Genomic DNA, 139,519 nt, shown 5'->3' with positions numbered 1-139,519 from the left:
CTACCTAGAGGGTTCCTTGGATGAGGGAGTTGGCTACATACAGAACACCCTGGGAAGAAAAGTGGATTCAGGGCAGGAGCGAGTGCGTAGCTAGTGTCCCTGGGCACTTACTAGAAATGCCAAGGGAGTGGACTACGTGTTCACTGGAAGTGGGGCCCGGAGGGCAGGAGCCTTGAATTCCCATTTTGAAAGCTCCATTCGTGCTGCCTTGGAGCTACCTGAATAACACCGTTTCTGACGGGCCTCTAGGCGCGGGAGGCAGGGCTCGGGGAAGAGAAGGAATTTTTCTCTCAGTTCTCAGGGGGCTTCCGGAGCCGTGCTGGGAGCTCCTCCTGTCAGGCTGTAGGGCTACAGGGAACGCCCACGAGAGGGCATGCCTCGAGAAAGCCTTTGAGTCGCCCTAATGGAGAGGAGCATACAGCAAGCTCTTGGAGGTCTTAGTCACTGCAGTGCTTTATTTGAACGGTGCTGCCCTTCTCAGGACTCCTAGGCGCTTTGGGTGTGCACCCTTTTCCCTGCGAAAAGCCCCTGCCCCTGTGAGCATGCTGTGCCACACCCAGGCCCCCAGGCCCTTCAGAGAGGGGACTACTGTGTTTGCCGAGGGAAGGACTACAACCAGCGCTTTTAAAGGGGACGGCTACGATTCCTCGGCACTCCAACAGCATCAGGAACGCGTTTCTAGCCGGTCCGCCGTGCCCTGGAAGTTTTGCACATGGACCTTCTCTCAGCTGCCCTGAGGAAATAGTCTGCTTAGAACGCCTTCTGGCACCTCCGTTGGAAAGTCGCTCTACTCACGGAGAAAGTCAGCTTGCATTGCAGCGGCAGCTAAAGCAGAGTTCTTCAGGCAACACATCGGTCGTTTGGAAGAGGCAGACGCTTACATGCGTAAAGGGCGCCTGCCTTGGTTGAGGCCGTTTGCTCCACTCAGAACACCCTGCGTAAACACGCTGATCCAGGGAAGGGCCCGTTGTGTACCTTGTGTGGTTTGAGCCTTGTTGAAGCCCCAGGTGACGTTTACCGCCTGTCGGGCTTCAGGTGCGGGCGTGAAGGCACAGTTGGAAAGTTCCCTCCGTAGGGCCTTGAATTACACGGAGAGACACCCTCTCTGACGGGCCTCTCGTACACGGGAGGCATGGCTCTGGGAAGAAAATGAGTGCTCTCTCGTAAAACACGGTGCGTCCAGGGCCTGGTTGGGAGCTCATGCCGCTCTGCTCTACACCTACCTGGAGACCGAACGTCAGCCCCTGCCTCGAGCAAAGTCGCTCTATTGCCCTGCTGAAGCGGAGGCATGCAGCACTTTCCAAGGGGCCTTCGTCGCGGCTCTGCTTTCTCTTCTTGCTAGTGCGCCGTTCAAGACACCCAGGGCCCTCCTGTTTGCACCCGATTCCGTGCAAGACCACTGAATACCGGGAGGCTCCCCTGGCCTGCTCAGCGGCATCCAGGCCGGCAGCCCTTCCCAGTCACTCTGTGTATGCCGAGTGTAGGGCAACGCCCTGCACACCACCCTGGGGAGAGGTAGATTTCCTCGGCACGGCAGCAGCTCCAGGGAAACTGTTCTCTCACGTGCCACTTGTCAAGGAACTCTGCCTCATTGCCCTCGTCTGAGCTGCACTTAGGGAAACCATCTGCTTCGCAGCCCTTCCAGGAACCCTTAGCCGAGGGCACCATACCTGCAGGAGACAGTCGGCTTGCGTTCCCGCTGCCACTGAAGTACAGTGCTTCCTCTTACACTGCAAGCCTTTGGTTGAGGCTATGGCCCGATAGAGGCTACCTAGAGGGTTCCTTGGATGAGGGAGTTGGCTACATACAGAACACCCTGGGAAGAAAAGTGGATTCAGGGCAGGAGCGAGTGCGTAGCTAGTGTCCCTGGGCACTTACTAGAAATGCCAAGGGGGTGGACTACGTGTTCACTGGAAGTGGGGGCCGGAGGGCAGAAGCCTTGACTTCCCATTTTGAAAGCTCCATTCGTGCTGCCTTGGAGCTACCTGAATAACACCGTTTCTGACGGGCCTCTAGGCGCGGGAGGCAGGGCTCGGGGAAGAGAGGGAATTTTTCTCTCAGTTCTCAGGGGGCTTCCGGAGCCGTGCTGGGAGCTCCTCCTGTCAGGCTGTAGGGCTACAGGGAACGCCCACGAGAGGGCATGCCTCGAGAAAGCCTTTGAGTCGCCCTAATGGAGAGGAGCATACAGCAAGCTCTTGGAGGTCTTAGTCACTGCAGTGCTTTATTTGAACGGTGCTGCCCTTCTCAGGACTCCTAGGCGCTTTGGGTGTGCACCCTTTTCCCTGCGAAAAGCCCCTGCCCCTGTGAGCATGCTGTGCCACACCCAGGCCCCCAGGCCCTTCAGAGAGGGGACTACTGTGTTTGCCGAGGGAAGGACTACAACCAGCGCTTTTAAAGGGGACGGCTACGATTCCTCGGCACTCCAACAGCATCAGGAACGCGTTTCTAGCCGGTCCGCCGTGCCCTGGAAGTTTTGCACATGGACCTTCTCTCAGCTGCCCTGAGGAAATAGTCTGCTTAGAACGCCTTCTGGCACCTCCGTTGGAAAGTCGCTCTACTCACGGAGAAAGTCAGCTTGCATTGCAGCGGCAGCTTAAGCAGAGTTCTTCAGGCAACACATCGGTCGTTTGGAAGAGGCAGACGCTTACATGCGTAAAGGGCGCCTGCGTTGGTTGAGGCCGTTTGCTCCACTCAGAACACCCTGCGTAAACACGCTGATCCAGGGAAGGGCCCGTTGTGTACCTTGTGTGGTTTGAGCCTTGTTGAAGCCCCAGGTGACGTTTACCGCCTGTCGGGCTTCAGGTGCGGGCGTGAAGGCACAGTTGGAAAGTTCCCTCCGTAGGGCCTTGAATTACACGGAGAGGCACCCTCTCTGACGGGCCTCTCGTACACGGGAGGCATGGCTCTGGGAAGAAAATGAGTGCTCTCTCGTAAAACACGGTGCGTCCAGGGCCTGGTTGGGAGCTCATGCCGCTCTGCTCTACACCTACCTGGAGACCGAACGTCAGCCCCTGCCTCGAGCAAAGTCGCTCTATTGCCCTGCTGAAGCGGAGGCATGCAGCACTTTCCAAGGGGCCTTCGTCGCGGCTCTGCTTTCTCTTCTTGCTAGTGCGCCGTTCAAGACACCCAGGGCCCTCCTGTTTGCACCCGATTCCGTGCAAGACCACTGAATACCGGGAGGCTCCCCTGGCCTGCTCAGCGGCATCCAGGCCGGCAGCCCTTCCCAGTCACTCTGTGTATGCCGAGTGTAGGGCAACGCCCTGCACACCACCCTGGGGAGAGGTAGATTTCCTCGGCACGGCAGCAGCTCCAGGGAAACTGTTCTCTCACGTGCCACTTGTCAAGGAACTCTGCCTCATTGCCCTCGTCTGAGCTGCACTTAGGGAAACCATCTGCTTCGCAGCCCTTCCAGGAACCCTTAGCCGAGGGCACCATACCTGCAGGAGACAGTCGGCTTGCGTTCCCGCTGCCACTGAAGTACAGTGCTTCCTCTTACACTGCAAGCCTTTGGTTGAGGCTATGGCCCGATAGAGGCTACCTAGAGGGTTCCTTGGATGAGGGAGTTGGCTACATACAGAACACCCTGGGAAGAAAAGTGGATTCAGGGCAGGAGCGAGTGCGTAGCTAGTGTCCCTGGGCACTTACTAGAAATGCCAAGGGGGTGGACTACGTGTTCACTGGAAGTGGGGGCCGGAGGGCAGAAGCCTTGACTTCCCATTTTGAAAGCTCCATTCGTGCTGCCTTGGAGCTACCTGAATAACACCGTTTCTGACGGGCCTCTAGGCGCGGGAGGCAGGGCTCGGGGAAGAGAGGGAATTTTTCTCTCAGTTCTCAGGGGGCTTCCGGAGCCGTGCTGGGAGCTCCTCCTGTCAGGCTGTAGGGCTACAGGGAACGCCCACGAGAGGGCATGCGTCGAGAAAGCCTTTGAGTCGCCCTAATGGAGAGGAGCATACAGCAAGCTCTTGGAGGTCTTAGTCACTGCAGTGCTTTATTTGAACGGTGCTGCCCTTCTCAGGACTCCTAGGCGCTTTGGGTGTGCACCCTTTTCCCTGCGAAAAGCCCCTGCCCCTGTGAGCATGCTGTGCCACACCCAGGCCCCCAGGCCCTTCAGAGAGGGGACTACTGTGTTTGCCGAGGGAAGGACTACAACCAGCGCTTTTAAAGGGGACGGCTACGATTCCTCGGCACTCCAACAGCATCAGGAACGCGTTTCTAGCCGGTCCGCCGTGCCCTGGAAGTTTTGCACATGGACCTTCTCTCAGCTGCCCTGAGGAAATAGTCTGCTTAGAACGCCTTCTGGCACCTCCGTTGGAAAGTCGCTCTACTCACGGAGAAAGTCCGCTTGCATTGCAGCGGCAGCTAAAGCAGAGTTCTTCAGGCAACACATCGGTCGTTTGGAAGAGGCAGACGCTTACATGCGTAAACGGCGCCTGCCTTGGTTGAGGCCGTTTGCTCCACTCAGAACACCCTGCGTAAACACGCTGATCCAGGGAAGGGCCCGTTGTGTACCTTGTGTGGTTTGAGCCTTGTTGAAGCCCCAGGTGACGTTTACCGCCTGTCGGGCTTCAGGTGCGGGCCTGAAGGCACAGTTGGAAAGTTCCCTCCGTAGGGCCTTGAATTACACGGAGAGGCACCCTCTCTGACGGGCCTCTCGTACACGGGAGGCATGGCTCTGGGAAGAAAATGAGTGCTCTCTCGTAAAACACGGTGCGTCCAGGGCCTGGTTGGGAGCTCATGCCGCTCTGCTCTACACCTACCTGGAGACCGAACGTCAGCCCCTGCCTCGAGCAAAGTCGCTCTATTGCCCTGCTGAAGCGGAGGCATGCAGCACTTTCCAAGGGGCCTTCGTCGCGGCTCTGCTTTCTCTTCTTGCTAGTGCGCCGTTCAAGACACCCAGGGCCCTCCTGTTTGCACCCGATTCCGTGCAAGACCACTGAATACCGGGAGGCTCCCCTGGCCCGCTCAGCGGCATCCAGGCCGGCAGCCCTTCCCAGTCACTCTGTGTATGCCGAGTGTAGGGCAACGCCCTGCACACCACCCTGGGGAGAGGTAGATTTCCTCGGCACGGCAGCAGCTCCAGGGAAACTGTTCTCTCACGTGCCACTTGTCAAGGAACTCTGCCTCATTGCCCTCGTCTGAGCTGCACTTAGGGAAACCATCTGCTTCGCAGCCCTTCCAGGAACCCTTAGCCGAGGGCACCATACCTGCAGGAGACAGTCGGCTTGCGTTCCCGCTGCCACTGAAGTACAGTGCTTCCTCTTACACTGCAAGCCTTTGGTTGAGGCTATGGCCCGATAGAGGCTACCTAGAGGGTTCCTTGGATGAGGGAGTTGGCTACATACAGAACACCCTGGGAAGAAAAGTGGATTCAGGGCAGGAGCGAGTGCGTAGCTAGTGTCCCTGGGCACTTACTAGAAATGCCAAGGGGGTGGACTACGTGTTCACTGGAAGTGGGGGCCGGAGGGCAGAAGCCTTGAATTCCCATTTTGAAAGCTCCATTCGTGCTGCCTTGGAGCTACCTGAATAACACCGTTTCTGACGGGCCTCTAGGCGCGGGAGGCAGGGCTCGGGGAAGAGAAGGAATTTTTCTCTCAGTTCTCAGGGGGCTTCCGGAGCCGTGCTGGGAGCTCCTCCTGTCAGGCTGTAGGGCTACAGGGAACGCCCACGAGAGGGCATGCCTCGAGAAAGCCTTTGAGTCGCCCTAATGGAGAGGAGCATACAGCAAGCTCTTGGAGGTCTTAGTCACTGTAGTGCTTTATTTGAACGGTGCTGCCCTTCTCAGGACTCCTAGGCGCTTTGGGTGTGCACCCTTTTCCCTGCGAAAAGCCCCTGCCCCTGTGAGCATGCTGTGCCACACCCAGGCCCCCAGGCCCTTCAGAGAGGGGACTACTGTGTTTGCCGAGGGAAGGACTACAAGCAGCGCTTTTAAAGGGGACGGCTACGATTCCTCGGCACTCCAACAGCATCAGGAACGCGTTTCTAGCCGGTCCGCCGTGCCCTGGAAGTTTTGCACATGGACCTTCTCTCAGCTGCCCTGAGGAAATAGTCTGCTTAGAACGCCTTCTGGCACCTCCGTTGGAAAGTCGCTCTACTCACGGAGAAAGTCCGCTTGCATTGCAGCGGCAGCTAAAGCAGAGTTCTTCAGGCAACACATCGGTCGTTTGGAAGAGGCAGACGCTTACATGCGTAAAGGGCGCCTGCCTTGGTTGAGGCCGTTTGCTCCACTCAGAACACCCTGCGTAAACACGCTGATCCAGGGAAGGGCCCGTTGTGTACCTTGTGTGGTTTGAGCCTTGTTGAAGCCCCAGGTGACGTTTACCGCCTGTCGGGCTTCAGGTGCGGGCCTGAAGGCACAGTTGGAAAGTTCCCTCCGTAGGGCCTTGAATTACACGGAGAGGCACCCTCTCTGACGGGCCTCTCGTACACGGGAGGCATGGCTCTGGGAAGAAAATGAGTGCTCTCTCGTAAAACACGGTGCGTCCAGGGCCTGGTTGGGAGCTCATGCCGCTCTGCTCTACACCTACCTGGAGACCGAACGTCAGCCCCTGCCTCGAGCAAAGTCGCTCTATTGCCCTGCTGAAGCGGAGGCATGCAGCACTTTCCAAGGGGCCTTCGTCGCGGCTCTGCTTTCTCTTCTTGCTAGTGCGCCGTTCAAGACACCCAGGGCCCTCCTGTTTGCACCCGATTCCGTGCAAGACCACTGAATACCGGGAGGCTCCCCTGGCCCGCTCAGCGGCATCCAGGCCGGCAGCCCTTCCCAGTCACTCTGTGTATGCCGAGTGTAGGGCAACGCCCTGCACACCACCCTGGGGAGAGGTAGATTTCCTCGGCACGGCAGCAGCTCCAGGGAAACTGTTCTCTCACGTGCCACTTGTCAAGGAACTCTGCCTCATTGCCCTCGTCTGAGCTGCACTTAGGGAAACCATCTGCTTCGCAGCCCTTCCAGGAACCCTTAGCCGAGGGCACCATACCTGCAGGAGACAGTCGGCTTGCGTTCCCGCTGCCACTGAAGTACAGTGCTTCCTCTTACACTGCAAGCCTTTGGTTGAGGCTATGGCCCGATAGAGGCTACCTAGAGGGTTCCTTGGATGAGGGAGTTGGCTACATACAGAACACCCTGGGAAGAAAAGTGGATTCAGGGCAGGAGCGAGTGCGTAGCTAGTGTCCCTGGGCACTTACTAGAAATGCCAAGGGAGTGGACTACGTGTTCACTGGAAGTGGGGGCCGGAGGGCAGAAGCCTTGAATTCCCATTTTGAAAGCTCCATTCGTGCTGCCTTGGAGCTACCTGAATAACACCGTTTCTGACGGGCCTCTAGGCGCGGGAGGCAGGGCTCGGGGAAGAGAAGGAATTTTTCTCTCAGTTCTCAGGGGGCTTCCGGAGCCGTGCTGGGAGCTCCTCCTGTCAGGCTGTAGGGCTACAGGGAACGCCCACGAGAGGGCATGCCTCGAGAAAGCCTTTGAGTCGCCCTAATGGAGAGGAGCATACAGCAAGCTCTTGGAGGTCTTAGTCACTGCAGTGCTTTATTTGAACGGTGCTGCCCTTCTCAGGACTCCTAGGCGCTTTGGGTGTGCACCCTTTTCCCTGCGAAAAGCCCCTGCCCCTGTGAGCATGCTGTGCCCCACCCAGGCCCCCAGGCCCTTTAGAGAGGGGACTACTGTGTTTGCCGAGGGAAGGACTACAACCAGCGCTTTTAAAGGGGACGGCTACGATTCCTCGGCACTCCAACAGCATCAGGAACGCGTTTCTAGCCGGTCCGCCGTGCCCTGGAAGTTTTGCACATGGACCTTCTCTCAGCTGCCCTGAGGAAATAGTCTGCTTAGAACGCCTTCTGGCACCTCCGTTGGAAAGTCGCTCTACTCACGGAGAAAGTCCGCTTGCATTGCAGCGGCAGCTTAAGCAGAGTTCTTCAGGCAACACATCGGTCGTTTGGAAGAGGCAGACGCTTACATGCGTAAAGGGCGCCTGCCTTGGTTGAGGCCGTTTGCTCCACTCAGAACACCCTGCGTAAACACGCTGATCCAGGGAAGGGCCCGTTGTGTACCTTGTGTGGTTTGAGCCTTGTTGAAGCCCCAGGTGACGTTTACCGCCTGTCGGGCTTCAGGTGCGGGCCTGAAGGCACAGTTGGAAAGTTCCCTCCGTAGGGCCTTGAATTACACGGAGAGGCACCCTCTCTGACGGGCCTCTCGTACACGGGAGGCATGGCTCTGGGAAGAAAATGAGTGCTCTCTCGTAAAACATGGTGCGTCCAGGGCCTGGTTGGGAGCTCATGCCGCTCTGCTCTACACCTACCTGGAGACCGAACGTCAGCCCCTGCCTCGAGCAAAGTCGCTCTATTTGCCCTGCTGAAGCGGAGGCATGCAGCACTTTCCAAGGGGCCTTCGTCGCGGCTCTGCTTTCTCTTCTTGCTAGTGCGCCGTTCAAGACACCCAGGGCCCTCCTGTTTGCACCCGATTCCGTGCAAGACCACTGAATACCGGGAGGCTCCCCTGGCCTGCTCAGCGGCATCCAGGCCGGCAGCCCTTCCCAGTCACTCTGTGTATGCCGAGTGTAGGGCAACGCCCTGCACACCACCCTGGGGAGAGGTAGATTTCCTCGGCACGGCAGCAGCTCCAGGGAAACTGTTCTCTCACGGGCCACTTGTCAAGGAACTCTGCCTCATTGCCCTCGTCTGAGCTGCACTTAGGGAAACCATCTGCTTCGCAGCCCTTCCAGGAACCCTTAGCCGAGGGCACCATACCTGCAGGAGACAGTCGGCTTGCGTTCCCGCTGCCACTGAAGTACAGTGCTTCCTCTTACACTGCAAGCCTTTGGTTGAGGCTATGGCCCGATAGAGGCTACCTAGAGGGTTCCTTGGATGAGGGAGTTGGCTACATACAGAACACCCTGGGAAGAAAAGTGGATTCAGGGCAGGAGCGAGTGCGTAGCTAGTGTCCCTGGGCACTTACTAGAAATGCCAAGGGGGTGGACTACGTGTTCACTGGAAGTGGGGGCCGGAGGGCAGAAGCCTTGACTTCCCATTTTGAAAGCTCCATTCGTGCTGCCTTGGAGCTACCTGAATAACACCGTTTCTGACGGGCCTCTAGGCGCGGGAGGCAGGGCTCGGGGAAGAGAGGGAATTTTTCTCTCAGTTCTCAGGGGGCTTCCGGAGCCGTGCTGGGAGCTCCTCCTGTCAGGCTGTAGGGCTACAGGGAACGCCCACGAGAGGGCATGCCTCGAGAAAGCCTTTGAGTCGCCCTAATGGAGAGGAGCATACAGCAAGCTCTTGGAGGTCTTAGTCACTGCAGTGCTTTATTTGAACGGTGCTGCCCTTCTCAGGACTCCTAGGCGCTTTGGGTGTGCACCCTTTTCCCTGCGAAAAGCCCCTGCCCCTGTGAGCATGCTGTGCCACACCCAGGCCCCCAGGCCCTTCAGAGAGGGGACTACTGTGTTTGCCGAGGGAAGGACTACAAGCAGCGCTTTTAAAGGGGACGGCTACGATTCCTCGGCACTCCAACAGCATCAGGAACGCGTTTCTAGCCGGTCCGCCGTGCCCTGGAAGTTTTGCACATGGACCTTCTCTCAGCTGCCCTGAGGAAATAGTCTGCTTAGAACGCCTTCTGGCACCTCCGTTGGAAAGTCGCTCTACTCACGGAGAAAGTCCGCTTGCATTGCAGCGGCAGCTAAAGCAGAGTTCTTCAGGCAACACATCGGTCGTTTGGAAGAGGCAGACGCTTACATGCGTAAAGGGCGCCTGCCTTGGTTGAGGCCGTTTGCTCCACTCAGAACACCCTGCGTAAACACGCTGATCCAGGGAAGGGCCCGTTGTGTACCTTGTGTGGTTTGAGCCTTGTTGAAGCCCCAGGTGACGTTTACCGCCTGTCGGGCTTCAGGTGCGGGCCTGAAGGCACAGTTGGAAAGTTCCCTCCGTAGGGCCTTGAATTACACGGAGAGGCACCCTCTCTGACGGGCCTCTCGTACACGGGAGGCATGGCTCTGGGAAGAAAATGAGTGCTCTCTCGTAAAACACGGTGCGTCCAGGGCCTGGTTGGGAGCTCATGCCGCTCTGCTCTACACCTACCTGGAGACCGAACGTCAGCCCCTGCCTCGAGCAAAGTCGCTCTATTTGCCCTGCTGAAGCGGAGGCATGCAGCACTTTCCAAGGGGCCTTCGTCGCGGCTCTGCTTTCTCTTCTTGCTAGTGCGCCGTTCAAGACACCCAGGGCCCTCCTGTTTGCACCCGATTCCGTGCAAGACCACTGAATACCGGGAGGCTCCCCTGGCCTGCTCAGCGGCATCCAGGCCGGCAGCCCTTCCCAGTCACTCTGTGTATGCCGAGTGTAGGGCAACGCCCTGCACACCACCCTGGGGAGAGGTAGATTTCCTCGGCACGGCAGCAGCTCCAGGGAAACTGTTCTCTCACGTGCCACTTGTCAAGGAACTCTGCCTCATTGCCCTCGTCTGAGCTGCACCTAGGGAAACCATCTGCTTCGCAGCCCTTCCAGGAACCCTTAGCCGAGGGCACCATACCTGCAGGAGACAGTCGGCTTGCGTTCCCGCTGCCACTGAAGTACAGTGCTTCCTCTTACACTGCAAGCCTTTGGTTGAGGCTATGGCCCGATAGAGGCTACCTAGAGGGTTCCTTGGATGAGGGAGTTGGCTACATACAGAACACCCTGGGAAGAAAAGTGGATTCAGGGCAGGAGCGAGTGCGTAGCTAGTGTCCCTGGGCACTTACTAGAAATGCCAAGGGAGTGGACTACGTGTTCACTGGAAGTGGGGGCCGGAGGGCAGGAGCCTTGAATTCCCATTTTGAAAGCTCCATTCGTGCTGCCTTGGAGCTACCTGAATAACACCGTTTCTGACGGGCCTCTAGGCGCGGGAGGCAGGGCTCGGGGAAGAGAAGGAATTTTTCTCTCAGTTCTCAGGGGGCTTCCGGAGCCGTGCTGGGAGCTCCTCCTGTCAGGCTGTAGGGCTACAGGGAACGCCCACGAGAGGGCATGCCTCGAGAAAGCATTTGAGTCGCCCTAATGGAGAGGAGCATACAGCAAGCTCTTGGAGGTCTTAGTCACTGCAGTGCTTTATTTGAGCGGTGCTGCCCTTCTCAGGACTCCTAGGCGCTTTGGGTGTGCACCCTTTTCCCTGCGAAAAGCCCCTGCCCCTGTGAGCATGCTGTGCCACACCCAGGCCCCCAGGCCCTTCAGAGAGGGGACTACTGTGTTTGCCGAGGGAAGGACTACAAGCAGCGCTTTTAAAGGGGACGGCTACGATTCCTCGGCACTCCAACAGCATCAGGAACGCGTTTCTAGCCGGTCCGCCGTGCCCTGGAAGTTTTGCACATGGACCTTCTCTCAGCTGCCCTGAGGAAATAGTCTGCTTAGAACGCCTTCTGGCACCTCCGTTGGAAAGTCGCTCTACTCACGGAGAAAGTCCGCTTGCATTGCAGCGGCAGCTAAAGCAGAGTTCTTCAGGCAACACATCGGTCGTTTGGAAGAGGCAGACGCTTACATGCGTAAAGGGCGCCTGCCTTGGTTGAGGCCGTTTGCTCCACTCAGAACACCCTGCGTAAACACGCTGATCCAGGGAAGGGCCCGTTGTGTACCTTGTGTGGTTTGAGCCTTGTTGAAGCCCCAGGTGACGTTTACCGCCTGTCGGGCTTCAGGTGCGGGCCTGAAGGCACAGTTGGAAAGTTCCCTCCGTAGGGCCTTGAATTACACGGAGAGGCACCCTCTCTGACGGGCCTCTCGTACACGGGAGGCATGGCTCTGGGAAGAAAATGAGTGCTCTCTCGTAAAACACGGTGCGTCCAGGGCCTGGTTGGGAGCTCATGCCGCTCTGCTCTACACCTACCTGGAGACCGAACGTCAGCCCCTGCCTCGAGCAAAGTCGCTCTATTGCCCTGCTGAAGCGGAGGCATGCAGCACTTTCCAAGGGGCCTTCGTCGCGGCTCTGCTTTCTCTTCTTGCTAGTGCGCCGTTCAAGACACCCAGGGCCCTCCTGTTTGCACCCGATTCCGTGCAAGACCACTGAATACCGGGAGGCTCCCCTGGCCTGCTCAGCGGCATCCAGGCCGGCAGCCCTTCCCAGTCACTCTGTGTATGCCGAGTGTAGGGCAACGCCCTGCACACCACCCTGGGGAGAGGTAGATTTCCTCGGCACGGCAGCAGCTCCAGGGAAACTGTTCTCTCACGTGCCACTTGTCAAGGAACTCTGCCTCATTGCCCTCGTCTGAGCTGCACTTAGGGAAACCATCTGCTTCGCAGCCCTTCCAGGAACCCTTAGCCGAGGGCACCATACCTGCAGGAGACAGTCGGCTTGCGTTCCCGCTGCCACTGAAGTACAGTGCTTCCTCTTACACTGCAAGCCTTTGGTTGAGGCTATGGCCCGATAGAGGCTACCTAGAGGGTTCCTTGGATGAGGGAGTTGGCTACATACAGAACACCCTGGGAAGAAAAGTGGATTCAGGGCAGGAGCGAGTGCGTAGCTAGTGTCCCTGGGCACTTACTAGAAATGCCAAGGGGGTGGACTACGTGTTCACTGGAAGTGGGGGCCGCAGGGCAGAAGCCTTGACTTCCCATTTTGAAAGCTCCATTCGTGCTGCCTTGGAGCTACCTGAATAACACCGTTTCTGACGGGCCTCTAGGCGCGGGAGGCAGGGCTCGGGGAAGAGAGGGAATTTTTCTCTCAGTTCTCAGGGGGCTTCCGGAGCCGTGCTGGGAGCTCCTCCTGTCAGGCTGTAGGGCTACAGGGAACGCCCACGAGAGGGCATGCCTCGAGAAAGCCTTTGAGTCGCCCTAATGGAGAGGAGCATACAGCAAGCTCTTGGAGGTCTTAGTCACTGCAGTGCTTTATTTGAACGGTGCTGCCCTTCTCAGGACTCCTAGGCGCTTTGGGTGTGCACCCTTTTCCCTGCGAAAAGCCCCTGCCCCTGTGAGCATGCTGTGCCCCACCCAGGCCCCCAGGCCCTTTAGAGAGGGGACTACTGTGTTTGCCGAGGGAAGGACTACAACCAGCGCTTTTAAAGGGGACGGCTACGATTCCTCGGCACTCCAACAGCATCAGGAACGCGTTTCTAGCCGGTCCGCCGTGCCCTGGAAGTTTTGCACATGGACCTTCTCTCAGCTGCCCTGAGGAAATAGTCTGCTTAGAACGCCTTCTGGCACCTCCGTTGGAAAGTCGCTCTACTCACGGAGAAAGTCCGCTTGCATTGCAGCGGCAGCTAAAGCAGAGTTCTTCAGGCAACACATCGGTCGTTTGGAAGAGGCAGACGCTTACATGCGTAAAGGGCGCCTGCCTTGGTTGAGGCCGTTTGCTCCACTCAGAACACCCTGCGTAAACACGCTGATCCAGGGAAGGGCCCGTTGTGTACCTTGTGTGGTTTGAGCCTTGTTGAAGCCCCAGGTGACGTTTACCGCCTGTCGGGCTTCAGGTGCGGGCCTGAAGGCACAGTTGGAAAGTTCCCTCCGTAGGGCCTTGAATTACACGGAGAGGCACCCTCTCTGACGGGCCTCTCGTACACGGGAGGCATGGCTCTGGGAAGAAAATGAGTGCTCTCTCGTAAAACACGGTGCGTCCAGGGCCTGGTTGGGAGCTCATGCCGCTCTGCTCTACACCTACCTGGAGACCGAACGTCAGCCCCTGCCTCGAGCAAAGTCGCTCTATTGCCCTGCTGAAGCGGAGGCATGCAGCACTTTCCAAGGGGCCTTCGTCGCGGCTCTGCTTTCTCTTCTTGCTAGTGCGCCGTTCAAGACACCCAGGGCCCTCCTGTTTGCACCCGATTCCGTGCAAGACCACTGAATACCGGGAGGCTCCCCTGGCCTGCTCAGCGGCATCCAGGCCGGCAGCCCTTCCCAGTCACTCTGTGTATGCCGAGTGTAGGGCAACGCCCTGCACACCACCCTGGGGAGAGGTAGATTTCCTCGGCACGGCAGCAGCTCCAGGGAAACTGTTCTCTCCCGTGCCACTTGTCAAGGAACTCTGCCTCATTGCCCTCGTCTGAGCTGCACCTAGGGAAACCATCTGCTTCGCAGCCCTTCCAGGAACCCTTAGCCGAGGGCACCATACCTGCAGGAGACAGTCGGCTTGCGTTCCCGCTGCCACTGAAGTACAGTGCTTCCTCTTACACTGCAAGCCTTTGGTTGAGGCTATGGCCCGATAGAGGCTACCTAGAGGGTTCCTTGGATGAGGGAGTTGGCTACATACAGAACACCCTGGGAAGAAAAGTGGATTCAGGGCAGGAGCGAGTGCGTAGCTAGTGTCCCTGGGCACTTACTAGAAATGCCAAGGGAGTGGACTACGTGTTCACTGGAAGTGGGGGCCGGAGGGCAGGAGCCTTGAATTCCCATTTTGAAAGCTCCATTCGTGCTGCCTTGGAGCTACCTGAATAACACCGTTTCTGACGGGCCTCTAGGCGCGGGAGGCAGGGCTCGGGGAAGAGAAGGAATTTTTCTCTCAGTTCTCAGGGGGCTTCCGGAGCCGTGCTGGGAGCTCCTCCTGTCAGGCTGTAGGGCTACAGGGAACGCCCACGAGAGGGCATGCCTCGAGAAAGCATTTGAGTCGCCCTAATGGAGAGGAGCATACAGCAAGCTCTTGGAGGTCTTAGTCACTGCAGTGCTTTATTTGAGCGGTGCTGCCCTTCTCAGGACTCCTAGGCGCTTTGGGTGTGCACCCTATTCCCTGCGAAAAGCCCCTGCCCCTGTGAGCATGCTGTGCCACACCCAGGCCCCCAGGCCCTTCAGAGAGGGGACTACTGTGTTTGCCGAGGGAAGGACTACAAGCAGCGCTTTTAAAGGGGACGGCTACGATTCCTCGGCACTCCAACAGCATCAGGAACGCGTTTCTAGCCGGTCCGCCGTGCCCTGGAAGTTTTGCACATGGACCTTCTCTCAGCTGCCCTGAGGAAATAGTCTGCTTAGAACGCCTTCTGGCACCTCCGTTGGAAAGTCGCTCTACTCACGGAGAAAGTCCGCTTGCATTGCAGCGGCAGCTAAAGCAGAGTTCTTCAGGCAACACATCGGTCGTTTGGAAGAGGCAGACGCTTACATGCGTAAAGGGCGCCTGCCTTGGTTGAGGCCGTTTGCTCCACTCAGAACACCCTGCGTAAACACGCTGATCCAGGGAAGGGCCCGTTGTGTACCTTGTGTGGTTTGAGCCTTGTTGAAGCCCCAGGTGACGTTTACCGCCTGTCGGGCTTCAGGTGCGGGCCTGAAGGCACAGTTGGAAAGTTCCCTCCGTAGGGCCTTGAATTACACGGAGAGGCACCCTCTCTGACGGGCCTCTCGTACACGGGAGGCATGGCTCTGGGAAGAAAATGAGTGCTCTCTCGTAAAACACGGTGCGTCCAGGGCCTGGTTGGGAGCTCATGCCGCTCTGCTCTACACCTACCTGGAGACCGAACGTCAGCCCCTGCCTCGAGCAAAGTCGCTCTATTGCCCTGCTGAAGCGGAGGCATGCAGCACTTTCCAAGGGGCCTTCGTCGCGGCTCTGCTTTCTCTTCTTGCTAGTGCGCCGTTCAAGACACCCAGGGCCCTCCTGTTTGCACCCGATTCCGTGCAAGACCACTGAATACCGGGAGGCTCCCCTGGCCTGCTCAGCGGCATCCAGGCCGGCAGCCCTTCCCAGTCACTCTGTGTATGCCGAGTGTAGGGCAACGCCCTGCACACCACCCTGGGGAGAGGTAGATTTCCTCGGCACGGCAGCAGCTCCAGGGAAACTGTTCTCTCACGGGCCACTTGTCAAGGAACTCTGCCTCATTGCCCTCGTCTGAGCTGCACTTAGGGAAACCATCTGCTTCGCAGCCCTTCCAGGAACCCTTAGCCGAGGGCACCATACCTGCAGGAGACAGTCGGCTTGCGTTCCCGCTGCCACTGAAGTACAGTGCTTCCTCTTACACTGCAAGCCTTTGGTTGAGGCTATGGCCCGATAGAGGCTACCTAGAGGGTTCCTTGGATGAGGGAGTTGGCTACATACAGAACACCCTGGGAAGAAAAGTGGATTCAGGGCAGGAGCGAGTGCGTAGCTAGTGTCCCTGGGCACTTACTAGAAATGCCAAGGGGGTGGACTACGTGTTCACTGGAAGTGGGGGCCGCAGGGCAGAAGCCTTGACTTCCCATTTTGAAAGCTCCATTCGTGCTGCCTTGGAGCTACCTGAATAACACCGTTTCTGACGGGCCTTTAGGCGCGGGAGGCAGGGCTCGGGGAATAGAGGGAATTTTTCTGTCAGTTCTCAGGGGGCTTCCGGAGCCGTGCTGGGAGCTCCTCCTGTCAGGCTGTAGGGCTACAGGGAACGCCCACGAGAGGGCATGCCTCGAGAAAGCCTTTGAGTCGCCCTAATGGAGAGGAGCATACAGCAAGCTCTTGGAGGTCTTAGTCACTGCAGTGCTTTATTTGAACGGTGCTGCCCTTCTCAGGACTCCTAGGCGCTTTGGGTGTGCACCCTTTTCCCTGCGAAAAGCCCCTGCCCCTGTGAGCATGCTGTGCCCCACCCAGGCCCCCAGGCCCTTTAGAGAGGGGACTACTGTGTTTGCCGAGGGAAGGACTACAACCAGCGCTTTTAAAGGGGACGGCTACGATTCCTCGGCACTCCAACAGCATCAGGAACGCGTTTCTAGCCGGTCCGCCGTGCCCTGGAAGTTTTGCACATGGACCTTCTCTCAGCTGCCCTGAGGAAATAGTCTGCTTAGAACGCCTTCTGGCACCTCCGTTGGAAAGTCGCTCTACTCACGGAGAAAGTCCGCTTGCATTGCAGCGGCAGCTAAAGCAGAGTTCTTCAGGCAACACATCGGTCGTTTGGAAGAGGCAGACGCTTACATGCGTAAAGGGCGCCTGCCTTGGTTGAGGCCGTTTGCTCCACTCAGAACACCCTGCGTAAACACGCTGATCCAGGGAAGGGCCCGTTGTGTACCTTGTGTGGTTTGAGCCTTGTTGAAGCCCCAGGTGACGTTTACCGCCTGTCGGGCTTCAGGTGCGGGCCTGAAGGCACAGTTGGAAAGTTCCCTCCGTAGGGCCTTGAATTACACGGAGAGGCACCCTCTCTGACGGGCCTCTCGTACACGGGAGGCATGGCTCTGGGAAGAAAATGAGTGCTCTCTCGTAAAACACGGTGCGTCCAGGGCCTGGTTGGGAGCTCATGCCGCTCTGCTCTACACCTACCTGGAGACCGAACGTCAGCCCCTGCCTCGAGCAAAGTCTCTCTATTGCCCTGCTGAAGCGGAGGCATGCAGCACTTTCCAAGGGGCCTTCGTCGCGGTTCTGCTTTCTCTTCTTGCTAGTGCGCCGTTCAAGACACCCAGGGCCCTCCTGTTTGCACCCGATTCCGTGCAAGACCACTGAATACCGGGAGGCTCCCCTGGCCTGCTCAGCGGCATCCAGGCCGGCAGCCCTTCCCAGTCACTCTGTGTATGCCGAGTGTAGGGCAACGCCCTGCACACCACCCTGGGGAGAGGTAGATTTCCTCGGCACGGCAGCAGCTCCAGGGAAACTGTTCTCTCACGGGCCACTTGTCAAGGAACTCTGCCTCATTGCCCTCGTCTGAGCTGCACTTAGGGAAACCATCTGCTTCGCAGCCCTTCCAGGAACCCTTAGCCGAGGGCACCATACCTGCAGGAGACAGTCGGCTTGCGTTCCCGCTGCCACTGAAGTACAGTGCTTCCTCTTACACTGCAAGCCTTTGGTTGAGGCTATGGCCCGATAGAGGCTACCTAGAGGGTTCCTTGGATGAGGGAGTTGGCTACATACAGAACACCCTGGGAAGAAAAGTGGATTCAGGGCAGGAGCGAGTGCGTAGCTAGTGTCCCTGGGCACTTACTAGAAATGCCAAGGGGGTGGACTACGTGTTCACTGGAAGTGGGGGCCGGAGGGCAGAAGCCTTGAATTCCCATTTTGAAAGCTCCATTCGTGCTGCCTTGGAGCTACCTGAATAACACCGTTTCTGACGGGCCTCTAGGTGCGGGAGGCAGGGCTCGGGGAAGAGAAGGAATTTTTCTCTCAGTTCTCAGGGGGCTTCCGGAGCCGTGCTGGGAGCTCCTCCTGTCAGGCTGTAGGGCTACAGGGAACGCCCACGAGAGGGCATGCCTCGAGAAAGCCTTTGAGTCGCCCTAATGGAGAGGAGCATACAGCAAGCTCTTGGAGGTCTTAGTCACTGCAGTGCTTTATTTGAGCGGTGCTGCCCTTCTCAGGACTCCTAGGCGCTTTGGGTGTGCACCCTTTTCCCTGCGAAAAGCCCCTGCCCCTGTGAGCATGCTGTGCCACACCCAGGCCCCCAGGCCCTTCAGAGAGGGGACTACTGTGTTTGCCGAGGGAAGGACTACAACCAGCGCTTTTAAAGGGGACGGCTACGATTCCTCGGCACTCCAACAGCATCAGGAACGCGTTTCTAGCCGGTCCGCCGTGCCCTGGAAGTTTTGCACATGGACCTTCTCTCAGCTGCCCTGAGGAAATAGTCTGCTTAGAACGCCTTCTGGCACCTCCGTTGGAAAGTCGCTCTACTCACGGAGAAAGTCCGCTTGCATTGCAGCGGCAGCTAAAGCAGAGTTCTTCAGGCAACACATCGGTCGTTTGGAAGAGGCAGACGCTTACATGCGTAAAGGGCGCCTGCCTTGGTTGAGGCCGTTTGCTCCACTCAGAACACCCTGCGTAAACACGCTGATCCAGGGAAGGGCCCGTTGTGTACCTTGTGTGGTTTGAGCCTTGTTGAAGCCCCAGGTGACGTTTACCGCCTGTCGGGCTTCAGGTGCGGGCCTGAAGGCACAGTTGGAAAGTTCCCTCCGTAGGGCCTTGAATTACACGGAGAGGCACCCTCTCTGACGGGCCTCTCGTACACGGGAGGCATGGCTCTGGGAAGAAAATGAGTGCTCTCTCGTAAAACACGGTGCGTCCAGGGCCTGGTTGGGAGCTCATGCCGCTCTGCTCTACACCTACCTGGAGACCGAACGTCAGCCCCTGCCTCGAGCAAAGTCGCTCTATTGCCCTGCTGAAGCGGAGGCATGCAGCACTTTCCAAGGGGCCTTCGTCGCGGCTCTGCTTTCTCTTCTTGCTAGTGCGCCGTTCAAGACACCCAGGGCCCTCCTGTTTGCACCCGATTCCGTGCAAGACCACTGAATACCGGGAGGCTCCCCTGGCCCGCTCAGCGGCATCCAGGCCGGCAGCCCTTCCCAGTCACTCTGTGTATGCCGAGTGTAGGGCAACGCCCTGCACACCACCCTGGGGAGAGGTAGATTTCCTCGGCACGGCAGCAGCTCCAGGGAAACTGTTCTCTCACGGGCCACTTGTCAAGGAACTCTGCCTCATTGCCCTCGTCTGAGCTGCACTTAGGGAAACCATCTGCTTCGCAGCCCTTCCAGGAACCCTTAGCCGAGGGCACCATACCTGCAGGAGACAGTCGGCTTGCGTTCCCGCTGCCACTGAAGTACAGTGCTTCCTCTTACACTGCAAGCCTTTGGTTGAGGCTATGGCCCGATAGAGGCTACCTAGAGGGTTCCTTGGATGAGGGAGTTGGCTACATACAGAACACCCTGGGAAGAAAAGTGGATTCAGGGCAGGAGCGAGTGCGTAGCTAGTGTCCCTGGGCACTTACTAGAAATGCCAAGGGGGTGGACTACGTGTTCACTGGAAGTGGGGGCCGGAGGGCAGAAGCCTTGAATTCCCATTTTGAAAGCTCCATTCGTGCTGCCTTGGAGCTACCTGAATAACACCGTTTCTGACGGGCCTCTAGGCGCGGGAGGCAGGGCTCGGGGAAGAGAAGGAATTTTTCTCTCAGTTCTCAGGGGGCTTCCGGAGCCGTGCTGGGAGCTCCTCCTGTCAGGCTGTAGGGCTACAGGGAACGCCCACGAGAGGGCATGCCTCGAGAAAGCCTTTGAGTCGCCCTAATGGAGAGGAGCATACAGCAAGCTCTTGGAGGTCTTAGTCACTGCAGTGCTTTATTTGAGCGGTGCTGCCCTTCTCAGGACTCCTAGGCGCTTTGGGTGTGCACCCTTTTCCCTGCGAAAAGCCCCTGCCCCTGTGAGCATGCTGTGCCACACCCAGGCCCCCAGGCCCTTCAGAGAGGGGACTACTGTGTTTGCCGAGGGAAGGACTACAACCAGCGCTTTTAAAGGGGACGGCTACGATTCCTCGGCACTCCAACAGCATCAGGAACGCGTTTCTAGCCGGTCCGCCGTGCCCTGGAAGTTTTGCACATGGACCTTCTCTCAGCTGCCCTGAGGAAATAGTCTGCTTAGAACGCCTTCTGGCACCTCCGTTGGAAAGTCGCTCTACTCACGGAGAAAGTCCGCTTGCATTGCAGCGGCAGCTAAAGCAGAGTTCTTCAGGCAACACATCGGTCGTTTGGAAGAGGCAGACGCTTACATGCGTAAAGGGCGCCTGCCTTGGTTGAGGCCGTTTGCTCCACTCAGAACACCCTGCGTAAACACGCTGATCCAGGGAAGGGCCCGTTGTGTACCTTGTGTGGTTTGAGCCTTGTTGAAGCCCCAGGTGACGTTTACCGCCTGTCGGGCTTCAGGTGCGGGCCTGAAGGCACAGTTGGAAAGTTCCCTCCGTAGGGCCTTGAATTACACGGAGAGGCACCCTCTCTGACGGGCCTCTCGTACACGGGAGGCATGGCTCTGGGAAGAAAATGAGTGCTCTCTCGTAAAACACGGTGCGTCCAGGGCCTGGTTGGGAGCTCATGCCGCTCTGCTCTACACCTACCTGGAGACCGAACGTCAGCCCCTGCCTCGAGCAAAGTCGCTCTATTGCCCTGCTGAAGCGGAGGCATGCAGCACTTTCCAAGGGGCCTTCGTCGCGGCTCTGCTTTCTCTTCTTGCTAGTGCGCCGTTCAAGACACCCAGGGCCCTCCTGTTTGCACCCGATTCCGTGCAAGACCACTGAATACCGGGAGGCTCCCCTGGCCCGCTCAGCGGCATCCAGGCCGGCAGCCCTTCCCAGTCACTCTGTGTATGCCGAGTGTAGGGCAACGCCCTGCACACCACCCTGGGGAGAGGTAGATTTCCTCGGCACGGCAGCAGCTCCAGGGAAACTGTTCTCTCACGTGCCACTTGTCAAGGAACTCTGCCTCATTGCCCTCGTCTGAGCTGCACTTAGGGAAACCATCTGCTTCGCAGCCCTTCCAGGAACCCTTAGCCGAGGGCACCATACCTGCAGGAGACAGTCGGCTTGCGTTCCCGCTGCCACTGAAGTACAGTGCTTCCTCTTACACTGCAAGCCTTTGGTTGAGGCTATGGCCCGATAGAGGCTACCTAGAGGGTTCCTTGGATGAGGGAGTTGGCTACATACAGAACACCCTGGGAAGAAAAGTGGATTCAGGGCAGGAGCGAGTGCGTAGCTAGTGTCCCTGGGCACTTACTAGAAATGCCAAGGGAGTGGACTACGTGTTCACTGGAAGTGGGGGCCGGAGGGCAGAAGCCTTGAATTCCCATTTTGAAAGCTCCATTCGTGCTGCCTTGGAGCTACCTGAATAACACCGTTTCTGACGGGCCTCTAGGCGCGGGAGGCAGGGCTCGGGGAAGAGAAGGAATTTTTCTCTCAGTTCTCAGGGGGCTTCCGGAGCCGTGCTGGGAGCTCCTCCTGTCAGGCTGTAGGGCTACAGGGAACGCCCACGAGAGGGCATGCCTCGAGAAAGCCTTTGAGTCGCCCTAATGGAGAGGAGCATACAGCAAGCTCTTGGAGGTCTTAGTCACTGCAGTGCTTTATTTGAACGGTGCTGCCCTTCTCAGGACTCCTAGGCGCTTTGGGTGTGCACCCTTTTCCCTGCGAAAAGCCCCTGCCCCTGTGAGCATGCTGTGCCCCACCCAGGCCCCCAGGCCCTTTAGAGAGGGGACTACTGTGTTTGCCGAGGGAAGGACTACAACCAGCGCTTTTAAAGGGGACGGCTACGATTCCTCGGCACTCCAACAGCATCAGGAACGCGTTTCTAGCCGGTCCGCCGTGCCCTGGAAGTTTTGCACATGGACCTTCTCTCAGCTGCCCTGAGGAAATAGTCTGCTTAGAACGCCTTCTGGCACCTCCGTTGGAAAGTCGCTCTACTCACGGAGAAAGTCCGCTTGCATTGCAGCGGCAGCTTAAGCAGAGTTCTTCAGGCAACACATCGGTCGTTTGGAAGAGGCAGACGGTTACATGCGTAAAGGGCGCCTGCCTTGGTTGAGGCCGTTTGCTCCACTCAGAACACCCTGCGTAAACACGCTGATCCAGGGAAGGGCCCGTTGTGTACCTTGTGTGGTTTGAGCCTTGTTGAAGCCCCAGGTGACGTTTACCGCCTGTCGGGCTTCAGGTGCGGGCCTGAAGGCACAGTTGGAAAGTTCCCTCCGTAGGGCCTTGAATTACACGGAGAGGCACCCTCTCTGACGGGCCTCTCGTACACGGGAGGCATGGCTCTGGGAAGAAAATGAGTGCTCTCTCGTAAAACACGGTGCGTCCAGGGCCTGGTTGGGAGCTCATGCCGCTCTGCTCTACACCTACCTGGAGACCGAACGTCAGCCCCTGCCTCGAGCAAAGTCGCTCTATTTGCCCTGCTGAAGCGGAGGCATGCAGCACTTTCCAAGGGGCCTTCGTCGCGGCTCTGCTTTCTCTTCTTGCTAGTGCGCCGTTCAAGACACCCAGGGCCCTCCTGTTTGCACCCGATTCCGTGCAAGACCACTGAATACCGGGAGGCTCCCCTGGCCTGCTCAGCGGCATCCAGGCCGGCAGCCCTTCCCAGTCACTCTGTGTATGCCGAGTGTAGGGCAACGCCCTGCACACCACCCTGGGGAGAGGTAGATTTCCTCGGCACGGCAGCAGCTCCAGGGAAACTGTTCTCTCACGTGCCACTTGTCAAGGAACTCTGCCTCATTGCCCTCGTCTGAGCTGCACTTAGGGAAACCATCTGCTTCGCAGCCCTTCCAGGAACCCTTAGCCGAGGGCACCATACCTGCAGGAGACAGTCGGCTTGCGTTCCCGCTGCCACTGAAGTACAGTGCTTCCTCTTACACTGCAAGCCTTTGGTTGAGGCTATGGCCCGATAGAGGCTACCTAGAGGGTTCCTTGGATGAGGGAGTTGGCTACATACAGAACACCCTGGGAAGAAAAGTGGATTCAGGGCAGGAGCGAGTGCGTAGCTAGTGTCCCTGGGCACTTACTAGAAATGCCAAGGGAGTGGACTACGTGTTCACTGGAAGTGGGGGCCGGAGGGCAGAAGCCTTGAATTCCCATTTTGAAAGCTCCATTCGTGCTGCCTTGGAGCTACCTGAATAACACCGTTTCTGACGGGCCTCTAGGCGCGGGAGGCAGGGCTCGGGGAAGAGAAGGAATTTTTCTCTCAGTTCTCAGGGGGCTTCCGGAGCCGTGCTGGGAGCTCCTCCTGTCAGGCTGTAGGGCTACAGGGAACGCCCACGAGAGGGCATGCCTCGAGAAAGCCTTTGAGTCGCCCTAATGGAGAGGAGCATACAGCAAGCTCTTGGAGGTCTTAGTCACTGTAGTGCTTTATTTGAACGGTGCTGCCCTTCTCAGGACTCCTAGGCGCTTTGGGTGTGCACCCTTTTCCCTGCGAAAAGCCCCTGCCCCTGTGAGCATGCTGTGCCACACCCAGGCCCCCAGGCCCTTCAGAGAGGGGACTACTGTGTTTGCCGAGGGAAGGACTACAACCAGCGCTTTTAAAGGGGACGGCTACGATTCCTCGGCACTCCAACAGCATCAGGAACGCGTTTCTAGCCGGTCCGCCGTGTCCTGGAAGTTTTGCACATGGACCTTCTCTCAGCTGCCCTGAGGAAATAGTCTGCTTAGAACGCCTTCTGGCACCTCCGTTGGAAAGTCGCTCTACTCACGGAGAAAGTCAGCTTGCATTGCAGCGGCAGCTAAAGCAGAGTTCTTCAGGCAACACATCGGTCGTTTGGAAGAGGCAGACGCTTACATGCGTAAAGGGCGCCTGCCTTGGTTGAGGCCGTTTGCTCCACTCAGAACACCCTGCGTAAACACGCTGATCCAGGGAAGGGCCCGTTGTGTACCTTGTGTGGTTTGAGCCTTGTTGAAGCCCCAGGTGACGTTTACCGCCTGTCGGGCTTCAGGTGCGGGCGTGAAGGCACAGTTGGAAAGTTCCCTCCGTAGGGCCTTGAATTACACGGAGAGACACCCTCTCTGACGGGCCTCTCGTACACGGGAGGCATGGCTCTGGGAAGAAAATGAGTGCTCTCTCGTAAAACACGGTGCGTCCAGGGCCTGGTTGGGAGCTCATGCCGCTCTGCTCTACACCTACCTGGAGACCGAACGTCAGCCCCTGCCTCGAGCAAAGTCGCTCTATTGCCCTGCTGAAGCGGAGGCATGCAGCACTTTCCAAGGGGCCTTCGTCGCGGCTCTGCTTTCTCTTCTTGCTAGTGCGCCGTTCAAGACACCCAGGGCCCTCCTGTTTGCACCCGATTCCGTGCAAGACCACTGAATACCGGGAGGCTCCCCTGGCCTGCTCAGCGGCATCCAGGCCGGCAGCCCTTCCCAGTCACTCTGTGTATGCCGAGTGTAGGGCAACGCCCTGCACACCACCCTGGGGAGAGGTAGATTTCCTCGGCACGGCAGCAGCTCCAGGGAAACTGTTCTCTCACGTGCCACTTGTCAAGGAACTCTGCCTCATTGCCCTCGTCTGAGCTGCACTTAGGGAAACCATCTGCTTCGCAGCCCTTCCAGGAACCCTTAGCCGAGGGCACCATACCTGCAGGAGACAGTCGGCTTGCGTTCCCGCTGCCACTGAAGTACAGTGCTTCCTATTACACTGCAAGCCTTTGGTTGAGGCTATGGCCCGATAGAGGCTACCTAGAGGGTTCCTTGGATGAGGGAGTTGGCTACATACAGAACACCCTGGGAAGAAAAGTGGATTCAGGGCAGGAGCGAGTGCGTAGCTAGTGTCCCTGGGCACTTACTAGAAATGCCAAGGGAGTGGACTACGTGTTCACTGGAAGTGGGGGCCGGAGGGCAGGAGCCTTGAATTCCCATTTTGAAAGCTCCATTCGTGCTGCCTTGGAGCTACCTGAATAACACCGTTTCTGACGGGCCTCTAGGCGCGGGAGGCAGGGCTCGGGGAAGAGAAGGAATTTTTCTCTCAGTTCTCAGGGGGCTTCCGGAGCCGTGCTGGGAGCGCCTCCTGTCAGGCTGTAGGGCTACAGGGAACGCCCACGAGAGGGCATGCCTCGAGAAAGCCTTTGAGTCGCCCTAATGGAGAGGAGCATACAGCAAGCTCTTGGAGGTCTTAGTCACTGCAGTGCTTTATTTGAACGGTGCTGCCCTTCTCAGGACTCCTAGGCGCTTTGGGTGTGCACCCTTTTCCCTGCGAAAAGCCCCTGCCCCTGTGAGCATGCTGTGCCACACCCAGGCCCCCAGGCCCTTCAGAGAGGGGACTACTGTGTTTGCCGAGGGAAGGACTACAACCAGCGCTTTTAAAGGGGACGGCTACGATTCCTCGGCACTCCAACAGCATCAGGAACGCGTTTCTAGCCGGTCCGCCGTGCCCTGGAAGTTTTGCACATGGACCTTCTCTCAGCTGCCCTGAGGAAATAGTCTGCTTAGAACGCCTTCTGGCACCTCCGTTGGAAAGTCGCTCTACTCACGGAGAAAGTCCGCTTGCATTGCAGCGGCAGCTAAAGCAGAGTTCTTCAGGCAACACATCGGTCGTTTGGAAGAGGCAGACGCTTACATGCGTAAAGGGCGCCTGCCTTGGTTGAGGCCGTTTGCTCCACTCAGAACACCCTGCGTAAACACGCTGATCCAGGGAAGGGCCCGTTGTGTACCTTGTGTGGTTTGAGCCTTGTTGAAGCCCCAGGTGACGTTTACCGCCCGTCGGGCTTCAGGTGCGGGCCTGAAGGCACAGTTGGAAAGTTCCCTCCGTAGGGCCTTGAATTACACGGAGAGGCACCCTCTCTGACGGGCCTCTCGTACACGGGAGGCATGGCTCTGGGAAGAAAATGAGTGCTCTCTCGTAAAACACGGTGCGTCCAGGGCCTGGTTGGGAGCTCATGCCGCTCTGCTCTACACCTACCTGGAGACCGAACGTCAGCCCCTGCCTCGAGCAAAGTCGCTCTATTGCCCTGCTGAAGCGGAGGCATGCAGCACTTTCCAAGGGGCCTTCGTCGCGGCTCTGCTTTCTCTTCTTGCTAGTGCGCCGTTCAAGACACCCAGGGCCCTCCTGTTTGCACCCGATTCCGTGCAAGACCACTGAATACCGGGAGGCTCCCCTGGCCTGCTCAGCGGCATCCAGGCCGGCAGCCCTTCCCAGTCACTCTGTGTATGCCGAGTGTAGGGCAACGCCCTGCACACCACCCTGGGGAGAGGTAGATTTCCTCGGCACGGCAGCAGCTCCAGGGAAACTGTTCTCTCACGTGCCACTTGTCAAGGAACTCTGCCTCATTGCCCTCGTCTGAGCTGCACTTAGGGAAACCATCTGCTTCGCAGCCCTTCCAGGAACCCTTAGCCGAGGGCACCATACCTGCAGGAGACAGTCGGCTTGCGTTCCCGCTGCCACTGAAGTACAGTGCTTCCTCTTACACTGCAAGCCTTTGGTTGAGGCTATGGCCCGATAGAGGCTACCTAGAGGGTTCCTTGGATGAGGGAGTTGGCTACATACAGAACACCCTGGGAAGAAAAGTGGATTCAGGGCAGGAGCGAGTGCGTAGCTAGTGTCCCTGGGCACTTACTAGAAATGCCAAGGGGGTGGACTACGTGTTCACTGGAAGTGGGGGCCGCAGGGCAGAAGCCTTGACTTCCCATTTTGAAAGCTCCATTCGTGCTGCCTTGGAGCTACCTGAATAACACCGTTTCTGACGGGCCTCTAGGCGCGGGAGGCAGGGCTCGGGGAAGAGAGGGAATTTTTCTCTCAGTTCTCAGGGGGCTTCCGGAGCCGTGCTGGGAGCTCCTCCTGTCAGGCTGTAGGGCTACAGGGAACGCCCACGAGAGGGCATGCCTCGAGAAAGCCTTTGAGTCGCCCTAATGGAGAGGAGCATACAGCAAGCTCTTGGAGGTCTTAGTCACTGCAGTGCTTTATTTGAACGGTGCTGCCCTTCTCAGGACTCCTAGGCGCTTTGGGTGTGCACCCTTTTCCCTGCGAAAAGCCCCTGCCCCTGTGAGCATGCTGTGCCCCACCCAGGCCCCCAGGCCCTTTAGAGAGGGGACTACTGTGTTTGCCGAGGGAAGGACTACAAGCAGCGCTTTTAAAGGGGACGGCTACGATTCCTCGGCACTCCAACAGCATCAGGAACGCGTTTCTAGCCGGTCCGCCGTGCCCTGGAAGTTTTGCACATGGACCTTCTCTCAGCTGCCCTGAGGAAATAGTCTGCTTAGAACGCCTTCTGGCACCTCCGTTGGAAAGTCGCTCTACTCACGGAGAAAGTCCGCTTGCATTGCAGCGGCAGCTAAAGCAGAGTTCTTCAGGCAACACATCGGTCGTTTGGAAGAGGCAGACGCTTACATGCGTAAAGGGCGCCTGCCTTGGTTGAGGCCGTTTGCTCCACTCAGAACACCCTGCGTAAACACGCTGATCCAGGGAAGGGCCCGTTGTGTACCTTGTGTGGTTTGAGCCTTGTTGAAGCCCCAGGTGACGTTTACCGCCTGTCGGGCTTCAGGTGCGGGCCTGAAGGCACAGTTGGAAAGTTCCCTCCGTAGGGCCTTGAATTACACGGAGAGGCACCCTCTCTGACGGGCCTCTCGTACACGGGAGGCATGGCTCTGGGAAGAAAATGAGTGCTCTCTCGTAAAACACGGTGCGTCCAGGGCCTGGTTGGGAGCTCATGCCGCTCTGCTCTACACCTACCTGGAGACCGAACGTCAGCCCCTGCCTCGAGCAAAGTCGCTCTATTGCCCTGCTGAAGCGGAGGCATGCAGCACTTTCCAAGGGGCCTTCGTCGCGGCTCTGCTTTCTCTTCTTGCTAGTGCGCCGTTCAAGACACCCAGGGCCCTCCTGTTTGCACCCGATTCCGTGCAAGACCACTGAATACCGGGAGGCTCCCCTGGCCTGCTCAGCGGCATCCAGGCCGGCAGCCCTTCCCAGTCACTCTGTGTATGCCGAGTGTAGGGCAACGCCCTGCACACCACCCTGGGGAGAGGTAGATTTCCTCGGCACGGCAGCAGCTCCAGGGAAACTGTTCTCTCACGGGCCACTTGTCAAGGAACTCTGCCTCATTGCCCTCGTCTGAGCTGCACTTAGGGAAACCATCTGCTTCGCAGCCCTTCCAGGAACCCTTAGCCGAGGGCACCATACCTGCAGGAGACAGTCGGCTTGCGTTCCCGCTGCCACTGAAGTACAGTGCTTCCTCTTACACTGCAAGCCTTTGGTTGAGGCTATGGCCCGATAGAGGCTACCTAGAGGGTTCCTTGGATGAGGGAGTTGGCTACATACAGAACACCCTGGGAAGAAAAGTGGATTCAGGGCAGGAGCGAGTGCGTAGCTAGTGTCCCTGGGCACTTACTAGAAATGCCAAGGGGGTGGACTACGTGTTCACTGGAAGTGGGGGCCGCAGGGCAGAAGCCTTGACTTCCCATTTTGAAAGCTCCATTCGTGCTGCCTTGGAGCTACCTGAATAACACCGTTTCTGACGGGCCTCTAGGCGCGGGAGGCAGGGCTCGGGGAAGAGAGGGAATTTTTCTCTCAGTTCTCAGGGGGCTTCCGGAGCCGTGCTGGGAGCTCCTCCTGTCAGGCTGTAGGGCTACAGGGAACGCCCACGAGAGGGCATGCCTCGAGAAAGCCTTTGAGTCGCCCTAATGGAGAGGAGCATACAGCAAGCTCTTGGAGGTCTTAGTCACTGCAGTGCTTTATTTGAACGGTGCTGCCCTTCTCAGGACTCCTAGGCGCTTTGGGTGTGCACCCTTTTCCCTGCGAAAAGCCCCTGCCCCTGTGAGCATGCTGTGCCCCACCCAGGCCCCCAGGCCCTTTAGAGAGGGGACTACTGTGTTTGCCGAGGGAAGGACTACAACCAGCGCTTTTAAAGGGGACGGCTACGATTCCTCGGCACTCCAACAGCATCAGGAACGCGTTTCTAGCCGGTCCGCCGTGCCCTGGAAGTTTTGCACATGGACCTTCTCTCAGCTGCCCTGAGGAAATAGTCTGCTTAGAACGCCTTCTGGCACCTCCGTTGGAAAGTCGCTCTACTCACGGAGAAAGTCCGCTTGCATTGCAGCGGCAGCTAAAGCAGAGTTCTTCAGGCAACACATCGGTCGTTTGGAAGAGGCAGACGCTTACATGCGTAAAGGGCGCCTGCCTTGGTTGAGGCCGTTTGCTCCACTCAGAACACCCTGCGTAAACACGCTGATCCAGGGAAGGGCCCGTTGTGTACCTTGTGTGGTTTGAGCCTTGTTGAAGCCCCAGGTGACGTTTACCGCCCGTCGGGCTTCAGGTGCGGGCCTGAAGGCACAGTTGGAAAGTTCCCTCCGTAGGGCCTTGAATTACACGGAGAGGCACCCTCTCTGACGGGCCTCTCGTACACGGGAGGCATGGCTCTGGGAAGAAAATGAGTGCTCTCTCGTAAAACACGGTGCGTCCAGGGCCTGGTTGGGAGCTCATGCCGCTCTGCTCTACACCTACCTGGAGACCGAACGTCAGCCCCTGCCTCGAGCAAAGTCGCTCTATTGCCCTGCTGAAGCGGAGGCATGCAGCACTTTCCAAGGGGCCTTCGTCGCGGCTCTGCTTTCTCTTCTTGCTAGTGCGCCGTTCAAGACACCCAGGGCCCTCCTGTTTGCACCCGATTCCGTGCAAGACCACTGAATACCGGGAGGCTCCCCTGGCCTGCTCAGCGGCATCCAGGCCGGCAGCCCTTCCCAGTCACTCTGTGTATGCCGAGTGTAGGGCAACGCCCTGCACACCACCCTGGGGAGAGGTAGATTTCCTCGGCACGGCAGCAGCTCCAGGGAAACTGTTCTCTCACGTGCCACTTGTCAAGGAACTCTGCCTCATTGCCCTCGTCTGAGCTGCACTTAGGGAAACCATCTGCTTCGCAGCCCTTCCAGGAACCCTTAGCCGAGGGCACCATACCTGCAGGAGACAGTCGGCTTGCGTTCCCGCTGCCACTGAAGTACAGTGCTTCCTCTTACACTGCAAGCCTTTGGTTGAGGCTATGGCCCGATAGAGGCTACCTAGAGGGTTCCTTGGATGAGGGAGTTGGCTACATACAGAACACCCTGGGAAGAAAAGTGGATTCAGGGCAGGAGCGAGTGCGTAGCTAGTGTCCCTGGGCACTTACTAGAAATGCCAAGGGGGTGGACTACGTGTTCACTGGAAGTGGGGGCCGCAGGGCAGAAGCCTTGACTTCCCATTTTGAAAGCTCCATTCGTGCTGCCTTGGAGCTACCTGAATAACACCGTTTCTGACGGGCCTCTAGGCGCGGGAGGCAGGGCTCGGGGAAGAGAGGGAATTTTTCTCTCAGTTCTCAGGGGGCTTCCGGAGCCGTGCTGGGAGCTCCTCCTGTCAGGCTGTAGGGCTACAGGGAACGCCCACGAGAGGGCATGCCTCGAGAAAGCCTTTGAGTCGCCCTAATGGAGAGGAGCATACAGCAAGCTCTTGGAGGTCTTAGTCACTGCAGTGCTTTATTTGAACGGTGCTGCCCTTCTCAGGACTCCTAGGCGCTTTGGGTGTGCACCCTTTTCCCTGCGAAAAGCCCCTGCCCCTGTGAGCATGCTGTGCCCCACCCAGGCCCCCAGGCCCTTTAGAGAGGGGACTACTGTGTTTGCCGAGGGAAGGACTACAAGCAGCGCTTTTAAAGGGGACGGCTACGATTCCTCGGCACTCCAACAGCATCAGGAACGCGTTTCTAGCCGGTCCGCCGTGCCCTGGAAGTTTTGCACATGGACCTTCTCTCAGCTGCCCTGAGGAAATAGTCTGCTTAGAACGCCTTCTGGCACCTCCGTTGGAAAGTCGCTCTACTCACGGAGAAAGTCCGCTTGCATTGCAGCGGCAGCTAAAGCAGAGTTCTTCAGGCAACACATCGGTCGTTTGGAAGAGGCAGACGCTTACATGCGTAAAGGGCGCCTGCCTTGGTTGAGGCCGTTTGCTCCACTCAGAACACCCTGCGTAAACACGCTGATCCAGGGAAGGGCCCGTTGTGTACCTTGTGTGGTTTGAGCCTTGTTGAAGCCCCAGGTGACGTTTACCGCCTGTCGGGCTTCAGGTGAGGGCCTGAAGGCACAGTTGGAAAGTTCCCTCCGTAGGGCCTTGAATTACACGGAGAGGCACCCTCTCTGACGGGCCTCTCGTACACGGGAGGCATGGCTCTGGGAAGAAAATGAGTGCTCTCTCGTAAAACACGGTGCGTCCAGGGCCTGGTTGGGAGCTCATGCCGCTCTGCTCTACACCTACCTGGAGACCGAACGTCAGCCCCTGCCTCGAGCAAAGTCGCTCTATTGCCCTGCTGAAGCGGAGGCATGCAGCACTTTCCAAGGGGCCTTCGTCGCGGCTCTGCTTTCTCTTCTTGCTAGTGCGCCGTTCAAGACACCCAGGGCCCTCCTGTTTGCACCCGATTCCGTGCAAGACCACTGAATACCGGGAGGCTCCCCTGGCCTGCTCAGCGGCATCCAGGCCGGCAGCCCTTCCCAGTCACTCTGTGTATGCCGAGTGTAGGGCAACGCCCTGCACACCACCCTGGGGAGAGGTAGATTTCCTCGGCACGGCAGCAGCTCCAGGGAAACTGTTCTCTCACGGGCCACTTGTCAAGGAACTCTGCCTCATTGCCCTCGTCTGAGCTGCACTTAGGGAAACCATCTGCTTCGCAGCCCTTCCAGGAACCCTTAGCCGAGGGCACCATACCTGCAGGAGACAGTCGGCTTGCGTTCCCGCTGCCACTGAAGTACAGTGCTTCCTCTTACACTGCAAGCCTTTGGTTGAGGCTATGGCCCGATAGAGGCTACCTAGAGGGTTCCTTGGATGAGGGAGTTGGCTACATACAGAACACCCTGGGAAGAAAAGTGGATTCAGGGCAGGAGCGAGTGCGTAGCTAGTGTCCCTGGGCACTTACTAGAAATGCCAAGGGGGTGGACTACGTGTTCACTGGAAGTGGGGGCCGCAGGGCAGAAGCCTTGACTTCCCATTTTGAAAGCTCCATTCGTGCTGCCTTGGAGCTACCTGAATAACACCGTTTCTGACGGGCCTCTAGGCGCGGGAGGCAGGGCTCGGGGAAGAGAGGGAATTTTTCTCTCAGTTCTCAGGGGGCTTCCGGAGCCGTGCTGGGAGCTCCTCCTGTCAGGCTGTAGGGCTACAGGGAACGCCCACGAGAGGGCATGCCTCGAGAAAGCCTTTGAGTCGCCCTAATGGAGAGGAGCATACAGCAAGCTCTTGGAGGTCTTAGTCACTGCAGTGCTTTATTTGAACGGTGCTGCCCTTCTCAGGACTCCTAGGCGCTTTGGGTGTGCACCCTTTTCCCTGCGAAAAGCCCCTGCCCCTGTGAGCATGCTGTGCCCCACCCAGGCCCCCAGGCCCTTTAGAGAGGGGACTACTGTGTTTGCCGAGGGAAGGACTACAACCAGCGCTTTTAAAGGGGACGGCTACGATTCCTCGGCACTCCAACAGCATCAGGAACGCGTTTCTAGCCGGTCCGCCGTGCCCTGGAAGTTTTGCACATGGACCTTCTCTCAGCTGCCCTGAGGAAATAGTCTGCTTAGAACGCCTTCTGGCACCTCCGTTGGAAAGTCGCTCTACTCACGGAGAAAGTTCGCTTGCATTGCAGCGGCAGCTAAAGCAGAGTTCTTCAGGCAACACATCGGTCGTTTGGAAGAGGCAGACGCTTACATGCGTAAAGGGCGCCTGCCTTGGTTGAGGCCGTTTGCTCCACTCAGAACACCCTGCGTAAACACGCTGATCCAGGGAAGGGCCCGTTGTGTACCTTGTGTGGTTTGAGCCTTGTTGAAGCCCCAGGTGACGTTTACCGCCTGTCGGGCTTCAGGTGCGGGCCTGAAGGCACAGTTGGAAAGTTCCCTCCGTAGGGCCTTGAATTACACGGAGAGGCACCCTCTCTGACGGGCCTCTCGTACACGGGAGGCATGGCTCTGGGAAGAAAATGAGTGCTCTCTCGTAAAACACGGTGCGTCCAGGGCCTGGTTGGGAGCTCATGCCGCTCTGCTCTACACCTACCTGGAGACCGAACGTCAGCCCCTGCCTCGAGCAAAGTCGCTCTATTGCCCTGCTGAAGCGGAGGCATGCAGCACTTTCCAAGGGGCCTTCGTCGCGGCTCTGCTTTCTCTTCTTGCTAGTGCGCCGTTCAAGACACCCAGGGCCCTCCTGTTTGCACCCGATTCCGTGCAAGACCACTGAATACCGGGAGGCTCCCCTGGCCTGCTCAGCGGCATCCAGGCCGGCAGCCCTTCCCAGTCACTCTGTGTATGCCGAGTGTAGGGCAACGCCCTGCACACCACCCTGGGGAGAGGTAGATTTCCTCGGCACGGCAGCAGCTCCAGGGAAACTGTTCTCTCACGGGCCACTTGTCAAGGAACTCTGCCTCATTGCCCTCGTCTGAGCTGCACCTAGGGAAACCATCTGCTTCGCAGCCCTTCCAGGAACCCTTAGCCGAGGGCACCATACCTGCAGGAGACAGTCGGCTTGCGTTCCCGCTGCCACTGAAGTACAGTGCTTCCTCTTACACTGCAAGCCTTTGGTTGAGGCTATGGCCCGATAGAGGCTACCTAGAGGGTTCCTTGGATGAGGGAGTTGGCTACATACAGAACACCCTGGGAAGAAAAGTGGATTCAGGGCAGGAGCGAGTGCGTAGCTAGTGTCCCTGGGCACTTACTAGAAATGCCAAGGGGGTGGACTACGTGTTCACTGGAAGTGGGGGCCGGAGGGCAGAAGCCTTGACTTCCCATTTTGAAAGCTCCATTCGTGCTGCCTTGGAGCTACCTGAATAACACCGTTTCTGACGGGCCTCTAGGCGCGGGAGGCAGGGCTCGGGGAAGAGAGGGAATTTTTCTCTCAGTTCTCAGGGGGCTTCCGGAGCCGTGCTGGGAGCTCCTCCTGTCAGGCTGTAGGGCTACAGGGAACGCCCACGAGAGGGCATGCCTCGAGAAAGCCTTTGAGTCGCCCTAATGGAGAGGAGCATACAGCAAGCTCTTGGAGGTCTTAGTCACTGCAGTGCTTTATTTGAACGGTGCTGCCCTTCTCAGGACTCCTAGGCGCTTTGGGTGTGCACCCTTTTCCCTGCGAAAAGCCCCTGCCCCTGTGAGCATGCTGTGCCACACCCAGGCCCCCAGGCCCTTCAGAGAGGGGACTACTGTGTTTGCCGAGGGAAGGACTACAAGCAGCGCTTTTAAAGGGGACGGCTACGATTCCTCGGCACTCCAACAGCATCAGGAACGCGTTTCTAGCCGGTCCGCCGTGCCCTGGAAGTTTTGCACATGGACCTTCTCTCAGCTGCCCTGAGGAAATAGTCTGCTTAGAACGCCTTCTGGCACCTCCGTTGGAAAGTCGCTCTACTCACGGAGAAAGTCCGCTTGCATTGCAGCGGCAGCTAAAGCAGAGTTCTTCAGGCAACACATCGGTCGTTTGGAAGAGGCAGACGCTTACATGCGTAAAGGGCGCCTGCCTTGGTTGAGGCCGTTTGCTCCACTCAGAACACCCTGCGTAAACACGCTGATCCAGGGAAGGGCCCGTTGTGTACCTTGTGTGGTTTGAGCCTTGTTGAAGCCCCAGGTGACGTTTACCGCCTGTCGGGCTTCAGGTGCGGGCCTGAAGGCACAGTTGGAAAGTTCCCTCCGTAGGGCCTTGAATTACACGGAGAGGCACCCTCTCTGACGGGCCTCTCGTACACGGGAGGCATGGCTCTGGGAAGAAAATGAGTGCTCTCTCGTAAAACACGGTGCGTCCAGGGCCTGGTTGGGAGCTCATGCCGCTCTGCTCTACACCTACCTGGAGACCGAACGTCAGCCCCTGCCTCGAGCAAAGTCGCTCTATTTGCCCTGCTGAAGCGGAGGCATGCAGCACTTTCCAAGGGGCCTTCGTCGCGGCTCTGCTTTCTCTTCTTGCTAGTGCGCCGTTCAAGACACCCAGGGCCCTCCTGTTTGCACCCGATTCCGTGCAAGACCACTGAATACCGGGAGGCTCCCCTGGCCTGCTCAGCGGCATCCAGGCCGGCAGCCCTTCCCAGTCACTCTGTGTATGCCGAGTGTAGGGCAACGCCCTGCACACCACCCTGGGGAGAGGTAGATTTCCTCGGCACGGCAGCAGCTCCAGGGAAACTGTTCTCTCACGGGCCACTTGTCAAGGAACTCTGCCTCATTGCCCTCGTCTGAGCTGCACTTAGGGAAACCATCTGCTTCGCAGCCCTTCCAGGAACCCTTAGCCGAGGGCACCATACCTGCAGGAGACAGTCGGCTTGCGTTCCCGCTGCCACTGAAGTACAGTGCTTCCTCTTACACTGCAAGCCTTTGGTTGAGGCTATGGCCCGATAGAGGCTACCTAGAGGGTTCCTTGGATGAGGGAGTTGGCTACATACAGAACACCCTGGGAAGAAAAGTGGATTCAGGGCAGGAGCGAGTGCGTAGCTAGTGTCCCTGGGCACTTACTAGAAATGCCAAGGGGGTGGACTACGTGTTCACTGGAAGTGGGGGCCGGAGGGCAGAAGCCTTGACTTCCCATTTTGAAAGCTCCATTCGTGCTGCCTTGGAGCTACCTGAATAACACCGTTTCTGACGGGCCTCTAGGCGCGGGAGGCAGGGCTCGGGGAAGAGAGGGAATTTTTCTCTCAGTTCTCAGGGGGCTTCCGGAGCCGTGCTGGGAGCTCCTCCTGTCAGGCTGTAGGGCTACAGGGAACGCCCACGAGAGGGCATGCCTCGAGAAAGCCTTTGAGTCGCCCTAATGGATCGGAGCATACAGCAAGCTCTTGGAGGTCTTAGTCACTGCAGTGCTTTATTTGAACGGTGCTGCCCTTCTCAGGACTCCTAGGCGCTTTGGGTGTGCACCCTTTTCCCTGCGAAAAGCCCCTGCCCCTGTGAGCATGCTGTGCCACACCCAGGCCCCCAGGCCCTTCAGAGAGGGGACTACTGTGTTTGCCGAGGGAAGGACTACAAGCAGCGCTTTTAAAGGGGACGGCTACGATTCCTCGGCACTCCAACAGCATCAGGAACGCGTTTCTAGCCGGTCCGCCGTGCCCTGGAAGTTTTGCACATGGACCTTCTCTCAGCTGCCCTGAGGAAATAGTCTGCTTAGAACGCCTTCTGGCACCTCCGTTGGAAAGTCGCTCTACTCACGGAGAAAGTCCGCTTGCATTGCAGCGGCAGCTAAAGCAGAGTTCTTCAGGCAACACATCGGTCGTTTGGAAGAGGCAGACGCTTACATGCGTAAAGGGCGCCTGCCTTGGTTGAGGCCGTTTGCTCCACTCAGAACACCCTGCGTAAACACGCTGATCCAGGGAAGGGCCCGTTGTGTACCTTGTGTGGTTTGAGCCTTGTTGAAGCCCCAGGTGACGTTTACCGCCTGTCGGGCTTCAGGTGCGGGCCTGAAGGCACAGTTGGAAAGTTCCCTCCGTAGGGCCTTGAATTACACGGAGAGGCACCCTCTCTGACGGGCCTCTCGTACACGGGAGGCATGGCTCTGGGAAGAAAATGAGTGCTCTCTCGTAAAACACGGTGCGTCCAGGGCCTGGTTGGGAGCTCATGCCGCTCTGCTCTACACCTACCTGGAGACCGAACGTCAGCCCCTGCCTCGAGCAAAGTCGCTCTATTTGCCCTGCTGAAGCGGAGGCATGCAGCACTTTCCAAGGGGCCTTCGTCGCGGCTCTGCTTTCTCTTCTTGCTAGTGCGCCGTTCAAGACACCCAGGGCCCTCCTGTTTGCACCCGATTCCGTGCAAGACCACTGAATACCGGGAGGCTCCCCTGGCCTGCTCAGCGGCATCCAGGCCGGCAGCCCTTCCCAGTCACTCTGTGTATGCCGAGTGTAGGGCAACGCCCTGCACACCACCCTGGGGAGAGGTAGATTTCCTCGGCACGGCAGCAGCTCCAGGGAAACTGTTCTCTCACGTGCCACTTGTCAAGGAACTCTGCCTCATTGCCCTCGTCTGAGCTGCACCTAGGGAAACCATCTGCTTCGCAGCCCTTCCAGGAACCCTTAGCCGAGGGCACCATACCTGCAGGAGACAGTCGGCTTGCGTTCCCGCTGCCACTGAAGTACAGTGCTTCCTCTTACACTGCAAGCCTTTGGTTGAGGCTATGGCCCGATAGAGGCTACCTAGAGGGTTCCTTGGATGAGGGAGTTGGCTACATACAGAACACCCTGGGAAGAAAAGTGGATTCAGGGCAGGAGCGAGTGCGTAGCTAGTGTCCCTGGGCACTTACTAGAAATGCCAAGGGAGTGGACTACGTGTTCACTGGAAGTGGGGGCCGGAGGGCAGAAGCCTTGACTTCCCATTTTGAAAGCTCCATTCGTGCTGCCTTGGAGCTACCTGAATAACACCGTTTCTGACGGGCCTCTAGGCGCGGGAGGCAGGGCTCGGGGAAGAGAAGGAATTTTTCTCTCAGTTCTCAGGGGGCTTCCGGAGCCGTGCTGGGAGCTCCTCCTGTCAGGCTGTAGGGCTACAGGGAACGCCCACGAGAGGGCATGCCTCGAGAAAGCATTTGAGTCGCCCTAATGGAGAGGAGCATACAGCAAGCTCTTGGAGGTCTTAGTCGCTGTAGTGCTTTATTTGAGCGGTGCTGCCCTTCTCAGGACTCCTAGGCGCTTTGGGTGTGCACCCTTTTCCCTGCGAAAAGCCCCTGCCCCTGTGAGCATGCTGTGCCACACCCAGGCCCCCAGGCCCTTCAGAGAGGGGACTACTGTGTTTGCCGAGGGAAGGACTACAAGCAGCGCTTTTAAAGGGGACGGCTACGATTCCTCGGCACTCCAACAGCATCAGGAACGCGTTTCTAGCCGGTCCGCCGTGCCCTGGAAGTTTTGCACATGGACCTTCTCTCAGCTGCCCTGAGGAAATAGTCTGCTTAGAACGCCTTCTGGCACCTCCGTTGGAAAGTCGCTCTACTCACGGAGAAAGTCCGCTTGCATTGCAGCGGCAGCTAAAGCAGAGTTCTTCAGGCAACACATCGGTCGTTTGGAAGAGGCAGACGCTTACATGCGTAAAGGGCGCCTGCCTTGGTTGAGGCCGTTTGCTCCACTCAGAACACCCTGCGTAAACACGCTGATCCAGGGAAGGGCCCGTTGTGTACCTTGTGTGGTTTGAGCCTTGTTGAAGCCCCAGGTGACGTTTACCGCCTGTCGGGCTTCAGGTGCGGGCCTGAAGGCACAGTTGGAAAGTTCCCTCCGTAGGGCCTTGAATTACACGGAGAGGCACCCTCTCTGACGGGCCTCTCGTACACGGGAGGCATGGCTCTGGGAAGAAAATGAGTGCTCTCTCGTAAAACACGGTGCGTCCAGGGCCTGGTTGGGAGCTCATGCCGCTCTGCTCTACACCTACCTGGAGACCGAACGTCAGCCCCTGCCTCGAGCAAAGTCGCTCTATTGCCCTGCTGAAGCGGAGGCATGCAGCACTTTCCAAGGGGCCTTCGTCGCGGCTCTGCTTTCTCTTCTTGCTAGTGCGCCGTTCAAGACACCCAGGGCCCTCCTGTTTGCACCCGATTCCGTGCAAGACCACTGAATACCGGGAGGCTCCCCTGGCCTGCTCAGCGGCATCCAGGCCGGCAGCCCTTCCCAGTCACTCTGTGTATGCCGAGTGTAGGGCAACGCCCTGCACACCACCCTGGGGAGAGGTAGATTTCCTCGGCACGGCAGCAGCTCCAGGGAAACTGTTCTCTCACGTGCCACTTGTCAAGGAACTCTGCCTCATTGCCCTCGTCTGAGCTGCACTTAGGGAAACCATCTGCTTCGCAGCCCTTCCAGGAACCCTTAGCCGAGGGCACCATACCTGCAGGAGACAGTCGGCTTGCGTTCCCGCTGCCACTGAAGTACAGTGCTTCCTCTTACACTGCAAGCCTTTGGTTGAGGCTATGGCCCGATAGAGGCTACCTAGAGGGTTCCTTGGATGAGGGAGTTGGCTACATACAGAACACCCTGGGAAGAAAAGTGGATTCAGGGCAGGAGCGAGTGCGTAGCTAGTGTCCCTGGGCACTTACTAGAAATGCCAAGGGAGTGGACTACGTGTTCACTGGAAGTGGGGGCCGGAGGGCAGAAGCCTTGAATTCCCATTTTGAAAGCTCCATTCGTGCTGCCTTGGAGCTACCTGAATAACACCGTTTCTGACGGGCCTCTAGGCGCGGGAGGCAGGGCTCGGGGAAGAGAAGGAATTTTTCTCTCAGTTCTCAGGGGGCTTCCGGAGCCGTGCTGGGAGCTCCTCCTGTCAGGCTGTAGGGCTACAGGGAACGCCCACGAGAGGGCATGCCTCGAGAAAGCATTTGAGTCGCCCTAATGGAGAGGAGCATACAGCAAGCTCTTGGAGGTCTTAGTCGCTGTAGTGCTTTATTTGAGCGGTGCTGCCCTTCTCAGGACTCCTAGGCGCTTTGGGTGTGCACCCTTTTCCCTGCGAAAAGCCCCTGCCCCTGTGAGCATGCTGTGCCACACCCAGGCCCCCAGGCCCTTCAGAGAGGGGACTACTGTGTTTGCCGAGGGAAGGACTACAAGCAGCGCTTTTAAAGGGGACGGCTACGATTCCTCGGCACTCCAACAGCATCAGGAACGCGTTTCTAGCCGGTCCGCCGTGCCCTGGAAGTTTTGCACATGGACCTTCTCTCAGCTGCCCTGAGGAAATAGTCTGCTTAGAACGCCTTCTGGCACCTCCGTTGGAAAGTCGCTCTACTCACGGAGAAAGTCCGCTTGCATTGCAGCGGCAGCTAAAGCAGAGTTCTTCAGGCAACACATCGGTCGTTTGGAAGAGGCAGACGCTTACATGCGTAAAGGGCGCCTGCCTTGGTTGAGGCCGTTTGCTCCACTCAGAACACCCTGCGTAAACACGCTGATCCAGGGAAGGGCCCGTTGTGTACCTTGTGTGGTTTGAGCCTTGTTGAAGCCCCAGGTGACGTTTACCGCCTGTCGGGCTTCAGGTGCGGGCCTGAAGGCACAGTTGGAAAGTTCCCTCCGTAGGGCCTTGAATTACACGGAGAGGCACCCTCTCTGACGGGCCTCTCGTACACGGGAGGCATGGCTCTGGGAAGAAAATGAGTGCTCTCTCGTAAAACACGGTGCGTCCAGGGCCTGGTTGGGAGCTCATGCCGCTCTGCTCTACACCTACCTGGAGACCGAACGTCAGCCCCTGCCTCGAGCAAAGTCGCTCTATTGCCCTGCTGAAGCGGAGGCATGCAGCACTTTCCAAGGGGCCTTCGTCGCGGCTCTGCTTTCTCTTCTTGCTAGTGCGCCGTTCAAGACACCCAGGGCCCTCCTGTTTGCACCCGATTCCGTGCAAGACCACTGAATACCGGGAGGCTCCCCTGGCCTGCTCAGCGGCATCCAGGCCGGCAGCCCTTCCCAGTCACTCTGTGTATGCCGAGTGTAGGGCAACGCCCTGCACACCACCCTGGGGAGAGGTAGATTTCCTCGGCACGGCAGCAGCTCCAGGGAAACTGTTCTCTCACGTGCCACTTGTCAAGGAACTCTGCCTCATTGCCCTCGTCTGAGCTGCACTTAGGGAAACCATCTGCTTCGCAGCCCTTCCAGGAACCCTTAGCCGAGGGCACCATACCTGCAGGAGACAGTCGGCTTGCGTTCCCGCTGCCACTGAAGTACAGTGCTTCCTCTTACACTGCAAGCCTTTGGTTGAGGCTATGGCCCGATAGAGGCTACCTAGAGGGTTCCTTGGATGAGGGAGTTGGCTACATACAGAACACCCTGGGAAGAAAAGTGGATTCAGGGCAGGAGCGAGTGCGTAGCTAGTGTCCCTGGGCACTTACTAGAAATGCCAAGGGGGTGGACTACGTGTTCACTGGAAGTGGGGGCCGCAGGGCAGAAGCCTTGACTTCCCATTTTGAAAGCTCCATTCGTGCTGCCTTGGAGCTACCTGAATAACACCGTTTCTGACGGGCCTCTAGGCGCGGGAGGCAGGGCTCGGGGAAGAGAGGGAATTTTTCTCTCAGTTCTCAGGGGGCTTCCGGAGCCGTGCTGGGAGCTCCTCCTGTCAGGCTGTAGGGCTACAGGGAACGCCCACGAGAGGGCATGCCTCGAGAAAGCCTTTGAGTCGCCCTAATGGAGAGGAGCATACAGCAAGCTCTTGGAGGTCTTAGTCACTGCAGTGCTTTATTTGAACGGTGCTGCCCTTCTCAGGACTCCTAGGCGCTTTGGGTGTGCACCCTTTTCCCTGCGAAAAGCCCCTGCCCCTGTGAGCATGCTGTGCCCCACCCAGGCCCCCAGGCCCTTTAGAGAGGGGACTACTGTGTTTGCCGAGGGAAGGACTACAACCAGCGCTTTTAAAGGGGACGGCTACGATTCCTCGGCACTCCAACAGCATCAGGAACGCGTTTCTAGCCGGTCCGCCGTGCCCTGGAAGTTTTGCACATGGACCTTCTCTCAGCTGCCCTGAGGAAATAGTCTGCTTAGAACGCCTTCTGGCACCTCCGTTGGAAAGTCGCTCTACTCACGGAGAAAGTCCGCTTGCATTGCAGCGGCAGCTAAAGCAGAGTTCTTCAGGCAACACATCGGTCGTTTGGAAGAGGCAGACGCTTACATGCGTAAAGGGCGCCTGCCTTGGTTGAGGCCGTTTGCTCCACTCAGAACACCCTGCGTAAACACGCTGATCCAGGGAAGGGCCCGTTGTGTACCTTGTGTGGTTTGAGCCTTGTTGAAGCCCCAGGTGACGTTTACCGCCTGTCGGGCTTCAGGTGCGGGCCTGAAGGCACAGTTGGAAAGTTCCCTCCGTAGGGCCTTGAATTACACGGAGAGGCACCCTCTCTGACGGGCCTCTCGTACACGGGAGGCATGGCTCTGGGAAGAAAATGAGTGCTCTCTCGTAAAACACGGTGCGTCCAGGGCCTGGTTGGGAGCTCATGCCGCTCTGCTCTACACCTACCTGGAGACCGAACGTCAGCCCCTGCCTCGAGCAAAGTCGCTCTATTGCCCTGCTGAAGCGGAGGCATGCAGCACTTTCCAAGGGGCCTTCGTCGCGGTTCTGCTTTCTCTTCTTGCTAGTGCGCCGTTCAAGACACCCAGGGCCCTCCTGTTTGCACCCGATTCCGTGCAAGACCACTGAATACCGGGAGGCTCCCCTGGCCTGCTCAGCGGCATCCAGGCCGGCAGCCCTTCCCAGTCACTCTGTGTATGCCGAGTGTAGGGCAACGCCCTGCACACCACCCTGGGGAGAGGTAGATTTCCTCGGCACGGCAGCAGCTCCAGGGAAACTGTTCTCTCACGTGCCACTTGTCAAGGAACTCTGCCTCATTGCCCTCGTCTGAGCTGCACTTAGGGAAACCATCTGCTTCGCAGCCCTTCCAGGAACCCTTAGCCGAGGGCACCATACCTGCAGGAGACAGTCGGCTTGCGTTCCCGCTGCCACTGAAGTACAGTGCTTCCTCTTACACTGCAAGCCTTTGGTTGAGGCTATGGCCCGATAGAGGCTACCTAGAGGGTTCCTTGGATGAGGGAGTTGGCTACATACAGAACACCCTGGGAAGAAAAGTGGATTCAGGGCAGGAGCGAGTGCGTAGCTAGTGTCCCTGGGCACTTACTAGAAATGCCAAGGGGGTGGACTACGTGTTCACTGGAAGTGGGGGCCGGAGGGCAGAAGCCTTGACTTCCCATTTTGAAAGCTCCATTCGTGCTGCCTTGGAGCTACCTGAATAACACCGTTTCTGACGGGCCTCTAGGCGCGGGAGGCAGGGCTCGGGGAAGACAGGGAATTTTTCTCTCAGTTCTCAGGGGGCTTCCGGAGCCGTGCTGGGAGCTCCTCCTGTCAGGCTGTAGGGCTACAGGGAACGCCCACGAGAGGGCATGCCTCGAGAAAGCCTTTGAGTCGCCCTAATGGATCGGAGCATACAGCAAGCTCTTGGAGGTCTTAGTCACTGCAGTGCTTTATTTGAACGGTGCTGCCCTTCTCAGGACTCCTAGGCGCTTTGGGTGTGCACCCTTTTCCCTGCGAAAAGCCCCTGCCCCTGTGAGCATGCTGTGCCACACCCAGGCCCCCAGGCCCTTCAGAGAGGGGACTACTGTGTTTGCCGAGGGAAGGACTACAAGCAGCGCTTTTAAAGGGGACGGCTACGATTCCTCGGCACTCCAACAGCATCAGGAACGCGTTTCTAGCCGGTCCGCCGTGCCCTGGAAGTTTTGCACATGGACCTTCTCTCAGCTGCCCTGAGGAAATAGTCTGCTTAGAACGCCTTCTGGCACCTCCGTTGGAAAGTCGCTCTACTCACGGAGAAAGTCCGCTTGCATTGCAGCGGCAGCTAAAGCAGAGTTCTTCAGGCAACACATCGGTCGTTTGGAAGAGGCAGACGCTTACATGCGTAAAGGGCGCCTGCCTTGGTTGAGGCCGTTTGCTCCACTCAGAACACCCTGCGTAAACACGCTGATCCAGGGAAGGGCCCGTTGTGTACCTTGTGTGGTTTGAGCCTTGTTGAAGCCCCAGGTGACGTTTACCGCCTGTCGGGCTTCAGGTGCGGGCCTGAAGGCACAGTTGGAAAGTTCCCTCCGTAGGGCCTTGAATTACACGGAGAGGCACCCTCTCTGACGGGCCTCTCGTACACGGGAGGCATGGCTCTGGGAAGAAAATGAGTGCTCTCTCGTAAAACACGGTGCGTCCAGGGCCTGGTTGGGAGCTCATGCCGCTCTGCTCTACACCTACCTGGAGACCGAACGTCAGCCCCTGCCTCGAGCAAAGTCGCTCTATTGCCCTGCTGAAGCGGAGGCATGCAGCACTTTCCAAGGGGCCTTCGTCGCGGCTCTGCTTTCTCTTCTTGCTAGTGCGCCGTTCAAGACACCCAGGGCCCTCCTGTTTGCACCCGATTCCGTGCAAGACCACTGAATACCGGGAGGCTCCCCTGGCCTGCTCAGCGGCATCCAGGCCGGCAGCCCTTCCCAGTCACTCTGTGTATGCCGAGTGTAGGGCAACGCCCTGCACACCACCCTGGGGAGAGGTAGATTTCCTCGGCACGGCAGCAGCTCCAGGGAAACTGTTCTCTCCCGTGCCACTTGTCAAGGAACTCTGCCTCATTGCCCTCGTCTGAGCTGCACTTAGGGAAACCATCTGCTTCGCAGCCCTTCCAGGAACCCTTAGCCGAGGGCACCATACCTGCAGGAGACAGTCGGCTTGCGTTCCCGCTGCCACTGAAGTACAGTGCTTCCTCTTACACTGCAAGCCTTTGGTTGAGGCTATGGCCCGATAGAGGCTACCTAGAGGGTTCCTTGGATGAGGGAGTTGGCTACATACAGAACACCCTGGGAAGAAAAGTGGATTCAGGGCAGGAGCGAGTGCGTAGCTAGTGTCCCTGGGCACTTACTAGAAATGCCAAGGGAGTGGACTACGTGTTCACTGGAAGTGGGGGCCGGAGGGCAGGAGCCTTGAATTCCCATTTTGAAAGCTCCATTCGTGCTGCCTTGGAGCTACCTGAATAACACCGTTTCTGACGGGCCTCTAGGCGCGGGAGGCAGGGCTCGGGGAAGAGAAGGAATTTTTCTCTCAGTTCTCAGGGGGCTTCCGGAGCCGTGCTGGGAGCTCCTCCTGTCAGGCTGTAGGGCTACAGGGAACGCCCACGAGAGGGCATGCCTCGAGAAAGCATTTGAGTCGCCCTAATGGAGAGGAGCATACAGCAAGCTCTTGGAGGTCTTAGTCACTGCAGTGCTTTATTTGAGCGGTGCTGCCCTTCTCAGGACTCCTAGGCGCTTTGGGTGTGCACCCTATTCCCTGCGAAAAGCCCCTGCCCCTGTGAGCATGCTGTGCCACACCCAGGCCCCCAGGCCCTTCAGAGAGGGGACTACTGTGTTTGCCGAGGGAAGGACTACAACCAGCGCTTTTAAAGGGGACGGCTACGATTCCTCGGCACTCCAACAGCATCAGGAACGCGTTTCTAGCCGGTCCGCCGTGCCCTGGAAGTTTTGCACATGGACCTTCTCTCAGCTGCCCTGAGGAAATAGTCTGCTTAGAACGCCTTCTGGCACCTCCGTTGGAAAGTCGCTCTACTCACGGAGAAAGTCCGCTTGCATTGCAGCGGCAGCTAAAGCAGAGTTCTTCAGGCAACACATCGGTCGTTTGGAAGAGGCAGACGCTTACATGCGTAAAGGGCGCCTGCCTTGGTTGAGGCCGTTTGCTCCACTCAGAACACCCTGCGTAAACACGCTGATCCAGGGAAGGGCCCGTTGTGTACCTTGTGTGGTTTGAGCCTTGTTGAAGCCCCAGGTGACGTTTACCGCCTGTCGGGCTTCAGGTGCGGGCCTGAAGGCACAGTTGGAAAGTTCCCTCCGTAGGGCCTTGAATTACACGGAGAGGCACCCTCTCTGACGGGCCTCTCGTACACGGGAGGCATGGCTCTGGGAAGAAAATGAGTGCTCTCTCGTAAAACACGGTGCGTCCAGGGCCTGGTTGGGAGCTCATGCCGCTCTGCTCTACACCTACCTGGAGACCGAACGTCAGCCCCTGCCTCGAGCAAAGTCGCTCTATTGCCCTGCTGAAGCGGAGGCATGCAGCACTTTCCAAGGGGCCTTCGTCGCGGCTCTGCTTTCTCTTCTTGCTAGTGCGCCGTTCAAGACACCCAGGGCCCTCCTGTTTGCACCCGATTCCGTGCAAGACCACTGAATACCGGGAGGCTCCCCTGGCCTGCTCAGCGGCATCCAGGCCGGCAGCCCTTCCCAGTCACTCTGTGTATGCCGAGTGTAGGGCAACGCCCTGCACACCACCCTGGGGAGAGGTAGATTTCCTCGGCACGGCAGCAGCTCCAGGGAAACTGTTCTCTCACGTGCCACTTGTCAAGGAACTCTGCCTCATTGCCCTCGTCTGAGCTGCACTTAGGGAAACCATCTGCTTCGCAGCCCTTCCAGGAACCCTTAGCCGAGGGCACCATACCTGCAGGAGACAGTCGGCTTGCGTTCCCGCTGCCACTGAAGTACAGTGCTTCCTCTTACACTGCAAGCCTTTGGTTGAGGCTATGGCCCGATAGAGGCTACCTAGAGGGTTCCTTGGATGAGGGAGTTGGCTACATACAGAACACCCTGGGAAGAAAAGTGGATTCAGGGCAGGAGCGAGTGCGTAGCTAGTGTCCCTGGGCACTTACTAGAAATGCCAAGGGGGTGGACTACGTGTTCACTGGAAGTGGGGGCCGCAGGGCAGAAGCCTTGACTTCCCATTTTGAAAGCTCCATTCGTGCTGCCTTGGAGCTACCTGAATAACACCGTTTCTGACGGGCCTTTAGGCGCGGGAGGCAGGGCTCGGGGAATAGAGGGAATTTTTCTGTCAGTTCTCAGGGGGCTTCCGGAGCCGTGCTGGGAGCTCCTCCTGTCAGGCTGTAGGGCTACAGGGAACGCCCACGAGAGGGCATGCCTCGAGAAAGCCTTTGAGTCGCCCTAATGGAGAGGAGCATACAGCAAGCTCTTGGAGGTCTTAGTCACTGCAGTGCTTTATTTGAACGGTGCTGCCCTTCTCAGGACTCCTAGGCGCTTTGGGTGTGCACCCTTTTCCCTGCGAAAAGCCCCTGCCCCTGTGAGCATGCTGTGCCCCACCCAGGCCCCCAGGCCCTTTAGAGAGGGGACTACTGTGTTTGCCGAGGGAAGGACTACAACCAGCGCTTTTAAAGGGGACGGCTACGATTCCTCGGCACTCCAACAGCATCAGGAACGCGTTTCTAGCCGGTCCGCCGTGCCCTGGAAGTTTTGCACATGGACCTTCTCTCAGCTGCCCTGAGGAAATAGTCTGCTTAGAACGCCTTCTGGCACCTCCGTTGGAAAGTCGCTCTACTCACGGAGAAAGTCCGCTTGCATTGCAGCGGCAGCTTAAGCAGAGTTCTTCAGGCAACACATCGGTCGTTTGGAAGAGGCAGACGCTTACATGCGTAAAGGGCGCCTGCCTTGGTTGAGGCCGTTTGCTCCACTCAGAACACCCTGCGTAAACACGCTGATCCAGGGAAGGGCCCGTTGTGTACCTTGTGTGGTTTGAGCCTTGTTGAAGCCCCAGGTGACGTTTACCGCCTGTCGGGCTTCAGGTGCGGGCCTGAAGGCACAGTTGGAAAGTTCCCTCCGTAGGGCCTTGAATTACACGGAGAGGCACCCTCTCTGACGGGCCTCTCGTACACGGGAGGCATGGCTCTGGGAAGAAAATGAGTGCTCTCTCGTAAAACACGGTGCGTCCAGGGCCTGGTTGGGAGCTCATGCCGCTCTGCTCTACACCTACCTGGAGACCGAACGTCAGCCCCTGCCTCGAGCAAAGTCGCTCTATTGCCCTGCTGAAGCGGAGGCATGCAGCACTTTCCAAGGGGCCTTCGTCGCGGTTCTGCTTTCTCTTCTTGCTAGTGCGCCGTTCAAGACACCCAGGGCCCTCCTGTTTGCACCCGATTCCGTGCAAGACCACTGAATACCGGGAGGCTCCCCTGGCCTGCTCAGCGGCATCCAGGCCGGCAGCCCTTCCCAGTCACTCTGTGTATGCCGAGTGTAGGGCAACGCCCTGCACACCACCCTGGGGAGAGGTAGATTTCCTCGGCACGGCAGCAGCTCCAGGGAAACTGTTCTCTCACGGGCCACTTGTCAAGGAACTCTGCCTCATTGCCCTCGTCTGAGCTGCACTTAGGGAAACCATCTGCTTCGCAGCCCTTCCAGGAACCCTTAGCCGAGGGCACCATACCTGCAGGAGACAGTCGGCTTGCGTTCCCGCTGCCACTGAAGTACAGTGCTTCCTCTTACACTGCAAGCCTTTGGTTGAGGCTATGGCCCGATAGAGGCTACCTAGAGGGTTCCTTGGATGAGGGAGTTGGCTACATACAGAACACCCTGGGAAGAAAAGTGGATTCAGGGCAGGAGCGAGTGCGTAGCTAGTGTCCCTGGGCACTTACTAGAAATGCCAAGGGGGTGGACTACGTGTTCACTGGAAGTGGGGGCCGGAGGGCAGAAGCCTTGAATTCCCATTTTGAAAGCTCCATTCGTGCTGCCTTGGAGCTACCTGAATAACACCGTTTCTGACGGGCCTCTAGGCGCGGGAGGCAGGGCTCGGGGAAGAGAAGGAATTTTTCTCTCAGTTCTCAGGGGGCTTCCGGAGCCGTGCTGGGAGCTCCTCCTGTCAGGCTGTAGGGCTACAGGGAACGCCCACGAGAGGGCATGCCTCGAGAAAGCCTTTGAGTCGCCCTAATGGAGAGGAGCATACAGCAAGCTCTTGGAGGTCTTAGTCACTGCAGTGCTTTATTTGAACGGTGCTGCCCTTCTCAGGACTCCTAGGCGCTTTGGGTGTGCACCCTTTTCCCTGCGAAAAGCCCCTGCCCCTGTGAGCATGCTGTGCCACACCCAGGCCCCCAGGCCCTTCAGAGAGGGGACTACTGTGTTTGCCGAGGGAAGGACTACAACCAGCGCTTTTAAAGGGGACGGCTACGATTCCTCGGCACTCCAACAGCATCAGGAACGCGTTTCTAGCCGGTCCGCCGTGCCCTGGAAGTTTTGCACATGGACCTTCTCTCAGCTGCCCTGAGGAAATAGTCTGCTTAGAACGCCTTCTGGCACCTCCGTTGGAAAGTCGCTCTACTCACGGAGAAAGTCCGCTTGCATTGCAGCGGCAGCTAAAGCAGAGTTCTTCAGGCAACACATCGGTCGTTTGGAAGAGGCAGACGCTTACATGCGTAAAGGGCGCCTGCCTTGGTTGAGGCCGTTTGCTCCACTCAGAACACCCTGCGTAAACACGCTGATCCAGGGAAGGGCCCGTTGTGTACCTTGTGTGGTTTGAGCCTTGTTGAAGCCCCAGGTGACGTTTACCGCCTGTCGGGCTTCAGGTGCGGGCCTGAAGGCACAGTTGGAAAGTTCCCTCCGTAGGGCCTTGAATTACACGGAGAGGCACCCTCTCTGACGGGCCTCTCGTACACGGGAGGCATGGCTCTGGGAAGAAAATGAGTGCTCTCTCGTAAAACACGGTGCGTCCAGGGCCTGGTTGGGAGCTCATGCCGCTCTGCTCTACACCTACCTGGAGACCGAACGTCAGCCCCTGCCTCGAGCAAAGTCGCTCTATTGCCCTGCTGAAGCGGAGGCATGCAGCACTTTCCAAGGGGCCTTCGTCGCGGCTCTGCTTTCTCTTCTTGCTAGTGCGCCGTTCAAGACACCCAGGGCCCTCCTGTTTGCACCCGATTCCGTGCAAGACCACTGAATACCGGGAGGCTCCCCTGGCCCGCTCAGCGGCATCCAGGCCGGCAGCCCTTCCCAGTCACTCTGTGTATGCCGAGTGTAGGGCAACGCCCTGCACACCACCCTGGGGAGAGGTAGATTTCCTCGGCACGGCAGCAGCTCCAGGGAAACTGTTCTCTCACGTGCCACTTGTCAAGGAACTCTGCCTCATTGCCCTCGTCTGAGCTGCACTTAGGGAAACCATCTGCTTCGCAGCCCTTCCAGGAACCCTTAGCCGAGGGCACCATACCTGCAGGAGACAGTCGGCTTGCGTTCCCGCTGCCACTGAAGTACAGTGCTTCCTCTTACACTGCAAGCCTTTGGTTGAGGCTATGGCCCGATAGAGGCTACCTAGAGGGTTCCTTGGATGAGGGAGTTGGCTACATACAGAACACCCTGGGAAGAAAAGTGGATTCAGGGCAGGAGCGAGTGCGTAGCTAGTGTCCCTGGGCACTTACTAGAAATGCCAAGGGGGTGGACTACGTGTTCACTGGAAGTGGGGGCCGGAGGGCAGAAGCCTTGAATTCCCATTTTGAAAGCTCCATTCGTGCTGCCTTGGAGCTACCTGAATAACACCGTTTCTGACGGGCCTCTAGGCGCGGGAGGCAGGGCTCGGGGAAGAGAAGGAATTTTTCTCTCAGTTCTCAGGGGGCTTCCGGAGCCGTGCTGGGAGCTCCTCCTGTCAGGCTGTAGGGCTACAGGGAACGCCCACGAGAGGGCATGCCTCGAGAAAGCCTTTGAGTCGCCCTAATGGAGAGGAGCATACAGCAAGCTCTTGGAGGTCTTAGTCACTGCAGTGCTTTATTTGAACGGTGCTGCCCTTCTCAGGACTCCTAGGCGCTTTGGGCGTGCACCCTTTTCCCTGCGAAAAGCCCCTGCCCCTGTGAGCATGCTGTGCCACACCCAGGCCCCCAGGCCCTTCAGAGAGGGGACTACTGTGTTTGCCGAGGGAAGGACTACAACCAGCGCTTTTAAAGGGGACGGCTACGATTCCTCGGCACTCCAACAGCATCAGGAACGCGTTTCTAGCCGGTCCGCCGTGCCCTGGAAGTTTTGCACATGGACCTTCTCTCAGCTGCCCTGAGGAAATAGTCTGCTTAGAACGCCTTCTGGCACCTCCGTTGGAAAGTCGCTCTACTCACGGAGAAAGTCCGCTTGCATTGCAGCGGCAGCTAAAGCAGAGTTCTTCAGGCAACACATCGGTCGTTTGGAAGAGGCAGACGCTTACATGCGTAAAGGGCGCCTGCCTTGGTTGAGGCCGTTTGCTCCACTCAGAACACCCTGCGTAAACACGCTGATCCAGGGAAGGGCCCGTTGTGTACCTTGTGTGGTTTGAGCCTTGTTGAAGCCCCAGGTGACGTTTACCGCCTGTCGGGCTTCAGGTGCGGGCCTGAAGGCACAGTTGGAAAGTTCCCTCCGTAGGGCCTTGAATTACACGGAGAGGCACCCTCTCTGACGGGCCTCTCGTACACGGGAGGCATGGCTCTGGGAAGAAAATGAGTGCTCTCTCGTAAAACACGGTGCGTCCAGGGCCTGGTTGGGAGCTCATGCCGCTCTGCTCTACACCTACCTGGAGACCGAACGTCAGCCCCTGCCTCGAGCAAAGTCGCTCTATTGCCCTGCTGAAGCGGAGGCATGCAGCACTTTCCAAGGGGCCTTCGTCGCGGCTCTGCTTTCTCTTCTTGCTAGTGCGCCGTTCAAGACACCCAGGGCCCTCCTGTTTGCACCCGATTCCGTGCAAGACCACTGAATACCGGGAGGCTCCCCTGGCCCGCTCAGCGGCATCCAGGCCGGCAGCCCTTCCCAGTCACTCTGTGTATGCCGAGTGTAGGGCAACGCCCTGCACACCACCCTGGGGAGAGGTAGATTTCCTCGGCACGGCAGCAGCTCCAGGGAAACTGTTCTCTCACGTGCCACTTGTCAAGGAACTCTGCCTCATTGCCCTCGTCTGAGCTGCACTTAGGGAAACCATCTGCTTCGCAGCCCTTCCAGGAACCCTTAGCCGAGGGCACCATACCTGCAGGAGACAGTCGGCTTGCGTTCCCGCTGCCACTGAAGTACAGTGCTTCCTCTTACACTGCAAGCCTTTGGTTGAGGCTATGGCCCGATAGAGGCTACCTAGAGGGTTCCTTGGATGAGGGAGTTGGCTACATACAGAACACCCTGGGAAGAAAAGTGGATTCAGGGCAGGAGCGAGTGCGTAGCTAGTGTCCCTGGGCACTTACTAGAAATGCCAAGGGAGTGGACTACGTGTTCACTGGAAGTGGGGGCCGGAGGGCAGAAGCCTTGAATTCCCATTTTGAAAGCTCCATTCGTGCTGCCTTGGAGCTACCTGAATAACACCGTTTCTGACGGGCCTCTAGGCGCGGGAGGCAGGGCTCGGGGAAGAGAAGGAATTTTTCTCTCAGTTCTCAGGGGGCTTCCGGAGCCGTGCTGGGAGCTCCTCCTGTCAGGCTGTAGGGCTACAGGGAACGCCCACGAGAGGGCATGCCTCGAGAAAGCCTTTGAGTCGCCCTAATGGAGAGGAGCATACAGCAAGCTCTTGGAGGTCTTAGTCACTGCAGTGCTTTATTTGAACGGTGCTGCCCTTCTCAGGACTCCTAGGCGCTTTGGGTGTGCACCCTTTTCCCTGCGAAAAGCCCCTGCCCCTGTGAGCATGCTGTGCCCCACCCAGGCCCCCAGGCCCTTTAGAGAGGGGACTACTGTGTTTGCCGAGGGAAGGACTACAACCAGCGCTTTTAAAGGGGACGGCTACGATTCCTCGGCACTCCAACAGCATCAGGAACGCGTTTCTAGCCGGTCCGCCGTGCCCTGGAAGTTTTGCACATGGACCTTCTCTCAGCTGCCCTGAGGAAATAGTCTGCTTAGAACGCCTTCTGGCACCTCCGTTGGAAAGTCGCTCTACTCACGGAGAAAGTCCGCTTGCATTGCAGCGGCAGCTTAAGCAGAGTTCTTCAGGCAACACATCGGTCGTTTGGAAGAGGCAGACGCTTACATGCGTAAAGGGCGCCTGCCTTGGTTGAGGCCGTTTGCTCCACTCAGAACACCCTGCGTAAACACGCTGATCCAGGGAAGGGCCCGTTGTGTACCTTGTGTGGTTTGAGCCTTGTTGAAGCCCCAGGTGACGTTTACCGCCTGTCGGGCTTCAGGTGCGGGCCTGAAGGCACAGTTGGAAAGTTCCCTCCGTAGGGCCTTGAATTACACGGAGAGGCACCCTCTCTGACGGGCCTCTCGTACACGGGAGGCATGGCTCTGGGAAGAAAATGAGTGCTCTCTCGTAAAACACGGTGCGTCCAGGGCCTGGTTGGGAGCTCATGCCGCTCTGCTCTACACCTACCTGGAGACCGAACGTCAGCCCCTGCCTCGAGCAAAGTCGCTCTATTTGCCCTGCTGAAGCGGAGGCATGCAGCACTTTCCAAGGGGCCTTCGTCGCGGCTCTGCTTTCTCTTCTTGCTAGTGCGCCGTTCAAGACACCCAGGGCCCTCCTGTTTGCACCCGATTCCGTGCAAGACCACTGAATACCGGGAGGCTCCCCTGGCCTGCTCAGCGGCATCCAGGCCGGCAGCCCTTCCCAGTCACTCTGTGTATGCCGAGTGTAGGGCAACGCCCTGCACACCACCCTGGGGAGAGGTAGATTTCCTCGGCACGGCAGCAGCTCCAGGGAAACTGTTCTCTCACGTGCCACTTGTCAAGGAACTCTGCCTCATTGCCCTCGTCTGAGCTGCACTTAGGGAAACCATCTGCTTCGCAGCCCTTCCAGGAACCCTTAGCCGAGGGCACCATACCTGCAGGAGACAGTCGGCTTGCGTTCCCGCTGCCACTGAAGTACAGTGCTTCCTCTTACACTGCAAGCCTTTGGTTGAGGCTATGGCCCGATAGAGGCTACCTAGAGGGTTCCTTGGATGAGGGAGTTGGCTACATACAGAACACCCTGGGAAGAAAAGTGGATTCAGGGCAGGAGCGAGTGCGTAGCTAGTGTCCCTGGGCACTTACTAGAAATGCCAAGGGAGTGGACTACGTGTTCACTGGAAGTGGGGGCCGGAGGGCAGAAGCCTTGAATTCCCATTTTGAAAGCTCCATTCGTGCTGCCTTGGAGCTACCTGAATAACACCGTTTCTGACGGGCCTCTAGGCGCGGGAGGCAGGGCTCGGGGAAGAGAAGGAATTTTTCTCTCAGTTCTCAGGGGGCTTCCGGAGCCGTGCTGGGAGCTCCTCCTGTCAGGCTGTAGGGCTACAGGGAACGCCCACGAGAGGGCATGCCTCGAGAAAGCCTTTGAGTCGCCCTAATGGAGAGGAGCATACAGCAAGCTCTTGGAGGTCTTAGTCACTGCAGTGCTTTATTTGAACGGTGCTGCCCTTCTCAGGACTCCTAGGCGCTTTGGGTGTGCACCCTTTTCCCTGCGAAAAGCCCCTGCCCCTGTGAGCATGCTGTGCCACACCCAGGCCCCCAGGCCCTTCAGAGAGGGGACTACTGTGTTTGCCGAGGGAAGGACTACAAGCAGCGCTTTTAAAGGGGACGGCTACGATTCCTCGGCACTCCAACAGCATCAGGAACGCGTTTCTAGCCGGTCCGCCGTGCCCTGGAAGTTTTGCACATGGACCTTCTCTCAGCTGCCCTGAGGAAATAGTCTGCTTAGAACGCCTTCTGGCACCTCCGTTGGAAAGTCGCTCTACTCACGGAGAAAGTCAGCTTGCATTGCAGCGGCAGCTTAAGCAGAGTTCTTCAGGCAACACATCGGTCGTTTGGAAGAGGCAGACGCTTACATGCGTAAAGGGCGCCTGCCTTGGTTGAGGCCGTTTGCTCCACTCAGAACACCCTGCGTAAACACGCTGATCCAGGGAAGGGCCCGTTGTGTACCTTGTGTGGTTTGAGCCTTGTTGAAGCCCCAGGTGACGTTTACCGCCTGTCGGGCTTCAGGTGCGGGCGTGAAGGCACAGTTGGAAAGTTCCCTCCGTAGGGCCTTGAATTACACGGAGAGGCACCCTCTCTGACGGGCCTCTCGTACACGGGAGGCATGGCTCTGGGAAGAAAATGAGTGCTCTCTCGTAAAACACGGTGCGTCCAGGGCCTGGTTGGGAGCTCATGCCGCTCTGCTCTACACCTACCTGGAGACCGAACGTCAGCCCCTGCCTCGAGCAAAGTCGCTCTATTGCCCTGCTGAAGCGGAGGCATGCAGCACTTTCCAAGGGGCCTTCGTCGCGGCTCTGCTTTCTCTTCTTGCTAGTGCGCCGTTCAAGACACCCAGGGCCCTCCTGTTTGCACCCGATTCCGTGCAAGACCACTGAATACCGGGAGGCTCCCCTGGCCTGCTCAGCGGCATCCAGGCCGGCAGCCCTTCCCAGTCACTCTGTGTATGCCGAGTGTAGGGCAACGCCCTGCACACCACCCTGGGGAGAGGTAGATTTCCTCGGCACGGCAGCAGCTCCAGGGAAACTGTTCTCTCACGTGCCACTTGTCAAGGAACTCTGCCTCATTGCCCTCGTCTGAGCTGCACTTAGGGAAACCATCTGCTTCGCAGCCCTTCCAGGAACCCTTAGCCGAGGGCACCATACCTGCAGGAGACAGTCGGCTTGCGTTCCCGCTGCCACTGAAGTACAGTGCTTCCTCTTACACTGCAAGCCTTTGGTTGAGGCTATGGCCCGATAGAGGCTACCTAGAGGGTTCCTTGGATGAGGGAGTTGGCTACATACAGAACACCCTGGGAAGAAAAGTGGATTCAGGGCAGGAGCGAGTGCGTAGCTAGTGTCCCTGGGCACTTACTAGAAATGCCAAGGGAGTGGACTACGTGTTCACTGGAAGTGGGGGCCGGAGGGCAGAAGCCTTGAATTCCCATTTTGAAAGCTCCATTCGTGCTGCCTTGGAGCTACCTGAATAACACCGTTTCTGACGGGCCTCTAGGCGCGGGAGGCAGGGCTCGGGGAAGAGAAGGAATTTTTCTCTCAGTTCTCAGGGGGCTTCCGGAGCCGTGCTGGGAGCTCCTCCTGTCAGGCTGTAGGGCTACAGGGAACGCCCACGAGAGGGCATGCCTCGAGAAAGCCTTTGAGTCGCCCTAATGGAGAGGAGCATACAGCAAGCTCTTGGAGGTCTTAGTCACTGCAGTGCTTTATTTGAACGGTGCTGCCCTTCTCAGGACTCCTAGGCGCTTTGGGTGTGCACCCTTTTCCCTGCGAAAAGCCCCTGCCCCTGTGAGCATGCTGTGCCCCACCCAGGCCCCCAGGCCCTTTAGAGAGGGGACTACTGTGTTTGCCGAGGGAAGGACTACAACCAGCGCTTTTAAAGGGGACGGCTACGATTCCTCGGCACTCCAACAGCATCAGGAACGCGTTTCTAGCCGGTCCGCCGTGCCCTGGAAGTTTTGCACATGGACCTTCTCTCAGCTGCCCTGAGGAAATAGTCTGCTTAGAACGCCTTCTGGCACCTCCGTTGGAAAGTCGCTCTACTCACGGAGAAAGTCCGCTTGCATTGCAGCGGCAGCTTAAGCAGAGTTCTTCAGGCAACACATCGGTCGTTTGGAAGAGGCAGACGCTTACATGCGTAAAGGGCGCCTGCCTTGGTTGAGGCCGTTTGCTCCACTCAGAACACCCTGCGTAAACACGCTGATCCAGGGAAGGGCCCGTTGTGTACCTTGTGTGGTTTGAGCCTTGTTGAAGCCCCAGGTGACGTTTACCGCCTGTCGGGCTTCAGGTGCGGGCCTGAAGGCACAGTTGGAAAGTTCCCTCCGTAGGGCCTTGAATTACACGGAGAGGCACCCTCTCTGACGGGCCTCTCGTACACGGGAGGCATGGCTCTGGGAAGAAAATGAGTGCTCTCTCGTAAAACACGGTGCGTCCAGGGCCTGGTTGGGAGCTCATGCCGCTCTGCTCTACACCTACCTGGAGACCGAACGTCAGCCCCTGCCTCGAGCAAAGTCGCTCTATTTGCCCTGCTGAAGCGGAGGCATGCAGCACTTTCCAAGGGGCCTTCGTCGCGGCTCTGCTTTCTCTTCTTGCTAGTGCGCCGTTCAAGACACCCAGGGCCCTCCTGTTTGCACCCGATTCCGTGCAAGACCACTGAATACCGGGAGGCTCCCCTGGCCTGCTCAGCGGCATCCAGGCCGGCAGCCCTTCCCAGTCACTCTGTGTATGCCGAGTGTAGGGCAACGCCCTGCACACCACCCTGGGGAGAGGTAGATTTCCTCGGCACGGCAGCAGCTCCAGGGAAACTGTTCTCTCACGTGCCACTTGTCAAGGAACTCTGCCTCATTGCCCTCGTCTGAGCTGCACTTAGGGAAACCATCTGCTTCGCAGCCCTTCCAGGAACCCTTAGCCGAGGGCACCATACCTGCAGGAGACAGTCGGCTTGCGTTCCCGCTGCCACTGAAGTACAGTGCTTCCTCTTACACTGCAAGCCTTTGGTTGAGGCTATGGCCCGATAGAGGCTACCTAGAGGGTTCCTTGGATGAGGGAGTTGGCTACATACAGAACACCCTGGGAAGAAAAGTGGATTCAGGGCAGGAGCGAGTGCGTAGCTAGTGTCCCTGGGCACTTACTAGAAATGCCAAGGGAGTGGACTACGTGTTCACTGGAAGTGGGGGCCGGAGGGCAGAAGCCTTGAATTCCCATTTTGAAAGCTCCATTCGTGCTGCCTTGGAGCTACCTGAATAACACCGTTTCTGACGGGCCTCTAGGCGCGGGAGGCAGGGCTCGGGGAAGAGAAGGAATTTTTCTCTCAGTTCTCAGGGGGCTTCCGGAGCCGTGCTGGGAGCTCCTCCTGTCAGGCTGTAGGGCTACAGGGAACGCCCACGAGAGGGCATGCCTCGAGAAAGCCTTTGAGTCGCCCTAATGGAGAGGAGCATACAGCAAGCTCTTGGAGGTCTTAGTCACTGCAGTGCTTTATTTGAACGGTGCTGCCCTTCTCAGGACTCCTAGGCGCTTTGGGTGTGCACCCTTTTCCCTGCGAAAAGCCCCTGCCCCTGTGAGCATGCTGTGCCACACCCAGGCCCCCAGGCCCTTCAGAGAGGGGACTACTGTGTTTGCCGAGGGAAGGACTACAACCAGCGCTTTTAAAGGGGACGGCTACGATTCCTCGGCACTCCAACAGCATCAGGAACGCGTTTCTAGCCGGTCCGCCGTGCCCTGGAAGTTTTGCACATGGACCTTCTCTCAGCTGCCCTGAGGAAATAGTCTGCTTAGAACGCCTTCTGGCACCTCCGTTGGAAAGTCGCTCTACTCACGGAGAAAGTCAGCTTGCATTGCAGCGGCAGCTAAAGCAGAGTTCTTCAGGCAACACATCGGTCGTTTGGAAGAGGCAGACGCTTACATGCGTAAAGGGCGCCTGCCTTGGTTGAGGCCGTTTGCTCCACTCAGAACACCCTGCGTAAACACGCTGATCCAGGGAAGGGCCCGTTGTGTACCTTGTGTGGTTTGAGCCTTGTTGAAGCCCCAGGTGACGTTTACCGCCTGTCGGGCTTCAGGTGCGGGCGTGAAGGCACAGTTGGAAAGTTCCCTCCGTAGGGCCTTGAATTACACGGAGAGGCACCCTCTCTGACGGGCCTCTCGTACACGGGAGGCATGGCTCTGGGAAGAAAATGAGTGCTCTCTCGTAAAACACGGTGCGTCCAGGGCCTGGTTGGGAGCTCATGCCGCTCTGCTCTACACCTACCTGGAGACCGAACGTCAGCCCCTGCCTCGAGCAAAGTCGCTCTATTGCCCTGCTGAAGCGGAGGCATGCAGCACTTTCCAAGGGGCCTTCGTCGCGGCTCTGCTTTCTCTTCTTGCTAGTGCGCCGTTCAAGACACCCAGGGCCCTCCTGTTTGCACCCGATTCCGTGCAAGACCACTGAATACCGGGAGGCTCCCCTGGCCTGCTCAGCGGCATCCAGGCCGGCAGCCCTTCCCAGTCACTCTGTGTATGCCGAGTGTAGGGCAACGCCCTGCACACCACCCTGGGGAGAGGTAGATTTCCTCGGCACGGCAGCAGCTCCAGGGAAACTGTTCTCTCACGTGCCACTTGTCAAGGAACTCTGCCTCATTGCCCTCGTCTGAGCTGCACTTAGGGAAACCATCTGCTTCGCAGCCCTTCCAGGAACCCTTAGCCGAGGGCACCATACCTGCAGGAGACAGTCGGCTTGCGTTCCCGCTGCCACTGAAGTACAGTGCTTCCTCTTACACTGCAAGCCTTTGGTTGAGGCTATGGCCCGATAGAGGCTACCTAGAGGGTTCCTTGGATGAGGGAGTTGGCTACATACAGAACACCCTGGGAAGAAAAGTGGATTCAGGGCAGGAGCGAGTGCGTAGCTAGTGTCCCTGGGCACTTACTAGAAATGCCAAGGGGGTGGACTACGTGTTCACTGGAAGTGGGGGCCGGAGGGCAGAAGCCTTGACTTCCCATTTTGAAAGCTCCATTCGTGCTGCCTTGGAGCTACCTGAATAACACCGTTTCTGACGGGCCTCTAGGCGCGGGAGGCAGGGCTCGGGGAAGAGAGGGAATTTTTCTCTCAGTTCTCAGGGGGCTTCCGGAGCCGTGCTGGGAGCTCCTCCTGTCAGGCTGTAGGGCTACAGGGAACGCCCACGAGAGGGCATGCCTCGAGAAAGCCTTTGAGTCGCCCTAATGGATCGGAGCATACAGCAAGCTCTTGGAGGTCTTAGTCACTGCAGTGCTTTATTTGAACGGTGCTGCCCTTCTCAGGACTCCTAGGCGCTTTGGGTGTGCACCCTTTTCCCTGCGAAAAGCCCCTGCCCCTGTGAGCATGCTGTGCCACACCCAGGCCCCCAGGCCCTTCAGAGAGGGGACTACTGTGTTTGCCGAGGGAAGGACTACAAGCAGCGCTTTTAAAGGGGACGGCTACGATTCCTCGGCACTCCAACAGCATCAGGAACGCGTTTCTAGCCGGTCCGCCGTGCCCTGGAAGTTTTGCACATGGACCTTCTCTCAGCTGCCCTGAGGAAATAGTCTGCTTAGAACGCCTTCTGGCACCTCCGTTGGAAAGTCGCTCTACTCACGGAGAAAGTCAGCTTGCATTGCAGCGGCAGCTTAAGCAGAGTTCTTCAGGCAACACATCGGTCGTTTGGAAGAGGCAGACGCTTACATGCGTAAAGGGCGCCTGCCTTGGTTGAGGCCGTTTGCTCCACTCAGAACACCCTGCGTAAACACGCTGATCCAGGGAAGGGCCCGTTGTGTACCTTGTGTGGTTTGAGCCTTGTTGAAGCCCCAGGTGACGTTTACCGCCTGTCGGGCTTCAGGTGCGGGCGTGAAGGCACAGTTGGAAAGTTCCCTCCGTAGGGCCTTGAATTACACGGAGAGGCACCCTCTCTGACGGGCCTCTCGTACACGGGAGGCATGGCTCTGGGAAGAAAATGAGTGCTCTCTCGTAAAACACGGTGCGTCCAGGGCCTGGTTGGGAGCTCATGCCGCTCTGCTCTACACCTACCTGGAGACCGAACGTCAGCCCCTGCCTCGAGCAAAGTCGCTCTATTGCCCTGCTGAAGCGGAGGCATGCAGCACTTTCCAAGGGGCCTTCGTCGCGGCTCTGCTTTCTCTTCTTGCTAGTGCGCCGTTCAAGACACCCAGGGCCCTCCTGTTTGCACCCGATTCCGTGCAAGACCACTGAATACCGGGAGGCTCCCCTGGCCTGCTCAGCGGCATCCAGGCCGGCAGCCCTTCCCAGTCACTCTGTGTATGCCGAGTGTAGGGCAACGCCCTGCACACCACCCTGGGGAGAGGTAGATTTCCTCGGCACGGCAGCAGCTCCAGGGAAACTGTTCTCTCACGTGCCACTTGTCAAGGAACTCTGCCTCATTGCCCTCGTCTGAGCTGCACTTAGGGAAACCATCTGCTTCGCAGCCCTTCCAGGAACCCTTAGCCGAGGGCACCATACCTGCAGGAGACAGTCGGCTTGCGTTCCCGCTGCCACTGAAGTACAGTGCTTCCTCTTACACTGCAAGCCTTTGGTTGAGGCTATGGCCCGATAGAGGCTACCTAGAGGGTTCCTTGGATGAGGGAGTTGGCTACATACAGAACACCCTGGGAAGAAAAGTGGATTCAGGGCAGGAGCGAGTGCGTAGCTAGTGTCCCTGGGCACTTACTAGAAATGCCAAGGGGGTGGACTACGTGTTCACTGGAAGTGGGGGCCGGAGGGCAGAAGCCTTGACTTCCCATTTTGAAAGCTCCATTCGTGCTGCCTTGGAGCTACCTGAATAACACCGTTTCTGACGGGCCTCTAGGCGCGGGAGGCAGGGCTCGGGGAAGAGAGGGAATTTTTCTCTCAGTTCTCAGGGGGCTTCCGGAGCCGTGCTGGGAGCTCCTCCTGTCAGGCTGTAGGGCTACAGGGAACGCCCACGAGAGGGCATGCCTCGAGAAAGCCTTTGAGTCGCCCTAATGGATCGGAGCATACAGCAAGCTCTTGGAGGTCTTAGTCACTGCAGTGCTTTATTTGAACGGTGCTGCCCTTCTCAGGACTCCTAGGCGCTTTGGGTGTGCACCCTTTTCCCTGCGAAAAGCCCCTGCCCCTGTGAGCATGCTGTGCCACACCCAGGCCCCCAGGCCCTTCAGAGAGGGGACTACTGTGTTTGCCGAGGGAAGGACTACAACCAGCGCTTTTAAAGGGGACGGCTACGATTCCTCGGCACTCCAACAGCATCAGGAACGCGTTTCTAGCCGGTCCGCCGTGCCCTGGAAGTTTTGCACATGGACCTTCTCTCAGCTGCCCTGAGGAAATAGTCTGCTTAGAACGCCTTCTGGCACCTCCGTTGGAAAGTCGCTCTACTCACGGAGAAAGTCAGCTTGCATTGCAGCGGCAGCTTAAGCAGAGTTCTTCAGGCAACACATCGGTCGTTTGGAAGAGGCAGACGCTTACATGCGTAAAGGGCGCCTGCCTTGGTTGAGGCCGTTTGCTCCACTCAGAACACCCTGCGTAAACACGCTGATCCAGGGAAGGGCCCGTTGTGTACCTTGTGTGGTTTGAGCCTTGTTGAAGCCCCAGGTGACGTTTACCGCCTGTCGGGCTTCAGGTGCGGGCGTGAAGGCACAGTTGGAAAGTTCCCTCCGTAGGGCCTTGAATTACACGGAGAGGCACCCTCTCTGACGGGCCTCTCGTACACGGGAGGCATGGCTCTGGGAAGAAAATGAGTGCTCTCTCGTAAAACACGGTGCGTCCAGGGCCTGGTTGGGAGCTCATGCCGCTCTGCTCTACACCTACCTGGAGACCGAACGTCAGCCCCTGCCTCGAGCAAAGTCGCTCTATTGCCCTGCTGAAGCGGAGGCATGCAGCACTTTCCAAGGGGCCTTCGTCGCGGTTCTGCTTTCTCTTCTTGCTAGTGCGCCGTTCAAGACACCCAGGGCCCTCCTGTTTGCACCCGATTCCGTGCAAGACCACTGAATACCGGGAGGCTCCCCTGGCCTGCTCAGCGGCATCCAGGCCGGCAGCCCTTCCCAGTCACTCTGTGTATGCCGAGTGTAGGGCAACGCCCTGCACACCACCCTGGGGAGAGGTAGATTTCCTCGGCACGGCAGCAGCTCCAGGGAAACTGTTCTCTCACGGGCCACTTGTCAAGGAACTCTGCCTCATTGCCCTCGTCTGAGCTGCACTTAGGGAAACCATCTGCTTCGCAGCCCTTCCAGGAACCCTTAGCCGAGGGCACCATACCTGCAGGAGACAGTCGGCTTGCGTTCCCGCTGCCACTGAAGTACAGTGCTTCCTCTTACACTGCAAGCCTTTGGTTGAGGCTATGGCCCGATAGAGGCTACCTAGAGGGTTCCTTGGATGAGGGAGTTGGCTACATACAGAACACCCTGGGAAGAAAAGTGGATTCAGGGCAGGAGCGAGTGCGTAGCTAGTGTCCCTGGGCACTTACTAGAAATGCCAAGGGGGTGGACTACGTGTTCACTGGAAGTGGGGGCCGGAGGGCAGAAGCCTTGAATTCCCATTTTGAAAGCTCCATTCGTGCTGCCTTGGAGCTACCTGAATAACACCGTTTCTGACGGGCCTCTAGGCGCGGGAGGCAGGGCTCGGGGAAGAGAAGGAATTTTTCTCTCAGTTCTCAGGGGGCTTCCGGAGCCGTGCTGGGAGCTCCTCCTGTCAGGCTGTAGGGCTACAGGGAACGCCCACGAGAGGGCATGCCTCGAGAAAGCCTTTGAGTCGCCCTAATGGAGAGGAGCATACAGCAAGCTCTTGGAGGTCTTAGTCACTGCAGTGCTTTATTTGAACGGTGCTGCCCTTCTCAGGACTCCTAGGCGCTTTGGGTGTGCACCCTTTTCCCTGCGAAAAGCCCCTGCCCCTGTGAGCATGCTGTGCCACACCCAGGCCCCCAGGCCCTTCAGAGAGGGGACTACTGTGTTTGCCGAGGGAAGGACTACAACCAGCGCTTTTAAAGGGGACGGCTACGATTCCTCGGCACTCCAACAGCATCAGGAACGCGTTTCTAGCCGGTCCGCCGTGCCCTGGAAGTTTTGCACATGGACCTTCTCTCAGCTGCCCTGAGGAAATAGTCTGCTTAGAACGCCTTCTGGCACCTCCGTTGGAAAGTCGCTCTACTCACGGAGAAAGTCCGCTTGCATTGCAGCGGCAGCTAAAGCAGAGTTCTTCAGGCAACACATCGGTCGTTTGGAAGAGGCAGACGCTTACATGCGTAAAGGGCGCCTGCCTTGGTTGAGGCCGTTTGCTCCACTCAGAACACCCTGCGTAAACACGCTGATCCAGGGAAGGGCCCGTTGTGTACCTTGTGTGGTTTGAGCCTTGTTGAAGCCCCAGGTGACGTTTACCGCCTGTCGGGCTTCAGGTGCGGGCGTGAAGGCACAGTTGGAAAGTTCCCTCCGTAGGGCCTTGAATTACACGGAGAGGCACCCTCTCTGACGGGCCTCTCGTACACGGGAGGCATGGCTCTGGGAAGAAAATGAGTGCTCTCTCGTAAAACACGGTGCGTCCAGGGCCTGGTTGGGAGCTCATGCCGCTCTGCTCTACACCTACCTGGAGACCGAACGTCAGCCCCTGCCTCGAGCAAAGTCGCTCTATTGCCCTGCTGAAGCGGAGGCATGCAGCACTTTCCAAGGGGCCTTCGTCGCGGCTCTGCTTTCTCTTCTTGCTAGTGCGCCGTTCAAGACACCCAGGGCCCTCCTGTTTGCACCCGATTCCGTGCAAGACCACTGAATACCGGGAGGCTCCCCTGGCCCGCTCAGCGGCATCCAGGCCGGCAGCCCTTCCCAGTCACTCTGTGTATGCCGAGTGTAGGGCAACGCCCTGCACACCACCCTGGGGAGAGGTAGATTTCCTCGGCACGGCAGCAGCTCCAGGGAAACTGTTCTCTCACGTGCCACTTGTCAAGGAACTCTGCCTCATTGCCCTCGTCTGAGCTGCACTTAGGGAAACCATCTGCTTCGCAGCCCTTCCAGGAACCCTTAGCCGAGGGCACCATACCTGCAGGAGACAGTCGGCTTGCGTTCCCGCTGCCACTGAAGTACAGTGCTTCCTCTTACACTGCAAGCCTTTGGTTGAGGCTATGGCCCGATAGAGGCTACCTAGAGGGTTCCTTGGATGAGGGAGTTGGCTACATACAGAACACCCTGGGAAGAAAAGTGGATTCAGGGCAGGAGCGAGTGCGTAGCTAGTGTCCCTGGGCACTTACTAGAAATGCCAAGGGGGTGGACTACGTGTTCACTGGAAGTGGGGGCCGGAGGGCAGAAGCCTTGAATTCCCATTTTGAAAGCTCCATTCGTGCTGCCTTGGAGCTACCTGAATAACACCGTTTCTGACGGGCCTCTAGGCGCGGGAGGCAGGGCTCGGGGAAGAGAAGGAATTTTTCTCTCAGTTCTCAGGGGGCTTCCGGAGCCGTGCTGGGAGCTCCTCCTGTCAGGCTGTAGGGCTACAGGGAACGCCCACGAGAGGGCATGCCTCGAGAAAGCCTTTGAGTCGCCCTAATGGAGAGGAGCATACAGCAAGCTCTTGGAGGTCTTAGTCACTGCAGTGCTTTATTTGAACGGTGCTGCCCTTCTCAGGACTCCTAGGCGCTTTGGGTGTGCACCCTTTTCCCTGCGAAAAGCCCCTGCCCCTGTTAGCATGCTGTGCCACACCCAGGCCCCCAGGCCCTTCAGAGAGGGGACTACTGTGTTTGCCGAGGGAAGGACTACAAGCAGCGCTTTTAAAGGGGACGGCTACGATTCCTCGGCACTCCAACAGCATCAGGAACGCGTTTCTAGCCGGTCCGCCGTGCCCTGGAAGTTTTGCACATGGACCTTCTCTCAGCTGCCCTGAGGAAATAGTCTGCTTAGAACGCCTTCTGGCACCTCCGTTGGAAAGTCGCTCTACTCACGGAGAAAGTCCGCTTGCATTGCAGCGGCAGCTAAAGCAGAGTTCTTCAGGCAACACATCGGTCGTTTGGAAGAGGCAGACGCTTACATGCGTAAAGGGCGCCTGCCTTGGTTGAGGCCGTTTGCTCCACTCAGAACACCCTGCGTAAACACGCTGATCCAGGGAAGGGCCCGTTGTGTACCTTGTGTGGTTTGAGCCTTGTTGAAGCCCCAGGTGACGTTTACCGCCTGTCGGGCTTCAGGTGCGGGCGTGAAGGCACAGTTGGAAAGTTCCCTCCGTAGGGCCTTGAATTACACGGAGAGGCACCCTCTCTGACGGGCCTCTCGTACACGGGAGGCATGGCTCTGGGAAGAAAATGAGTGCTCTCTCGTAAAACACGGTGCGTCCAGGGCCTGGTTGGGAGCTCATGCCGCTCTGCTCTACACCTACCTGGAGACCGAACGTCAGCCCCTGCCTCGAGCAAAGTCGCTCTATTGCCCTGCTGAAGCGGAGGCATGCAGCACTTTCCAAGGGGCCTTCGTCGCGGCTCTGCTTTCTCTTCTTGCTAGTGCGCCGTTCAAGACACCCAGGGCCCTCCTGTTTGCACCCGATTCCGTGCAAGACCACTGAATACCGGGAGGCTCCCCTGGCCCGCTCAGCGGCATCCAGGCCGGCAGCCCTTCCCAGTCACTCTGTGTATGCCGAGAGTAGGGCAACGCCCTGCACACCACCCTGGGGAGAGGTAGATTTCCTCGGCACGGCAGCAGCTCCAGGGAAACTGTTCTCTCACGTGCCACTTGTCAAGGAACTCTGCCTCATTGCCCTCGTCTGAGCTGCACTTAGGGAAACCATCTGCTTCGCAGCCCTTCCAGGAACCCTTAGCCGAGGGCACCATACCTGCAGGAGACAGTCGGCTTGCGTTCCCGCTGCCACTGAAGTACAGTGCTTCCTCTTACACTGCAAGCCTTTGGTTGAGGCTATGGCCCGATAGAGGCTACCTAGAGGGTTCCTTGGATGAGGGAGTTGGCTACATACAGAACACCCTGGGAAGAAAAGTGGATTCAGGGCAGGAGCGAGTGCGTAGCTAGTGTCCCTGGGCACTTACTAGAAATGCCAAGGGAGTGGACTACGTGTTCACTGGAAGTGGGGGCCGGAGGGCAGAAGCCTTGAATTCCCATTTTGAAAGCTCCATTCGTGCTGCCTTGGAGCTACCTGAATAACACCGTTTCTGACGGGCCTCTAGGCGCGGGAGGCAGGGCTCGGGGAAGAGAAGGAATTTTTCTCTCAGTTCTCAGGGGGCTTCCGGAGCCGTGCTGGGAGCTCCTCCTGTCAGGCTGTAGGGCTACAGGGAACGCCCACGAGAGGGCATGCCTCGAGAAAGCCTTTGAGTCGCCCTAATGGAGAGGAGCATACAGCAAGCTCTTGGAGGTCTTAGTCACTGCAGTGCTTTATTTGAACGGTGCTGCCCTTCTCAGGACTCCTAGGCGCTTTGGGTGTGCACCCTTTTCCCTGCGAAAAGCCCCTGCCCCTGTGAGCATGCTGTGCCCCACCCAGGCCCCCAGGCCCTTTAGAGAGGGGACTACTGTGTTTGCCGAGGGAAGGACTACAACCAGCGCTTTTAAAGGGGACGGCTACGATTCCTCGGCACTCCAACAGCATCAGGAACGCGTTTCTAGCCGGTCCGCCGTGCCCTGGAAGTTTTGGACATGGACCTTCTCTCAGCTGCCCTGAGGAAATAGTCTGCTTAGAACGCCTTCTGGCACCTCCGTTGGAAAGTCGCTCTACTCACGGAGAAAGTCCGCTTGCATTGCAGCGGCAGCTTAAGCAGAGTTCTTCAGGCAACACATCGGTCGTTTGGAAGAGGCAGACGCTTACATGCGTAAAGGGCGCCTGCCTTGGTTGAGGCCGTTTGCTCCACTCAGAACACCCTGCGTAAACACGCTGATCCAGGGAAGGGCCCGTTGTGTACCTTGTGTGGTTTGAGCCTTGTTGAAGCCCCAGGTGACGTTTACCGCCTGTCGGGCTTCAGGTGCGGGCCTGAAGGCACAGTTGGAAAGTTCCCTCCGTAGGGCCTTGAATTACACGGAGAGGCACCCTCTCTGACGGGCCTCTCGTACACGGGAGGCATGGCTCTGGGAAGAAAATGAGTGCTCTCTCGTAAAACACGGTGCGTCCAGGGCCTGGTTGGGAGCTCATGCCGCTCTGCTCTACACCTACCTGGAGACCGAACGTCAGCCCCTGCCTCGAGCAAAGTCGCTCTATTTGCCCTGCTGAAGCGGAGGCATGCAGCACTTTCCAAGGGGCCTTCGTCGCGGCTCTGCTTTCTCTTCTTGCTAGTGCGCCGTTCAAGACACCCAGGGCCCTCCTGTTTGCACCCGATTCCGTGCAAGACCACTGAATACCGGGAGGCTCCCCTGGCCTGCTCAGCGGCATCCAGGCCGGCAGCCCTTCCCAGTCACTCTGTGTATGCCGAGTGTAGGGCAACGCCCTGCACACCACCCTGGGGAGAGGTAGATTTCCTCGGCACGGCAGCAGCTCCAGGGAAACTGTTCTCTCACGTGCCACTTGTCAAGGAACTCTGCCTCATTGCCCTCGTCTGAGCTGCACTTAGGGAAACCATCTGCTTCGCAGCCCTTCCAGGAACCCTTAGCCGAGGGCACCATACCTGCAGGAGACAGTCGGCTTGCGTTCCCGCTGCCACTGAAGTACAGTGCTTCCTCTTACACTGCAAGCCTTTGGTTGAGGCTATGGCCCGATAGAGGCTACCTAGAGGGTTCCTTGGATGAGGGAGTTGGCTACATACAGAACACCCTGGGAAGAAAAGTGGATTCAGGGCAGGAGCGAGTGCGTAGCTAGTGTCCCTGGGCACTTACTAGAAATGCCAAGGGAGTGGACTACGTGTTCACTGGAAGTGGGGGCCGGAGGGCAGAAGCCTTGAATTCCCATTTTGAAAGCTCCATTCGTGCTGCCTTGGAGCTACCTGAATAACACCGTTTCTGACGGGCCTCTAGGCGCGGGAGGCAGGGCTCGGGGAAGAGAAGGAATTTTTCTCTCAGTTCTCAGGGGGCTTCCGGAGCCGTGCTGGGAGCTCCTCCTGTCAGGCTGTAGGGCTACAGGGAACGCCCACGAGAGGGCATGCCTCGAGAAAGCCTTTGAGTCGCCCTAATGGATCGGAGCATACAGCAAGCTCTTGGAGGTCTTAGTCACTGCAGTGCTTTATTTGAACGGTGCTGCCCTTCTCAGGACTCCTAGGCGCTTTGGGTGTGCACCCTTTTCCCTGCGAAAAGCCCCTGCCCCTGTGAGCATGCTGTGCCACACCCAGGCCCCCAGGCCCTTCAGAGAGGGGACTACTGTGTTTGCCGAGGGAAGGACTACAACCAGCGCTTTTAAAGGGGACGGCTACGATTCCTCGGCACTCCAACAGCATCAGGAACGCGTTTCTAGCCGGTCCGCCGTGCCCTGGAAGTTTTGCACATGGACCTTCTCTCAGCTGCCCTGAGGAAATAGTCTGCTTAGAACGCCTTCTGGCACCTCCGTTGGAAAGTCGCTCTACTCACGGAGAAAGTCAGCTTGCATTGCAGCGGCAGCTAAAGCAGAGTTCTTCAGGCAACACATCGGTCGTTTGGAAGAGGCAGACGCTTACATGCGTAAAGGGCGCCTGCCTTGGTTGAGGCCGTTTGCTCCACTCAGAACACCCTGCGTAAACACGCTGATCCAGGGAAGGGCCCGTTGTGTACCTTGTGTGGTTTGAGCCTTGTTGAAGCCCCAGGTGACGTTTACCGCCTGTCGGGCTTCAGGTGCGGGCGTGAAGGCACAGTTGGAAAGTTCCCTCCGTAGGGCCTTGAATTACACGGAGAGACACCCTCTCTGACGGGCCTCTCGTACACGGGAGGCATGGCTCTGGGAAGAAAATGAGTGCTCTCTCGTAAAACACGGTGCGTCCAGGGCCTGGTTGGGAGCTCATGCCGCTCTGCTCTACACCTACCTGGAGACCGAACGTCAGCCCCTGCCTCGAGCAAAGTCGCTCTATTGCCCTGCTGAAGCGGAGGCATGCAGCACTTTCCAAGGGGCCTTCGTCGCGGCTCTGCTTTCTCTTCTTGCTAGTGCGCCGTTCAAGACACCCAGGGCCCTCCTGTTTGCACCCGATTCCGTGCAAGACCACTGAATACCGGGAGGCTCCCCTGGCCTGCTCAGCGGCATCCAGGCCGGCAGCCCTTCCCAGTCACTCTGTGTATGCCGAGTGTAGGGCAACGCCCTGCACACCACCCTGGGGAGAGGTAGATTTCCTCGGCACGGCAGCAGCTCCAGGGAAACTGTTCTCTCACGTGCCACTTGTCAAGGAACTCTGCCTCATTGCCCTCGTCTGAGCTGCACTTAGGGAAACCATCTGCTTCGCAGCCCTTCCAGGAACCCTTAGCCGAGGGCACCATACCTGCAGGAGACAGTCGGCTTGCGTTCCCGCTGCCACTGAAGTACAGTGCTTCCTCTTACACTGCAAGCCTTTGGTTGAGGCTATGGCCCGATAGAGGCTACCTAGAGGGTTCCTTGGATGAGGGAGTTGGCTACATACAGAACACCCTGGGAAGAAAAGTGGATTCAGGGCAGGAGCGAGTGCGTAGCTAGTGTCCCTGGGCACTTACTAGAAATGCCAAGGGGGTGGACTACGTGTTCACTGGAAGTGGGGGCCGGAGGGCAGAAGCCTTGAATTCCCATTTTGAAAGCTCCATTCGTGCTGCCTTGGAGCTACCTGAATAACACCGTTTCTGACGGGCCTCTAGGCGCGGGAGGCAGGGCTCGGGGAAGAGAGGGAATTTTTCTCTCAGTTCTCAGGGGGCTTCCGGAGCCGTGCTGGGAGCTCCTCCTGTCGGGCTGTAGGGCTACTTGGAACGCACACGAGAGGGCATGCCTCGAGAAAGCCTTTGAGTCGCCCTAATGGATCGGAGCATACAGCAAGCTCTTGGAGGTCTTAGTCACTGCAGTGCTTTATTTGAGCGGTGCTGCCCTTCTCAGGACTCCTAGGCGCTTTGGGTGTGCACCCTTTTCCCTGCGAAAAGCCCCTGCCCCTGTGAGCATGCTGTGCCACACCCAGGCCCCCAGGCCCTTTAGAGAGGGGACTACTGTGTTTGCCGAGGGAAGGACTACAACCAGCGCTTTTAAAGGGGACGGCTACGATTCCTCGGCACTCCAACAGCATCAGGAACGCGTTTCTAGCCGGTCCGCCGTGCCCTGGAAGTTTTGCACATGGACCTTCTCTCAGCTGCCCTGAGGAAATAGTCTGCTTAGAACGCCTTCTGGCACCTCCGTTGGAAAGTCGCTCTACTCACGGAGAAAGTCCGCTTGCATTGCAGCGGCAGCTTAAGCAGAGTTCTTCAGGCAACACATCGGTCGTTTGGAAGAGGCAGACGCTTACATGCGTAAAGGGCGCCTGCCTTGGTTGAGGCCGTTTGCTCCACTCAGAACACCCTGCGTAAACACGCTGATCCAGGGAAGGGCCCGTTGTGTACCTTGTGTGGTTTGAGCCTTGTTGAAGCCCCAGGTGACGTTTACCGCCTGTCGGGCTTCAGGTGCGGGCCTGAAGGCACAGTTGGAAAGTTCCCTCCGTAGGGCCTTGAATTACACGGAGAGGCACCCTCTCTGACGGGCCTCTCGTACACGGGAGGCATGGCTCTGGGAAGAAAATGAGTGCTCTCTCGTAAAACACGGTGCGTCCAGGGCCTGGTTGGGAGCTCATGCCGCTCTGCTCTACACCTACCTGGAGACCGAACGTCAGCCCCTGCCTCGAGCAAAGTCGCTCTATTTGCCCTGCTGAAGCGGAGGCATGCAGCACTTTCCAAGGGGCCTTCGTCGCGGCTCTGCTTTCTCTTCTTGCTAGTGCGCCGTTCAAGACACCCAGGGCCCTCCTGTTTGCACCCGATTCCGTGCAAGACCACTGAATACCGGGAGGCTCCCCTGGCCTGCTCAGCGGCATCCAGGCCGGCAGCCCTTCCCAGTCACTCTGTGTATGCCGAGTGTAGGGCAACGCCCTGCACACCACCCTGGGGAGAGGTAGATTTCCTCGGCACGGCAGCAGCTCCAGGGAAACTGTTCTCTCACGTGCCACTTGTCAAGGAACTCTGCCTCATTGCCCTCGTCTGAGCTGCACTTAGGGAAACCATCTGCTTCGCAGCCCTTCCAGGAACCCTTAGCCGAGGGCACCATACCTGCAGGAGACAGTCGGCTTGCGTTCCCGCTGCCACTGAAGTACAGTGCTTCCTCTTACACTGCAAGCCTTTGGTTGAGGCTATGGCCCGATAGAGGCTACCTAGAGGGTTCCTTGGATGAGGGAGTTGGCTACATACAGAACACCCTGGGAAGAAAAGTGGATTCAGGGCAGGAGCGAGTGCGTAGCTAGTGTCCCTGGGCACTTACTAGAAATGCCAAGGGAGTGGACTACGTGTTCACTGGAAGTGGGGGCCGGAGGGCAGAAGCCTTGAATTCCCATTTTGAAAGCTCCATTCGTGCTGCCTTGGAGCTACCTGAATAACACCGTTTCTGACGGGTCTCTAGGCGCGGGAGGCAGGGCTCGGGGAAGAGAAGGAATTTTTCTCTCAGTTCTCAGGGGGCTTCCGGAGCCGTGCTGGGAGCTCCTCCTGTCAGGCTGTAGGGCTACAGGGAACGCCCACGAGAGGGCATGCCTCGAGAAAGCCTTTGAGTCGCCCTAATGGATCGGAGCATACAGCAAGCTCTTGGAGGTCTTAGTCACTGCAGTGCTTTATTTGAACGGTGCTGCCCTTCTCAGGACTCCTAGGCGCTTTGGGTGTGCACCCTTTTCCCTGCGAAAAGCCCCTGCCCCTGTGAGCATGCTGTGCCACACCCAGGCCCCCAGGCCCTTCAGAGAGGGGACTACTGTGTTTGCCGAGGGAAGGACTACAACCAGCGCTTTTAAAGGGGACGGCTACGATTCCTCGGCACTCCAACAGCATCAGGAACGCGTTTCTAGCCGGTCCGCCGTGCCCTGGAAGTTTTGCACATGGACCTTCTCTCAGCTGCCCTGAGGAAATAGTCTGCTTAGAACGCCTTCTGGCACCTCCGTTGGAAAGTCGCTCTACTCACGGAGAAAGTCAGCTTGCATTGCAGCGGCAGCTAAAGCAGAGTTCTTCAGGCAACACATCGGTCGTTTGGAAGAGGCAGACGCTTACATGCGTAAAGGGCGCCTGCCTTGGTTGAGGCCGTTTGCTCCACTCAGAACACCCTGCGTAAACACGCTGATCCAGGGAAGGGCCCGTTGTGTACCTTGTGTGGTTTGAGCCTTGTTGAAGCCCCAGGTGACGTTTACCGCCTGTCGGGCTTCAGGTGCGGGCGTGAAGGCACAGTTGGAAAGTTCCCTCCGTAGGGCCTTGAATTACACGGAGAGACACCCTCTCTGACGGGCCTCTCGTACACGGGAGGCATGGCTCTGGGAAGAAAATGAGTGCTCTCTCGTAAAACACGGTGCGTCCAGGGCCTGGTTGGGAGCTCATGCCGCTCTGCTCTACACCTACCTGGAGACCGAACGTCAGCCCCTGCCTCGAGCAAAGTCGCTCTATTGCCCTGCTGAAGCGGAGGCATGCAGCACTTTCCAAGGGGCCTTCGTCGCGGCTCTGCTTTCTCTTCTTGCTAGTGCGCCGTTCAAGACACCCAGGGCCCTCCTGTTTGCACCCGATTCCGTGCAAGACCACTGAATACCGGGAGGCTCCCCTGGCCTGCTCAGCGGCATCCAGGCCGGCAGCCCTTCCCAGTCACTCTGTGTATGCCGAGTGTAGGGCAACGCCCTGCACACCACCCTGGGGAGAGGTAGATTTCCTCGGCACGGCAGCAGCTCCAGGGAAACTGTTCTCTCACGTGCCACTTGTCAAGGAACTCTGCCTCATTGCCCTCGTCTGAGCTGCACTTAGGGAAACCATCTGCTTCGCAGCCCTTCCAGGAACCCTTAGCCGAGGGCACCATACCTGCAGGAGACAGTCGGCTTGCGTTCCCGCTGCCACTGAAGTACAGTGCTTCCTCTTACACTGCAAGCCTTTGGTTGAGGCTATGGCCCGATAGAGGCTACCTAGAGGGTTCCTTGGATGAGGGAGTTGGCTACATACAGAACACCCTGGGAAGAAAAGTGGATTCAGGGCAGGAGCGAGTGCGTAGCTAGTGTCCCTGGGCACTTACTAGAAATGCCAAGGGGGTGGACTACGTGTTCACTGGAAGTGGGGGCCGGAGGGCAGAAGCCTTGACTTCCCATTTTGAAAGCTCCATTCGTGCTGCCTTGGAGCTACCTGAATAACACCGTTTCTGACGGGCCTCTAGGCGCGGGAGGCAGGGCTCGGGGAAGAGAGGGAATTTTTCTCTCAGTTCTCAGGGGGCTTCCGGAGCCGTGCTGGGAGCTCCTCCTGTCAGGCTGTAGGGCTACAGGGAACGCCCACGAGAGGGCATGCCTCGAGAAAGCCTTTGAGTCGCCCTAATGGATCGGAGCATACAGCAAGCTCTTGGAGGTCTTAGTCACTGCAGTGCTTTATTTGAACGGTGCTGCCCTTCTCAGGACTCCTAGGCGCTTTGGGTGTGCACCCTTTTCCCTGCGAAAAGCCCCTGCCCCTGTGAGCATGCTGTGCCACACCCAGGCCCCCAGGCCCTTCAGAGAGGGGACTACTGTGTTTGCCGAGGGAAGGACTACAACCAGCGCTTTTAAAGGGGACGGCTACGATTCCTCGGCACTCCAACAGCATCAGGAACGCGTTTCTAGCCGGTCCGCCGTGCCCTGGAAGTTTTGCACATGGACCTTCTCTCAGCTGCCCTGAGGAAATAGTCTGCTTAGAACGCCTTCTGGCACCTCCGTTGGAAAGTCGCTCTACTCACGGAGAAAGTCAGCTTGCATTGCAGCGGCAGCTTAAGCAGAGTTCTTCAGGCAACACATCGGTCGTTTGGAAGAGGCAGACGCTTACATGCGTAAAGGGCGCCTGCCTTGGTTGAGGCCGTTTGCTCCACTCAGAACACCCTGCGTAAACACGCTGATCCAGGGAAGGGCCCGTTGTGTACCTTGTGTGGTTTGAGCCTTGTTGAAGCCCCAGGTGACGTTTACCGCCTGTCGGGCTTCAGGTGCGGGCGTGAAGGCACAGTTGGAAAGTTCCCTCCGTAGGGCCTTGAATTACACGGAGAGACACCCTCTCTGACGGGCCTCTCGTACACGGGAGGCATGGCTCTGGGAAGAAAATGAGTGCTCTCTCGTAAAACACGGTGCGTCCAGGGCCTGGTTGGGAGCTCATGCCGCTCTGCTCTACACCTACCTGGAGACCGAACGTCAGCCCCTGCCTCGAGCAAAGTCGCTCTATTGCCCTGCTGAAGCGGAGGCATGCAGCACTTTCCAAGGGGCCTTCGTCGCGGCTCTGCTTTCTCTTCTTGCTAGTGCGCCGTTCAAGACACCCAGGGCCCTCCTGTTTGCACCCGATTCCGTGCAAGACCACTGAATACCGGGAGGCTCCCCTGGCCTGCTCAGCGGCATCCAGGCCGGCAGCCCTTCCCAGTCACTCTGTGTATGCCGAGTGTAGGGCAACGCCCTGCACACCACCCTGGGGAGAGGTAGATTTCCTCGGCACGGCAGCAGCTCCAGGGAAACTGTTCTCTCACGTGCCACTTGTCAAGGAACTCTGCCTCATTGCCCTCGTCTGAGCTGCACTTAGGGAAACCATCTGCTTCGCAGCCCTTCCAGGAACCCTTAGCCGAGGGCACCATACCTGCAGGAGACAGTCGGCTTGCGTTCCCGCTGCCACTGAAGTACAGTGCTTCCTCTTACACTGCAAGCCTTTGGTTGAGGCTATGGCCCGATAGAGGCTACCTAGAGGGTTCCTTGGATGAGGGAGTTGGCTACATACAGAACACCCTGGGAAGAAAAGTGGATTCAGGGCAGGAGCGAGTGCGTAGCTAGTGTCCCTGGGCACTTACTAGAAATGCCAAGGGGGTGGACTACGTGTTCACTGGAAGTGGGGGCCGGAGGGCAGAAGCCTTGAATTCCCATTTTGAAAGCTCCATTCGTGCTGCCTTGGAGCTACCTGAATAACACCGTTTCTGACGGGCCTCTAGGCGCGGGAGGCAGGGCTCGGGGAAGAGAGGGAATTTTTCTCTCAGTTCTCAGGGGGCTTCCGGAGCCGTGCTGGGAGCTCCTCCTGTCGGGCTGTAGGGCTACTTGGAACGCACACGAGAGGGCATGCCTCGAGAAAGCCTTTGAGTCGCCCTAATGGATCGGAGCATACAGCAAGCTCTTGGAGGTCTTAGTCACTGCAGTGCTTTATTTGAGCGGTGCTGCCCTTCTCAGGACTCCTAGGCGCTTTGGGTGTGCACCCTTTTCCCTGCGAAAAGCCCCTGCCCCTGTGAGCATGCTGTGCCACACCCAGGCCCCCAGGCCCTTCAGAGAGGGGACTACTGTGTTTGCCGAGGGAAGGACTACAACCAGCGCTTTTAAAGGGGACGGCTACGATTCCTCGGCACTCCAACAGCATCAGGAACGCGTTTCTAGCCGGTCCGCCGTGCCCTGGAAGTTTTGCACATGGACCTTCTCTCAGCTGCCCTGAGGAAATAGTCTGCTTAGAACGCCTTCTGGCACCTCCGTTGGAAAGTCGCTCTACTCACGGAGAAAGTCAGCTTGCATTGCAGCGGCAGCTTAAGCAGAGTTCTTCAGGCAACACATCGGTCGTTTGGAAGAGGCAGACGCTTACATGCGTAAAGGGCGCCTGCCTTGGTTGAGGCCGTTTGCTCCACTCAGAACACCCTGCGTAAACACGCTGATCCAGGGAAGGGCCCGTTGTGTACCTTGTGTGGTTTGAGCCTTGTTGAAGCCCCAGGTGACGTTTACCGCCTGTCGGGCTTCAGGTGCGGGCCTGAAGGCACAGTTGGAAAGTTCCCTCCGTAGGGCCTTGAATTACACGGAGAGACACCCTCTCTGACGGGCCTCTCGTACACGGGAGGCATGGCTCTGGGAAGAAAATGAGTGCTCTCTCGTAAAACACGGTGCGTCCAGGGCCTGGTTGGGAGCTCATGCCGCTCTGCTCTACACCTACCTGGAGACCGAACGTCAGCCCCTGCCTCGAGCAAAGTCGCTCTATTGCCCTGCTGAAGCGGAGGCATGCAGCACTTTCCAAGGGGCCTTCGTCGCGGCTCTGCTTTCTCTTCTTGCTAGTGCGCCGTTCAAGACACCCAGGGCCCTCCTGTTTGCACCCGATTCCGTGCAAGACCACTGAATACCGGGAGGCTCCCCTGGCCTGCTCAGCGGCATCCAGGCCGGCAGCCCTTCCCAGTCACTCTGTGTATGCCGAGTGTAGGGCAACGCCCTGCACACCACCCTGGGGAGAGGTAGATTTCCTCGGCACGGCAGCAGCTCCAGGGAAACTGTTCTCTCACGGGCCACTTGTCAAGGAACTCTGCCTCATTGCCCTCGTCTGAGCTGCACTTAGGGAAACCATCTGCTTCGCAGCCCTTCCAGGAACCCTTAGCCGAGGGCACCATACCTGCAGGAGACAGTCGGCTTGCGTTCCCGCTGCCACTGAAGTACAGTGCTTCCTCTTACACTGCAAGCCTTTGGTTGAGGCTATGGCCCGATAGAGGCTACCTAGAGGGTTCCTTGGATGAGGGAGTTGGCTACATACAGAACACCCTGGGAAGAAAAGTGGATTCAGGGCAGGAGCGAGTGCGTAGCTAGTGTCCCTGGGCACTTACTAGAAATGCCAAGGGAGTGGACTACGTGTTCACTGGAAGTGGGGGCCGGAGGGCAGAAGCCTTGAATTCCCATTTTGAAAGCTCCATTCGTGCTGCCTTGGAGCTACCTGAATAACACCGTTTCTGACGGGCCTCTAGGCGCGGGAGGCAGGGCTCGGGGAAGAGAAGGAATTTTTCTCTCAGTTCTCAGGGGGCTTCCGGAGCCGTGCTGGGAGCTCCTCCTGTCAGGCTGTAGGGCTACAGGGAACGCCCACGAGAGGGCATGCCTCGAGAAAGCCTTTGAGTCGCCCTAATGGAGAGGAGCATACAGCAAGCTCTTGGAGGTCTTAGTCACTGTAGTGCTTTATTTGAACGGTGCTGCCCTTCTCAGGACTCCTAGGCGCTTTGGGTGTGCACCCTTTTCCCTGCGAAAAGCCCCTGCCCCTGTGAGCATGCTGTGCCACACCCAGGCCCCCAGGCCCTTCAGAGAGGGGACTACTGTGTTTGCCGAGGGAAGGACTACAACCAGCGCTTTTAAAGGGGACGGCTACGATTCCTCGGCACTCCAACAGCATCAGGAACGCGTTTCTAGCCGGTCCGCCGTGCCCTGGAAGTTTTGCACATGGACCTTCTCTCAGCTGCCCTGAGGAAATAGTCTGCTTAGAACGCCTTCTGGCACCTCCGTTGGAAAGTCGCTCTACTCACGGAGAAAGTCAGCTTGCATTGCAGCGGCAGCTAAAGCAGAGTTCTTCAGGCAACACATCGGTCGTTTGGAAGAGGCAGACGCTTACATGCGTAAAGGGCGCCTGCCTTGGTTGAGGCCGTTTGCTCCACTCAGAACACCCTGCGTAAACACGCTGATCCAGGGAAGGGCCCGTTGTGTACCTTGTGTGGTTTGAGCCTTGTTGAAGCCCCAGGTGACGTTTACCGCCTGTCGGGCTTCAGGTGCGGGCCTGAAGGCACAGTTGGAAAGTTCCCTCCGTAGGGCCTTGAATTACACGGAGAGACACCCTCTCTGACGGGCCTCTCGTACACGGGAGGCATGGCTCTGGGAAGAAAATGAGTGCTCTCTCGTAAAACACGGTGCGTCCAGGGCCTGGTTGGGAGCTCATGCCGCTCTGCTCTACACCTACCTGGAGACCGAACGTCAGCCCCTGCCTCGAGCAAAGTCGCTCTATTGCCCTGCTGAAGCGGAGGCATGCAGCACTTTCCAAGGGGCCTTCGTCGCGGCTCTGCTTTCTCTTCTTGCTAGTGCGCCGTTCAAGACACCCAGGGCCCTCCTGTTTGCACCCGATTCCGTGCAAGACCACTGAATACCGGGAGGCTCCCCTGGCCTGCTCAGCGGCATCCAGGCCGGCAGCCCTTCCCAGTCACTCTGTGTATGCCGAGTGTAGGGCAACGCCCTGCACACCACCCTGGGGAGAGGTAGATTTCCTCGGCACGGCAGCAGCTCCAGGGAAACTGTTCTCTCACGTGCCACTTGTCAAGGAACTCTGCCTCATTGCCCTCGTCTGAGCTGCACTTAGGGAAACCATCTGCTTCGCAGCCCTTCCAGGAACCCTTAGCCGAGGGCACCATACCTGCAGGAGACAGTCGGCTTGCGTTCCCGCTGCCACTGAAGTACAGTGCTTCCTCTTACACTGCAAGCCTTTGGTTGAGGCTATGGCCCGATAGAGGCTACCTAGAGGGTTCCTTGGATGAGGGAGTTGGCTACATACAGAACACCCTGGGAAGAAAAGTGGATTCAGGGCAGGAGCGAGTGCGTAGCTAGTGTCCCTGGGCACTTACTAGAAATGCCAAGGGGGTGGACTACGTGTTCACTGGAAGTGGGGGCCGGAGGGCAGAAGCCTTGACTTCCCATTTTGAAAGCTCCATTCGTGCTGCCTTGGAGCTACCTGAATAACACCGTTTCTGACGGGCCTCTAGGCGCGGGAGGCAGGGCTCGGGGAAGAGAGGGAATTTTTCTCTCAGTTCTCAGGGGGCTTCCGGAGCCGTGCTGGGAGCTCCTCCTGTCAGGCTGTAGGGCTACAGGGAACGCCCACGAGAGGGCATGCCTCGAGAAAGCCTTTGAGTCGCCCTAATGGAGAGGAGCATACAGCAAGCTCTTGGAGGTCTTAGTCACTGCAGTGCTTTATTTGAACGGTGCTGCCCTTCTCAGGACTCCTAGGCGCTTTGGGTGTGCACCCTTTTCCCTGCGAAAAGCCCCTGCCCCTGTGAGCATGCTGTGCCACACCCAGGCCCCCAGGCCCTTCAGAGAGGGGACTACTGTGTTTGCCGAGGGAAGGACTACAACCAGCGCTTTTAAAGGGGACGGCTACGATTCCTCGGCACTCCAACAGCATCAGGAACGCGTTTCTAGCCGGTCCGCCGTGCCCTGGAAGTTTTGCACATGGACCTTCTCTCAGCTGCCCTGAGGAAATAGTCTGCTTAGAACGCCTTCTGGCACCTCCGTTGGAAAGTCGCTCTACTCACGGAGAAAGTCAGCTTGCATTGCAGCGGCAGCTAAAGCAGAGTTCTTCAGGCAACACATCGGTCGTTTGGAAGAGGCAGACGCTTACATGCGTAAAGGGCGCCTGCCTTGGTTGAGGCCGTTTGCTCCACTCAGAACACCCTGCGTAAACACGCTGATCCAGGGAAGGGCCCGTTGTGTACCTTGTGTGGTTTGAGCCTTGTTGAAGCCCCAGGTGACGTTTACCGCCTGTCGGGCTTCAGGTGCGGGCCTGAAGGCACAGTTGGAAAGTTCCCTCCGTAGGGCCTTGAATTACACGGAGAGGCACCCTCTCTGACGGGCCTCTCGTACACGGGAGGCATGGCTCTGGGAAGAAAATGAGTGCTCTCTCGTAAAACACGGTGCGTCCAGGGCCTGGTTGGGAGCTCATGCCGCTCTGCTCTACACCTACCTGGAGACCGAACGTCAGCCCCTGCCTCGAGCAAAGTCGCTCTATTTGCCCTGCTGAAGCGGAGGCATGCAGCACTTTCCAAGGGGCCTTCGTCGCGGCTCTGCTTTCTCTTCTTGCTAGTGCGCCGTTCAAGACACCCAGGGCCCTCCTGTTTGCACCCGATTCCGTGCAAGACCACTGAATACCGGGAGGCTCCCCTGGCCTGCTCAGCGGCATCCAGGCCGGCAGCCCTTCCCAGTCACTCTGTGTATGCCGAGTGTAGGGCAACGCCCTGCACACCACCCTGGGGAGAGGTAGATTTCCTCGGCACGGCAGCAGCTCCAGGGAAACTGTTCTCTCACGTGCCACTTGTCAAGGAACTCTGCCTCATTGCCCTCGTCTGAGCTGCACTTAGGGAAACCATCTGCTTCGCAGCCCTTCCAGGAACCCTTAGCCGAGGGCACCATACCTGCAGGAGACAGTCGGCTTGCGTTCCCGCTGCCACTGAAGTACAGTGCTTCCTCTTACACTGCAAGCCTTTGGTTGAGGCTATGGCCCGATAGAGGCTACCTAGAGGGTTCCTTGGATGAGGGAGTTGGCTACATACAGAACACCCTGGGAAGAAAAGTGGATTCAGGGCAGGAGCGAGTGCGTAGCTAGTGTCCCTGGGCACTTACTAGAAATGCCAAGGGGGTGGACTACGTGTTCACTGGAAGTGGGGGCCGGAGGGCAGAAGCCTTGAATTCCCATTTTGAAAGCTCCATTCGTGCTGCCTTGGAGCTACCTGAATAACACCGTTTCTGACGGGCCTCTAGGCGCGGGAGGCAGGGCTCGGGGAAGAGAGGGAATTTTTCTCTCAGTTCTCAGGGGGCTTCCGGAGCCGTGCTGGGAGCTCCTCCTGTCGGGCTGTAGGGCTACTTGGAACGCACACGAGAGGGCATGCCTCGAGAAAGCCTTTGAGTCGCCCTAATGGATCGGAGCATACAGCAAGCTCTTGGAGGTCTTAGTCACTGCAGTGCTTTATTTGAGCGGTGCTGCCCTTCTCAGGACTCCTAGGCGCTTTGGGTGTGCACCCTTTTCCCTGCGAAAAGCCCCTGCCCCTGTGAGCATGCTGTGCCACACCCAGGCCCCCAGGCCCTTCAGAGAGGGGACTACTGTGTTTGCCGAGGGAAGGACTACAACCAGCGCTTTTAAAGGGGACGGCTACGATTCCTCGGCACTCCAACAGCATCAGGAACGCGTTTCTAGCCGGTCCGCCGTGCCCTGGAAGTTTTGCACATGGACCTTCTCTCAGCTGCCCTGAGGAAATAGTCTGCTTAGAACGCCTTCTGGCACCTCCGTTGGAAAGTCGCTCTACTCACGGAGAAAGTCAGCTTGCATTGCAGCGGCAGCTTAAGCAGAGTTCTTCAGGCAACACATCGGTCGTTTGGAAGAGGCAGACGCTTACATGCGTAAAGGGCGCCTGCCTTGGTTGAGGCCGTTTGCTCCACTCAGAACACCCTGCGTAAACACGCTGATCCAGGGAAGGGCCCGTTGTGTACCTTGTGTGGTTTGAGCCTTGTTGAAGCCCCAGGTGACGTTTACCGCCTGTCGGGCTTCAGGTGCGGGCCTGAAGGCACAGTTGGAAAGTTCCCTCCGTAGGGCCTTGAATTACACGGAGAGACACCCTCTCTGACGGGCCTCTCGTACACGGGAGGCATGGCTCTGGGAAGAAAATGAGTGCTCTCTCGTAAAACACGGTGCGTCCAGGGCCTGGTTGGGAGCTCATGCCGCTCTGCTCTACACCTACCTGGAGACCGAACGTCAGCCCCTGCCTCGAGCAAAGTCGCTCTATTGCCCTGCTGAAGCGGAGGCATGCAGCACTTTCCAAGGGGCCTTCGTCGCGGCTCTGCTTTCTCTTCTTGCTAGTGCGCCGTTCAAGACACCCAGGGCCCTCCTGTTTGCACCCGATTCCGTGCAAGACCACTGAATACCGGGAGGCTCCCCTGGCCTGCTCAGCGGCATCCAGGCCGGCAGCCCTTCCCAGTCACTCTGTGTATGCCGAGTGTAGGGCAACGCCCTGCACACCACCCTGGGGAGAGGTAGATTTCCTCGGCACGGCAGCAGCTCCAGGGAAACTGTTCTCTCACGTGCCACTTGTCAAGGAACTCTGCCTCATTGCCCTCGTCTGAGCTGCACTTAGGGAAACCATCTGCTTCGCAGCCCTTCCAGGAACCCTTAGCCGAGGGCACCATACCTGCAGGAGACAGTCGGCTTGCGTTCCCGCTGCCACTGAAGTACAGTGCTTCCTCTTACACTGCAAGCCTTTGGTTGAGGCTATGGCCCGATAGAGGCTACCTAGAGGGTTCCTTGGATGAGGGAGTTGGCTACATACAGAACACCCTGGGAAGAAAAGTGGATTCAGGGCAGGAGCGAGTGCGTAGCTAGTGTCCCTGGGCACTTACTAGAAATGCCAAGGGAGTGGACTACGTGTTCACTGGAAGTGGGGGCCGGAGGGCAGAAGCCTTGAATTCCCATTTTGAAAGCTCCATTCGTGCTGCCTTGGAGCTACCTGAATAACACCGTTTCTGACGGGCCTCTAGGCGCGGGAGGCAGGGCTCGGGGAAGAGAAGGAATTTTTCTCTCAGTTCTCAGGGGGCTTCCGGAGCCGTGCTGGGAGCTCCTCCTGTCAGGCTGTAGGGCTACAGGGAACGCCCACGAGAGGGCATGCCTCGAGAAAGCCTTTGAGTCGCCCTAATGGAGAGGAGCATACAGCAAGCTCTTGGAGGTCTTAGTCACTGTAGTGCTTTATTTGAACGGTGCTGCCCTTCTCAGGACTCCTAGGCGCTTTGGGTGTGCACCCTTTTCCCTGCGAAAAGCCCCTGCCCCTGTGAGCATGCTGTGCCACACCCAGGCCCCCAGGCCCTTCAGAGAGGGGACTACTGTGTTTGCCGAGGGAAGGACTACAACCAGCGCTTTTAAAGGGGACGGCTACGATTCCTCGGCACTCCAACAGCATCAGGAACGCGTTTCTAGCCGGTCCGCCGTGTCCTGGAAGTTTTGCACATGGACCTTCTCTCAGCTGCCCTGAGGAAATAGTCTGCTTAGAACGCCTTCTGGCACCTCCGTTGGAAAGTCGCTCTACTCACGGAGAAAGTCAGCTTGCATTGCAGCGGCAGCTAAAGCAGAGTTCTTCAGGCAACACATCGGTCGTTTGGAAGAGGCAGACGCTTACATGCGTAAAGGGCGCCTGCCTTGGTTGAGGCCGTTTGCTCCACTCAGAACACCCTGCGTAAACACGCTGATCCAGGGAAGGGCCCGTTGTGTACCTTGTGTGGTTTGAGCCTTGTTGAAGCCCCAGGTGACGTTTACCGCCTGTCGGGCTTCAGGTGCGGGCGTGAAGGCACAGTTGGAAAGTTCCCTCCGTAGGGCCTTGAATTACACGGAGAGACACCCTCTCTGACGGGCCTCTCGTACACGGGAGGCATGGCTCTGGGAAGAAAATGAGTGCTCTCTCGTAAAACACGGTGCGTCCAGGGCCTGGTTGGGAGCTCATGCCGCTCTGCTCTACACCTACCTGGAGACCGAACGTCAGCCCCTGCCTCGAGCAAAGTCGCTCTATTGCCCTGCTGAAGCGGAGGCATGCAGCACTTTCCAAGGGGCCTTCGTCGCGGCTCTGCTTTCTCTTCTTGCTAGTGCGCCGTTCAAGACACCCAGGGCCCTCCTGTTTGCACCCGATTCCGTGCAAGACCACTGAATACCGGGAGGCTCCCCTGGCCTGCTCAGCGGCATCCAGGCCGGCAGCCCTTCCCAGTCACTCTGTGTATGCCGAGTGTAGGGCAACGCCCTGCACACCACCCTGGGGAGAGGTAGATTTCCTCGGCACGGCAGCAGCTCCAGGGAAACTGTTCTCTCACGTGCCACTTGTCAAGGAACTCTGCCTCATTGCCCTCGTCTGAGCTGCACTTAGGGAAACCATCTGCTTCGCAGCCCTTCCAGGAACCCTTAGCCGAGGGCACCATACCTGCAGGAGACAGTCGGCTTGCGTTCCCGCTGCCACTGAAGTACAGTGCTTCCTCTTACACTGCAAGCCTTTGGTTGAGGCTATGGCCCGATAGAGGCTACCTAGAGGGTTCCTTGGATGAGGGAGTTGGCTACATACAGAACACCCTGGGAAGAAAAGTGGATTCAGGGCAGGAGCGAGTGCGTAGCTAGTGTCCCTGGGCACTTACTAGAAATGCCAAGGGGGTGGACTACGTGTTCACTGGAAGTGGGGGCCGGAGGGCAGAAGCCTTGAATTCCCATTTTGAAAGCTCCATTCGTGCTGCCTTGGAGCTACCTGAATAACACCGTTTCTGACGGGCCTCTAGGCGCGGGAGGCAGGGCTCGGGGAAGAGAGGGAATTTTTCTCTCAGTTCTCAGGGGGCTTCCGGAGCCGTGCTGGGAGCTCCTCCTGTCAGGCTGTAGGGCTACAGGGAACGCCCACGAGAGGGCATGCCTCGAGAAAGCCTTTGAGTCGCCCTAATGGATCGGAGCATACAGCAAGCTCTTGGAGGTCTTAGTCACTGCAGTGCTTTATTTGAACGGTGCTGCCCTTCTCAGGACTCCTAGGCGCTTTGGGTGTGCACCCTTTTCCCTGCGAAAAGCCCCTGCCCCTGTGAGCATGCTGTGCCACACCCAGGCCCCCAGGCCCTTCAGAGAGGGGACTACTGTGTTTGCCGAGGGAAGGACTACAACCAGCGCTTTTAAAGGGGACGGCTACGATTCCTCGGCACTCCAACAGCATCAGGAACGCGTTTCTAGCCGGTCCGCCGTGCCCTGGAAGTTTTGCACATGGACCTTCTCTCAGCTGCCCTGAGGAAATAGTCTGCTTAGAACGCCTTCTGGCACCTCCGTTGGAAAGTCGCTCTACTCACGGAGAAAGTCCGCTTGCATTGCAGCGGCAGCTTAAGCAGAGTTCTTCAGGCAACACATCGGTCGTTTGGAAGAGGCAGACGCTTACATGCGTAAAGGGCGCCTGCCTTGGTTGAGGCCGTTTGCTCCACTCAGAACACCCTGCGTAAACACGCTGATCCAGGGAAGGGCCCGTTGTGTACCTTGTGTGGTTTGAGCCTTGTTGAAGCCCCAGGTGACGTTTACCGCCTGTCGGGCTTCAGGTGCGGGCGTGAAGGCACAGTTGGAAAGTTCCCTCCGTAGGGCCTTGAATTACACGGAGAGACACCCTCTCTGACGGGCCTCTCGTACACGGGAGGCATGGCTCTGGGAAGAAAATGAGTGCTCTCTCGTAAAACACGGTGCGTCCAGGGCCTGGTTGGGAGCTCATGCCGCTCTGCTCTACACCTACCTGGAGACCGAACGTCAGCCCCTGCCTCGAGCAAAGTCGCTCTATTGCCCTGCTGAAGCGGAGGCATGCAGCACTTTCCAAGGGGCCTTCGTCGCGGCTCTGCTTTCTCTTCTTGCTAGTGCGCCGTTCAAGACACCCAGGGCCCTCCTGTTTGCACCCGATTCCGTGCAAGACCACTGAATACCGGGAGGCTCCCCTGGCCTGCTCAGCGGCATCCAGGCCGGCAGCCCTTCCCAGTCACTCTGTGTATGCCGAGTGTAGGGCAACGCCCTGCACACCACCCTGGGGAGAGGTAGATTTCCTCGGCACGGCAGCAGCTCCAGGGAAACTGTTCTCTCACGTGCCACTTGTCAAGGAACTCTGCCTCATTGCCCTCGTCTGAGCTGCACTTAGGGAAACCATCTGCTTCGCAGCCCTTCCAGGAACCCTTAGCCGAGGGCACCATACCTGCAGGAGACAGTCGGCTTGCGTTCCCGCTGCCACTGAAGTACAGTGCTTCCTCTTACACTGCAAGCCTTTGGTTGAGGCTATGGCCCGATAGAGGCTACCTAGAGGGTTCCTTGGATGAGGGAGTTGGCTACATACAGAACACCCTGGGAAGAAAAGTGGATTCAGGGCAGGAGCGAGTGCGTAGCTAGTGTCCCTGGGCACTTACTAGAAATGCCAAGGGAGTGGACTACGTGTTCACTGGAAGTGGGGGCCGGAGGGCAGAAGCCTTGAATTCCCATTTTGAAAGCTCCATTCGTGCTGCCTTGGAGCTACCTGAATAACACCGTTTCTGACGGGCCTCTAGGCGCGGGAGGCAGGGCTCGGGGAAGAGAAGGAATTTTTCTCTCAGTTCTCAGGGGGCTTCCGGAGCCGTGCTGGGAGCTCCTCCTGTCAGGCTGTAGGGCTACAGGGAACGCCCACGAGAGGGCATGCCTCGAGAAAGCCTTTGAGTCGCCGTAATGGAGAGGAGCATACAGCAAGCTCTTGGAGGTCTTAGTCACTGTAGTGCTTTATTTGAACGGTGCTGCCCTTCTCAGGACTCCTAGGCGCTTTGGGTGTGCACCCTTTTCCCTGCGAAAAGCCCCTGCCCCTGTGAGCATGCTGTGCCACACCCAGGCCCCCAGGCCCTTCAGAGAGGGGACTACTGTGTTTGCCGAGGGAAGGACTACAACCAGCGCTTTTAAAGGGGACGGCTACGATTCCTCGGCACTCCAACAGCATCAGGAACGCGTTTCTAGCCGGTCCGCCGTGTCCTGGAAGTTTTGCACATGGACCTTCTCTCAGCTGCCCTGAGGAAATAGTCTGCTTAGAACGCCTTCTGGCACCTCCGTTGGAAAGTCGCTCTACTCACGGAGAAAGTCAGCTTGCATTGCAGCGGCAGCTAAAGCAGAGTTCTTCAGGCAACACATCGGTCGTTTGGAAGAGGCAGACGCTTACATGCGTAAAGGGCGCCTGCCTTGGTTGAGGCCGTTTGCTCCACTCAGAACACCCTGCGTAAACACGCTGATCCAGGGAAGGGCCCGTTGTGTACCTTGTGTGGTTTGAGCCTTGTTGAAGCCCCAGGTGACGTTTACCGCCTGTCGGGCTTCAGGTGCGGGCGTGAAGGCACAGTTGGAAAGTTCCCTCCGTAGGGCCTTGAATTACACGGAGAGACACCCTCTCTGACGGGCCTCTCGTACACGGGAGGCATGGCTCTGGGAAGAAAATGAGTGCTCTCTCGTAAAACACGGTGCGTCCAGGGCCTGGTTGGGAGCTCATGCCGCTCTGCTCTACACCTACCTGGAGACCGAACGTCAGCCCCTGCCTCGAGCAAAGTCGCTCTATTGCCCTGCTGAAGCGGAGGCATGCAGCACTTTCCAAGGGGCCTTCGTCGCGGCTCTGCTTTCTCTTCTTGCTAGTGCGCCGTTCAAGACACCCAGGGCCCTCCTGTTTGCACCCGATTCCGTGCAAGACCACTGAATACCGGGAGGCTCCCCTGGCCTGCTCAGCGGCATCCAGGCCGGCAGCCCTTCCCAGTCACTCTGTGTATGCCGAGTGTAGGGCAACGCCCTGCACACCACCCTGGGGAGAGGTAGATTTCCTCGGCACGGCAGCAGCTCCAGGGAAACTGTTCTCTCACGTGCCACTTGTCAAGGAACTCTGCCTCATTGCCCTCGTCTGAGCTGCACTTAGGGAAACCATCTGCTTCGCAGCCCTTCCAGGAACCCTTAGCCGAGGGCACCATACCTGCAGGAGACAGTCGGCTTGCGTTCCCGCTGCCACTGAAGTACAGTGCTTCCTCTTACACTGCAAGCCTTTGGTTGAGGCTATGGCCCGATAGAGGCTACCTAGAGGGTTCCTTGGATGAGGGAGTTGGCTACATACAGAACACCCTGGGAAGAAAAGTGGATTCAGGGCAGGAGCGAGTGCGTAGCTAGTGTCCCTGGGCACTTACTAGAAATGCCAAGGGAGTGGACTACGTGTTCACTGGAAGTGGGGGCCGGAGGGCAGAAGCCTTGAATTCCCATTTTGAAAGCTCCATTCGTGCTGCCTTGGAGCTACCTGAATAACACCGTTTCTGACGGGCCTCTAGGCGCGGGAGGCAGGGCTCGGGGAAGAGAAGGAATTTTTCTCTCAGTTCTCAGGGGGCTTCCGGAGCCGTGCTGGGAGCTCCTCCTGTCGGGCTGTAGGGCTACAGGGAACGCCCACGAGAGGGCATGCCTCGAGAAAGCCTTTGAGTCGCCCTAATGGATCGGAGCATACAGCAAGCTCTTGGAGGTCTTAGTCACTGTAGTGCTTTATTTGAACGGTGCTGCCCTTCTCAGGACTCCTAGGCGCTTTGGGTGTGCACCCTTTTCCCTGCGAAAAGCCCCTGCCCCTGTGAGCATGCTGTGCCACACCCAGGCCCCCAGGCCCTTCAGAGAGGGGACTACTGTGTTTGCCGAGGGAAGGACTACAACCAGCGCTTTTAAAGGGGACGGCTACGATTCCTCGGCACTCCAACAGCATCAGGAACGCGTTTCTAGCCGGTCCGCCGTGCCCTGGAAGTTTTGCACATGGACCTTCTCTCAGCTGCCCTGAGGAAATAGTCTGCTTAGAACGCCTTCTGGCACCTCCGTTGGAAAGTCGCTCTACTCACGGAGAAAGTCAGCTTGCATTGCAGCGGCAGCTTAAGCAGAGTTCTTCAGGCAACACATCGGTCGTTTGGAAGAGGCAGACGCTTACATGCGTAAAGGGCGCCTGCCTTGGTTGAGGCCGTTTGCTCCACTCAGAACACCCTGCGTAAACACGCTGATCCAGGGAAGGGCCCGTTGTGTACCTTGTGTGGTTTGAGCCTTGTTGAAGCCCCAGGTGACGTTTACCGCCTGTCGGGCTTCAGGTGCGGGCCTGAAGGCACAGTTGGAAAGTTCCCTCCGTAGGGCCTTGAATTACACGGAGAGACACCCTCTCTGACGGGCCTCTCGTACACGGGAGGCATGGCTCTGGGAAGAAAATGAGTGCTCTCTCGTAAAACACGGTGCGTCCAGGGCCTGGTTGGGAGCTCATGCCGCTCTGCTCTACACCTACCTGGAGACCGAACGTCAGCCCCTGCCTCGAGCAAAGTCGCTCTATTGCCCTGCTGAAGCGGAGGCATGCAGCACTTTCCAAGGGGCCTTCGTCGCGGCTCTGCTTTCTCTTCTTGCTAGTGCGCCGTTCAAGACACCCAGGGCCCTCCTGTTTGCACCCGATTCCGTGCAAGACCACTGAATACCGGGAGGCTCCCCTGGCCTGCTCAGCGGCATCCAGGCCGGCAGCCCTTCCCAGTCACTCTGTGTATGCCAAGTGTAGGGCAACGCCCTGCACACCACCCTGGGGAGAGGTAGATTTCCTCGGCACGGCAGCAGCTCCAGGGAAACTGTTCTCTCACGTGCCACTTGTCAAGGAACTCTGCCTCATTGCCCTCGTCTGAGCTGCACTTAGGGAAACCATCTGCTTCGCAGCCCTTCCAGGAACCCTTAGCCGAGGGCACCATACCTGCAGGAGACAGTCGGCTTGCGTTCCCGCTGCCACTGAAGTACAGTGCTTCCTCTTACACTGCAAGCCTTTGGTTGAGGCTATGGCCCGATAGAGGCTACCTAGAGGGTTCCTTGGATGAGGGAGTTGGCTACATACAGAACACCCTGGGAAGAAAAGTGGATTCAGGGCAGGAGCGAGTGCGTAGCTAGTGTCCCTGGGCACTTACTAGAAATGCCAAGGGAGTGGACTACGTGTTCACTGGAAGTGGGGGCCGGAGGGCAGAAGCCTTGAATTCCCATTTTGAAAGCTCCATTCGTGCTGCCTTGGAGCTACCTGAATAACACCGTTTCTGACGGGCCTCTAGGCGCGGGAGGCAGGGCTCGGGGAAGAGAAGGAATTTTTCTCTCAGTTCTCAGGGGGCTTCCGGAGCCGTGCTGGGAGCTCCTCCTGTCGGGCTGTAGGGCTACAGGGAACGCCCACGAGAGGGCATGCCTCGAGAAAGCCTTTGAGTCGCCCTAATGGATCGGAGCATACAGCAAGCTCTTGGAGGTCTTAGTCACTGTAGTGCTTTATTTGAACGGTGCTGCCCTTCTCAGGACTCCTAGGCGCTTTGGGTGTGCACCCTTTTCCCTGCGAAAAGCCCCTGCCCCTGTGAGCATGCTGTGCCACACCCAGGCCCCCAGGCCCTTCAGAGAGGGGACTACTGTGTTTGCCGAGGGAAGGACTACAACCAGCGCTTTTAAAGGGGACGGCTACGATTCCTCGGCACTCCAACAGCATCAGGAACGCGTTTCTAGCCGGTCCGCCGTGTCCTGGAAGTTTTGCACATGGACCTTCTCTCAGCTGCCCTGAGGAAATAGTCTGCTTAGAACGCCTTCTGGCACCTCCGTTGGAAAGTCGCTCTACTCACGGAGAAAGTCAGCTTGCATTGCAGCGGCAGCTTAAGCAGAGTTCTTCAGGCAACACATCGGTCGTTTGGAAGAGGCAGACGCTTACATGCGTAAAGGGCGCCTGCCTTGGTTGAGGCCGTTTGCTCCACTCAGAACACCCTGCGTAAACACGCTGATCCAGGGAAGGGCCCGTTGTGTACCTTGTGTGGTTTGAGCCTTGTTGAAGCCCCAGGTGACGTTTACCGCCTGTCGGGCTTCAGGTGCGGGCGTGAAGGCACAGTTGGAAAGTTCCCTCCGTAGGGCCTTGAATTACACGGAGAGACACCCTCTCTGACGGGCCTCTCGTACACGGGAGGCATGGCTCTGGGAAGAAAATGAGTGCTCTCTCGTAAAACACGGTGCGTCCAGGGCCTGGTTGGGAGCTCATGCCGCTCTGCTCTACACCTACCTGGAGACCGAACGTCAGCCCCTGCCTCGAGCAAAGTCGCTCTATTGCCCTGCTGAAGCGGAGGCATGCAGCACTTTCCAAGGGGCCTTCGTCGCGGCTCTGCTTTCTCTTCTTGCTAGTGCGCCGTTCAAGACACCCAGGGCCCTCCTGTTTGCACCCGATTCCGTGCAAGACCACTGAATACCGGGAGGCTCCCCTGGCCTGCTCAGCGGCATCCAGGCCGGCAGCCCTTCCCAGTCACTCTGTGTATGCCGAGTGTAGGGCAACGCCCTGCACACCACCCTGGGGAGAGGTAGATTTCCTCGGCACGGCAGCAGCTCCAGGGAAACTGTTCTCTCACGTGCCACTTGTCAAGGAACTCTGCCTCATTGCCCTCGTCTGAGCTGCACTTAGGGAAACCATCTGCTTCGCAGCCCTTCCAGGAACCCTTAGCCGAGGGCACCATACCTGCAGGAGACAGTCGGCTTGCGTTCCCGCTGCCACTGAAGTACAGTGCTTCCTCTTACACTGCAAGCCTTTGGTTGAGGCTATGGCCCGATAGAGGCTACCTAGAGGGTTCCTTGGATGAGGGAGTTGGCTACATACAGAACACCCTGGGAAGAAAAGTGGATTCAGGGCAGGAGCGAGTGCGTAGCTAGTGTCCCTGGGCACTTACTAGAAATGCCAAGGGAGTGGACTACGTGTTCACTGGAAGTGGGGGCCGGAGGGCAGAAGCCTTGAATTCCCATTTTGAAAGCTCCATTCGTGCTGCCTTGGAGCTACCTGAATAACACCGTTTCTGACGGGCCTCTAGGCGCGGGAGGCAGGGCTCGGGGAAGAGAAGGAATTTTTCTCTCAGTTCTCAGGGGGCTTCCGGAGCCGTGCTGGGAGCTCCTCCTGTCGGGCTGTAGGGCTACAGGGAACGCCCACGAGAGGGCATGCCTCGAGAAAGCCTTTGAGTCGCCCTAATGGATCGGAGCATACAGCAAGCTCTTGGAGGTCTTAGTCACTGTAGTGCTTTATTTGAACGGTGCTGCCCTTCTCAGGACTCCTAGGCGCTTTGGGTGTGCACCCTTTTCCCTGCGAAAAGCCCCTGCCCCTGTGAGCATGCTGTGCCACACCCAGGCCCCCAGGCCCTTCAGAGAGGGGACTACTGTGTTTGCCGAGGGAAGGACTACAACCAGCGCTTTTAAAGGGGACGGCTACGATTCCTCGGCACTCCAACAGCATCAGGAACGCGTTTCTAGCCGGTCCGCCGTGCCCTGGAAGTTTTGCACATGGACCTTCTCTCAGCTGCCCTGAGGAAATAGTCTGCTTAGAACGCCTTCTGGCACCTCCGTTGGAAAGTCGCTCTACTCACGGAGAAAGTCAGCTTGCATTGCAGCGGCAGCTTAAGCAGAGTTCTTCAGGCAACACATCGGTCGTTTGGAAGAGGCAGACGCTTACATGCGTAAAGGGCGCCTGCCTTGGTTGAGGCCGTTTGCTCCACTCAGAACACCCTGCGTAAACACGCTGATCCAGGGAAGGGCCCGTTGTGTACCTTGTGTGGTTTGAGCCTTGTTGAAGCCCCAGGTGACGTTTACCGCCTGTCGGGCTTCAGGTGCGGGCCTGAAGGCACAGTTGGAAAGTTCCCTCCGTAGGGCCTTGAATTACACGGAGAGACACCCTCTCTGACGGGCCTCTCGTACACGGGAGGCATGGCTCTGGGAAGAAAATGAGTGCTCTCTCGTAAAACACGGTGCGTCCAGGGCCTGGTTGGGAGCTCATGCCGCTCTGCTCTACACCTACCTGGAGACCGAACGTCAGCCCCTGCCTCGAGCAAAGTCGCTCTATTGCCCTGCTGAAGCGGAGGCATGCAGCACTTTCCAAGGGGCCTTCGTCGCGGCTCTGCTTTCTCTTCTTGCTAGTGCGCCGTTCAAGACACCCAGGGCCCTCCTGTTTGCACCCGATTCCGTGCAAGACCACTGAATACCGGGAGGCTCCCCTGGCCTGCTCAGCGGCATCCAGGCCGGCAGCCCTTCCCAGTCACTCTGTGTATGCCAAGTGTAGGGCAACGCCCTGCACACCACCCTGGGGAGAGGTAGATTTCCTCGGCACGGCAGCAGCTCCAGGGAAACTGTTCTCTCACGTGCCACTTGTCAAGGAACTCTGCCTCATTGCCCTCGTCTGAGCTGCACTTAGGGAAACCATCTGCTTCGCAGCCCTTCCAGGAACCCTTAGCCGAGGGCACCATACCTGCAGGAGACAGTCGGCTTGCGTTCCCGCTGCCACTGAAGTACAGTGCTTCCTCTTACACTGCAAGCCTTTGGTTGAGGCTATGGCCCGATAGAGGCTACCTAGAGGGTTCCTTGGATGAGGGAGTTGGCTACATACAGAACACCCTGGGAAGAAAAGTGGATTCAGGGCAGGAGCGAGTGCGTAGCTAGTGTCCCTGGGCACTTACTAGAAATGCCAAGGGAGTGGACTACGTGTTCACTGGAAGTGGGGGCCGGAGGGCAGAAGCCTTGAATTCCCATTTTGAAAGCTCCATTCGTGCTGCCTTGGAGCTACCTGAATAACACCGTTTCTGACGGGCCTCTAGGCGCGGGAGGCAGGGCTCGGGGAAGAGAAGGAATTTTTCTCTCAGTTCTCAGGGGGCTTCCGGAGCCGTGCTGGGAGCTCCTCCTGTCGGGCTGTAGGGCTACAGGGAACGCCCACGAGAGGGCATGCCTCGAGAAAGCCTTTGAGTCGCCCTAATGGATCGGAGCATACAGCAAGCTCTTGGAGGTCTTAGTCACTGTAGTGCTTTATTTGAACGGTGCTGCCCTTCTCAGGACTCCTAGGCGCTTTGGGTGTGCACCCTTTTCCCTGCGAAAAGCCCCTGCCCCTGTGAGCATGCTGTGCCACACCCAGGCCCCCAGGCCCTTCAGAGAGGGGACTACTGTGTTTGCCGAGGGAAGGACTACAACCAGCGCTTTTAAAGGGGACGGCTACGATTCCTCGGCACTCCAACAGCATCAGGAACGCGTTTCTAGCCGGTCCGCCGTGCCCTGGAAGTTTTGCACATGGACCTTCTCTCAGCTGCCCTGAGGAAATAGTCTGCTTAGAACGCCTTCTGGCACCTCCGTTGGAAAGTCGCTCTACTCACGGAGAAAGTCAGCTTGCATTGCAGCGGCAGCTTAAGCAGAGTTCTTCAGGCAACACATCGGTCGTTTGGAAGAGGCAGACGCTTACATGCGTAAAGGGCGCCTGCCTTGGTTGAGGCCGCTTGCTCCACTCAGAACACCCTGCGTAAACACGCTGATCCAGGGAAGGGCCCGTTGTGTACCTTGTGTGGTTTGAGCCTTGTTGAAGCCCCAGGTGACGTTTACCGCCTGTCGGGCTTCAGGTGCGGGCCTGAAGGCACAGTTGGAAAGTTCCCTCCGTAGGCCTTGAATTACACGGAGAGACACCCTCTCTGACGGGCCTCTCGTACACGGGAGGCATGGCTCTGGGAAGAAAATGAGTGCTCTCTCGTAAAACACGGTGCGTCCAGGGCCTGGTTGGGAGCTCATGCCGCTCTGCTCTACACCTACCTGGAGACCGAACGTCAGCCCCTGCCTCGAGCAAAGTCGCTCTATTGCCCTGCTGAAGCGGAGGCATGCAGCACTTTCCAAGGGGCCTTCGTCGCGGCTCTGCTTTCTCTTCTTGCTAGTGCGCCGTTCAAGACACCCAGGGCCCTCCTGTTTGCACCCGATTCCGTGCAAGACCACTGAATACCGGGAGGCTCCCCTGGCCTGCTCAGCGGCATCCAGGCCGGCAGCCCTTCCCAGTCACTCTGTGTATGCCGAGTGTAGGGCAACGCCCTGCACACCACCCTGGGGAGAGGTAGATTTCCTCGGCACGGCAGCAGCTCCAGGGAAACTGTTCTCTCACGTGCCACTTGTCAAGGAACTCTGCCTCATTGCCCTCGTCTGAGCTGCACTTAGGGAAACCATCTGCTTCGCAGCCCTTCCAGGAACCCTTAGCCGAGGGCACCATACCTGCAGGAGACAGTCGGCTTGCGTTCCCGCTGCCACTGAAGTACAGTGCTTCCTCTTACACTGCAAGCCTTTGGTTGAGGCTATGGCCCGATAGAGGCTACCTAGAGGGTTCCTTGGATGAGGGAGTTGGCTACATACAGAACACCCTGGGAAGAAAAGTGGATTCAGGGCAGGAGCGAGTGCGTAGCTAGTGTCCCTGGGCACTTACTAGAAATGCCAAGGGAGTGGACTACGTGTTCACTGGAAGTGGGGGCCGGAGGGCAGAAGCCTTGAATTCCCATTTTGAAAGCTCCATTCGTGCTGCCTTGGAGCTACCTGAATAACACCGTTTCTGACGGGCCTCTAGGCGCGGGAGGCAGGGCTCGGGGAAGAGAAGGAATTTTTCTCTCAGTTCTCAGGGGGCTTCCGGAGCCGTGCTGGGAGCTCCTCCTGTCGGGCTGTAGGGCTACAGGGAACGCCCACGAGAGGGCATGCCTCGAGAAAGCCTTTGAGTCGCCCTAATGGATCGGAGCATACAGCAAGCTCTTGGAGGTCTTAGTCACTGTAGTGCTTTATTTGAACGGTGCTGCCCTTCTCAGGACTCCTAGGCGCTTTGGGTGTGCACCCTTTTCCCTGCGAAAAGCCCCTGCCCCTGTGAGCATGCTGTGCCACACCCAGGCCCCCAGGCCCTTCAGAGAGGGGACTACTGTGTTTGCCGAGGGAAGGACTACAACCAGCGCTTTTAAAGGGGACGGCTACGATTCCTCGGCACTCCAACAGCATCAGGAACGCGTTTCTAGCCGGTCCGCCGTGCCCTGGAAGTTTTGCACATGGACCTTCTCTCAGCTGCCCTGAGGAAATAGTCTGCTTAGAACGCCTTCTGGCACCTCCGTTGGAAAGTCGCTCTACTCACGGAGAAAGTCAGCTTGCATTGCAGCGGCAGCTTAAGCAGAGTTCTTCAGGCAACACATCGGTCGTTTGGAAGAGGCAGACGCTTACATGCGTAAAGGGCGCCTGCCTTGGTTGAGGCCGTTTGCTCCACTCAGAACACCCTGCGTAAACACGCTGATCCAGGGAAGGGCCCGTTGTGTACCTTGTGTGGTTTGAGCCTTGTTGAAGCCCCAGGTGACGTTTACCGCCTGTCGGGCTTCAGGTGCGGGCGTGAAGGCACAGTTGGAAAGTTCCCTCCGTAGGGCCTTGAATTACACGGAGAGACACCCTCTCTGACGGGCCTCTCGTACACGGGAGGCATGGCTCTGGGAAGAAAATGAGTGCTCTCTCGTAAAACACGGTGCGTCCAGGGCCTGGTTGGGAGCTCATGCCGCTCTGCTCTACACCTACCTGGAGACCGAACGTCAGCCCCTGCCTCGAGCAAAGTCGCTCTATTGCCCTGCTGAAGCGGAGGCATGCAGCACTTTCCAAGGGGCCTTCGTCGCGGCTCTGCTTTCTCTTCTTGCTAGTGCGCCGTTCAAGACACCCAGGGCCCTCCTGTTTGCACCCGATTCCGTGCAAGACCACTGAATACCGGGAGGCTCCCCTGGCCTGCTCAGCGGCATCCAGGCCGGCAGCCCTTCCCAGTCACTCTGTGTATGCCAAGTGTAGGGCAACGCCCTGCACACCACCCTGGGGAGAGGTAGATTTCCTCGGCACGGCAGCAGCTCCAGGGAAACTGTTCTCTCACGTGCCACTTGTCAAGGAACTCTGCCTCATTGCCCTCGTCTGAGCTGCACTTAGGGAAACCATCTGCTTCGCAGCCCTTCCAGGAACCCTTAGCCGAGGGCACCATACCTGCAGGAGACAGTCGGCTTGCGTTCCCGCTGCCACTGAAGTACAGTGCTTCCTCTTACACTGCAAGCCTTTGGTTGAGGCTATGGCCCGATAGAGGCTACCTAGAGGGTTCCTTGGATGAGGGAGTTGGCTACATACAGAACACCCTGGGAAGAAAAGTGGATTCAGGGCAGGAGCGAGTGCGTAGCTAGTGTCCCTGGGCACTTACTAGAAATGCCAAGGGAGTGGACTACGTGTTCACTGGAAGTGGGGGCCGGAGGGCAGAAGCCTTGAATTCCCATTTTGAAAGCTCCATTCGTGCTGCCTTGGAGCTACCTGAATAACACCGTTTCTGACGGGCCTCTAGGCGCGGGAGGCAGGGCTCGGGGAAGAGAAGGAATTTTTCTCTCAGTTCTCAGGGGGCTTCCGGAGCCGTGCTGGGAGCTCCTCCTGTCGGGCTGTAGGGCTACAGGGAACGCCCACGAGAGGGCATGCCTCGAGAAAGCCTTTGAGTCGCCCTAATGGATCGGAGCATACAGCAAGCTCTTGGAGGTCTTAGTCACTGTAGTGCTTTATTTGAACGGTGCTGCCCTTCTCAGGACTCCTAGGCGCTTTGGGTGTGCACCCTTTTCCCTGCGAAAAGCCCCTGCCCCTGTGAGCATGCTGTGCCACACCCAGGCCCCCAGGCCCTTCAGAGAGGGGACTACTGTGTTTGCCGAGGGAAGGACTACAACCAGCGCTTTTAAAGGGGACGGCTACGATTCCTCGGCACTCCAACAGCATCAGGAACGCGTTTCTAGCCGGTCCGCCGTGCCCTGGAAGTTTTGCACATGGACCTTCTCTCAGCTGCCCTGAGGAAATAGTCTGCTTAGAACGCCTTCTGGCACCTCCGTTGGAAAGTCGCTCTACTCACGGAGAAAGTCAGCTTGCATTGCAGCGGCAGCTTAAGCAGAGTTCTTCAGGCAACACATCGGTCGTTTGGAAGAGGCAGACGCTTACATGCGTAAAGGGCGCCTGCCTTGGTTGAGGCCGCTTGCTCCACTCAGAACACCCTGCGTAAACACGCTGATCCAGGGAAGGGCCCGTTGTGTACCTTGTGTGGTTTGAGCCTTGTTGAAGCCCCAGGTGACGTTTACCGCCTGTCGGGCTTCAGGTGCGGGCCTGAAGGCACAGTTGGAAAGTTCCCTCCGTAGGCCTTGAATTACACGGAGAGACACCCTCTCTGACGGGCCTCTCGTACACGGGAGGCATGGCTCTGGGAAGAAAATGAGTGCTCTCTCGTAAAACACGGTGCGTCCAGGGCCTGGTTGGGAGCTCATGCCGCTCTGCTCTACACCTACCTGGAGACCGAACGTCAGCCCCTGCCTCGAGCAAAGTCGCTCTATTGCCCTGCTGAAGCGGAGGCATGCAGCACTTTCCAAGGGGCCTTCGTCGCGGCTCTGCTTTCTCTTCTTGCTAGTGCGCCGTTCAAGACACCCAGGGCCCTCCTGTTTGCCCCCGATTCCGTGCAAGACCACTGAATACCGGGAGGCTCCCCTGGCCTGCTCAGCGGCATCCAGGCCGGCAGCCCTTCCCAGTCACTCTGTGTATGCCGAGTGTAGGGCAACGCCCTGCACACCACCCTGGGGAGAGGTAGATTTCCTCGGCACGGCAGCAGCTCCAGGGAAACTGTTCTCTCACGGGCCACTTGTCAAGGAACTCTGCCTCATTGCCCTCGTCTGAGCTGCACTTAGGGAAACCATCTGCTTCGCAGCCCTTCCAGGAACCCTTAGCCGAGGGCACCATACCTGCAGGAGACAGTCGGCTTGCGTTCCCGCTGCCACTGAAGTACAGTGCTTCCTCTTACACTGCAAGCCTTTGGTTGAGGCTATGGCCCGATAGAGGCTACCTAGAGGGTTCCTTGGATGAGGGAGTTGGCTACATACAGAACACCCTGGGAAGAAAAGTGGATTCAGGGCAGGAGCGAGTGCGTAGCTAGTGTCCCTGGGCACTTACTAGAAATGCCAAGGGAGTGGACTACGTGTTCACTGGAAGTGGGGGCCGGAGGGCAGAAGCCTTGAATTCCCATTTTGAAAGCTCCATTCGTGCTGCCTTGGAGCTACCTGAATAACACCGTTTCTGACGGGCCTCTAGGCGCGGGAGGCAGGGCTCGGGGAAGAGAAGGAATTTTTCTCTCAGTTCTCAGGGGGCTTCCGGAGCCGTGCTGGGAGCTCCTCCTGTCGGGCTGTAGGGCTACTTGGAACGCCCACGAGAGGGCATGCCTCGAGAAAGCCTTTGAGTCGCCCTAATGGATCGGAGCATACAGCAAGCTCTTGGAGGTCTTAGTCACTGTAGTGCTTTATTTGAACGGTGCTGCCCTTCTCAGGACTCCTAGGCGCTTTGGGTGTGCACCCTTTTCCCTGCGAAAAGCCCCTGCCCCTGTGAGCATGCTGTGCCACACCCAGGCCCCCAGGCCCTTCAGAGAGGGGACTACTGTGTTTGCCGAGGGAAGGACTGCAACCAGCGCTTTTAAAGGGGACGGCTACGATTCCTCGGCACTCCAACAGCATCAGGAACGCGTTTCTAGCCGGTCCGCCGTGCCCTGGAAGTTTTGCACATGGACCTTCTCTCAGCTGCCCTGAGGAAATAGTCTGCTTAGAACGCCTTCTGGCACCTCCGTTGGAAAGTCGCTCTACTCACGGAGAAAGTCAGCTTGCATTGCAGCGGCAGCTTAAGCAGAGTTCTTCAGGCAACACATCGGTCGTTTGGAAGAGGCAGACGCTTACATGCGTAAAGGGCGCCTGCCTTGGTTGAGGCCGTTTGCTCCACTCAGAACACCCTGCGTAAACACGCTGATCCAGGGAAGGGCCCGTTGTGTACCTTGTGTGGTTTGAGCCTTGTTGAAGCCCCAGGTGACGTTTACCGCCTGTCGGGCTTCAGGTGCGGGCGTGAAGGCACAGTTGGAAAGTTCCCTCCGTAGGGCCTTGAATTACACGGAGAGACACCCTCTCTGACGGGCCTCTCGTACACGGGAGGCATGGCTCTGGGAAGAAAATGAGTGCTCTCTCGTAAAACACGGTGCGTCCAGGGCCTGGTTGGGAGCTCATGCCGCTCTGCTCTACACCTACCTGGAGACCGAACGTCAGCCCCTGCCTCGAGCAAAGTCGCTCTATTGCCCTGCTGAAGCGGAGGCATGCAGCACTTTCCAAGGGGCCTTCGTCGCGGCTCTGCTTTCTCTTCTTGCTAGTGCGCCGTTCAAGACACCCAGGGCCCTCCTGTTTGCACCCGATTCCGTGCAAGACCACTGAATACCGGGAGGCTCCCCTGGCCTGCTCAGCGGCATCCAGGCCGGCAGCCCTTCCCAGTCACTCTGTGTATGCCAAGTGTAGGGCAACGCCCTGCACACCACCCTGGGGAGAGGTAGATTTCCTCGGCACGGCAGCAGCTCCAGGGAAACTGTTCTCTCACGTGCCACTTGTCAAGGAACTCTGCCTCATTGCCCTCGTCTGAGCTGCACTTAGGGAAACCATCTGCTTCGCAGCCCTTCCAGGAACCCTTAGCCGAGGGCACCATACCTGCAGGAGACAGTCGGCTTGCGTTCCCGCTGCCACTGAAGTACAGTGCTTCCTCTTACACTGCAAGCCTTTGGTTGAGGCTATGGCCCGATAGAGGCTACCTAGAGGGTTCCTTGGATGAGGGAGTTGGCTACATACAGAACACCCTGGGAAGAAAAGTGGATTCAGGGCAGGAGCGAGTGCGTAGCTAGTGTCCCTGGGCACTTACTAGAAATGCCAAGGGAGTGGACTACGTGTTCACTGGAAGTGGGGGCCGGAGGGCAGAAGCCTTGAATTCCCATTTTGAAAGCTCCATTCGTGCTGCCTTGGAGCTACCTGAATAACACCGTTTCTGACGGGCCTCTAGGCGCGGGAGGCAGGGCTCGGGGAAGAGAAGGAATTTTTCTCTCAGTTCTCAGGGGGCTTCCGGAGCTGTGCTGGGAGCTCCTCCTGTCGGGCTGTAGGGCTACAGGGAACGCCCACGAGAGGGCATGCCTCGAGAAAGCCTTTGAGTCGCCCTAATGGATCGGAGCATACAGCAAGCTCTTGGAGGTCTTAGTCACTGTAGTGCTTTATTTGAACGGTGCTGCCCTTCTCAGGACTCCTAGGCGCTTTGGGTGTGCACCCTTTTCCCTGCGAAAAGCCCCTGCCCCTGTGAGCATGCTGTGCCACACCCAGGCCCCCAGGCCCTTCAGAGAGGGGACTACTGTGTTTGCCGAGGGAAGGACTACAACCAGCGCTTTTAAAGGGGACGGCTACGATTCCTCGGCACTCCAACAGCATCAGGAACGCGTTTCTAGCCGGTCCGCCGTGCCCTGGAAGTTTTGCACATGGACCTTCTCTCAGCTGCCCTGAGGAAATAGTCTGCTTAGAACGCCTTCTGGCACCTCCGTTGGAAAGTCGCTCTACTCACGGAGAAAGTCAGCTTGCATTGCAGCGGCAGCTTAAGCAGAGTTCTTCAGGCAACACATCGGTCGTTTGGAAGAGGCAGACGCTTACATGCGTAAAGGGCGCCTGCCTTGGTTGAGGCCGCTTGCTCCACTCAGAACACCCTGCGTAAACACGCTGATCCAGGGAAGGGCCCGTTGTGTACCTTGTGTGGTTTGAGCCTTGTTGAAGCCCCAGGTGACGTTTACCGCCTGTCGGGCTTCAGGTGCGGGCCTGAAGGCACAGTTGGAAAGTTCCCTCCGTAGGCCTTGAATTACACGGAGAGACACCCTCTCTGACGGGCCTCTCGTACACGGGAGGCATGGCTCTGGGAAGAAAATGAGTGCTCTCTCGTAAAACACGGTGCGTCCAGGGCCTGGTTGGGAGCTCATGCCGCTCTGCTCTACACCTACCTGGAGACCGAACGTCAGCCCCTGCCTCGAGCAAAGTCGCTCTATTGCCCTGCTGAAGCGGAGGCATGCAGCACTTTCCAAGGGGCCTTCGTCGCGGCTCTGCTTTCTCTTCTTGCTAGTGCGCCGTTCAAGACACCCAGGGCCCTCCTGTTTGCCCCCGATTCCGTGCAAGACCACTGAATACCGGGAGGCTCCCCTGGCCTGCTCAGCGGCATCCAGGCCGGCAGCCCTTCCCAGTCACTCTGTGTATGCCGAGTGTAGGGCAACGCCCTGCACACCACCCTGGGGAGAGGTAGATTTCCTCGGCACGGCAGCAGCTCCAGGGAAACTGTTCTCTCACGGGCCACTTGTCAAGGAACTCTGCCTCATTGCCCTCGTCTGAGCTGCACTTAGGGAAACCATCTGCTTCGCAGCCCTTCCAGGAACCCTTAGCCGAGGGCACCATACCTGCAGGAGACAGTCGGCTTGCGTTCCCGCTGCCACTGAAGTACAGTGCTTCCTCTTACACTGCAAGCCTTTGGTTGAGGCTATGGCCCGATAGAGGCTACCTAGAGGGTTCCTTGGATGAGGGAGTTGGCTACATACAGAACACCCTGGGAAGAAAAGTGGATTCAGGGCAGGAGCGAGTGCGTAGCTAGTGTCCCTGGGCACTTACTAGAAATGCCAAGGGAGTGGACTACGTGTTCACTGGAAGTGGGGGCCGGAGGGCAGAAGCCTTGAATTCCCATTTTGAAAGCTCCATTCGTGCTGCCTTGGAGCTACCTGAATAACACCGTTTCTGACGGGCCTCTAGGCGCGGGAGGCAGGGCTCGGGGAAGAGAAGGAATTTTTCTCTCAGTTCTCAGGGGGCTTCCGGAGCCGTGCTGGGAGCTCCTCCTGTCGGGCTGTAGGGCTACTTGGAACGCCCACGAGAGGGCATGCCTCGAGAAAGCCTTTGAGTCGCCCTAATGGATCGGAGCATACAGCAAGCTCTTGGAGGTCTTAGTCACTGTAGTGCTTTATTTGAACGGTGCTGCCCTTCTCAGGACTCCTAGGCGCTTTGGGTGTGCACCCTTTTCCCTGCGAAAAGCCCCTGCCCCTGTGAGCATGCTGTGCCACACCCAGGCCCCCAGGCCCTTCAGAGAGGGGACTACTGTGTTTGCCGAGGGAAGGACTGCAACCAGCGCTTTTAAAGGGGACGGCTACGATTCCTCGGCACTCCAACAGCATCAGGAACGCGTTTCTAGCCGGTCCGCCGTGCCCTGGAAGTTTTGCACATGGACCTTCTCTCAGCTGCCCTGAGGAAATAGTCTGCTTAGAACGCCTTCTGGCACCTCCGTTGGAAAGTCGCTCTACTCACGGAGAAAGTCAGCTTGCATTGCAGCGGCAGCTTAAGCAGAGTTCTTCAGGCAACACATCGGTCGTTTGGAAGAGGCAGACGCTTACATGCGTAAAGGGCGCCTGCCTTGGTTGAGGCCGTTTGCTCCACTCAGAACACCCTGCGTAAACACGCTGATCCAGGGAAGGGCCCGTTGTGTACCTTGTGTGGTTTGAGCCTTGTTGAAGCCCCAGGTGACGTTTACCGCCTGTCGGGCTTCAGGTGCGGGCGTGAAGGCACAGTTGGAAAGTTCCCTCCGTAGGGCCTTGAATTACACGGAGAGACACCCTCTCTGACGGGCCTCTCGTACACGGGAGGCATGGCTCTGGGAAGAAAATGAGTGCTCTCTCGTAAAACACGGTGCGTCCAGGGCCTGGTTGGGAGCTCATGCCGCTCTGCTCTACACCTACCTGGAGACCGAACGTCAGCCCCTGCCTCGAGCAAAGTCGCTCTATTGCCCTGCTGAAGCGGAGGCATGCAGCACTTTCCAAGGGGCCTTCGTCGCGGCTCTGCTTTCTCTTCTTGCTAGTGCGCCGTTCAAGACACCCAGGGCCCTCCTGTTTGCACCCGATTCCGTGCAAGACCACTGAATACCGGGAGGCTCCCCTGGCCTGCTCAGCGGCATCCAGGCCGGCAGCCCTTCCCAGTCACTCTGTGTATGCCGAGTGTAGGGCAACGCCCTGCACACCACCCTGGGGAGAGGTAGATTTCCTCGGCACGGCAGCAGCTCCAGGGAAACTGTTCTCTCACGTGCCACTTGTCAAGGAACTCTGCCTCATTGCCCTCGTCTGAGCTGCACTTAGGGAAACCATCTGCTTCGCAGCCCTTCCAGGAACCCTTAGCCGAGGGCACCATACCTGCAGGAGACAGTCGGCTTGCGTTCCCGCTGCCACTGAAGTACAGTGCTTCCTCTTACACTGCAAGCCTTTGGTTGAGGCTATGGCCCGATAGAGGCTACCTAGAGGGTTCCTTGGATGAGGGAGTTGGCTACATACAGAACACCCTGGGAAGAAAAGTGGATTCAGGGCAGGAGCGAGTGCGTAGCTAGTGTCCCTGGGCACTTACTAGAAATGCCAAGGGAGTGGACTACGTGTTCACTGGAAGTGGGGGCCGGAGGGCAGAAGCCTTGAATTCCCATTTTGAAAGCTCCATTCGTGCTGCCTTGGAGCTACCTGAATAACACCGTTTCTGACGGGCCTCTAGGCGCGGGAGGCAGGGCTCGGGGAAGAGAAGGAATTTTTCTCTCAGTTCTCAGGGGGCTTCCGGAGCCGTGCTGGGAGCTCCTCCTGTCGGGCTGTAGGGCTACTTGGAACGCCCACGAGAGGGCATGCCTCGAGAAAGCCTTTGAGTCGCCCTAATGGATCGGAGCATACAGCAAGCTCTTGGAGGTCTTAGTCACTGCAGTGCTTTATTTGAGCGGTGCTGCCCTTCTCAGGACTCCTAGGCGCTTTGGGTGTGCACCCTTTTCCCTGCGAAAAGCCCCTGCCCCTGTGAGCATGCTGTGCCACACCCAGGCCCCCAGGCCCTTCAGAGAGGGGACTACTGTGTTTGCCGAGGGAAGGACTACAACCAGCGCTTTTAAAGGGGACGGCTACGATTCCTCGGCACTCCAACAGCATCAGGAACGCGTTTCTAGCCGGTCCGCCGTGCCCTGGAAGTTTTGCACATGGACCTTCTCTCAGCTGCCCTGAGGAAATAGTCTGCTTAGAACGCCTTCTGGCACCTCCGTTGGAAAGTCGCTCTACTCACGGAGAAAGTCAGCTTGCATTGCAGCGGCAGCTTAAGCAGAGTTCTTCAGGCAACACATCGGTCGTTTGGAAGAGGCAGACGCTTACATGCGTAAAGGGCGCCTGCCTTGGTTGAGGCCGTTTGCTCCACTCAGAACACCCTGCGTAAACACGCTGATCCAGGGAAGGGCCCGTTGTGTACCTTGTGTGGTTTGAGCCTTGTTGAAGCCCCAGGTGACGTTTACCGCCTGTCGGGCTTCAGGTGCGGGCCTGAAGGCACAGTTGGAAAGTTCCCTCCGTAGGGCCTTGAATTACACGGAGAGACACCCTCTCTGACGGGCCTCTCGTACACGGGAGGCATGGCTCTGGGAAGAAAATGAGTGCTCTCTCGTAAAACACGGTGCGTCCAGGGCCTGGTTGGGAGCTCATGCCGCTCTGCTCTACACCTACCTGGAGACCGAACGTCAGCCCCTGCCTCGAGCAAAGTCGCTCTATTGCCCTGCTGAAGCGGAGGCATGCAGCACTTTCCAAGGGGCCTTCGTCGCGGCTCTGCTTTCTCTTCTTGCTAGTGCGCCGTTCAAGACACCCAGGGCCCTCCTGTTTGCACCCGATTCCGTGCAAGACCACTGAATACCGGGAGGCTCCCCTGGCCTGCTCAGCGGCATCCAGGCCGGCAGCCCTTCCCAGTCACTCTGTGTATGCCGAGTGTAGGGCAACGCCCTGCACACCACCCTGGGGAGAGGTAGATTTCCTCGGCACGGCAGCAGCTCCAGGGAAACTGTTCTCTCACGTGCCACTTGTCAAGGAACTCTGCCTCATTGCCCTCGTCTGAGCTGCACTTAGGGAAACCATCTGCTTCGCAGCCCTTCCAGGAACCCTTAGCCGAGGGCACCATACCTGCAGGAGACAGTCGGCTTGCGTTCCCGCTGCCACTGAAGTACAGTGCTTCCTCTTACACTGCAAGCCTTTGGTTGAGGCTATGGCCCGATAGAGGCTACCTAGAGGGTTCCTTGGATGAGGGAGTTGGCTACATACAGAACACCCTGGGAAGAAAAGTGGATTCAGGGCAGGAGCGAGTGCGTAGCTAGTGTCCCTGGGCACTTACTAGAAATGCCAAGGGGGTGGACTACGTGTTCACTGGAAGTGGGGGCCGGAGGGCAGGAGCCTTGAATTCCCATTTTGAAAGCTCCATTCGTGCTGCCTTGGAGCTACCTGAATAACACCGTTTCTGACGGGCCTCTAGGCGCGGGAGGCAGGGCTCGGGGAAGAGAGGGAATTTTTCTCTCAGTTCTCAGGGGGCTTCCAGAGCCGTGCTGGGAGCTCCTCCTGTCGGGCTGTAGGGCTACTTGGAACGCCCACGAGAGGGCATGCCTCGAGAAAGCCTTTGAGTCGCCCTAATGGATCGGAGCATACAGCAAGCTCTTGGAGGTCTTAGTCACTGTAGTGCTTTATTTGGGCGGTGCTGCCCTTCTCAGGACTCCTAGGCGCTTTGGGTGTGCACCCTTTTCCCTGCGAAAAGCCCCTGCCCCTGTGAGCATGCTGTGCCACACCCAGGCCCCCAGGCCCTTCAGAGAGGGGACTACTGTGTTTGCCGAGGGAAGGACTACAACCAGCGCTTTTAAAGGGGACGGCTACGATTCCTCGGCACTCCAACAGCATCAGGAACGCGTTTCTAGCCGGTCCGCCGTGCCCTGGAAGTTTTGCACATGGACCTTCTCTCAGCTGCCCTGAGGAAATAGTCTGCTTAGAACGCCTTCTGGCACCTCCGTTGGAAAGTCGCTCTACTCACGGAGAAAGTCCGCTTGCATTGCAGCGGCAGCTAAAGCAGAGTTCTTCAGGCAACACATCGGTCGTTTGGAAGAGGCAGACGCTTACATGCGTAAAGGGCGCCTGCCTTGGTTGAGGCCGTTTGCTCCACTCAGAACACCCTGCGTAAACACGCTGATCCAGGGAAGGGCCCGTTGTGTACCTTGTGTGGTTTGAGCCTTGTTGAAGCCCCAGGTGACGTTTACCGCCTGTCGGGCTTCAGGTGCGGGCGTGAAGGCACAGTTGGAAAGTTCCCTCCGTAGGGCCTTGAATTACACGGAGAGACACCCTCTCTGACGGGCCTCTCGTACACGGGAGGCATGGCTCTGGGAAGAAAATGAGTGCTCTCTCGTAAAACACGGTGCGTCCAGGGCCTGGTTGGGAGCTCATGCCGCTCTGCTCTACACCTACCTGGAGACCGAACGTCAGCCCCTGCCTCGAGCAAAGTCGCTCTATTGCCCTGCTGAAGCGGAGGCATGCAGCACTTTCCAAGGGGCCTTCGTCGCGGCTCTGCTTTCTCTTCTTGCTAGTGCGCCGTTCAAGACACCCAGGGCCCTCCTGTTTGCACCCGATTCCGTGCAAGACCACTGAATACCGGGAGGCTCCCCTGGCCTGCTCAGCGGCATCCAGGCCGGCAGCCCTTCCCAGTCACTCTGTGTATGCCGAGTGTAGGGCAACGCCCTGCACACCACCCTGGGGAGAGGTAGATTTCCTCGGCACGGCAGCAGCTCCAGGGAAACTGTTCTCTCACGTGCCACTTGTCAAGGAACTCTGCCTCATTGCCCTCGTCTGAGCTGCACTTAGGGAAACCATCTGCTTCGCAGCCCTTCCAGGAACCCTTAGCCGAGGGCACCATACCTGCAGGAGACAGTCGGCTTGCGTTCCCGCTGCCACTGAAGTACAGTGCTTCCTCTTACACTGCAAGCCTTTGGTTGAGGCTATGGCCCGATAGAGGCTACCTAGAGGGTTCCTTGGATGAGGGAGTTGGCTACATACAGAACACCCTGGGAAGAAAAGTGGATTCAGGGCAGGAGCGAGTGCGTAGCTAGTGTCCCTGGGCACTTACTAGAAATGCCAAGGGGGTGGACTACGTGTTCACTGGAAGTGGGGGCCGGAGGGCAGAAGCCTTGAATTCCCATTTTGAAAGCTCCATTCGTGCTGCCTTGGAGCTACCTGAATAACACCGTTTCTGACGGGCCTCTAGGCGCGGGAGGCAGGGCTCGGGGAAGAGAGGGAATTTTTCTCTCAGTTCTCAGGGGGCTTCCGGAGCCGTGCTGGGAGCTCCTCCTGTCGGGCTGTAGGGCTACTTGGAACGCCCACGAGAGGGCATGCCTCGAGAAAGCCTTTGAGTCGCCCTAATGGATCGGAGCATACAGCAAGCTCTTGGAGGTCTTAGTCACTGCAGTGCTTTATTTGAGCGGTGCTGCCCTTCTCAGGACTCCTAGGCGCTTTGGGTGTGCACCCTTTTCCCTGCGAAAAGCCCCTGCCCCTGTGAGCATGCTGTGCCACACCCAGGCCCCCAGGCCCTTCAGAGAGGGGACTACTGTGTTTGCCGAGGGAAGGACTACAACCAGCGCTTTTAAAGGGGACGGCTACGATTCCTCGGCACTCCAACAGCATCAGGAACGCGTTTCTAGCCGGTCCGCCGTGCCCTGGAAGTTTTGCACATGGACCTTCTCTCAGCTGCCCTGAGGAAATAGTCTGCTTAGAACGCCTTCTGGCACCTCCGTTGGAAAGTCGCTCTACTCACGGAGAAAGTCAGCTTGCATTGCAGCGGCAGCTTAAGCAGAGTTCTTCAGGCAACACATCGGTCGTTTGGAAGAGGCAGACGCTTACATGCGTAAAGGGCGCCTGCCTTGGTTGAGGCCGTTTGCTCCACTCAGAACACCCTGCGTAAACACGCTGATCCAGGGAAGGGCCCGTTGTGTACCTTGTGTGGTTTGAGCCTTGTTGAAGCCCCAGGTGACGTTTACCGCCTGTCGGGCTTCAGGTGCGGGCCTGAAGGCACAGTTGGAAAGTTCCCTCCGTAGGGCCTTGAATTACACGGAGAGAAACCCTCTCTGACGGGCCTCTCGTACACGGGAGGCATGGCTCTGGGAAGAAAATGAGTGCTCTCTCGTAAAACACGGTGCGTCCAGGGCCTGGTTGGGAGCTCATGCCGCTCTGCTCTACACCTACCTGGAGACCGAACGTCAGCCCCTGCCTCGAGCAAAGTCGCTCTATTGCCCTGCTGAAGCGGAGGCATGCAGCACTTTCCAAGGGGCCTTCGTCGCGGCTCTGCTTTCTCTTCTTGCTAGTGCGCCGTTCAAGACACCCAGGGCCCTCCTGTTTGCACCCGATTCCGTGCAAGACCACTGAATACCGGGAGGCTCCCCTGGCCTGCTCAGCGGCATCCAGGCCGGCAGCCCTTCCCAGTCACTCTGTGTATGCCGAGTGTAGGGCAACGCCCTGCACACCACCCTGGGGAGAGGTAGATTTCCTCGGCACGGCAGCAGCTCCAGGGAAACTGTTCTCTCACGTGCCACTTGTCAAGGAACTCTGCCTCATTGCCCTCGTCTGAGCTGCACTTAGGGAAACCATCTGCTTCGCAGCCCTTCCAGGAACCCTTAGCCGAGGGCACCATACCTGCAGGAGACAGTCGGCTTGCGTTCCCGCTGCCACTGAAGTACAGTGCTTCCTCTTACACTGCAAGCCTTTGGTTGAGGCTATGGCCCGATAGAGGCTACCTAGAGGGTTCCTTGGATGAGGGAGTTGGCTACATACAGAACACCCTGGGAAGAAAAGTGGATTCAGGGCAGGAGCGAGTGCGTAGCTAGTGTCCCTGGGCACTTACTAGAAATGCCAAGGGGGTGGACTACGTGTTCACTGGAAGTGGGGGCCGGAGGGCAGAAGCCTTGAATTCCCATTTTGAAAGCTCCATTCGTGCTGCCTTGGAGCTACCTGAATAACACCGTTTCTGACGGGCCTCTAGGCGCGGGAGGCAGGGCTCGGGGAAGAGAGGGAATTTTTCTCTCAGTTCTCAGGGGGCTTCCAGAGCCGTGCTGGGAGCTCCTCCTGTCAGGCTGTAGGGCTACTTGGAACGCCCACGAGAGGGCATGCCTCGAGAAAGCCTTTGAGTCGCCCTAATGGATCGGAGCATACAGCAAGCTCTTGGAGGTCTTAGTCACTGTAGTGCTTTATTTGGGCGGTGCTGCCCTTCTCAGGACTCCTAGGCGCTTTGGGTGTGCACCCTTTTCCCTGCGAAAAGCCCCTGCCCCTGTGAGCATGCTGTGCCACACCCAGGCCCCCAGGCCCTTCAGAGAGGGGACTACTGTGTTTGCCGAGGGAAGGACTACAACCAGCGCTTTTAAAGGGGACGGCTACGATTCCTCGGCACTCCAACAGCATCAGGAACGCGTTTCTAGCCGGTCCGCCGTGCCCTGGAAGTTTTGCACATGGACCTTCTCTCAGCTGCCCTGAGGAAATAGTCTGCTTAGAACGCCTTCTGGCACCTCCGTTGGAAAGTCGCTCTACTCACGGAGAAAGTCCGCTTGCATTGCAGCGGCAGCTAAAGCAGAGTTCTTCAGGCAACACATCGGTCGTTTGGAAGAGGCAGACGCTTACATGCGTAAAGGGCGCCTGCCTTGGTTGAGGCCGTTTGCTCCACTCAGAACACCCTGCGTAAACACGCTGATCCAGGGAAGGGCCCGTTGTGTACCTTGTGTGGTTTGAGCCTTGTTGAAGCCCCAGGTGACGTTTACCGCCTGTCGGGCTTCAGGTGCGGGCGTGAAGGCACAGTTGGAAAGTTCCCTCCGTAGGGCCTTGAATTACACGGAGAGGCACCCTCTCTGACGGGCCTCTCGTACACGGGAGGCATGGCTCTGGGAAGAAAATGAGTGCTCTCTCGTAAAACACGGTGCGTCCAGGGCCTGGTTGGGAGCTCATGCCGCTCTGCTCTACACCTACCTGGAGACCGAACGTCAGCCCCTGCCTCGAGCAAAGTCGCTCTATTGCCCTGCTGAAGCGGAGGCATGCAGCACTTTCCAAGGGGCCTTCGTCGCGGCTCTGCTTTCTCTTCTTGCTAGTGCGCCGTTCAAGACACCCAGGGCCCTCCTGTTTGCACCCGATTCCGTGCAAGACCACTGAATACCGGGAGGCTCCCCTGGCCTGCTCAGCGGCATCCAGGCCGGCAGCCCTTCCCAGTCACTCTGTGTATGCCGAGTGTAGGGCAACGCCCTGCACACCACCCTGGGGAGAGGTAGATTTCCTCGGCACGGCAGCAGCTCCAGGGAAACTGTTCTCTCACGTGCCACTTGTCAAGGAACTCTGCCTCATTGCCCTCGTCTGAGCTGCACTTAGGGAAACCATCTGCTTCGCAGCCCTTCCAGGAACCCTTAGCCGAGGGCACCATACCTGCAGGAGACAGTCGGCTTGCGTTCCCGCTGCCACTGAAGTACAGTGCTTCCTCTTACACTGCAAGCCTTTGGTTGAGGCTATGGCCCGATAGAGGCTACCTAGAGGGTTCCTTGGATGAGGGAGTTGGCTACATACAGAACACCCTGGGAAGAAAAGTGGATTCAGGGCAGGAGCGAGTGCGTAGCTAGTGTCCCTGGGCACTTACTAGAAATGCCAAGGGGGTGGACTACGTGTTCACTGGAAGTGGGGGCCGGAGGGCAGAAGCCTTGAATTCCCATTTTGAAAGCTCCATTCGTGCTGCCTTGGAGCTACCTGAATAACACCGTTTCTGACGGGCCTCTAGGCGCGGGAGGCAGGGCTCGGGGAAGAGAGGGAATTTTTCTCTCAGTTCTCAGGGGGCTTCCGGAGCCGTGCTGGGAGCTCCTCCTGTCGGGCTGTAGGGCTACTTGGAACGCCCACGAGAGGGCATGCCTCGAGAAAGCCTTTGAGTCGCCCTAATGGATCGGAGCATACAGCAAGCTCTTGGAGGTCTTAGTCACTGCAGTGCTTTATTTGAGCGGTGCTGCCCTTCTCAGGACTCCTAGGCGCTTTGGGTGTGCACCCTTTTCCCTGCGAAAAGCCCCTGCCCCTGTGAGCATGCTGTGCCACACCCAGGCCCCCAGGCCCTTCAGAGAGGGGACTACTGTGTTTGCCGAGGGAAGGACTACAACCAGCGCTTTTAAAGGGGACGGCTACGATTCCTCGGCACTCCAACAGCATCAGGAACGCGTTTCTAGCCGGTCCGCCGTGCCCTGGAAGTTTTGCACATGGACCTTCTCTCAGCTGCCCTGAGGAAATAGTCTGCTTAGAACGCCTTCTGGCACCTCCGTTGGAAAGTCGCTCTACTCACGGAGAAAGTCAGCTTGCATTGCAGCGGCAGCTTAAGCAGAGTTCTTCAGGCAACACATCGGTCGTTTGGAAGAGGCAGACGCTTACATGCGTAAAGGGCGCCTGCCTTGGTTGAGGCCGTTTGCTCCACTCAGAACACCCTGCGTAAACACGCTGATCCAGGGAAGGGCCCGTTGTGTACCTTGTGTGGTTTGAGCCTTGTTGAAGCCCCAGGTGACGTTTACCGCCTGTCGGGCTTCAGGTGCGGGCCTGAAGGCACAGTTGGAAAGTTCCCTCCGTAGGGCCTTGAATTACACGGAGAGAAACCCTCTCTGACGGGCCTCTCGTACACGGGAGGCATGGCTCTGGGAAGAAAATGAGTGCTCTCTCGTAAAACACGGTGCGTCCAGGGCCTGGTTGGGAGCTCATGCCGCTCTGCTCTACACCTACCTGGAGACCGAACGTCAGCCCCTGCCTCGAGCAAAGTCGCTCTATTGCCCTGCTGAAGCGGAGGCATGCAGCACTTTCCAAGGGGCCTTCGTCGCGGCTCTGCTTTCTCTTCTTGCTAGTGCGCCGTTCAAGACACCCAGGGCCCTCCTGTTTGCACCCGATTCCGTGCAAGACCACTGAATACCGGGAGGCTCCCCTGGCCTGCTCAGCGGCATCCAGGCCGGCAGCCCTTCCCAGTCACTCTGTGTATGCCGAGTGTAGGGCAACGCCCTGCACACCACCCTGGGGAGAGGTAGATTTCCTCGGCACGGCAGCAGCTCCAGGGAAACTGTTCTCTCACGTGCCACTTGTCAAGGAACTCTGCCTCATTGCCCTCGTCTGAGCTGCACTTAGGGAAACCATCTGCTTCGCAGCCCTTCCAGGAACCCTTAGCCGAGGGCACCATACCTGCAGGAGACAGTCGGCTTGCGTTCCCGCTGCCACTGAAGTACAGTGCTTCCTCTTACACTGCAAGCCTTTGGTTGAGGCTATGGCCCGATAGAGGCTACCTAGAGGGTTCCTTGGATGAGGGAGTTGGCTACATACAGAACACCCTGGGAAGAAAAGTGGATTCAGGGCAGGAGCGAGTGCGTAGCTAGTGTCCCTGGGCACTTACTAGAAATGCCAAGGGGGTGGACTACGTGTTCACTGGAAGTGGGGGCCGGAGGGCAGAAGCCTTGAATTCCCATTTTGAAAGCTCCATTCGTGCTGCCTTGGAGCTACCTGAATAACACCGTTTCTGACGGGCCTCTAGGCGCGGGAGGCAGGGCTCGGGGAAGAGAGGGAATTTTTCTCTCAGTTCTCAGGGGGCTTCCAGAGCCGTGCTGGGAGCTCCTCCTGTCAGGCTGTAGGGCTACTTGGAACGCCCACGAGAGGGCATGCCTCGAGAAAGCCTTTGAGTCGCCCTAATGGATCGGAGCATACAGCAAGCTCTTGGAGGTCTTAGTCACTGTAGTGCTTTATTTGGGCGGTGCTGCCCTTCTCAGGACTCCTAGGCGCTTTGGGTGTGCACCCTTTTCCCTGCGAAAAGCCCCTGCCCCTGTGAGCATGCTGTGCCACACCCAGGCCCCCAGGCCCTTCAGAGAGGGGACTACTGTGTTTGCCGAGGGAAGGACTACAACCAGCGCTTTTAAAGGGGACGGCTACGATTCCTCGGCACTCCAACAGCATCAGGAACGCGTTTCTAGCCGGTCCGCCGTGCCCTGGAAGTTTTGCACATGGACCTTCTCTCAGCTGCCCTGAGGAAATAGTCTGCTTAGAACGCCTTCTGGCACCTCCGTTGGAAAGTCGCTCTACTCACGGAGAAAGTCCGCTTGCATTGCAGCGGCAGCTAAAGCAGAGTTCTTCAGGCAACACATCGGTCGTTTGGAAGAGGCAGACGCTTACATGCGTAAAGGGCGCCTGCCTTGGTTGAGGCCGTTTGCTCCACTCAGAACACCCTGCGTAAACACGCTGATCCAGGGAAGGGCCCGTTGTGTACCTTGTGTGGTTTGAGCCTTGTTGAAGCCCCAGGTGACGTTTACCGCCTGTCGGGCTTCAGGTGCGGGCGTGAAGGCACAGTTGGAAAGTTCCCTCCGTAGGGCCTTGAATTACACGGAGAGGCACCCTCTCTGACGGGCCTCTCGTACACGGGAGGCATGGCTCTGGGAAGAAAATGAGTGCTCTCTCGTAAAACACGGTGCGTCCAGGGCCTGGTTGGGAGCTCATGCCGCTCTGCTCTACACCTACCTGGAGACCGAACGTCAGCCCCTGCCTCGAGCAAAGTCGCTCTATTGCCCTGCTGAAGCGGAGGCATGCAGCACTTTCCAAGGGGCCTTCGTCGCGGCTCTGCTTTCTCTTCTTGCTAGTGCGCCGTTCAAGACACCCAGGGCCCTCCTGTTTGCACCCGATTCCGTGCAAGACCACTGAATACCGGGAGGCTCCCCTGGCCTGCTCAGCGGCATCCAGGCCGGCAGCCCTTCCCAGTCACTCTGTGTATGCCGAGTGTAGGGCAACGCCCTGCACACCACCCTGGGGAGAGGTAGATTTCCTCGGCACGGCAGCAGCTCCAGGGAAACTGTTCTCTCACGTGCCACTTGTCAAGGAACTCTGCCTCATTGCCCTCGTCTGAGCTGCACTTAGGGAAACCATCTGCTTCGCAGCCCTTCCAGGAACCCTTAGCCGAGGGCACCATACCTGCAGGAGACAGTCGGCTTGCGTTCCCGCTGCCACTGAAGTACAGTGCTTCCTCTTACACTGCAAGCCTTTGGTTGAGGCTATGGCCCGATAGAGGCTACCTAGAGGGTTCCTTGGATGAGGGAGTTGGCTACATACAGAACACCCTGGGAAGAAAAGTGGATTCAGGGCAGGAGCGAGTGCGTAGCTAGTGTCCCTGGGCACTTACTAGAAATGCCAAGGGAGTGGACTACGTGTTCACTGGAAGTGGGGGCCGGAGGGCAGAAGCCTTGACTTCCCATTTTGAAAGCTCCATTCGTGCTGCCTTGGAGCTACCTGAATAACACCGTTTCTGACGGGCCTCTAGGCGCGGGAGGCAGGGCTCGGGGAAGAGAAGGAATTTTTCTCTCAGTTCTCAGGGGGCTTCCGGAGCCGTGCTGGGAGCTCCTCCTGTCAGGCTGTAGGGCTACAGGGAACGCCCACGAGAGGGCATGCCTCGAGAAAGCCTTTGAGTCGCCCTAATGGAGAGGAGCATACAGCAAGCTCTTGGAGGTCTTAGTCACTGTAGTGCTTTATTTGAACGGTGCTGCCCTTCTCAGGACTCCTAGGCGCTTTGGGTGTGCACCCTTTTCCCTGCGAAAAGCCCCTGCCCCTGTGAGCATGCTGTGCCACACCCAGGCCCCCAGGCCCTTCAGAGAGGGGACTACTGTGTTTGCCGAGGGAAGGACTACAACCAGCGCTTTTAAAGGGGACGGCTACGATTCCTCGGCACTCCAACAGCATCAGGAACGCGTTTCTAGCCGGTCCGCCGTGCCCTGGAAGTTTTGCACATGGACCTTCTCTCAGCTGCCCTGAGGAAATAGTCTGCTTAGAACGCCTTCTGGCACCTCCGTTGGAAAGTCGCTCTACTCACGGAGAAAGTCCGCTTGCATTGCAGCGGCAGCTAAAGCAGAGTTCTTCAGGCAACACATCGGTCGTTTGGAAGAGGCAGACGCTTACATGCGTAAAGGGCGCCTGCCTTGGTTGAGGCCGTTTGCTCCACTCAGAACACCCTGCGTAAACACGCTGATCCAGGGAAGGGCCCGTTGTGTACCTTGTGTGGTTTGAGCCTTGTTGAAGCCCCAGGTGACGTTTACCGCCTGTCGGGCTTCAGGTGCGGGCGTGAAGGCACAGTTGGAAAGTTCCCTCCGTAGGGCCTTGAATTACACGGAGAGACACCCTCTCTGACGGGCCTCTCGTACACGGGAGGCATGGCTCTGGGAAGAAAATGAGTGCTCTCTCGTAAAACACGGTGCGTCCAGGGCCTGGTTGGGAGCTCATGCCGCTCTGCTCTACACCTACCTGGAGACCGAACGTCAGCCCCTGCCTCGAGCAAAGTCGCTCTATTGCCCTGCTGAAGCGGAGGCATGCAGCACTTTCCAAGGGGCCTTCGTCGCGGCTCTGCTTTCTCTTCTTGCTAGTGCGCCGTTCAAGACACCCAGGGCCCTCCTGTTTGCACCCGATTCCGTGCAAGACCACTGAATACCGGGAGGCTCCCCTGGCCTGCTCAGCGGCATCCAGGCCGGCAGCCCTTCCCAGTCACTCTGTGTATGCCGAGTGTAGGGCAACGCCCTGCACACCACCCTGGGGAGAGGTAGATTTCCTCGGCACGGCAGCAGCTCCAGGGAAACTGTTCTCTCACGTGCCACTTGTCAAGGAACTCTGCCTCATTGCCCTCGTCTGAGCTGCACTTAGGGAAACCATCTGCTTCGCAGCCCTTCCAGGAACCCTTAGCCGAGGGCACCATACCTGCAGGAGACAGTCGGCTTGCGTTCCCGCTGCCACTGAAGTACAGTGCTTCCTCTTACACTGCAAGCCTTTGGTTGAGGCTATGGCCCGATAGAGGCTACCTAGAGGGTTCCTTGGATGAGGGAGTTGGCTACATACAGAACACCCTGGGAAGAAAAGTGGATTCAGGGCAGGAGCGAGTGCGTAGCTAGTGTCCCTGGGCACTTACTAGAAATGCCAAGGGGGTGGACTACGTGTTCACTGGAAGTGGGGGCCGGAGGGCAGAAGCCTTGAATTCCCATTTTGAAAGCTCCATTCGTGCTGCCTTGGAGCTACCTGAATAACACCGTTTCTGACGGGCCTCTAGGCGCGGGAGGCAGGGCTCGGGGAAGAGAGGGAATTTTTCTCTCAGTTCTCAGGGGGCTTCCAGAGCCGTGCTGGGAGCTCCTCCTGTCAGGCTGTAGGGCTACTTGGAACGCCCACGAGAGGGCATGCCTCGAGAAAGCCTTTGAGTCGCCCTAATGGATCGGAGCATACAGCAAGCTCTTGGAGGTCTTAGTCACTGTAGTGCTTTATTTGGGCGGTGCTGCCCTTCTCAGGACTCCTAGGCGCTTTGGGTGTGCACCCTTTTCCCTGCGAAAAGCCCCTGCCCCTGTGAGCATGCTGTGCCACACCCAGGCCCCCAGGCCCTTCAGAGAGGGGACTACTGTGTTTGCCGAGGGAAGGACTACAACCAGCGCTTTTAAAGGGGACGGCTACGATTCCTCGGCACTCCAACAGCATCAGGAACGCGTTTCTAGCCGGTCCGCCGTGCCCTGGAAGTTTTGCACATGGACCTTCTCTCAGCTGCCCTGAGGAAATAGTCTGCTTAGAACGCCTTCTGGCACCTCCGTTGGAAAGTCGCTCTACTCACGGAGAAAGTCCGCTTGCATTGCAGCGGCAGCTAAAGCAGAGTTCTTCAGGCAACACATCGGTCGTTTGGAAGAGGCAGACGCTTACATGCGTAAAGGGCGCCTGCCTTGGTTGAGGCCGTTTGCTCCACTCAGAACACCCTGCGTAAACACGCTGATCCAGGGAAGGGCCCGTTGTGTACCTTGTGTGGTTTGAGCCTTGTTGAAGCCCCAGGTGACGTTTACCGCCTGTCGGGCTTCAGGTGCGGGCGTGAAGGCACAGTTGGAAAGTTCCCTCCGTAGGGCCTTGAATTACACGGAGAGGCACCCTCTCTGACGGGCCTCTCGTACACGGGAGGCATGGCTCTGGGAAGAAAATGAGTGCTCTCTCGTAAAACACGGTGCGTCCAGGGCCTGGTTGGGAGCTCATGCCGCTCTGCTCTACACCTACCTGGAGACCGAACGTCAGCCCCTGCCTCGAGCAAAGTCGCTCTATTGCCCTGCTGAAGCGGAGGCATGCAGCACTTTCCAAGGGGCCTTCGTCGCGGCTCTGCTTTCTCTTCTTGCTAGTGCGCCGTTCAAGACACCCAGGGCCCTCCTGTTTGCACCCGATTCCGTGCAAGACCACTGAATACCGGGAGGCTCCCCTGGCCTGCTCAGCGGCATCCAGGCCGGCAGCCCTTCCCAGTCACTCTGTGTATGCCGAGTGTAGGGCAACGCCCTGCACACCACCCTGGGGAGAGGTAGATTTCCTCGGCACGGCAGCAGCTCCAGGGAAACTGTTCTCTCACGTGCCACTTGTCAAGGAACTCTGCCTCATTGCCCTCGTCTGAGCTGCACTTAGGGAAACCATCTGCTTCGCAGCCCTTCCAGGAACCCTTAGCCGAGGGCACCATACCTGCAGGAGACAGTCGGCTTGCGTTCCCGCTGCCACTGAAGTACAGTGCTTCCTCTTACACTGCAAGCCTTTGGTTGAGGCTATGGCCCGATAGAGGCTACCTAGAGGGTTCCTTGGATGAGGGAGTTGGCTACATACAGAACACCCTGGGAAGAAAAGTGGATTCAGGGCAGGAGCGAGTGCGTAGCTAGTGTCCCTGGGCACTTACTAGAAATGCCAAGGGAGTGGACTACGTGTTCACTGGAAGTGGGGGCCGGAGGGCAGAAGCCTTGACTTCCCATTTTGAAAGCTCCATTCGTGCTGCCTTGGAGCTACCTGAATAACACCGTTTCTGACGGGCCTCTAGGCGCGGGAGGCAGGGCTCGGGGAAGAGAAGGAATTTTTCTCTCAGTTCTCAGGGGGCTTCCGGAGCCGTGCTGGGAGCTCCTCCTGTCAGGCTGTAGGGCTACAGGGAACGCCCACGAGAGGGCATGCCTCGAGAAAGCCTTTGAGTCGCCCTAATGGAGAGGAGCATACAGCAAGCTCTTGGAGGTCTTAGTCACTGTAGTGCTTTATTTGAACGGTGCTGCCCTTCTCAGGACTCCTAGGCGCTTTGGGTGTGCACCCTTTTCCCTGCGAAAAGCCCCTGCCCCTGTGAGCATGCTGTGCCACACCCAGGCCCCCAGGCCCTTCAGAGAGGGGACTACTGTGTTTGCCGAGGGAAGGACTACAACCAGCGCTTTTAAAGGGGACGGCTACGATTCCTCGGCACTCCAACAGCATCAGGAACGCGTTTCTAGCCGGTCCGCCGTGCCCTGGAAGTTTTGCACATGGACCTTCTCTCAGCTGCCCTGAGGAAATAGTCTGCTTAGAACGCCTTCTGGCACCTCCGTTGGAAAGTCGCTCTACTCACGGAGAAAGTCCGCTTGCATTGCAGCGGCAGCTAAAGCAGAGTTCTTCAGGCAACACATCGGTCGTTTGGAAGAGGCAGACGCTTACATGCGTAAAGGGCGCCTGCCTTGGTTGAGGCCGTTTGCTCCACTCAGAACACCCTGCGTAAACACGCTGATCCAGGGAAGGGCCCGTTGTGTACCTTGTGTGGTTTGAGCCTTGTTGAAGCCCCAGGTGACGTTTACCGCCTGTCGGGCTTCAGGTGCGGGCGTGAAGGCACAGTTGGAAAGTTCCCTCCGTAGGGCCTTGAATTACACGGAGAGACACCCTCTCTGACGGGCCTCTCGTACACGGGAGGCATGGCTCTGGGAAGAAAATGAGTGCTCTCTCGTAAAACACGGTGCGTCCAGGGCCTGGTTGGGAGCTCATGCCGCTCTGCTCTACACCTACCTGGAGACCGAACGTCAGCCCCTGCCTCGAGCAAAGTCGCTCTATTGCCCTGCTGAAGCGGAGGCATGCAGCACTTTCCAAGGGGCCTTCGTCGCGGCTCTGCTTTCTCTTCTTGCTAGTGCGCCGTTCAAGACACCCAGGGCCCTCCTGTTTGCACCCGATTCCGTGCAAGACCACTGAATACCGGGAGGCTCCCCTGGCCTGCTCAGCGGCATCCAGGCCGGCAGCCCTTCCCAGTCACTCTGTGTATGCCGAGTGTAGGGCAACGCCCTGCACACCACCCTGGGGAGAGGTAGATTTCCTCGGCACGGCAGCAGCTCCAGGGAAACTGTTCTCTCACGTGCCACTTGTCAAGGAACTCTGCCTCATTGCCCTCGTCTGAGCTGCACTTAGGGAAACCATCTGCTTCGCAGCCCTTCCAGGAACCCTTAGCCGAGGGCACCATACCTGCAGGAGACAGTCGGCTTGCGTTCCCGCTGCCACTGAAGTACAGTGCTTCCTCTTACACTGCAAGCCTTTGGTTGAGGCTATGGCCCGATAGAGGCTACCTAGAGGGTTCCTTGGATGAGGGAGTTGGCTACATACAGAACACCCTGGGAAGAAAAGTGGATTCAGGGCAGGAGCGAGTGCGTAGCTAGTGTCCCTGGGCACTTACTAGAAATGCCAAGGGAGTGGACTACGTGTTCACTGGAAGTGGGGGCCGGAGGGCAGAAGCCTTGACTTCCCATTTTGAAAGCTCCATTCGTGCTGCCTTGGAGCTACCTGAATAACACCGTTTCTGACGGGCCTCTAGGCGCGGGAGGCAGGGCTCGGGGAAGAGAAGGAATTTTTCTCTCAGTTCTCAGGGGGCTTCCGGAGCCGTGCTGGGAGCTCCTCCTGTCGGGCTGTAGGGCTACTTGGAACGCCCACGAGAGGGCATGCCTCGAGAAAGCCTTTGAGTCGCCCTAATGGATCAGAGCATACAGCAAGCTCTTGGAGGTCTTAGTCACTGTAGTGCTTTATTTGAGCGGTGCTGCCCTTCTCAGGACTCCTAGGCGCTTTGGGTGTGCACCCTTTTCCCTGCGAAAAGCCCCTGCCCCTGTGAGCATGCTGTGCCACACCCAGGCCCCCAGGCCCTTCAGAGAGGGGACTACTGTGTTTGCCGAGGGAAGGACTACAACCAGCGCTTTTAAAGGGGACGGCTACGATTCCTCGGCACTCCAACAGCATCAGGAACGCGTTTCTAGCCGGTCCGCCGTGCCCTGGAAGTTTTGCACATGGACCTTCTCTCAGCTGCCCTGAGGAAATAGTCTGCTTAGAACGCCTTCTGGCACCTCCGTTGGAAAGTCGCTCTACTCACGGAGAAAGTCCGCTTGCATTGCAGCGGCAGCTAAAGCAGAGTTCTTCAGGCAACACATCGGTCGTTTGGAAGAGGCAGACGCTTACATGCGTAAAGGGCGCCTGCCTTGGTTGAGGCCGTTTGCTCCACTCAGAACACCCTGCGTAAACACGCTGATCCAGGGAAGGGCCCGTTGTGTACCTTGTGTGGTTTGAGCCTTGTTGAAGCCCCAGGTGACGTTTACCGCCTGTCGGGCTTCAGGTGCGGGCGTGAAGGCACAGTTGGAAAGTTCCCTCCGTAGGGCCTTGAATTACACGGAGAGACACCCTCTCTGACGGGCCTCTCGTACACGGGAGGCATGGCTCTGGGAAGAAAATGAGTGCTCTCTCGTAAAACACGGTGCGTCCAGGGCCTGGTTGGGAGCTCATGCCGCTCTGCTCTACACCTACCTGGAGACCGAACGTCAGCCCCTGCCTCGAGCAAAGTCGCTCTATTGCCCTGCTGAAGCGGAGGCATGCAGCACTTTCCAAGGGGCCTTCGTCGCGGCTCTGCTTTCTCTTCTTGCTAGTGCGCCGTTCAAGACACCCAGGGCCCTCCTGTTTGCACCCCATTCCGTGCAAGACCACTGAATACCGGGAGGCTCCCCTGGCCTGCTCAGCGGCATCCAGGCCGGCAGCCCTTCCCAGTCACTCTGTGTATGCCGAGTGTAGGGCAACGCCCTGCACACCACCCTGGGGAGAGGTAGATTTCCTCGGCACGGCAGCAGCTCCAGGGAAACTGTTCTCTCACGTGCCACTTGTCAAGGAACTCTGCCTCATTGCCCTCGTCTGAGCTGCACTTAGGGAAACCATCTGCTTCGCAGCCCTTCCAGGAACCCTTAGCCGAGGGCACCATACCTGCAGGAGACAGTCGGCTTGCGTTCCCGCTGCCACTGAAGTACAGTGCTTCCTCTTACACTGCAAGCCTTTGGTTGAGGCTATGGCCCGATAGAGGCTACCTAGAGGGTTCCTTGGATGAGGGAGTTGGCTACATACAGAACACCCTGGGAAGAAAAGTGGATTCAGGGCAGGAGCGAGTGCGTAGCTAGTGTCCCTGGGCACTTACTAGAAATGCCAAGGGGGTGGACTACGTGTTCACTGGAAGTGGGGGCCGGAGGGCAGAAGCCTTGAATTCCCATTTTGAAAGCTCCATTCGTGCTGCCTTGGAGCTACCTGAATAACACCGTTTCTGACGGGCCTCTAGGCGCGGGAGGCAGGGCTCGGGGAAGAGAGGGAATTTTTCTCTCAGTTCTCAGGGGGCTTCCGGAGCCGTGCTGGGAGCTCCTCCTGTCGGGCTGTAGGGCTACTTGGAACGCCCACGAGAGGGCATGCCTCGAGAAAGCCTTTGAGTCGCCCTAATGGATCGGAGCATACAGCAAGCTCTTGGAGGTCTTAGTCACTGCAGTGCTTTATTTGAGCGGTGCTGCCCTTCTCAGGACTCCTAGGCGCTTTGGGTGTGCACCCTTTTCCCTGCGAAAAGCCCCTGCCCCTGTGAGCATGCTGTGCCACACCCAGGCCCCCAGGCCCTTCAGAGAGGGGACTACTGTGTTTGCCGAGGGAAGGACTACAACCAGCGCTTTTAAAGGGGACGGCTACGATTCCTCGGCACTCCAACAGCATCAGGAACGCGTTTCTAGCCGGTCCGCCGTGCCCTGGAAGTTTTGCACATGGACCTTCTCTCAGCTGCCCTGAGGAAATAGTCTGCTTAGAACGCCTTCTGGCACCTCCGTTGGAAAGTCGCTCTACTCACGGAGAAAGTCAGCTTGCATTGCAGCGGCAGCTTAAGCAGAGTTCTTCAGGCAACACATCGGTCGTTTGGAAGAGGCAGACGCTTACATGCGTAAAGGGCGCCTGCCTTGGTTGAGGCCGTTTGCTCCACTCAGAACACCCTGCGTAAACACGCTGATCCAGGGAAGGGCCCGTTGTGTACCTTGTGTGGTTTGAGCCTTGTTGAAGCCCCAGGTGACGTTTACCGCCTGTCGGGCTTCAGGTGCGGGCCTGAAGGCACAGTTGGAAAGTTCCCTCCGTAGGGCCTTGAATTACACGGAGAGACACCCTCTCTGACGGGCCTCTCGTACACGGGAGGCATGGCTCTGGGAAGAAAATGAGTGCTCTCTCGTAAAACACGGTGCGTCCAGGGCCTGGTTGGGAGCTCATGCCGCTCTGCTCTGCACCTACCTGGAGACCGAACGTCAGCCCCTGCCTCGAGCAAAGTCGCTCTATTGCCCTGCTGAAGCGGAGGCATGCAGCACTTTCCAAGGGGCCTTCGTCGCGGCTCTGCTTTCTCTTCTTGCTAGTGCGCCGTTCAAGACACCCAGGGCCCTCCTGTTTGCACCCGATTCCGTGCAAGACCACTGAATACCGGGAGGCTCCCCTGGCCTGCTCAGCGGCATCCAGGCCGGCAGCCCTTCCCAGTCACTCTGTGTATGCCGAGTGTAGGGCAACGCCCTGCACACCACCCTGGGGAGAGGTAGATTTCCTCGGCACGGCAGCAGCTCCAGGGAAACTGTTCTCTCACGTGCCACTTGTCAAGGAACTCTGCCTCATTGCCCTCGTCTGAGCTGCACTTAGGGAAACCATCTGCTTCGCAGCCCTTCCAGGAACCCTTAGCCGAGGGCACCATACCTGCAGGAGACAGTCGGCTTGCGTTCCCGCTGCCACTGAAGTACAGTGCTTCCTCTTACACTGCAAGCCTTTGGTTGAGGCTATGGCCCGATAGAGGCTACCTAGAGGGTTCCTTGGATGAGGGAGTTGGCTACATACAGAACACCCTGGGAAGAAAAGTGGATTCAGGGCAGGAGCGAGTGCGTAGCTAGTGTCCCTGGGCACTTACTAGAAATGCCAAGGGGGTGGACTACGTGTTCACTGGAAGTGGGGGCCGGAGGGCAGGAGCCTTGAATTCCCATTTTGAAAGCTCCATTCGTGCTGCCTTGGAGCTACCTGAATAACACCGTTTCTGACGGGCCTCTAGGCGCGGGAGGCAGGGCTCGGGGAAGAGAGGGAATTTTTCTCTCAGTTCTCAGGGGGCTTCCAGAGCCGTGCTGGGAGCTCCTCCTGTCGGGCTGTAGGGCTACTTGGAACGCCCACGAGAGGGCATGCCTCGAGAAAGCCTTTGAGTCGCCCTAATGGATCGGAGCATACAGCAAGCTCTTGGAGGTCTTAGTCACTGTAGTGCTTTATTTGGGCGGTGCTGCCCTTCTCAGGACTCCTAGGCGCTTTGGGTGTGCACCCTTTTCCCTGCGAAAAGCCCCTGCCCCTGTGAGCATGCTGTGCCACACCCAGGCCCCCAGGCCCTTCAGAGAGGGGACTACTGTGTTTGCCGAGGGAAGGACTACAACCAGCGCTTTTAAAGGGGACGGCTACGATTCCTCGGCACTCCAACAGCATCAGGAACGCGTTTCTAGCCGGTCCGCCGTGCCCTGGAAGTTTTGCACATGGACCTTCTCTCAGCTGCCCTGAGGAAATAGTCTGCTTAGAACGCCTTCTGGCACCTCCGTTGGAAAGTCGCTCTACTCACGGAGAAAGTCCGCTTGCATTGCAGCGGCAGCTAAAGCAGAGTTCTTCAGGCAACACATCGGTCGTTTGGAAGAGGCAGACGCTTACATGCGTAAAGGGCGCCTGCCTTGGTTGAGGCCGTTTGCTCCACTCAGAACACCCTGCGTAAACACGCTGATCCAGGGAAGGGCCCGTTGTGTACCTTGTGTGGTTTGAGCCTTGTTGAAGCCCCAGGTGACGTTTACCGCCTGTCGGGCTTCAGGTGCGGGCGTGAAGGCACAGTTGGAAAGTTCCCTCCGTAGGGCCTTGAATTACACGGAGAGACACCCTCTCTGACGGGCCTCTCGTACACGGGAGGCATGGCTCTGGGAAGAAAATGAGTGCTCTCTCGTAAAACACGGTGCGTCCAGGGCCTGGTTGGGAGCTCATGCCGCTCTGCTCTACACCTACCTGGAGACCGAACGTCAGCCCCTGCCTCGAGCAAAGTCGCTCTATTGCCCTGCTGAAGCGGAGGCATGCAGCACTTTCCAAGGGGCCTTCGTCGCGGCTCTGCTTTCTCTTCTTGCTAGTGCGCCGTTCAAGACACCCAGGGCCCTCCTGTTTGCACCCGATTCCGTGCAAGACCACTGAATACCGGGAGGCTCCCCTGGCCTGCTCAGCGGCATCCAGGCCGGCAGCCCTTCCCAGTCACTCTGTGTATGCCGAGTGTAGGGCAACGCCCTGCACACCACCCTGGGGAGAGGTAGATTTCCTCGGCACGGCAGCAGCTCCAGGGAAACTGTTCTCTCACGTGCCACTTGTCAAGGAACTCTGCCTCATTGCCCTCGTCTGAGCTGCACTTAGGGAAACCATCTGCTTCGCAGCCCTTCCAGGAACCCTTAGCCGAGGGCACCATACCTGCAGGAGACAGTCGGCTTGCGTTCCCGCTGCCACTGAAGTACAGTGCTTCCTCTTACACTGCAAGCCTTTGGTTGAGGCTATGGCCCGATAGAGGCTACCTAGAGGGTTCCTTGGATGAGGGAGTTGGCTACATACAGAACACCCTGGGAAGAAAAGTGGATTCAGGGCAGGAGCGAGTGCGTAGCTAGTGTCCCTGGGCACTTACTAGAAATGCCAAGGGAGTGGACTACGTGTTCACTGGAAGTGGGGGCCGGAGGGCAGGAGCCTTGAATTCCCATTTTGAAAGCTCCATTCGTGCTGCCTTGGAGCTACCTGAATAACACCGTTTCTGACGGGCCTCTAGGCGCGGGAGGCAGGGCTCGGGGAAGAGAAGGAATTTTTCTCTCAGTTCTCAGGGGGCTTCCGGAGCCGTGCTGGGAGCTCCTCCTGTCAGGCTGTAGGGCTACAGGGAACGCCCACGAGAGGGCATGCCTCGAGAAAGCCTTTGAGTCGCCCTAATGGATCGGAGCATACAGCAAGCTCTTGGAGGTCTTAGTCACTGTAGTGCTTTATTTGGGCGGTGCTGCCCTTCTCAGGACTCCTAGGCGTTTTGGGTGTGCACCCTTTTCCCTGCGAAAAGCCCCTGCCCCTGTGAGCATGCTGTGCCACACCCAGGCCCCCAGGCCCTTCAGAGAGGGGACTACTGTGTTTGCCGAGGGAAGGACTACAACCAGCGCTTTTAAAGGGGACGGCTACGATTCCTCGGCACTCCAACAGCATCAGGAACGCGTTTCTAGCCGGTCCGCCGTGCCCTGGAAGTTTTGCACATGGACCTTCTCTCAGCTGCCCTGAGGAAATAGTCTGCTTAGAACGCCTTCTGGCACCTCCGTTGGAAAGTCGCTCTACTCACGGAGAAAGTCAGCTTGCATTGCAGCGGCAGCTTAAGCAGAGTTCTTCAGGCAACACATCAGTCGTTTGGAAGAGGCAGACGCTTACATGCGTAAAGGGCGCCTGCCTTGGTTGAGGCCGTTTGCTCCACTCAGAACACCCTGCGTAAACACGCTGATCCAGGGAAGGGCCCGTTGTGTACCTTGTGTGGTTTGAGCCTTGTTGAAGCCCCAGGTGACGTTTACCGCCTGTCGGGCTTCAGGTGCGGGCCTGAAGGCACAGTTGGAAAGTTCCCTCCGTAGGGCCTTGAATTACACGGAGAGACACCCTCTCTGACGGGCCTCTCGTACACGGGAGGCATGGCTCTGGGAAGAAAATGAGTGCTCTCTCGTAAAACACGGTGCGTCCAGGGCCTGGTTGGGAGCTCATGCCGCTCTGCTCTACACCTACCTGGAGACCGAACGTCAGCCCCTGCCTCGAGCAAAGTCGCTCTATTGCCCTGCTGAAGCGGAGGCATGCAGCACTTTCCAAGGGGCCTTCGTCGCGGCTCTGCTTTCTCTTCTTGCTAGTGCGCCGTTCAAGACACCCAGGGCCCTCCTGTTTGCACCCGATTCCGTGCAAGACCACTGAATACCGGGAGGCTCCCCTGGCCTGCTCAGCGGCATCCAGGCCGGCAGCCCTTCCCAGTCACTCTGTGTATGCCGAGTGTAGGGCAACGCCCTGCACACCACCCTGGGGAGAGGTAGATTTCCTCGGCACGGCAGCAGCTCCAGGGAAACTGTTCTCTCACGGGCCACTTGTCAAGGAACTCTGCCTCATTGCCCTCGTCTGAGCTGCACTTAGGGAAACCATCTGCTTCGCAGCCCTTCCAGGAACCCTTAGCCGAGGGCACCATACCTGCAGGAGACAGTCGGCTTGCGTTCCCGCTGCCACTGAAGTACAGTGCTTCCTCTTACACTGCAAGCCTTTGGTTGAGGCTATGGCCCGATAGAGGCTACCTAGAGGGTTCCTTGGATGAGGGAGTTGGCTACATACAGAACACCCTGGGAAGAAAAGTGGATTCAGGGCAGGAGCGAGTGCGTAGCTAGTGTCCCTGGGCACTTACTAGAAATGCCAAGGGAGTGGACTACGTGTTCACTGGAAGTGGGGGCCGGAGGGCAGGAGCCTTGAATTCCCATTTTGAAAGCTCCATTCGTGCTGCCTTGGAGCTACCTGAATAACACCGTTTCTGACGGGCCTCTAGGCGCGGGAGGCAGGGCTCGGGGAAGAGAAGGAATTTTTCTCTCAGTTCTCAGGGGGCTTCCGGAGCCGTGCTGGGAGCTCCTCCTGTCAGGCTGTAGGGCTACAGGGAACGCCCATGAGAGGGCATGCCTCGAGAAAGCCTTTGAGTCGCCCTAATGGATCGGAGCATACAGCAAGCTCTTGGAGGTCTTAGTCACTGCAGTGCTTTATTTGAGCGGTGCTGCCCTTCTCAGGACTCCTAGGCGCTTTGGGTGTGCACCCTTTTCCCTGCGAAAAGCCCCTGCCCCTGTGAGCATGCTGTGCCACACCCAGGCCCCCAGGCCCTTCAGAGAGGGGACTACTGTGTTTGCCGAGGGAAGGACTACAACCAGCGCTTTTAAAGGGGACGGCTACGATTCCTCGGCACTCCAACAGCATCAGGAACGCGTTTCTAGCCGGTCCGCCGTGCCCTGGAAGTTTTGCACATGGACCTTCTCTCAGCTGCCCTGAGGAAATAGTCTGCTTAGAACGCCTTCTGGCACCTCCGTTGGAAAGTCGCTCTACTCACGGAGAAAGTCCGCTTGCATTGCAGCGGCAGCTAAAGCAGAGTTCTTCAGGCAACACATCGGTCGTTTGGAAGAGGCAGACGCTTACATGCGTAAAGGGCGCCTGCCTTGGTTGAGGCCGTTTGCTCCACTCAGAACACCCTGCGTAAACACGCTGATCCAGGGAAGGGCCCGTTGTGTACCTTGTGTGGTTTGAGCCTTGTTGAAGCCCCAGGTGACGTTTACCGCCTGTCGGGCTTCAGGTGCGGGCGTGAAGGCACAGTTGGAAAGTTCCCTCCGTAGGGCCTTGAATTACACGGAGAGGCACCCTCTCTGACGGGCCTCTCGTACACGGGAGGCATGGCTCTGGGAAGAAAATGAGTGCTCTCTCGTAAAACACGGTGCGTCCAGGGCCTGGTTGGGAGCTCATGCCGCTCTGCTCTACACCTACCTGGAGACCGAACGTCAGCCCCTGCCTCGAGCAAAGTCGCTCTATTGCCCTGCTGAAGCGGAGGCATGCAGCACTTTCCAAGGGGCCTTCGTCGCGGCTCTGCTTTCTCTTCTTGCTAGTGCGCCGTTCAAGACACCCAGGGCCCTCCTGTTTGCACCCGATTCCGTGCAAGACCACTGAATACCGGGAGGCTCCCCTGGCCTGCTCAGCGGCATCCAGGCCGGCAGCCCTTCCCAGTCACTCTGTGTATGCCGAGTGTAGGGCAACGCCCTGCACACCACCCTGGGGAGAGGTAGATTTCCTCGGCACGGCAGCAGCTCCAGGGAAACTGTTCTCTCACGTGCCACTTGTCAAGGAACTCTGCCTCATTGCCCTCGTCTGAGCTGCACTTAGGGAAACCATCTGCTTCGCAGCCCTTCCAGGAACCCTTAGCCGAGGGCACCATACCTGCAGGAGACAGTCGGCTTGCGTTCCCGCTGCCACTGAAGTACAGTGCTTCCTCTTACACTGCAAGCCTTTGGTTGAGGCTATGGCCCGATAGAGGCTACCTAGAGGGTTCCTTGGATGAGGGAGTTGGCTACATACAGAACACCCTGGGAAGAAAAGTGGATTCAGGGCAGGAGCGAGTGCGTAGCTAGTGTCCCTGGGCACTTACTAGAAATGCCAAGGGGGTGGACTACGTGTTCACTGGAAGTGGGGGCCGGAGGGCAGAAGCCTTGAATTCCCATTTTGAAAGCTCCATTCGTGCTGCCTTGGAGCTACCTGAATAACACCGTTTCTGACGGGCCTCTAGGCGCGGGAGGCAGGGCTCGGGGAAGAGAGGGAATTTTTCTCTCAGTTCTCAGGGGGCTTCCGGAGCCGTGCTGGGAGCTCCTCCTGTCGGGCTGTAGGGCTACTTGGAACGCCCACGAGAGGGCATGCCTCGAGAAAGCCTTTGAGTCGCCCTAATGGATCGGAGCATACAGCAAGCTCTTGGAGGTCTTAGTCACTGCAGTGCTTTATTTGAGCGGTGCTGCCCTTCTCAGGACTCCTAGGCGCTTTGGGTGTGCACCCTTTTCCCTGCGAAAAGCCCCTGCCCCTGTGAGCATGCTGTGCCACACCCAGGCCCCCAGGCCCTTCAGAGAGGGGACTACTGTGTTTGCCGAGGGAAGGACTACAACCAGCGCTTTTAAAGGGGACGGCTACGATTCCTCGGCACTCCAACAGCATCAGGAACGCGTTTCTAGCCGGTCCGCCGTGCCCTGGAAGTTTTGCACATGGACCTTCTCTCAGCTGCCCTGAGGAAATAGTCTGCTTAGAACGCCTTCTGGCACCTCCGTTGGAAAGTCGCTCTACTCACGGAGAAAGTCAGCTTGCATTGCAGCGGCAGCTTAAGCAGAGTTCTTCAGGCAACACATCGGTCGTTTGGAAGAGGCAGACGCTTACATGCGTAAAGGGCGCCTGCCTTGGTTGAGGCCGTTTGCTCCACTCAGAACACCCTGCGTAAACACGCTGATCCAGGGAAGGGCCCGTTGTGTACCTTGTGTGGTTTGAGCCTTGTTGAAGCCCCAGGTGACGTTTACCGCCTGTCGGGCTTCAGGTGCGGGCCTGAAGGCACAGTTGGAAAGTTCCCTCCGTAGGGCCTTGAATTACACGGAGAGAAACCCTCTCTGACGGGCCTCTCGTACACGGGAGGCATGGCTCTGGGAAGAAAATGAGTGCTCTCTCGTAAAACACGGTGCGTCCAGGGCCTGGTTGGGAGCTCATGCCGCTCTGCTCTACACCTACCTGGAGACCGAACGTCAGCCCCTGCCTCGAGCAAAGTCGCTCTATTGCCCTGCTGAAGCGGAGGCATGCAGCACTTTCCAAGGGGCCTTCGTCGCGGCTCTGCTTTCTCTTCTTGCTAGTGCGCCGTTCAAGACACCCAGGGCCCTCCTGTTTGCACCCGATTCCGTGCAAGACCACTGAATACCGGGAGGCTCCCCTGGCCTGCTCAGCGGCATCCAGGCCGGCAGCCCTTCCCAGTCACTCTGTGTATGCCGAGTGTAGGGCAACGCCCTGCACACCACCCTGGGGAGAGGTAGATTTCCTCGGCACGGCAGCAGCTCCAGGGAAACTGTTCTCTCACGTGCCACTTGTCAAGGAACTCTGCCTCATTGCCCTCGTCTGAGCTGCACTTAGGGAAACCATCTGCTTCGCAGCCCTTCCAGGAACCCTTAGCCGAGGGCACCATACCTGCAGGAGACAGTCGGCTTGCGTTCCCGCTGCCACTGAAGTACAGTGCTTCCTCTTACACTGCAAGCCTTTGGTTGAGGCTATGGCCCGATAGAGGCTACCTAGAGGGTTCCTTGGATGAGGGAGTTGGCTACATACAGAACACCCTGGGAAGAAAAGTGGATTCAGGGCAGGAGCGAGTGCGTAGCTAGTGTCCCTGGGCACTTACTAGAAATGCCAAGGGGGTGGACTACGTGTTCACTGGAAGTGGGGGCCGGAGGGCAGAAGCCTTGAATTCCCATTTTGAAAGCTCCATTCGTGCTGCCTTGGAGCTACCTGAATAACACCGTTTCTGACGGGCCTCTAGGCGCGGGAGGCAGGGCTCGGGGAAGAGAGGGAATTTTTCTCTCAGTTCTCAGGGGGCTTCCAGAGCCGTGCTGGGAGCTCCTCCTGTCAGGCTGTAGGGCTACTTGGAACGCCCACGAGAGGGCATGCCTCGAGAAAGCCTTTGAGTCGCCCTAATGGATCGGAGCATACAGCAAGCTCTTGGAGGTCTTAGTCACTGTAGTGCTTTATTTGGGCGGTGCTGCCCTTCTCAGGACTCCTAGGCGCTTTGGGTGTGCACCCTTTTCCCTGCGAAAAGCCCCTGCCCCTGTGAGCATGCTGTGCCACACCCAGGCCCCCAGGCCCTTCAGAGAGGGGACTACTGTGTTTGCCGAGGGAAGGACTACAACCAGCGCTTTTAAAGGGGACGGCTACGATTCCTCGGCACTCCAACAGCATCAGGAACGCGTTTCTAGCCGGTCCGCCGTGCCCTGGAAGTTTTGCACATGGACCTTCTCTCAGCTGCCCTGAGGAAATAGTCTGCTTAGAACGCCTTCTGGCACCTCCGTTGGAAAGTCGCTCTACTCACGGAGAAAGTCCGCTTGCATTGCAGCGGCAGCTAAAGCAGAGTTCTTCAGGCAACACATCGGTCGTTTGGAAGAGGCAGACGCTTACATGCGTAAAGGGCGCCTGCCTTGGTTGAGGCCGTTTGCTCCACTCAGAACACCCTGCGTAAACACGCTGATCCAGGGAAGGGCCCGTTGTGTACCTTGTGTGGTTTGAGCCTTGTTGAAGCCCCAGGTGACGTTTACCGCCTGTCGGGCTTCAGGTGCGGGCGTGAAGGCACAGTTGGAAAGTTCCCTCCGTAGGGCCTTGAATTACACGGAGAGGCACCCTCTCTGACGGGCCTCTCGTACACGGGAGGCATGGCTCTGGGAAGAAAATGAGTGCTCTCTCGTAAAACACGGTGCGTCCAGGGCCTGGTTGGGAGCTCATGCCGCTCTGCTCTACACCTACCTGGAGACCGAACGTCAGCCCCTGCCTCGAGCAAAGTCGCTCTATTGCCCTGCTGAAGCGGAGGCATGCAGCACTTTCCAAGGGGCCTTCGTCGCGGCTCTGCTTTCTCTTCTTGCTAGTGCGCCGTTCAAGACACCCAGGGCCCTCCTGTTTGCACCCGATTCCGTGCAAGACCACTGAATACCGGGAGGCTCCCCTGGCCTGCTCAGCGGCATCCAGGCCGGCAGCCCTTCCCAGTCACTCTGTGTATGCCGAGTGTAGGGCAACGCCCTGCACACCACCCTGGGGAGAGGTAGATTTCCTCGGCACGGCAGCAGCTCCAGGGAAACTGTTCTCTCACGTGCCACTTGTCAAGGAACTCTGCCTCATTGCCCTCGTCTGAGCTGCACTTAGGGAAACCATCTGCTTCGCAGCCCTTCCAGGAACCCTTAGCCGAGGGCACCATACCTGCAGGAGACAGTCGGCTTGCGTTCCCGCTGCCACTGAAGTACAGTGCTTCCTCTTACACTGCAAGCCTTTGGTTGAGGCTATGGCCCGATAGAGGCTACCTAGAGGGTTCCTTGGATGAGGGAGTTGGCTACATACAGAACACCCTGGGAAGAAAAGTGGATTCAGGGCAGGAGCGAGTGCGTAGCTAGTGTCCCTGGGCACTTACTAGAAATGCCAAGGGAGTGGACTACGTGTTCACTGGAAGTGGGGGCCGGAGGGCAGAAGCCTTGACTTCCCATTTTGAAAGCTCCATTCGTGCTGCCTTGGAGCTACCTGAATAACACCGTTTCTGACGGGCCTCTAGGCGCGGGAGGCAGGGCTCGGGGAAGAGAAGGAATTTTTCTCTCAGTTCTCAGGGGGCTTCCGGAGCCGTGCTGGGAGCTCCTCCTGTCAGGCTGTAGGGCTACAGGGAACGCCCACGAGAGGGCATGCCTCGAGAAAGCCTTTGAGTCGCCCTAATGGAGAGGAGCATACAGCAAGCTCTTGGAGGTCTTAGTCACTGTAGTGCTTTATTTGAACGGTGCTGCCCTTCTCAGGACTCCTAGGCGCTTTGGGTGTGCACCCTTTTCCCTGCGAAAAGCCCCTGCCCCTGTGAGCATGCTGTGCCACACCCAGGCCCCCAGGCCCTTCAGAGAGGGGACTACTGTGTTTGCCGAGGGAAGGACTACAACCAGCGCTTTTAAAGGGGACGGCTACGATTCCTCGGCACTCCAACAGCATCAGGAACGCGTTTCTAGCCGGTCCGCCGTGCCCTGGAAGTTTTGCACATGGACCTTCTCTCAGCTGCCCTGAGGAAATAGTCTGCTTAGAACGCCTTCTGGCACCTCCGTTGGAAAGTCGCTCTACTCACGGAGAAAGTCCGCTTGCATTGCAGCGGCAGCTAAAGCAGAGTTCTTCAGGCAACACATCGGTCGTTTGGAAGAGGCAGACGCTTACATGCGTAAAGGGCGCCTGCCTTGGTTGAGGCCGTTTGCTCCACTCAGAACACCCTGCGTAAACACGCTGATCCAGGGAAGGGCCCGTTGTGTACCTTGTGTGGTTTGAGCCTTGTTGAAGCCCCAGGTGACGTTTACCGCCTGTCGGGCTTCAGGTGCGGGCGTGAAGGCACAGTTGGAAAGTTCCCTCCGTAGGGCCTTGAATTACACGGAGAGACACCCTCTCTGACGGGCCTCTCGTACACGGGAGGCATGGCTCTGGGAAGAAAATGAGTGCTCTCTCGTAAAACACGGTGCGTCCAGGGCCTGGTTGGGAGCTCATGCCGCTCTGCTCTACACCTACCTGGAGACCGAACGTCAGCCCCTGCCTCGAGCAAAGTCGCTCTATTGCCCTGCTGAAGCGGAGGCATGCAGCACTTTCCAAGGGGCCTTCGTCGCGGCTCTGCTTTCTCTTCTTGCTAGTGCGCCGTTCAAGACACCCAGGGCCCTCCTGTTTGCACCCGATTCCGTGCAAGACCACTGAATACCGGGAGGCTCCCCTGGCCTGCTCAGCGGCATCCAGGCCGGCAGCCCTTCCCAGTCACTCTGTGTATGCCGAGTGTAGGGCAACGCCCTGCACACCACCCTGGGGAGAGGTAGATTTCCTCGGCACGGCAGCAGCTCCAGGGAAACTGTTCTCTCACGTGCCACTTGTCAAGGAACTCTGCCTCATTGCCCTCGTCTGAGCTGCACTTAGGGAAACCATCTGCTTCGCAGCCCTTCCAGGAACCCTTAGCCGAGGGCACCATACCTGCAGGAGACAGTCGGCTTGCGTTCCCGCTGCCACTGAAGTACAGTGCTTCCTCTTACACTGCAAGCCTTTGGTTGAGGCTATGGCCCGATAGAGGCTACCTAGAGGGTTCCTTGGATGAGGGAGTTGGCTACATACAGAACACCCTGGGAAGAAAAGTGGATTCAGGGCAGGAGCGAGTGCGTAGCTAGTGTCCCTGGGCACTTACTAGAAATGCCAAGGGGGTGGACTACGTGTTCACTGGAAGTGGGGGCCGGAGGGCAGAAGCCTTGAATTCCCATTTTGAAAGCTCCATTCGTGCTGCCTTGGAGCTACCTGAATAACACCGTTTCTGACGGGCCTCTAGGCGCGGGAGGCAGGGCTCGGGGAAGAGAGGGAATTTTTCTCTCAGTTCTCAGGGGGCTTCCAGAGCCGTGCTGGGAGCTCCTCCTGTCAGGCTGTAGGGCTACTTGGAACGCCCACGAGAGGGCATGCCTCGAGAAAGCCTTTGAGTCGCCCTAATGGATCGGAGCATACAGCAAGCTCTTGGAGGTCTTAGTCACTGTAGTGCTTTATTTGGGCGGTGCTGCCCTTCTCAGGACTCCTAGGCGCTTTGGGTGTGCACCCTTTTCCCTGCGAAAAGCCCCTGCCCCTGTGAGCATGCTGTGCCACACCCAGGCCCCCAGGCCCTTCAGAGAGGGGACTACTGTGTTTGCCGAGGGAAGGACTACAACCAGCGCTTTTAAAGGGGACGGCTACGATTCCTCGGCACTCCAACAGCATCAGGAACGCGTTTCTAGCCGGTCCGCCGTGCCCTGGAAGTTTTGCACATGGACCTTCTCTCAGCTGCCCTGAGGAAATAGTCTGCTTAGAACGCCTTCTGGCACCTCCGTTGGAAAGTCGCTCTACTCACGGAGAAAGTCCGCTTGCATTGCAGCGGCAGCTAAAGCAGAGTTCTTCAGGCAACACATCGGTCGTTTGGAAGAGGCAGACGCTTACATGCGTAAAGGGCGCCTGCCTTGGTTGAGGCCGTTTGCTCCACTCAGAACACCCTGCGTAAACACGCTGATCCAGGGAAGGGCCCGTTGTGTACCTTGTGTGGTTTGAGCCTTGTTGAAGCCCCAGGTGACGTTTACCGCCTGTCGGGCTTCAGGTGCGGGCGTGAAGGCACAGTTGGAAAGTTCCCTCCGTAGGGCCTTGAATTACACGGAGAGGCACCCTCTCTGACGGGCCTCTCGTACACGGGAGGCATGGCTCTGGGAAGAAAATGAGTGCTCTCTCGTAAAACACGGTGCGTCCAGGGCCTGGTTGGGAGCTCATGCCGCTCTGCTCTACACCTACCTGGAGACCGAACGTCAGCCCCTGCCTCGAGCAAAGTCGCTCTATTGCCCTGCTGAAGCGGAGGCATGCAGCACTTTCCAAGGGGCCTTCGTCGCGGCTCTGCTTTCTCTTCTTGCTAGTGCGCCGTTCAAGACACCCAGGGCCCTCCTGTTTGCACCCGATTCCGTGCAAGACCACTGAATACCGGGAGGCTCCCCTGGCCTGCTCAGCGGCATCCAGGCCGGCAGCCCTTCCCAGTCACTCTGTGTATGCCGAGTGTAGGGCAACGCCCTGCACACCACCCTGGGGAGAGGTAGATTTCCTCGGCACGGCAGCAGCTCCAGGGAAACTGTTCTCTCACGTGCCACTTGTCAAGGAACTCTGCCTCATTGCCCTCGTCTGAGCTGCACTTAGGGAAACCATCTGCTTCGCAGCCCTTCCAGGAACCCTTAGCCGAGGGCACCATACCTGCAGGAGACAGTCGGCTTGCGTTCCCGCTGCCACTGAAGTACAGTGCTTCCTCTTACACTGCAAGCCTTTGGTTGAGGCTATGGCCCGATAGAGGCTACCTAGAGGGTTCCTTGGATGAGGGAGTTGGCTACATACAGAACACCCTGGGAAGAAAAGTGGATTCAGGGCAGGAGCGAGTGCGTAGCTAGTGTCCCTGGGCACTTACTAGAAATGCCAAGGGAGTGGACTACGTGTTCACTGGAAGTGGGGGCCGGAGGGCAGAAGCCTTGACTTCCCATTTTGAAAGCTCCATTCGTGCTGCCTTGGAGCTACCTGAATAACACCGTTTCTGACGGGCCTCTAGGCGCGGGAGGCAGGGCTCGGGGAAGAGAAGGAATTTTTCTCTCAGTTCTCAGGGGGCTTCCGGAGCCGTGCTGGGAGCTCCTCCTGTCAGGCTGTAGGGCTACAGGGAACGCCCACGAGAGGGCATGCCTCGAGAAAGCCTTTGAGTCGCCCTAATGGAGAGGAGCATACAGCAAGCTCTTGGAGGTCTTAGTCACTGTAGTGCTTTATTTGAACGGTGCTGCCCTTCTCAGGACTCCTAGGCGCTTTGGGTGTGCACCCTTTTCCCTGCGAAAAGCCCCTGCCCCTGTGAGCATGCTGTGCCACACCCAGGCCCCCAGGCCCTTCAGAGAGGGGACTACTGTGTTTGCCGAGGGAAGGACTACAACCAGCGCTTTTAAAGGGGACGGCTACGATTCCTCGGCACTCCAACAGCATCAGGAACGCGTTTCTAGCCGGTCCGCCGTGCCCTGGAAGTTTTGCACATGGACCTTCTCTCAGCTGCCCTGAGGAAATAGTCTGCTTAGAACGCCTTCTGGCACCTCCGTTGGAAAGTCGCTCTACTCACGGAGAAAGTCCGCTTGCATTGCAGCGGCAGCTAAAGCAGAGTTCTTCAGGCAACACATCGGTCGTTTGGAAGAGGCAGACGCTTACATGCGTAAAGGGCGCCTGCCTTGGTTGAGGCCGTTTGCTCCACTCAGAACACCCTGCGTAAACACGCTGATCCAGGGAAGGGCCCGTTGTGTACCTTGTGTGGTTTGAGCCTTGTTGAAGCCCCAGGTGACGTTTACCGCCTGTCGGGCTTCAGGTGCGGGCGTGAAGGCACAGTTGGAAAGTTCCCTCCGTAGGGCCTTGAATTACACGGAGAGACACCCTCTCTGACGGGCCTCTCGTACACGGGAGGCATGGCTCTGGGAAGAAAATGAGTGCTCTCTCGTAAAACACGGTGCGTCCAGGGCCTGGTTGGGAGCTCATGCCGCTCTGCTCTACACCTACCTGGAGACCGAACGTCAGCCCCTGCCTCGAGCAAAGTCGCTCTATTGCCCTGCTGAAGCGGAGGCATGCAGCACTTTCCAAGGGGCCTTCGTCGCGGCTCTGCTTTCTCTTCTTGCTAGTGCGCCGTTCAAGACACCCAGGGCCCTCCTGTTTGCACCCGATTCCGTGCAAGACCACTGAATACCGGGAGGCTCCCCTGGCCTGCTCAGCGGCATCCAGGCCGGCAGCCCTTCCCAGTCACTCTGTGTATGCCGAGTGTAGGGCAACGCCCTGCACACCACCCTGGGGAGAGGTAGATTTCCTCGGCACGGCAGCAGCTCCAGGGAAACTGTTCTCTCACGTGCCACTTGTCAAGGAACTCTGCCTCATTGCCCTCGTCTGAGCTGCACTTAGGGAAACCATCTGCTTCGCAGCCCTTCCAGGAACCCTTAGCCGAGGGCACCATACCTGCAGGAGACAGTCGGCTTGCGTTCCCGCTGCCACTGAAGTACAGTGCTTCCTCTTACACTGCAAGCCTTTGGTTGAGGCTATGGCCCGATAGAGGCTACCTAGAGGGTTCCTTGGATGAGGGAGTTGGCTACATACAGAACACCCTGGGAAGAAAAGTGGATTCAGGGCAGGAGCGAGTGCGTAGCTAGTGTCCCTGGGCACTTACTAGAAATGCCAAGGGAGTGGACTACGTGTTCACTGGAAGTGGGGGCCGGAGGGCAGAAGCCTTGACTTCCCATTTTGAAAGCTCCATTCGTGCTGCCTTGGAGCTACCTGAATAACACCGTTTCTGACGGGCCTCTAGGCGCGGGAGGCAGGGCTCGGGGAAGAGAAGGAATTTTTCTCTCAGTTCTCAGGGGGCTTCCGGAGCCGTGCTGGGAGCTCCTCCTGTCGGGCTGTAGGGCTACTTGGAACGCCCACGAGAGGGCATGCCTCGAGAAAGCCTTTGAGTCGCCCTAATGGATCAGAGCATACAGCAAGCTCTTGGAGGTCTTAGTCACTGTAGTGCTTTATTTGAGCGGTGCTGCCCTTCTCAGGACTCCTAGGCGCTTTGGGTGTGCACCCTTTTCCCTGCGAAAAGCCCCTGCCCCTGTGAGCATGCTGTGCCACACCCAGGCCCCCAGGCCCTTCAGAGAGGGGACTACTGTGTTTGCCGAGGGAAGGACTACAACCAGCGCTTTTAAAGGGGACGGCTACGATTCCTCGGCACTCCAACAGCATCAGGAACGCGTTTCTAGCCGGTCCGCCGTGCCCTGGAAGTTTTGCACATGGACCTTCTCTCAGCTGCCCTGAGGAAATAGTCTGCTTAGAACGCCTTCTGGCACCTCCGTTGGAAAGTCGCTCTACTCACGGAGAAAGTCCGCTTGCATTGCAGCGGCAGCTAAAGCAGAGTTCTTCAGGCAACACATCGGTCGTTTGGAAGAGGCAGACGCTTACATGCGTAAAGGGCGCCTGCCTTGGTTGAGGCCGTTTGCTCCACTCAGAACACCCTGCGTAAACACGCTGATCCAGGGAAGGGCCCGTTGTGTACCTTGTGTGGTTTGAGCCTTGTTGAAGCCCCAGGTGACGTTTACCGCCTGTCGGGCTTCAGGTGCGGGCGTGAAGGCACAGTTGGAAAGTTCCCTCCGTAGGGCCTTGAATTACACGGAGAGACACCCTCTCTGACGGGCCTCTCGTACACGGGAGGCATGGCTCTGGGAAGAAAATGAGTGCTCTCTCGTAAAACACGGTGCGTCCAGGGCCTGGTTGGGAGCTCATGCCGCTCTGCTCTACACCTACCTGGAGACCGAACGTCAGCCCCTGCCTCGAGCAAAGTCGCTCTATTGCCCTGCTGAAGCGGAGGCATGCAGCACTTTCCAAGGGGCCTTCGTCGCGGCTCTGCTTTCTCTTCTTGCTAGTGCGCCGTTCAAGACACCCAGGGCCCTCCTGTTTGCACCCCATTCCGTGCAAGACCACTGAATACCGGGAGGCTCCCCTGGCCTGCTCAGCGGCATCCAGGCCGGCAGCCCTTCCCAGTCACTCTGTGTATGCCGAGTGTAGGGCAACGCCCTGCACACCACCCTGGGGAGAGGTAGATTTCCTCGGCACGGCAGCAGCTCCAGGGAAACTGTTCTCTCACGTGCCACTTGTCAAGGAACTCTGCCTCATTGCCCTCGTCTGAGCTGCACTTAGGGAAACCATCTGCTTCGCAGCCCTTCCAGGAACCCTTAGCCGAGGGCACCATACCTGCAGGAGACAGTCGGCTTGCGTTCCCGCTGCCACTGAAGTACAGTGCTTCCTCTTACACTGCAAGCCTTTGGTTGAGGCTATGGCCCGATAGAGGCTACCTAGAGGGTTCCTTGGATGAGGGAGTTGGCTACATACAGAACACCCTGGGAAGAAAAGTGGATTCAGGGCAGGAGCGAGTGCGTAGCTAGTGTCCCTGGGCACTTACTAGAAATGCCAAGGGGGTGGACTACGTGTTCACTGGAAGTGGGGGCCGGAGGGCAGAAGCCTTGAATTCCCATTTTGAAAGCTCCATTCGTGCTGCCTTGGAGCTACCTGAATAACACCGTTTCTGACGGGCCTCTAGGCGCGGGAGGCAGGGCTCGGGGAAGAGAGGGAATTTTTCTCTCAGTTCTCAGGGGGCTTCCGGAGCCGTGCTGGGAGCTCCTCCTGTCGGGCTGTAGGGCTACTTGGAACGCCCACGAGAGGGCATGCCTCGAGAAAGCCTTTGAGTCGCCCTAATGGATCGGAGCATACAGCAAGCTCTTGGAGGTCTTAGTCACTGCAGTGCTTTATTTGAGCGGTGCTGCCCTTCTCAGGACTCCTAGGCGCTTTGGGTGTGCACCCTTTTCCCTGCGAAAAGCCCCTGCCCCTGTGAGCATGCTGTGCCACACCCAGGCCCCCAGGCCCTTCAGAGAGGGGACTACTGTGTTTGCCGAGGGAAGGACTACAACCAGCGCTTTTAAAGGGGACGGCTACGATTCCTCGGCACTCCAACAGCATCAGGAACGCGTTTCTAGCCGGTCCGCCGTGCCCTGGAAGTTTTGCACATGGACCTTCTCTCAGCTGCCCTGAGGAAATAGTCTGCTTAGAACGCCTTCTGGCACCTCCGTTGGAAAGTCGCTCTACTCACGGAGAAAGTCAGCTTGCATTGCAGCGGCAGCTTAAGCAGAGTTCTTCAGGCAACACATCGGTCGTTTGGAAGAGGCAGACGCTTACATGCGTAAAGGGCGCCTGCCTTGGTTGAGGCCGTTTGCTCCACTCAGAACACCCTGCGTAAACACGCTGATCCAGGGAAGGGCCCGTTGTGTACCTTGTGTGGTTTGAGCCTTGTTGAAGCCCCAGGTGACGTTTACCGCCTGTCGGGCTTCAGGTGCGGGCCTGAAGGCACAGTTGGAAAGTTCCCTCCGTAGGGCCTTGAATTACACGGAGAGACACCCTCTCTGACGGGCCTCTCGTACACGGGAGGCATGGCTCTGGGAAGAAAATGAGTGCTCTCTCGTAAAACACGGTGCGTCCAGGGCCTGGTTGGGAGCTCATGCCGCTCTGCTCTGCACCTACCTGGAGACCGAACGTCAGCCCCTGCCTCGAGCAAAGTCGCTCTATTGCCCTGCTGAAGCGGAGGCATGCAGCACTTTCCAAGGGGCCTTCGTCGCGGCTCTGCTTTCTCTTCTTGCTAGTGCGCCGTTCAAGACACCCAGGGCCCTCCTGTTTGCACCCGATTCCGTGCAAGACCACTGAATACCGGGAGGCTCCCCTGGCCTGCTCAGCGGCATCCAGGCCGGCAGCCCTTCCCAGTCACTCTGTGTATGCCGAGTGTAGGGCAACGCCCTGCACACCACCCTGGGGAGAGGTAGATTTCCTCGGCACGGCAGCAGCTCCAGGGAAACTGTTCTCTCACGTGCCACTTGTCAAGGAACTCTGCCTCATTGCCCTCGTCTGAGCTGCACTTAGGGAAACCATCTGCTTCGCAGCCCTTCCAGGAACCCTTAGCCGAGGGCACCATACCTGCAGGAGACAGTCG

Source organism: Mesoplodon mirus (assembly GCF_964341445.2).
Source record: "Mesoplodon mirus genome assembly, chromosome: 16".
Taxonomy (NCBI): domain Eukaryota; kingdom Metazoa; phylum Chordata; class Mammalia; order Artiodactyla; family Ziphiidae; genus Mesoplodon; species Mesoplodon mirus.
This window is presented reverse-complemented; position numbering follows the sequence as displayed.